This window comes from Oncorhynchus nerka, unplaced genomic scaffold, assembly GCF_034236695.1.
Source record: "Oncorhynchus nerka isolate Pitt River unplaced genomic scaffold, Oner_Uvic_2.0 unplaced_scaffold_914, whole genome shotgun sequence".
Classification (NCBI taxonomy): domain Eukaryota; kingdom Metazoa; phylum Chordata; class Actinopteri; order Salmoniformes; family Salmonidae; genus Oncorhynchus; species Oncorhynchus nerka.
In genome coordinates this window covers 131,046-275,224 of record NW_027040386.1, presented here as the reverse complement: position 1 = coordinate 275,224, position 144,179 = coordinate 131,046, and the positions used below count along the sequence as shown (strand labels likewise).

General features: G+C 48.2%; 1 protein-coding gene across 1 annotated transcript; it reads left to right on the top strand.

The window, feature by feature from the left end:
• Nucleotides 1-24,341: 24,341 nt before the first annotated feature.
• LOC115118050 (bone morphogenetic protein receptor type-2-like) lies at nucleotides 24,342-127,188 on the top strand. The gene is made up of 13 exons (XM_065016663.1): nucleotides 24,342-25,292; nucleotides 49,573-49,758; nucleotides 64,431-64,610; nucleotides 72,858-72,962; nucleotides 73,053-73,144; nucleotides 90,105-90,335; nucleotides 92,040-92,154; nucleotides 96,676-96,836; nucleotides 116,770-116,917; nucleotides 118,651-118,787; nucleotides 123,284-123,459; nucleotides 124,734-125,920; nucleotides 126,312-127,188. Exons 1-13 carry the CDS (start codon nucleotides 25,211-25,213, stop codon nucleotides 126,524-126,526), a joined length of 3,015 nt encoding a protein of 1,004 aa, XP_064872735.1. The 5' UTR covers nucleotides 24,342-25,210; the 3' UTR covers nucleotides 126,527-127,188.
• The last annotated feature ends 16,991 nt before the right edge of the window (nucleotides 127,189-144,179 follow it).

Here is a 144,179-nt window from a genome sequence, read left to right as displayed (position 1 = left end):
CCTCAGGTCAGGGTCAGGGGTCAGGGTTAGCTGTATGAAGCCTACCTCAGGTCAGGGGTCAGGGTTAGCTGTATGAAGCCTACCTCAGGTCAGGGGTCAGGGTTAGCTGTATGAAGCCTACCTCAGGTCAGGGGTCAGGGTTAGCTGTATGAAGCCTACCTCAGGTCAGGGGTCAGGGTTAGCTGTATGAAGCCTACCTCCTACCTCAGGTCAGGGTCAGGGTTAGCTGTATGAAGCCTACCTCAGGTCAGGGGTCAGGGTTAGCTGTATGACACCTACCTCAGGTCAGGGGTCAGGGTTAGCTGTATGACGCCTACCTCAGGTCAGGGGTAAGGGTTAGCTGTATGAAGCCTACCTCAGGTCAGGGGTCAGGGTTAGCTGTATGCCTACCTCAGGTCAGGGGTCAGGGTTAGCTGTATGACGCCTACCTCAGGTCAGGGGTCAGGGTTAGCTGTATGAAGCCTACCTCAGGTCAGGGGTCAGGGTTAGCTGTATGAAGCCTACCTCAGGTCAGGGGTCAGGGTTAGCTGTATGAAGCCTACCTCAGGTCAGGGGTCAGGGTTAGCTGTATGACGCCTACCTCAGGTCAGGGGTCAGGGTTAGCTGTATGACGCCTACCTCAGGTCAGGTCAGGGGTCAGGGTTAGCTGTATGAAGCCTACCTCAGGTCAGGGGTCAGGGTTAGCTGTATGAAGCCTACCTCAGGTCAGGGGTCAGGGTTAGCTGTATGAAGCCTACCTCAGGTCAGGGGTCAGGGTTAGCTGTATGAAGCCTACCTCAGGTCAGGGTCAGGGTTAGCTGTATGAAGCCTACCTCAGGTCAGGGGTCAGGGTTAGCTGTATGAAGCCTACCTCAGGTCAGGGGTCAGGGTTAGCTGTATGAAGCCTACCTCAGGTCAGGGGTCAGGGTTAGCTGTATGACGCCTACCTCAGTCAGGTCAGGGGTCAGGGTTAGCTGTATGACGCCTACCTCAGGTCAGGGGTCAGGGTTAGCTGTATGAAGCCTACCTCAGGTCAGGGGTCAGGGTTAGGGTCAGGGGTCAGGGTTAGCTGTATGACGCCTACCTCAGGTCAGGGGTCAGGGTTAGCTGTATGAAGCCTACCTCAGGTCAGGGGTCAGGGTTAGCTGTACCTGGTCAAGGGTTAGCTGTATGAAGCCTACCTCAGGTCAGGGGTCAGGGTTAGCTGTATGAAGCCTACCTCAGGTCAGGGGTCAGGGTTAGCTGTATGACGCCTACCTCAGGTCAAGGGTCAGGGGTCAGGGGTCAGTTAGCTGTATGACGCCTACCTCAGGTCAGGGGTCAGGGTTAGCTGTATGAAGCCTACCTCAGGTCAGGGGTCAGGGTTAGCTGTATGACGCCTACCTCAGGTCAGGGTCAGGGTTAGCTGTATGAAGCCTACCTCAGGTCAGGGGTCAGGGTTAGCTGTATGAAGCCTACCTCAGGTCAGGGGGTCAGGGGTCAGGGTTAGCTGTATGACGCCTACCTCAGGTCAGGGGTCAGGGTTAGCTGTATGAAGCCTACCTCAGGTCAGGGGTCAGGGTTAGCTGTATGAAGCCTACCTCAGGTCAGGGGTCAGGGTTAGCTGTATGAAGCCTACCTCAGGTCAGGGGTCAGGGTTAGCCTACCTCAGGTCAGGGGTCAGGGTTAGCTGTATGAAGCCTACCTCAGGTCAGGGGTCAGGGTTAGCTGTATGAAGCCTACCTCAGGTCAGGGGTCAGGGTTAGCTGTATGAAGCCTACCTCAGGTCAGGGGTCAGGGTTAGCTGTATGACGCCTACCTCAGGTCAGGGGTCAGGGTTAGCTGTATGAAGCCTACCTCAGGTCAGGGGTCAGGGTTAGCTGTATGAAGCCTACCTCAGGTCAGGGGTCAGGGTTAGCTGTATGACGCCTACCTCAGGTCAGGGGTCAGGGTTAGCTGTATGACGCCTACCTCAGGTCAGGGGTCAGGGTTAGCTGTATGAAGCCTACCTCAGGTCAGGGGTCAGGGTTAGCTGTATGAAGCCTACCTCAGGTCAGGGGTCAGGGTTAGCTGTATGACGCCTACCTCAGGTCAGGGGTCAGGGTTAGCTGTATGAAGCCTACCTCAGGTCAGGGGTCAGGGTTAGCTGTATGAAGCCTACCTCAGGTCAGGGGTCAGGGTTAGCTGTATGAAGCCTACCTCAGGTCAGGTCAGGGTTAGCTGTATGGGTCAAGGCAGGGGTCATGGTTAGCTGTATGAAGCCTACCTCAGGTCAGGGGTCAGGGTTAGCTGTATGACGCCTACCTCAGATCAGGGGTCAGGGTTAGCTGTATGACGCCTACCTCAGGTCAGGGGTCAGGGGTCAGGGTTAGCTGTATGACGCCTACCTCAGGTCAGGGGTCAGGGTTAGCTGTATGAAGCCTACCTCAGGTCAGGGGTCAGGGTTAGCTGTATGACGCCTACCTCAGGTCAGGGGTCAGGGGTCAGGGTTAGCTGTATGACGCCTACCTCAGGTCAGGGGTCAGGGTTAGCTGTATGAAGCCTACCTCAGGTCAGGGGTCAGGGTTAGCTGTATGAAGCCTACCTCAGGTCAGGGGTCAGGGTTAGCTGTATGAAGCCTACCTCAGGTCAGGGGTCAGGGTTAGCTGTATGAAGCCTACCTCAAGTCAGGGGTCAGGGTTAGCTGTATGAAGCCTACCTCAGGTCAGGGGTCAGGGTTAGCTGTATGAAGCCTACCTCAGGTCAGGGGTCAGGGTTAGCTGTATGAAGCCTACCTCAGGTCAGGGGTCAGGGTTAGCTGTATGAAGCCTACCTCAGGTCAGGGGTCAGGGTTAGCTGTATGAAGCGTACCTCAGGTCAGGGGTCAGGGTTAGTTGTATGAAGCCTACCTCAGGTCAGGGGTCAGGGTTAGCTGTATGACGCCTACCTCAGGTCAGGGGTCAGGGTTAGCTGTATGACGCCTACCTCAGGTCAGGGGTCAGGGTTAGCTGTATGAAGCCTACCTCAGGTCAGGGGTCAGGGTTAGCTGTATGAAGCCTACCTCAGGTCAGGGGTCAGGGTTAGCTGTATGACGCCTACCTGAGGTCAGGAGTCAGGGTTAGCTGTATGAAGCCGACCTCAGGTCAGGGGTCAGGGTTAGCTGTATGAAGCATACCTCAGGTCAGGGGTCAGGGTTAGCTGTATGAAGCCTACCTCAGGTCAGGGGTCAGGGTTAGCTGTATGACGCCTACCTCAGGTCAAGGGTCAGGGGTCAGAGTTAGCTGTATGACGCCTACCTCAGGTCAGGGGTCAGGGTTAGCTGTATGAAGCCTACCTCAGGTCAGGGGTCAGGGTTAGCTGTATGAAGCCTACCTCAGGGTTAGCTGTATGACGCCTACCTCAGGTCAGGGGTCAGGGTTAGCTGTATGAAGCCTACCTCAGGTCAGGGGTCAGGGTTAGCTGTATGAAGCCTACCTCAGGTCAGGGGTCAGGGTTAGCTGTATGAAGCCTACCTCAGGTCAGGGGTCAGGGGTCAGGGTTAGCTGTATGACGCCTACCTCAGGTCAGGGGTCAGGGTTAGCTGTATGAAGCCTACCTCAGGTCAGGGGTCAGGGTTAGCTATATGACGCCTACCTCAGGTCAGGCGTCAGGGTTAGCTGTATGACGCCTACCTCAGGTCAGGGGTCAGGGTTAGCTGTATGAAGCCTACCTCAGGTCAGGGGTCAGGGTTAGCTGTATGACGCCTACCTCAGGTCAGGGGTCAGGGTTAGGGTTACCTCAGGTCTGTATGACGCCTACCTCAGGTCAGGGGTCAGGGTTAGCTGTATGAAGCCTACCTCAGGTCAGGGGTCAGGGTTAGCTGTATGAAGCCTACCTCAGGTCAGGGTCAGGGTCAGGCCTACCTCAGGTCAGGGGTCAGGGTTAGCTGTATGACACCTACCTCAGGTCAGGGGTCAGGGTTAGCTGTATGACGCCTACCTCAGGTCAGGGGTCAGGGTTAGCTGTATGAAGCCTACCTCAGGTCAGGGGTCAGAGTTAGCTGTATGAAGCCTACCTCAGGTCAGGGGTCAGGGTTAGCAGGCCTACCTCAGGTCAGGGGTCAGGGTTAGCTGTATGAAGCCTACCTCAGGTCAGGGGTCAGGGTTAGCTGTATGAAGCCTACCTCAGGTCAGGGGTCAGGGTTAGGTCTGGTATGACGCCTACCTCAGGTCAGGGGTCAGGGTTAGCTGTATGAAGCCTACCTCAGGTCAGGGGTCAGGGTTAGCTGTATGAAGCCTACCTCAGGTCAGGGGTCAGGGTTAGCTGTATGAAGCCTACCTCAGGTCAGGGGTCAGGGTTAGCTGTATGAAGCCTACCTCAGGTCAGGGGTCAGGGGTCAGGGGGGTTAGCTGTATGACGCCTACCTCAGGTCAGGGGTCAGGGTTAGCTGTATGAAGCCTACCTCAGGTCAGGGGTCAGGGTTAGCTGTATGAAGCCTACCTCAGGTCAGGGGTCAGGGTTAGCTGTATGAAGCCTACCTCAAGGCAGGGGTCATGGTTAGCTGCTACAGGTCAGGGGTCAGGGTTAGCTGTATGAAGCCTACCTCAGGTCAGGGGTCAGGGTTAGCTGTATGACGCCTACCTCAGGTCAGGGGTCAGGGTTAGCTGTATGAAGCCTACCTCAGGTCAGGGGTCAGGGTTAGCTACCCTCAGGTCAGGGGTCAGGGTTAGCTGTATGAAGCCTACCTCAGGTCAGGGGTCAGGGTTAGCTGTATGACGCCTACCTCAGGTCAGGGGTCAGGGTTAGCTGTGTATGAAGCCTACCTCAGGTCAGGGGTCAGGTTAGCTGTAGACGCCTACCTCAGGTCAGGGGTCAGGGTTAGCTGTATGAAGCCTACCTCAGGTCAGGGGTCAGGGTTAGCTGTATGAAGCCTACCTCAGGTCAGGGGTCAGGGTTAGCTGTATGAAGCCTACCTCAGGTCAGGGGTCAGGGTTAGCTGTCACCTCAGGTCAGGGGTCAGGGTTAGCTGTATGAAGCCTACCTCAGGTCAGGGGTCAGGGTTAGCTGTATGAAGCCTACCTCAGGTCAGGGGTCAGGGTTAGCTGTATGAAGCCTACCTCAGGTCAGGGGTCAGGGTTAGCTGTATGACGCCTACCTCAGGTCAGGGGTCAGGGGTCAGAGTTAGCTGTATGACGCCTACCTCAGGTCAGGGGTCAGGGTTAGCTGTATGAAGCCTACCTCAGGTCAGGGGTCAGGGTTAGCTGTATGACGCCTACCTCAGGTCAGGGGTCAGGGTTAGCTGTATGAAGCCTACCTCAGGTCAGGGGTCAGGGTTAGCTGTATGAAGCCTACCTCAGGTCAGGGGTCAGGGTTAGCTGTATGAAGCCTACCTCAGGTCAGGGGTCAGGGTTAGCTGTATGACGCCTACCTCAGGTCAGGGGTCAGGGTTAGCTGTATGAAGCCTATGAAGCCTACCTCAGGTCAGGGGTCAGGGTTAGCTGTATGAAGCCTACCTCAGGTCAGGGTTAGCTGTATGACGCCTACCTCAGGTCAGGGGTCAGGGTTAGCTGTATGAAGCCTACCTCAGGTCAGGGTTAGCTGTATGAAGACTACCTCAAGGCAGGGGTCATGGTTAGCTGTATGAAGCCTACCTCAGGTCAGGGGTCAGGGTTAGCTGTATGAAGCCTACCTCAGGTCAGGGGTCAGGGTTAGCTGTATGACGCCTACCTCAGGTCAGGGGTCAGGGGTCAGGGTTAGCTGTATGACGCCTACCTCAGGTCAGGGGTCAGGGTTAGCTGTATGAAGCCTACCTCAGGTCAGGGGTCAGGGTTAGCTGTATGACGCCTACCTCAGGTCAGGGGTCAGGGTTAGCTGTATGACGCCTACCTCAGGTCAGGGGTCAGGGTTAGCTGTATGAAGCCTACCTCAGGTCAGGGGTCAGGGTTAGCTGTATGAAGCCTACCTCAGGTCAGGGGTCAGGGTTAGCTGTATGAAGCCTACCTCAGGTCAGGGGTCAGGGTTAGCTGTATGAAGCCTACCTCAGGTCAGGGGTCAGGGTTAGCTGTATGAAGCCTACCTCAGGTCAGGGGTCAGGGTTAGCTGTATGACACCTACCTCAGGTCAGGGGTCAGGGTTAGCTGTATGACGCCTACCTCAGGTCAGGGGTCAGGGTTAGCTGTATGAAGCCTACCTCAGGTCAGGGGTCAGGTCAGGGGTCAGGGGTCAGGGTTAGCTGTATGAAGCCTACCTCAGGTCAGGGGTCAGGGTTAGCTGTATGAAGCCTACCTCAGGTCAGGGGTCAGGGTTAGCTGTATGAGCCTACCTCAGGTCAGGGGTCAGGGTTAGCTGTATGAAGCCTACCTCAGGGGTCAGGGTTAGCTGTCCTACCTCAGGGGTCAGGGTTAGCTGTATGAAGCCTACCTCAGGTCAGGGGTCAGGGTTAGCTGTATGACGCCTACCTCAGGTCAGGGGTCAGGGTTAGCTGTATGAAGCCTACCTCAGGTCAGGGGTCAGGGTTAGCTGTATGAAGCCTACCTCAGGTCAGGGGTCAGGGTTAGCTGTATGACGCCTACCTGAGGTCAGGAGTCAGGGTTAGCTGTATGAAGCCGACCTCAGGTCAGGGTCAGGGTTAGCTGTATGAAGCCTACCTCAGGTCAGGGGTCAGGGTTAGCTGTATGAAGCCTACCTCAGGTCAGGGGTCAGGGTTAGCTGTATGACGCCTACCTCAGGTCAAGGGTCAGGGGTCAGAGTTAGCTGTATGACGCCTACCTCAGGTCAGGGGTCAGGGTTAGCTGTATGAAGCCTACCTCAGGTCAGGGGTCAGGGTTAGCTGTATGACGCCTACCTCAGGTCAGGGGTCAGGGTTAGCTGTATGAAGCCTACCTCAGGTCAGGGGTCAGGGGTCAGGGTTAGCTGTATGACGCCTACCTCAGGTCAGGGGTCAGGGTTAGCTGTATGAAGCCTACCTCAGGTCAGGGGTCAGGGTTAGCTATATGACGCCTACCTCAGGTCAGGCGTCAGGGTTAGCTGTATGACGCCTACCTCAGGTCAGGGGTCAGGGTTAGCTGTATGAAGCCTACCTCAGGTCAGGGGTCAGGGTTAGCTGTATGACGCCTACCTCAGGTCAGGGGTCAGGGGTCAGGGTTAGCTGTATGACGCCTACCTCAGGTCAGGGGTCAGGGTTAGCTGTATGAAGCCTACCTCAGGTCAGGGGTCAGGGTTAGCTGTATGAAGCCTACCTCAGGTCAGGGGTCAGGGTTAGCTGTATGAAGCCTACCTCAGGTCAGGGGTCAGGGTTAGCTGTATGACGCCTACCTCAGGTCAGGGGTCAGGGTTAGCTGTATGACGCCTACCTCAGGTCTGTATGGGGGTCAGGGGTCAGAGTTAGCTGTATGAAGCCTACCTCAGGTCAGGGGTCAGGGTTAGCTGTATGACGCCTACCTCAGGTCAGGGGTCAGGGTTAGCTGTATGAAGCCTACCTCAGGTCAGGGGTCAGAGTTAGCTGTATGACGCCTACCTCAGGTCAGGGGTCAGGGTTAGCTGTATGAAGCCTACCTCAGGTCAGGGGTCAGGGTTAGCTGTATGACGCCTACCTCAGGTCAGGGGTCAGGGTTAGCTGTATGAAGCCTACCTCAGGTCAGGGGTCAGGTTAGCTGTATGACGCCTACCTCAGGTCAGGGTCAGGGTTAGCTGTATGACGCCTACCTCAGGTCAGGGGTCAGGGTTAGCTGTCAGGGGGGTCAGGGTTAGCTGTATGAAGCCTACCTCAGGTCAGGGGTCAGGGTTAGCTGTATGAAGCCTACCTCAGGTCAGGGGTCAGGGTTAGCTGTATGACGCCTACCTCAGGTCAGGGGTCAGGGTTTAGCTGTATGACGCCTACCTGAGGTCAGGGGTCAGGGTTAGCTGTATGAAGCCTACCTCAGGTCAGGGGTCAGGGTTAGCTGTATGACGCCTACCTCAGGTCAGGGGTCAGGGTTAGCTGTATGAAGCCTACCTCAGGTCAGGGTCAGGGTTAGCTGTATGAAGCCTACCTCAGGGCAGGGGTCAGGGTTAGCTGTATGAAGCCTACCTCAGGTCAGGGGTCAGGGTTAGCTGTATGAAGCCTACCTCAGGTCAGGGGGGTCAGGGTTAGCTGTATGAAGCCTACCTCAGGTCAGGGGTCAGGGTTAGCTGTATGAAGCCTACCTCAGGTCAGGGGTCAGGGTTAGCTGTATGAAGCGTACCTCAGGTCAGGGGTCAGGGTTAGTTGTATGAAGCCTACCTCAGGTCAGGGGTCAGGGTTAGCTGTATCAGGGTCACGCTGGTCAGGGTCAGGGTTAGCTGTATGACGCCTACCTCAGGTCAGGGTCAGGGTTAGCTGTATGAAGCCTACCTCAGGTCAGGGGTCAGGGTTAGCTGTATGAAGCCTACCTCAGGTCAGGGGTCAGGGTTAGCTGTATGACGCCTACCTGAGGTCAGGGGTCAGGGTTAGCTGTATGAAGCCGACCTCAGGTCAGGGGTCAGGGTTAGCTGTATGAAGCATACCTCAGGTCAGGGGTCAGGGTTAGCTGTATGAAGCCTACCTCAGGTCAGGGGTCAGGGTTAGCTGTATGACGCCTACCTCAGGTCAGGGTCTGTAGGGGTCAGGGTTAGCTGTATGACGCCTACCTCAGGTCAGGGTCAGGGTTAGCTGTATGAAGCCTACCTCAGGTCAGGGGTCAGGGTTAGCTGTATGACGCCTACCTCAGGTCAGGGGTCAGGGTTAGCTGTATGAAGCCTACCTCAGGTCAGGGGTCAGGGTTAGCTGTATGAAGCCTACCTCAGGTCAGGGGTCAGGGTTAGCTGTATGAAGCCTACCTCAGGTCAGGGGTCAGGGTTAGCTGTATGACGCCTACCTCAGGTCAGGGGTCAGGGTTAGCTGTATGAAGCCTACCTCAGGTCAGGGGTCAGGGTTAGCTGTATGACGCCTACCTCAGGTCAGGGGTCAGGGTTAGCTGTATGACGCCTACCTCAGGTCAGGGGTCAGGGTTAGCTGTATGAAGCCTACCTCAGGTCAGGGGTCAGGGTTAGCTGTATGACGCCTACCTCAGGTCAGGGGTCAGGGGTCAGGGTTAGCTGTATGACGCCTACCTCAGGTCAGGGGTCAGGGTTAGCTGTATGAAGCCTACCTCAGGTCAGGGGTCAGGGTTAGCTGTATGAAGCCTACCTCAGGTCAGGGGTCAGGGTTAGCTGTATGAAGCCTACCTCAGGTCAGGGGTCAGGGTTAGCTGTATGAAGCCTACCTCAGGTCAGGGGTCAGGGTTAGCTGTATGAAGCCTACCTCAGGTCAGGGGTCAGGGTTAGCTGTATGAAGCCTACCTCAGGTCAGGGGTCAGGGTTAGCTGTATGAAGCCTACCTCAGGTCAGGGGTCAGGGTTAGCTGTATGACGCCTACCTCAGGTCAGGGGTCAGGGTTAGCTGTATGAAGCCTACCTCAGGTCAGGGGTCAGGGTTAGCTGTATGACGCCTACCTCAGGTCAGGGGTCAGGGTTAGCTGTATGAAGCCTACCTCAGGTCAGGGGTCAGGGTTAGCTGTATGACGCCTACCTCAGGTCAGGGGTCAGGGTTAGCTGTATGAAGCCTACCTCAGGTCAGGGGTCAGGGTTAGCTGTATGACGCCTACCTCAGGTCAGGGGTCAGGGTTAGCTGTATGAAGCCTACCTCAGGTCAGGGGTCAGGGTTAGCTGTATGAAGCCTACCTCAGGTCAGGGGTCAGGGTTAGCTGTATGAAGCCTACCTCAGGTCAGGGGTCAGGGTTAGCTGTATGAAGCCTACCTCAGGTCAGGGGTCAGGGTTAGCTGTATGACGCCTACCTCAGGTCAGGGGTCAGGGTTAGCTGTATGAAGCCTACCTCAGGTCAGGGGTCAGGGTTAGCTGTATGAAGCCTACCTCAGGTCAGGGGTCAGGGTTAGCTGTATGAAGCCTACCTCAGGTCAGGGGTCAGGGTTAGCTGTATGACACCTACCTCAGGTCAGGGGTCAGGGTTAGCTGTATGACGCCTACCTCAGGTCAGGGGTCAGGGTTAGCTGTATGACGCCTACCTCAGGTCAGGGGTCAGGGTTAGCTGTATGAAGCCTACCTCAGGTCAGGGGTCAGAGTTAGCTGTATGAAGCCTACCTCAGGTCAGGGGTCAGGGTTAGCTGTATGACGCCTACCTCAGGTCAGGGGTCAGGGTTAGCTGTATGAAGCCTACCTCAGGTCAGGGGTCAGAGTTAGCTGTATGACGCCTACCTCAGGTCAGGGGTCAGGGTTAGCTGTATTAGCTGATGACGCCTACCTCAGGTCAGGGGTCAGGGTTAGCTGTATGAAGCCTACCTCAGGTCAGGGGTCAGGGTTAGCTGTATGAAGCCTACCTCAGGTCAGGGGTCAGGGTTAGCTGTATGACGCCTACCTCAGGTCAGGGGTCAGGGCTGTATGACGCCTCAGGTCAGGGTCAGGGTTAGCTGTATGACGCCTACCTCAGGTCAGGGGTCAGGGTTAGCTGTATGAAGCCTACCTCAGGTCAGGGGTCAGGGTTAGCTGTATGAAGCCTACCTCAGGTCAGGGGTCAGGGTTAGCTGTATGACGCCTACCTCAGGTCAGGGGTCAGGGTTAGCTGTATGACGCCTACCTCAGGTCAGGGGTCAGGGTTAGCTGTATGAAGCCTACCTCAGGTCAGGGGTCAGAGTTAGCTGTATGACGCCTACCTCAGGTCAGGGGTCAGGGTTAGCTGTATGAAGCCTACCTCAGGTCAGGGTTAGCTGTATGAAGACTACCTCAAGGCAGGGGTCATGGTTAGCTGTATGAAGCCTACCTCAGGTCAGGGGTCAGGGTTAGCTGTATGACGCCTACCTCAGATCAGGGGTCAGGGTTAGCTGTATGACGCCTACCTCAGGGGTCAGGGGTCAGGGTTAGCTGTATGACGCCTACCTCAGGTCAGGGGTCAGGGTTAGCTGTATGAAGCCTACCTCAGGTCAGGGGTCAGGGTTAGCTGTATGACGCCTACCTCAGGTCAGGGGTCAGGGGTCAGGGTTAGCTGTATGACGCCTACCTCAGGTCAGGGGTCAGGGTTAGCTGTATGAAGCCTACCTCAGGTCAGGGGTCAGGGTTAGCTGTATGAAGCCTACCTCAGGTCAGGGGTCAGGGTTAGCTGTAGGGTCAGAAGCCTACCTCAGGTCAGGGGTCAGGGTTAGCTGTATGAAGCCTACCTCAGGTCAGGGGTCAGGGTTAGCTGTATGAAGCCTACCTCAGGTCAGGGGTCAGGGTTAGCTGTATGAAGCCTACCTCAGGTCAGGGGTCAGGGTTAGCTGTATGAAGCCTACCTCAGGTCAGGGGTCAGGGTTAGCTGTATGAAGCCTACCTCAGGTCAGGGGTCAGGTTAGCTGTATGAAGCGTACCTCAGGTCAGGGGTCAGGGTTAGTTGTATGAAGCCTACCTCAGGTCAGGGGTCAGGGTTAGCTGTATGACGCCTACCTCAGGTCAGGGGTCAGGGTTAGCTGTATGACGCCTACCTCAGGTCAGGGGTCAGGGTTAGCTGTATGAAGCCTACCTCAGGTCAGGGGTCAGGGTCAGGGTTAGCTGTATGAAGCCTACCTCAGGTCAGGGGTCAGGGTTAGCTGTATGACGCCTACCTGAGGTCAGGGGTCAGGGTTAGCTGTATGAAGCCGACCTCAGGTCAGGGGTCAGGGTTAGCTGTATGAAGCATACCTCAGGTCAGGGGTCAGGGTTAGCTGTATGAAGCCTACCTCAGGTCAGGGGTCAGGGGGTCAGGTTAGCTGTATGACGCCTACCTCAGGTCAGGGTCAGGGGTCAGAGTTAGCTGTATGACGCCTACCTCAGGTCAGGGGTCAGGGTTAGCTGTATGAAGCCTACCTCAGGTCAGGGGTCAGGGTTAGCTGTATGACGCCTACCTCAGGTCAGGGGTCAGGGTTAGCTGTATGAAGCCTACCTCAGGTCAGGGGTCAGGGTTAGCTGTATGAAGCCTACCTCAGGTCAGGGGTCAGGGTTAGCTGTATGAAGCCTACCTCAGGTCAGGGGTCAGGGGTCAGGGTTAGCTGTATGACGCCTACCTCAGGTCAGGGGTCAGGGTTAGCTGTATGAAGCCTACCTCAGGTCAGGGGTCAGTGTTAGCTATATGACGCCTACCTCAGGTCAGGGGTCAGGGTTAGCTGTATGACGCCTACCTCAGGTCAGGGGTCAGGGTTAGCTGTATGAAGCCTACCTCAGGTCAGGGGTCAGAGTTAGCTGTATGACGCCTACCTCAGGTCAGGGGTCAGGGTTAGCTGTGTGACGCCTACCTCAGGTCAGGGGTCAGGGTTAGCTGTATGAAGCCTACCTCAGGTCAGGGGTCAGGGTTAGCTGTATGAAGCCTACCTCAGGTCAGGGGTCAGGGTTAGCTGTATGACGCCTACCTCAGGTCAGGGGTCAGGGTTAGCTGTATGAAGCCGACCTCAGGTCAGGGGTCAGGGTTAGCTGTATGAAGCATACCTCAGGTCAGGGGTCAGGGTTAGCTGTATGAAGCCTACCTCAGGTCAGGGGTCAGGGTTAGCTGTATGACGCCTACCTCAGGTCAGGGGTCAGGGGTCAGGGTTAGCTGTATGACGCCTACCTCAGGTCAGGGGTCAGGGTTAGCTGTATGAAGCCTACCTCAGGTCAGGGGTCAGGGTTAGCTGTATGACGCCTACCTCAGGTCAGGGGTCAGGGTTAGCTGTATGACGCCTACCTCAGGTCAGGGGTCAGGGTTAGCTGTATGAAGCCTACCTCAGGTCAGGGGTCAGGGTTAGCTGTATGAAGCCTACCTCAGGTCAGGGGTCAGGGTTAGCTGTATGAAGCCTACCTCAGGTCAGGGGTCAGGGGTCAGGGTTAGCTGTATGACGCCTACCTCAGGTCAGGGGTCAGGGTTAGCTGTATGAAGCCTACCTCAGGTCAGGGGTCAGGGTTAGCTGTATGACGCCTACCTCAGGTCAGGCGTCAGGGTTAGCTGTATGACGCCTACCTCAGGTCAGGGGTCAGGGTTAGCTGTATGAAGCCTACCTCAGGTCAGGGGTCAGGGTTAGCTGTATGACGCCTACCTCAGGTCAGGGGTCAGGGGTCAGGGTTAGCTGTATGACGCCTACCTCAGGTCAGGGGTCAGGGTTAGCTGTATGAAGCCTACCTCAGGTCAGGGGTCAGGGTTAGCTGTATGAAGCCTACCTCAGGTCAGGGGTCAGGGTTAGCTGTATGAAGCCTACCTCAGGTCAGGGGTCAGGGTTAGCTGTATGAAGCCTACCTCAGGTCAGGGGTCAGGGTTAGCTGTATGACGCCTACCTCAGGTCAGGGGTCAGGGTTAGCTGTATGACGCCTACCTCAGGTCAGGGTTAGCTGTATGAAGCCTACCTCAGGTCAGGGGTCAGAGTTAGCTGTATGAAGCCTACCTCAGGTCAGGGGTCAGGGTTAGCTGTATGACGCCTACCTCAGGTCAGGGGTCAGGGTTAGCTGTATGAAGCCTACCTCAGGTCAGGGGTCAGGGTTAGCTGTATGACGCCTACCTCAGGTCAGGGGTCAGGGTTAGCTGTATGAAGCCTACCTCAGGTCAGGGGTCAGGGTTAGCTGTATGACGCCTACCTCAGGTCAGGGGTCAGGGTTAGCTGTATGAAGCCTACCTCAGGTCAGGGGTCAGGGTTAGCTGTATGACGCCTACCTCAGGTCAGGGGTCAGGGTTAGCTGTATGACGCCTACCTCAGGTCAGGGGTCAGGGTTAGCTGTATGAAGCCTACCTCAGGTCAGGGGTCAGGGTTAGCTGTATGAAGCCTACCTCAGGTCAGGGGTCAGGGTTAGCTGTATGACGCCTACCTCAGGTCAGGTCAGGGGTCAGGGTTAGCTGTATGAAGCCTACCTCAGGTCAGGGGTCAGGGTTAGCTGTATGAAGCCTACCTCAGGTCAGGGGTCAGGGTTAGCTGTATGAAGCCTACCTCAGGTCAGGGGTCAGGGTTAGCTGTATGAAGCCTACCTCAGGTCAGGGGTCAGGGTTAGCTGTATGACGCCTACCTCAGGTCAGGGTCAGGGTTAGCTGTATGCCTACCTCAGGTCAGGGGTCAGGGTTAGCTGTATGACGCCTACCTCAGGTCAGGGGTCAGGGTTAGCTGTATGAAGCCTACCTCAGGTCAGGGGTCAGGGTTAGCTGTATGAAGCCTACCTCAGGTCAGGGGTCAGGGTTAGCTGTATGAAGCCTACCTCAGGTCAGGGGTCAGGGTTAGCTGTATGACGCCTACCTCAGGTCAGGGGTCAGGGGTCAGGGTTAGCTGTATGAAGCCTACCTCAGGTCAGGGGTCAGGGTTAACTGTATGAAGCCTACCTCAGGTCAGGGGTCAGGGTTAGCTGTATGAAGCCTACCTCAGGTCAGGGGTCAGGGTTATCTGTATGAAGCCTACCTCAGGTCAGGGGTCAGAGTTAGCTGTATGACGCCTACCTCAGGTCAGGAGTCAGGGTTAGCTGTATGAAGCCTACCTCAGGTCAGGGTTAGCTGTATGACGCCTACCTCAGGTCAGGGGTCAGGGTTAGCTGTATGACGCCTACCTCAGGTCAGGGGTCAGGGGTCAGGGTTAGCTGTATGACGCCTACCTCAGGTCAGGGGTCAGGGGTCAGGGTTAGCTGTATGACGCCTACCTCAGGTCAGGGGTCAGGGTTAGCTGTATGACGCCTACCTCAGGTCAGGGGTCAGGGTTAGCTGTATGACGCCTACCTCAGGTCAGGGGTCAGGGTTAGCTGTATGAAGCCTACCTCAGGTCAGGGGTCAGGGTTAGCTGTATGAAGCCTACCTCAGGTCAGGGGTCAGGGTTAGCTGTATGAAGCCTACCTCAGGTCAGGGCTGTCAGGGTCAGGGGTCAGGGGTCAGGGTTAGCTGTATGAAGCCTACCTCAGGTAGGTCTGTGGTTCTTGCTGTGATGCGTGGCATGTTGTCCAGCCAGGCCTTGCGTAGCTCGGGCGTGGAGGCGTAGGACTTGGTCAGACTGCTGCAGGTCAACTAACATCTCCGGGTCGTCCTCATGCTCCTTCATGACATCAGAACCATACGGATCTGCTTTTTCAGGTCTGTCACAACACCCGGGAACACAGTGTGCTGCAGACAGGGAGAGACGGATAGGGTTTAATCTTGTCCATAAACCGGGAACACCGTGTGCTGGAGAGCGAGGGAGCGAGAGAGCAGAGAGCTGCCCAGAGCTGACAAACACTGGTGCTGCAGTAGTTTATGTGTCGGGGGGCTGGGGTCAGTTTGTTATATCTGGAGTACTTCTAGTCAGCTCCTAACCCCTCCTGTCTCAGCCTCCAGTATTTATGCTGCAGTAGTTTATGTGTCGGGGGGCTGGGGTCAGTTTGTTATATCTGGAGTACTTCTCCTGTCCTATTCGGTGTCCTGTGTGAATCTAAGTGTGCGTTCTCTAATTCTCTCTTTCTCTCTTTCTTTCTCTCTCTCGGAGGACCTGAGCCCTAGGACCATGTCCCAGGACTACCTGACATGATGACTCCTTGCTGTCCCCAGTCCACCTGACTGTGCTGCTGCTCCAGTTTCAACTGGCCTGGGCCCTAGGACCATGTCCCAGGACTACCTGACATGATGACTCCTTGCTGTCCCCAGTCCACCTGGCCATGCTGCTGCTCCAGTTTCAACTGGCCTGGGCCCTAGGACCATGTCCCAGGACTACCTGACATGATGACTCCTTGCTGTCCCCAGTCCACCTGACTGTGCTGCTGCTCCAGTTTCAACTGTTCTGCCTTATTATTATTCAACCATGCTGGTCATCTATGAACATTTGAACATCTTGGCCATGTTCTGTTATAATCTCCACCCGGCACAGCCAGAAGAGGACTGGCCACCCCTCATAGCCTGGTTCCTCTCTTGGTTTCTTCCTAGGTTTTGGCCTTTCTAGGGAGTTTTTCCTAGCCACCGTGCTTCTACACCTGCATTGCTTGCTGTTTGGGGTTTTAGACTGGGTTTCTGTACAGCACTTTGAGATATCAGCTGATGTAAGAAGGGCTATATAAATACATTTGATTTGATTTGATTTGATTTGAGAGGGAAGAGTACATGACAGATCAGAGGTCAGCTGGGTCAGGAGGAACAGACAGGTTAGTACATGACAGATCAGAGGTCAGCTGGGTCAGGAGGAACAGACAGGTTAGTACGTGACAGATCAGAGGTCAGCTGGGTCAGGAGGAGAAACAGACAGGTTAGTACATGACAGATCAGAGGTCAGCTGGGTCAGGAGGAACAGACAGGTTAGTACATGACAGATCAGAGGTCAGGAGGAGAATCAGACAGTTTAGTACATGACAGATCAGAGGTCAGCTGGGTCAGGAGGAGAAACAGACAGGTTAGTACATGACAGATCAGAGGTCAGCTGGGTCAGGAGGAGGAACAGACAGGTTAGTACATGACAGATCAGAGGTCAGCTGGGTCAGGAGGAGGAACAGACAGGTTAGTACATGACAGATCAGAGGTCAGCTGGGTCAGGAGGAGAAACAGACAGGTTAGGGGTCAGGAGGAGAAACAGACAGGTTAGTACATGACAGATCAGAGGTCAGCTGGGTCAGGAGGAGGAACAGACAGGTTAGTACATGACAGATCAGAGGTCAGCTGGGTCAGGAGGAGAAACAGACAGGTTAGTACATGACAGATCAGAGGTCAGCTGGGTCAGGAGGAACAGACAGGTTAGTACATGACAGATCAGAGGTCAGCTGGGTCAGGAGGAGAAACAGACAGGTTAGTACATGACAGATCAAAGGTCAGCTGGGTCAGGAGGAACAGACAGGTTAGTACATGACAGATCAGAGGTCAGCTGGGTCAGGAGGAGAAACAGACAGGTTAGTACATGACAGATCAGAGGTCAGCTGGGTCAGGAGGAGGAACAGACAGGTTAGTACATGACAGCTCAGAGGTCAGCTGGGTCAGGAGGAACAGACAGGTTAGTACATGACAGATCAGAGGTCAGCTGGGTCAGGAGAAACAGACAGGTTAGTACATGACAGATCAGAGGTCAGCTGGGTCAGGAGGAGAAACAGACAGGTTAGTACATGACAGATCAGAGGTCAGGAGGAGAAACAGACAGGTTAGTACATGACAGATCAGAGGTCAGCTGGGTCAGGAGGAGAAACAGACAGGTTAGTACATGACAGATCAGAGGTCAGCTGGGTCAGGAGGAACAGACAGGTTAGTACATGACAGATCAGAGGTCAGCTGGGTCAGGAGGAGAAACAGACAGGTTAGTACATGACAGATCAGAGGTCAGCTGGGTCAGGAGGAGGAACAGACAGGTTAGTACATGACAGATCAGAGGTCAGCTGGGTCAGGAGGAACAGACAGGTTAGTACATGACAGATCAGAGGTCAGCTGGGTCAGGAGGAGAAACAGACAGGTTAGTACATGACAGATCAAAGGTCAGCTGGGTCAGGAGGAACAGACAGGTTAGTATGTGACAGATCAGAGGTCAGCTGGGTCAGGAGGAGAAACAGACAGGTTAGTACATGACAGATCAGAGGTCAGCTGGGTCAGGAGGAGAAACAGACAGGTTAGTACATGACAGATCAGAGGTCAGCTGGGTCAGGAGGAGGAACAGACAGGTTAGTACATGACAGATCAGAGGTCAGCTGGGTCAGGAGGAGAAACAGACAGGTTAGTACATGACAGATCAGAGGTCAGCTGGGTCAGGAGGAACAGACAGGTTAGTACATGACAGATCAGAGGTCAGCTGGGTCAGGAGGAACAGACAGGTTAGTACATGACAGATCAGAGGTCAGCTGGGTCAGGAGGAGAAACAGACAGGTTAGTACATGACAGATCAGAGGTCAGCTGGGTCAGGAGGAAAACAGACAGGTTAGTACATGACAGATCAGAGGTCAGCTGGGTCAGGAGGAGAAACAGACAGGTTAGTACATGACAGATCAGAGGTCAGCTGGGTCAGGAGGAGAAACAGACAGGTTAGTACATGACAGATCAGAGGTCAGCTGGGTCAGGAGGAGGAACAGACAGGTTAGTACATGACAGATCAGAGGTCAGCTGGGTCAGGAGGAGGAACAGACAGGTTAGTACATGACAGATCAGAGGTCAGCTGGGTCAGGAGGAAAACAGACAGGTTAGTACATGACAGATCAGAGGTCAGCTGGGTCAGGAGGAGAAACAGACAGGTTAGTACATGACAGATCAGAGGTCAGCTGGGTCAGGAGGAGAAACAGACAGGTTAGTACATGACAGATCAGAGGTCAGCTGGGTCAGGAGGAGAAACAGACAGGTTAGTACATGACAGATCAGAGGTCAGCTGGGTCAGGAGGAGAAACAGACAGGTTAGTACATGACAGATCAGAGGTCAGCTGGGTCAGGAGGAGGAACAGACAGGTTAGTACATGACAGATCAGAGGTCAGCTGGGTCAGGAGGAGAAACAGACAGGTTAGTACATGACAGATCAGAGGTCAGCTGGGTCAGGAGGAACAGACAGGTTAGTACATGACAGATCAGAGGTCAGCTGGGTCAGGAGGAGAAACAGACAGGTTAGTACATGACAGATCAAAGGTCAGCTGGGTCAGGAGGAACAGACAGGTTAGTACATGACAGATCAGAGGTCAGCTGGGTCAGGAGGAGAAACAGACAGGTTAGTACATGACAGATCAGAGGTCAGCTGGGTCAGGAGGAGGAACAGACAGGTTAGTACATGACAGATCAGAGGCTGGGTCAGGAGGAGAAACAGACAGGTTAGTACATGACAGATCAGAGGTCAGCTGGGTCAGGAGGAGAAACAGACAGGTTAGTACATGACAGATCAGAGGTCAGGAGGAGAAACAGACAGGTTAGTACATGACAGATCAGAGGTCAGCTGGGTCAGGAGGAGAAACAGACAGGTTAGTACATGACAGATCAGAGGTCAGCTGGGTCAGGAGGAGGAACAGACAGGTTAGTACATGACAGATCAGAGGTCAGCTGGGTCAGGAGGAGAAACAGACAGGTTAGTACATGACAGATCAGAGGTCAGCTGGGTCAGGAGGAGGAACAGACAGGTTAGTACATGACAGATCAGAGGTCAGCTGGGTCAGGAGGAGGAACAGACAGGTTAGTACATGACAGATCAGAGGTCAGCTGGGTCAGGAGGAGAAACAGACAGGTTAGTACATGACAGATCAGAGGTCAGCTGGGTCAGGAGGAACAGACAGGTTAGTACATGACAGATCAGAGGTCAGCTGGGTCAGGAGGAGAAACAGACAGGTTAGTACATGACAGATCAGATGTCAGCTGGGTCAGGAGGAGGAACAGACAGGTTAGTACATGACAGATCAGAGGTCAGCTGGGTCAGGAGGAGAAACAGACAGGTTAGTACATGACAGATCAGAGGTCAGCTGGGTCAGGAGGAACAGACAGGTTAGTACATGACAGATCAGAGGTCAGCTGGGTCAGGAGGAGAAACAGACAGGTTAGTACATGACAGATCAAAGGTCAGCTGGGTCAGGAGGAACAGACAGGTTAGTACATGACAGATCAGAGGTCAGCTGGGTCAGGAGGAGAAACAGACAGGTTAGTACATGACAGATCAGAGGTCAGCTGGGTCAGGAGGAGAAACAGACAGGTTAGTACATGACAGATCAGAGGTCAGCTGGGTCAGGAGGAGAAACAGACAGGTTAGTACATGACAGATCAGAGGTCAGCTGGGTCAGGAGGAAAACAGACAGGTTAGTACATGACAGATCAGAGGTCAGCTGGGTCAGGAGGAGAAACAGACAGGTTAGTACATGACAGATCAGAGGTCAGCTGGGTCAGGAGGAGGAACAGACAGGTTAGTACATGACAGATCAGAGGTCAGCTGGGTCAGGAGGAACAGACAGGTTAGTACATGACAGATCAGAGGTCAGCTGGGTCAGGAGGAGAAACAGACAGGTTAGTACATGACAGATCAAAGGTCAGCTGGGTCAGGAGGAACAGACAGGTTAGTATGTGACAGATCAGAGGTCAGCTGGGTCAGGAGGAGAAACAGACAGGTTAGTACATGACAGATCAGAGGTCAGCTGGGTCAGGAGGAGAAACAGACAGGTTAGTACATGACAGATCAGAGGTCAGCTGGGTCAGGAGGAGGAACAGACAGGTTAGTACGTGGCAGATCAGAGGTCAGCTGGGTCTTGGGAGACAGGAGCAGGTCTGAGATCAGATCAAGAGAGGGGTAACTCTGAGCTAAAACAACACATTCTCTGAGTACGCTGCAGAACAGACACACTACCCTGAGTACGCTGCAGAACAGACACACTACCCTGAGTACGCTGCAGAACAGACACACTACCCTGAGTACGCTGCAGAACAGACACACTACCCTGAGTACGCTGCAGAACAGACACACTACCCTGAGTACGCTGCAGAACAGACACACTACCCTGAGTACGCTGCAGAACAGACACACTACCTTGAGTACGCTGCAGAACACAGACACACTACCCTGAGTACACTGCAGAACACAAACACACTACCCTGAGTACGCTGCAGAACAGACACACTACCCTGAGTACGCTGCAGAACAGACACACTACCCTGAGTACGCTGCAGAACAGACACACTACCTTGAGTACGCTGCAGAACACAGACACACTACCCTGAGTACACTGCAGAACACAGACACACTACCCTGAGTACGCTGCAGAACACAGACACACTACCTTGAGTACGCTGCAGAACACAGACACACTACCCTGAGTACACTGCAGAACACAGACACACTACCCTGAGTACGCTGCAGAACAGACACACTACCCTGAGTACGCTGCAGAACAGACACACTACCCTGAGTACGCTGCAGAACAGACACACTACCCTGAGTACGATGCAGAACAGACACACTACCCTGAGTACGCTGCAGAACAGACACACTACCCTGAGTACGCTGCAGAACAGACATCACTTCTCTGAGGTGTGTGAGGGGCCTCATCTCATTTCAGTCTCTTGGAGGACCCACTCTCCCCAGGAAGACCCTCCCCAGCGACTATACTTTAATGTATAAGGTAATACAAACCTACCACAGTACTTACAGTAAGTTGCAGTCTTTCTCCAATGTATATATAATTACATAGTCTCTCGTTTTTTTTTTTTGGGGGGGGGGGGGGGGTTCATTAGGAGAGTTGTAGATTAAAAGCCATGAAAAAGGCACCTCAAGTACAAAGACATACTTTGCTTTACAGAGCATTTGAAAGTATTCAGACCCCTTGACTTTTTTCCACATTTTGTTTTACGTGAAGCATTTTTTTTATCAATAAAAAAAAAACATGTTTTACAGACAGAGGAAGTCAAATAGCTGGCAGAGGTGTCCACAACCAGCCCATTGAACGACTGTGGCGGGACTTTGGTCTACAACTACTAGACTGCTTTCCAGCACTCGATTCATTTGTTGGTTTAAATTTTTTTTTTTTTTTAACCTTTATTTAACTAGGCAAGTCAGTTAAGAACATATTCTTATTTTCAATGACGGCCTGGGAACAGTGGGTTAACTGCCTGTTCAGGGGCAGAACGACAGATTTGTACCTTGTCAGCTCGGGGGTTTGAACTCGCAACCTTCCAGTTACTAGTCCAACGCTCTAACCACTAGGCTACCCTGCCGCCCCAGGTTGTAGACAATGAGACCCACATGGTGTGTCTCCACCACATCATGATCCCTCACATCAATGAGACCCACATGGCGATTCTCCTCCACCTCACGATCCCTCACATCCCAGAAAATGATGTCATGGCTTTAGAAGCTTCTGATAGGCTAATTGACATCACTTGAGTCAATTGGAGGTGTACATGTGGATGTATTTCAAGGCCTACCTTCAAACTCAGTGCCTCTTTGCTTGACATCATGGGAAAATCAAAAGAAATCAGCCAAGACCTCAGAAAACAAATTGTAGACCTCCATGAGTCTGGTTCATCCTTGGGAGCAATTTCCAAACGCCTGAAGGTACCACGTTCACCTGTACAAACAATAGTACGCAAGTATAAACACCATAGGACCACGCAGCCGTCATACCGCTCAGGAAGGAGACGTGTTCTGTCTCCTAGAGATTAACGTACTTTGGTGTGAAAAGTGCAAATCAATCCCAGAACAACAGCAAAGGACCTTGTGAAGATGCTGGAGGAAACAGGTACAAAAGTGTCTATATCCACAGTAAAAATGAGTCCTATATCGACATAACCTGAAAGGCCACTCAGCAAGGAAGAAAACAGCCAGACTACGGTTTGCAACTGCACATGGGGACAAAGATGGTACTTTTTGGAGAAAAGTTCTCTGGTCTGACGAAATAAAAATGGAGCTGTTTGGCCATAATGACCATCGTTATGTTTGGAGGAAAAAGGGGGAGGCTTGCAAGCTGAAGAACACCATCCCGACCGTGAAGCACAGGGGTGGCAGCATCGTGTTGTGGGGGTGCTTTTCTGCAGGAGGGACTGGTGCACTTCACAAAATAGATGGCATCATGAGGCAGGAAAAATATGTGGATATATTGAAGTAACATCTCAAAACATCAGTCAGGAAGTTAAAGCTTGGTCACAAATGGGTCTTCCAAATGGACAATGACCCCAAGCATTCTTCCAAAGTTGTGGCAAAATGGCTTTAGGACATCAAAGTCAAAGTATTGGAGTGGCCATCACAAAGCCCTGACTTCAATCCTATAGAAAACAGAACTGAAAAAGCGTGTGCGAGCAAGGAGGCCTACAAACCTGACTCAGTTACACCAGCTCTGTCAGGAGGGATGGGCCAAAATTCACCCAACTTATTGTGGGAAGCTTGTGGAAGGCTACCCGAAACGTTTGACCCAAGTTAAACAATTTAAAGGCAACGCTACCAAATACTAATTGAGTGTATGTAAACTTCTGACCCACTGGGAATGTGATGAAAGAAATAAAAGCTGAAATAAATCAATCAATTCTCTCTACTATTATTCTGACATTTCACATTCTTAAAATAAAGTGGTGATCCTAACTGACCTAAAACAGGAAATTTTTACTAGGATTAAATGTCAGGAATTGTGAAAAACTGAGTTTAAATGTATTTGGCTAAGGTGTATGTAACCTTCCAACTTCAACTGTATACATATTAAACATCAGGAGGAAACATCTGCAAAGTCAAACATAAGGATGCCACCTTCATTTGAATACCATGCCACCTTCATTTGAATACCATGCCACCTTAATTTGAATACCATGTCACCTTCATTTGAATACCATGTCACCTTCATTTGAATACCATGTCACCTTAATTTGAATACCATGTCACCTTCATTTGAATACCATGTCACCTTCATTTGAATACCATGTCACCTTCATTTGAATACCATGTCACCTTCATTTGAATACCATGCCACCTTAATTTGAATACCATGCCACCTTCATTTGAATACCATGTCACCTTCATTTGAATACCATGTCACCTTCATTTGAATACCATATCATCTTCATTTGAATACCATGTCACCTTCATTTGAATACCATGTCACCTTCATTTGAATACCATGTCACCTTCATTTGAATACCATGCCACCTTCATTTGAATACCATGTCACCTTCATTTGAATACCATGCCACCTTCATTTGAATACCATGCCACCTTCATTTGAATACCATGCCACCTTCATTTGAATACCATATCACCTTCATTTGAATACCATGCCACCTTCATTTGAATACCATGCCACCTTCATTTGAATACCATGCCACCTTCATTTGAATACCATGCCATCTTCATTTGCATACCATATCATCTTAATTTGAATACCATGCCACCTTAATTTGAATAACATTCAATCATTGCCTTTTTACTGTGTCACATATCAACGTTGCAGGCTACAGGTTTAAAGTTCATGTTTAACATGAAAATAATAGATTAGAGACCTAGGGATATTATTTCATTTGAGTATACCGTAGTGCTCCTGTTTTCTAAATAGATTGCGCCCATCCACTGTCTGTTGCCGTGGATCTCCGTGAAGCCAGTCCTCAAAGTACCCGTGTCCCGTGTATTATTACCGGGCGAAACCGTCCGGCACGCCCCCCTTTCACTTTGCCTACCCAGAGAACCTAAAAATGATAATCTGTCGAGTAAATGACCAGTTGTTCCATTGAATTAATGAGAACGGCCCATCCATCTATAACGTTACAACTATTCAACTCCTTTCTTAAACACTGGACCGTGATGGGAAATCAAAAGAAAACGCAGAAACAAGCCACTAGGAAAACGCGACTCATATGCCAATATTTTTTGGGGGGCATGTTGTTACATGAGTTGATGCACTGTGTTGCGGGTCTTTCATCAGACATGTTACCATCTTGTGGACACTTTATATATTTCAGTAGAAGTGTTTTCTGGACCTTGCTATCTGTAGAGCTATGTCCACAGGGTGGCGATAAAGTTCCACTACAGGTTCCAGCAGGAATGTATTGTTGTAGTTAGTCCTGTCTGCAGATAGGGAGCTTTCAGTTCTTCATCCACCCAAACAAATCCAACAACCTGATACTGGAGACACAACCAGGCGTTCCCCGGCCACACTGTCTGGTGGCCTGTCTGCAGATAGGGAGCCTCCATTTCTTCATCCAACAACCTCATACTGGGGACACAACCAGGCGTTCCCCCGCCACACTGTCTGGTGTCCTGTCTGTAGATAGGTGGCTTCCGTTTCTTCATCCAACAACCTGATACTGGAGACACAACCAGGCGTTCCCCCGCCGCCCTGTCTGCCGCACTGCCCGGTCAAGGCCAAATGCAACCGTGCCTGGGAGCAGCAGAAGAGACATCTATCCACCCCGACGGGACTAACCTATTTACTAACCCTGAATAGACCAAATAACCCTGAATGGATACGTTATTAAGACAAGGATCTATGCAATAGGCATAGTCAACATGGAATTTGTTTTGTTTTTGACGGACCTTTGTGAAACAACAAGCTAACGTCAGTTCGCTACCAAGGCGGCCTAACATTAGCAAAGGAGCTAGCTACAGTTAGGGGGGAGAAACACGGCAAAGTTGGACTTCTGTGGGCAAAAAAAAAAAAAAAGGCCGACGGGTTTATTCCCTAACAAGTTTATTTTAACATAGTTAACTACCTGTTAGTAACGCTAGCAGTGTATTGTTAATGTTTGTTAGGTAACTTAGCGTAGCTAACGTTGTGTCAAGTAGCTGTCTGTTAGCATGACAACCTGACCCCGTCTTCAATGTGTCGCTCCATACTGGACACTTCGGTTACGGTTATTGAACTGTACGTGAAAGAGACAGAAGTGTATAAAGACATACGTTAAGTTTCGGAAGAGCGGGAAGTTTCAAGTTAAATCAAATGTACAACAGAGTGAAGTCAATGTCGTTGCTGAAGCAAATCACGATGCTATTGTTCGTGACGGTCCTCCCTCCGGTCCCCGGTGAGTTAACAACACTATGAGATAATAACCTATTGGACCTGTTCTGTCTGTTCTGGATAGTTTAGTTAACTAGTACAACAGTCCTATCAGGCGAAGCTCGTCTATAGCTCGGATACAGTCAGTACACGGTGGTCCATATCAGGTATACTGGTCTAGCCAGCTACAGGTTGTTGACACCACATCATGTGATTGAACCAGATACTTTTGGTTTTCATTACTGGGAGTTACAGGACGGGTTGTGTTTTGATTCGGACAAATCGAGAATGAAGATAGTATCGCCAAGTTAAGGTTGGTGGAAAAGTATATATTCTAAAAATGTCCAGTTTCAGGTGGTGCATTTATTGGTTATAGAAACACACTAGTAGTCTACACTGTAGAGCTACAGGACCCCCCTGTGTTCTCCTCATGGGTTGGTTATAGAAACACACTAGGAGTCTACACTGTAGAGCTACAGGACCCCCTGTGTTCTCCTCATGGGTTGGTTATAGAAACATACTAGTAGTCTACACTGTAGAGCTACAGGGCCCCCTGTGTTCTCCTCATGGGTTGGTTATAGAAACATACTAGTAGTCTACACTGTAGAGCTACAGGACCCCCCTGTGTTCTCCTCATGGGTTGGTTATAGAAACACACTAGTAGTCTACACTGTAGAGCTACAGGACCCCCTGTGTTCTCCTCATGGGTTGGTTATAGAAACATACTAGTAGTCTACACTGTAGAGCTACAGGGCCCCCTGTGTTCTCCTCATGGGTTGGTTATAGAAACATACTAGTAGTCTACACTGTAGAGCTACAGGGCCCCCTGTGTTCTCCTCATGGGTTGGTTATAGAAACATACTAGTAGTCTACACTGTAGAGCTACAGGACCCCCTGTGTTCTCCTCATGGGTTGGTTATAGAAACATACTAGTAGTCTACACTGTAGAGCTACAGGACCCCCCTGTGTTCTCCTCATGGGTTGGTTATAGAAACACACTAGTAGTCTACACTGTAGAGCTACAGGACCCCCTGTGTTCTCCTCATGGGTTGGTTATAGAAACATACTAGGAGTCTACACTGTAGAGCTACAGGGCCCCCTGTGTTCTCCTCATGGGTTGGTTATAGAAACATACTAGTAGTCTACACTGTAGAGCTACAGGACCCCCTGTGTTCTCCTCATGGGTTGGTTATAGAAACACACTAGTAGTCTACACTGTAGAGCTACAGGGCCCCCTGTGTTCTCCTCATGGGTTGGTTATAGAAACATACTAGTAGTCTACACTGTAGAGCTACAGGACCCCCTGTGTTCTCCTCATGGGTTGGTTATAGAAACACACTAGGAGTCTACACTGTAGAGCTACAGGACCCCCTCCTCATGGGTTGGTTATAGAAACACACTAGTAGTCTACACTGTAGAGCTACAGGCCCCCTGTGTTCTCCTCATGGGTTGGTTATAGAAACATACTAGTAGTCTACACTGTAGAGCTACAGGACCCCCTGTGTTCTCCTCATGGGTTGGTTATAGAAACATACTAGGAGTCTACACTGTAGAGCTACAGGAACAAGTTGTACCTCCCTGCTCTAGACTTTGGGTTGATGCCTAGCTTCTGGAACACCTTGACAGATAAGAGAGGAAAGCTTCTGGAAAACCTTGAGAGATAAGAGAGAGAGAGAGAGCAGATGGGAGAGAGAGAGCAGATGGGAGAGAGAGAGAGCAGATGGGAGAGAGAGAGAGAGAGAGAGAGAGAGAGCAGATGGGGGAGAGAGAGAGAGAGAGAGCAGATGGGGGAGAGAGAGAGAGAGAGAGCAGATGGGGAGAGAGAGAGAGAGAGCAGATGGGAGAGAGAGAGAGAGAGAGCAGATGGGGAGAGAGAGAGAGAGCAGATGGGAGAGAGAGAGAGGGAGGGATGGGAGAGAGAGCAGATGGGAGAGAGAGCAGATGGGAGAGAGAGAGAGAGAGAGAGCAGATGGGAGAGAGAGCAGATGGGAGAGAGAGAGAGAGCAGATGGGAGAGAGAGAGATGGGAGAGATGGGAGAGAGAGCAGATGGGAGAGAGAGAGAGAGCAGATGGGGAGAGAGAGAGAGAGAGCAGATGGGGAGAGAGAGGGGAGAGAGAGCAGATGGGAGAGAGAGAGAGAGCAGATGGGAAAGGAGAGAGAGCAGATGGGGAGAGAGAGAGAGCAGATGGGAGAGAGAGAGAGAGAGCAGATGGGGGAGAGAGAGAGCAGATGGGAGAGAGAGAGAGCAGATGGGAAAGAGAGAGAGCAGATGGGAGAGAGAGAGAGAGCAGATGGGGAGAGAGAGAGAGAGCAGATGGGGAGAGAGAGAGAGCAGATGGGGGAGAGAGAGAGAGGGAGGATGGGGGAGAGAGAGAGAGCAGATGGGAGAGAGAGAGAGAGAGGATGGGGGAGAGAGAGAGCAGATGGGAGAGAGAGAGAGAGAGATGGGGGGATGGGAAAGAGAGAGAGAGGATGGGAAAGAGAGAGAGAGAGCAGATGGGAGAGAGAGAGAGAGAGGATGGGAAAGAGAGAGAGAGAGGATGGGAAAGAGAGAGAGAGAGGATGGGGAGGGAGAGAGAGAGGATGGGAAAGAGAGAGAGAGAGGATGGGAAAGAGAGAGAGAGAGGATGGGAAAGAGAGAGAGAGAGGATGGGAAAGAGAGAGAGAGCGGATGGGAAAGAGAGAGAGAGGATGGGAAAGAGAGAGAGAGGATGGGAAAGAGAGAGAGAGGGATGAGAGAGAGAGAGAGGATGGGAAAGAGAGAGAGAGAGGATGGGAAAGAGAGAGAGAGGATGGGAAAGAGAGAGAGAGAGGATGGGAAAGAGAGAGAGAGGATGGGAAAGAGAGAGAGAGAGGATGGGAAAGAGAGAGAGAGAGGATGGGGAGGGAGAGAGAGAGGATGGGAAAGAGAGAGAGAGAGGATGGGAGAGAGAGGATGGGAAAGAGAGAGAGAGCGGATGGGAAAGAGAGAGAGAGCGGATGGGAAAGAGAGAGAGAGAGGATGGGAAAGAGAGAGAGAGAGGATGGGAAAGAGAGAGAGAGGATGGGAAAGAGAGAGAGAGAGGATGGGAAAGAGAGAGAGAGGATGGGAAAGAGAGAGAGAGAGGATGGGAAAGAGAGAGAGAGAGGATGGGAAAGAGGGAGAAAGAGGGAGAGAGAGGATGGGATAGAGGGAGAGAGAGGATGGGATAGAGAGAGAGAGAGGATGGGGAAGTGAGAGAGAGAGAGGATGGGGAAGTGAGAGAGCGGATGGGGGAGTGAGAGAGAGAGGATGGGAAAGAGAGGGAGAGAGAGGATGGGAAAGAGAGAGAGAGCGGATGGGAAAGAGAGAGAGAGCGGATGGGAAAGAGAGAGAGAGCGGATGGGGGAGTGAGAGAGAGAGAGGATGGGAAAGAGCGGGAGAGAGAGGATGGGAAAGAGAGAGAGAGCGGATGGGAAAGAGAGAGAGAGAGGATGGGGGAGAGAGAAAGAGCGGATGGGAAAGCATCGAGAGAGGAAAGGAGAAATATAAAACTAGTTTAAGAATCCTCCCATTTCCTGTCCTGTAATTTAGCTGCTCTTTGATGGAACACTCTCAGAATATCTAGCTGTCTGTCTCCTCCCATTTCCTGTCCTGTAATTTAGCCTGCTCTTTGATGGAACACTCTCAGAATGTCTAGCTGTCTGTCTCCTCCCATTTCCTGTCCTGTAATTTAGCCTGCTCTTGATGGAACACTCTCAGAATGTCTAGCTGTCTGTCTCCTCCTATTTCCTGTCCTGTAATTTAGCCTGCTCTTTGATGGAACACTCTCAGAATGTCTAGCTGTCTGTCTCATCCCATTTCCTGTCCTGTAATTTAGCCTGCTCTTTGATGGAACACTCTCAGAATGTCTAGCTGTCTGTCTCCTCCCATTTCCTGTCCTGTAATTTAGCCTGCTCTTTGATGGAACACTCTCAGAATGTCTAGCTGTCTGTCTCCTCCCATTTCCTGTCCTGTAATTTAGCCTGCTCTTTGATGGAACACTCTCAGAATGTCTAGCTGTCTGTCTCCTCCCATTTCCTGTCCTGTAATTTAGCCTGCTCTTTGATGGAACACTCTCAGAATGTCTAGCTGTCTGTCTCCTCCCATTTCCTGTCCTGTAATTTAGCCTGCTCTTTGATGGAACACTCTCAGAATGTCTAGCTGTCTGTCTCCTCCCATTTCCTGTCCTGTAATTTAGCCTGCTCTTGATGGAACACTCTCAGAATGTCTAGCTGTCTGTCTCCTCCCATTTCCTGTCCTGTAATTTAGCCTGCTCTTTGATGGAACACTCTCAGAATGTCTAGCTGTCTGTCTCCTCCCATTTCCTGTCCTGTAATTTAGCCTGCTCTTGATGGAACACTCTCAGAATGTCTAGCTGTCTGTCTCCTCCCATTTCCTGTCCTGTAATTTAGCCTGCTCTTTGATGGAACACTCTCAGAATGTCTAGCTGTCTGTCTCCTCCCATTTCCTGTCCTGTAATTTAGCCTGCTCTTGATGGAACACTCTCAGAATGTCTAGCTGTCTGTCTCCTCCCATTTCCTGTCCTGTAATTTAGCTGCTCTTTGATGAAGCCTGGGAGGATGGCAGCAGAGGGGGTGTGTGTGTGTGTGTGTGTGTGTGTGTATGTGTGTGTGTGTGCATGTGGGTATGTGTGTGTGTGCATTGCACTGATTTGCCTATAACTATGTATACCGAACAGTACATTACCTTAAAGGGCCTGTCCTCCAGGGCCACCCATTATCTTGTTCTGCAGGTTTTACACTACAATACCCTGACTGTCTACACTACCCTGTCTGTCTACACTACAATACCCTGTCTGTCTACACTACCGTACCCTGTCTGTCTACACTACAATACCCTGTCTGTCTACACTACCCTGTCTGTCTACACTACAATACCCTGTCTGTCTACACTACCGTACCCTGTCTGTCTACACTACACTACCCTGTCTGTCTACACTACCGTACCCTGTCTGTCTACACTACCGTACCCTGTCTGTCTACACTACAATACCCTGTCTGTCTACACTACCGTACCCTGTCTGTCTACACTACAATACCCTGTCTGTCTACACTACCCTGTCTGTCTACACTACAATACCCTGTCTGTCTACACTACCGTACCCTGTCTGTCTACACTACACTACCCTGTCTGTCTACACTACCGTACCCTGTCTGTCTTCTACACTACCGTACCCTGTCTGTCTACACTACCGTACCCTGTCTGTCTACACTACCGTACCCTGTCTGTCTACACTACAATACCCTGTCTGTCTACACTACCCTGTCTGTCTACACTACAATACCCTGTCTGTCTACACTACCGTACCCTGTCTGTCTACACTACACTACCCTGTCTGTCTACACTACCGTACCCTGTCTGTCTACACTACCGTACCCTGTCTGTCTACACTACCGTACCCTGTCTGTCTACACTACCGTACCCTGTCTGTCTACACTACCGTACCCTGTCTGTCTACACTACCGTACCCTGTCTGTCTACACTACCGTACCCTGTCTGTCTACACTACCGTACCCTGTCTGTCTACACTACCGTACCCTGTCTGTCTACACTACCGTACCCTGTCTGTCTACACTACCGTACCCTGTCTGTCTACACTACCCTGTCTGTCTATACTACCGTACCCTGTCTGTCTACACTACCCTGTCTGTCTACAATACCCTGTCTGTCTATCTACACTACCCTGACTGTCTACACCACCGTACCCTGTCTGTCTACACTACCGTACCCTGTCTGTCTACACTACAGTACCCTGTCTGTCTACACTACCGTACCCTGTCTGTCTACACTACCGTACCCTGTCTGTCTACACTACCCTGTCTGTCTACACTACCCTGTCTGTCTACACTACCGTACCCTGTCTGTCTACACTACCGTACCCTGTCTGTCTAAACTACCGTACCCTGTCTGTCTACACTACAGTACCCTGTCTGTCTACACCACCGTACCCTGTCTGTCTACACTACCGTACCCTGTCTGTCTACACTACCGTACCCTGTCTGTCTACACTACCGTACCCTGTCTGTCTACACTACCGTACCCTGTCTGTCTAAACTACCGTACCCTGTCTGTCTAAACTACAGTACCCTGTCTGTCTACAATACCCTGTCTGTCTATCTACACTACCCTGTCTGTCTACAATACCCTGTCTGTCTATCTACACTACCCTGTCTGTCTACACTACCGTACCCTGTCTGTCTACACTACCGTACCCTGTCTGTCTACACTACCCTGTCTGTCTACACTACCGTACCCTGTCTGTCTACACTACCGTACCCTGTCTGTCTACACTACCGTACCCTGTCTGTCTACACTACCGTACCCTGTCTGTCTACACTACCCTGTCTGTCTACACTACCGTACCCTGTCTGTCTACACTACCCTGTCTGTCTACACTACCGTACCCTGTCTGTCTACACTACCCTGTCTGTCTCCACTGTCCTACCCTGTCCCCCTAGTCTGTTATAATAGGTATTCTGTCTCCACTGTCCCCCTAGTCTGTTATAATAGGTATTCTGTCTCCACTGTCCTACCCTGTCCCCCTAGTCTGTTATAATAGGTATTCTGTCTCCACTGTCCTACCCTGTCCCCCTAGTCTGTTATAATAGGTATTCTGTCTCCACTGTCCTCCTAGTCTGTTATCATACATATTCTGTCTAGCTTCATGGTCTAGTAGTAAAATTAGCCTGACTGGAAATCAATTGAAATGGTAACCATTTTTTTAGAGGCCTGGAAGACAGCTACTCACTCAGCAGGTTACACGAGGAAGAATTACTCGGAGAGAGAGCGAGAGGGACAGACAGAGTGGGAGAGAAAGAGAGAGATGGAGAAAGCTGAGCTGTGATTGGTAGAGTCAACATTCCAGCAGCTCATCTCACTTCATAACTGTGATTTGCAGTAAGAGAATGTTAATGACTCTCCTTCAGCCAGGCTGAGGAACGAGAGCCATCTGGCCCAACTAGAACCTAATGACTCCTTCAGCCAGGCTGAGGAACTCTCTGGCTTCAGCCAGGCTGAGGAACGAGAGCCCATCTGGCCCTCCTTCAGCCAGGCTGAGAACCCCATAATAACTCTCCTTCAGCCAGGCTGAGGAACGAGAGCCCATCTGGCCCAACTAGAACCTAATAACTCTCCTTCAGCCAGGCTGAGGAACGAGAGCCCATCTGGCCCAACTAGAACCTAATAACTCTCCTTCAGCCAGGCTGAGGAACGAGAGCCTCCTTCAGCCAGGCTGAGGAACGAGAGCCCATCTGGCCCAACTAGAACCTAATACTCTCCTTCAGCCAGGCTGAGGAACGAGGCCCAACTAGAACCTAATAACTCCTTCAGAACTAATGACTCTCCTTCAGCCAGGCTGAGGAACGAGAGCCCATCTGGCCCAATAATAACTCCTTCAGCCAGGCTGAGGAACTGCCCATCTGGCCCAACTAGAACCTACTGCCAGGCTGAGATAGACCTGGCCCAACTAGAACCTAATACTGATTCAGCCAGGCTGAGGACCTGCCATCTGGCCCATAGAACCTAATAGACTCTCCTTCAGCCAGGCTGAGAGATAGATAGACCCTTCAGCCATACTGATAGATAGACCTCTGGCCTAACTGATAGATAGACTCTCCTTCAGCCAGGCTGATAGATAGACCCAATTGGTGCTGCCTATACTGATAGATAGACCTGCCTATACTGATAGATGAGACCTGCCTATACTGATAGATACTGATAGATAGACCTGCCTATACTGATAGATAGACCTGCCTATACTGATAGATAGACCTGCCTATACTGATAGATAGACCTGCCTATACTGATAGATAGACCTGCCTATACTGATAGATAGACCTGCCTATACTGATAGATAGACCTGCCTATACTGATAGATAGACCTGCCTATACTGATAGATAGACCTGCCTACTGATAGATAGACCTGCCTATACTGATAGATAGACCTGCCTATACTGATAGATAGACCTGCCTATACTGATAGATATACCTGCCTATACTGATAGATAGACCTGCCTATACTGATAGATAGACCTGCCTATACTGATAGATAGACCTGCCTATACTGATAGATATACCTGCCTATACTGATAGATAGATAGACCTGCCTATACTGATAGATAGACCTGCCCATACTGATAGATAGACCTGCCCATACTGATAGATAGACCTGCCTATACTGATAGATAGACCTGCCTATACTGATAGATATACCTGCCTATACTGATAGATAGTGTTCAGTTCTGACAGTCTGCCTGGTAGCCGACCTGCCTATACTGATATTTCTTGGCTTGCAATGTCTCCCAACTTCAGTAAAGCAGGTCATGTCATCAATGAATAGGCTTGGATTTAGAGATGAGTGAGATGCAACACTTGAAGAACACACAGTGTCTGTTCATACCATGGTAGTCAGGGCACCAAAAGAGCAGACAAGTGGAGCATCTTAGTTGTTGCACGAATTGACCCACCATGCTATTTACTTTCTGCATCTAATTATCTTTGTTTTGTTTTTTTGGTTGGGGATTTTTCTTTAAAGTTAAGGATCCCAATTTTCCATAGAAAAATGTAACTCTGAGGCTCAGTCTGGTTTAGGTCCACACTGGCTCTAATCAGGAGGATTATCATGTCTGCAGGCCAGCCTTAACCCAGACAGACCCGAGAGAGCAGAGGGCCAGATGCAGAGGGACAGATTAGACACCCCCAGCCCTGCTTCAATAAAATCCATCACCTCCCCCTCTTTCCGACCATTATGCCCCTCTCCCCGACCATTATGCCCCTCTCCCCGACCATTATGCCCCTCTCCCTGACCATTATGCCCCTCTCCTGACCATTATGCCCCTCTCCCCGACCATTATGCCCCTCTCCCCCACCATTATGCCCTCCCTGACCATTATGCCCCTCTCCCCCACCATTATGCCCCTCTCCCTCTCCCCCACCATTATGCCCCTCTCCCTGACCATTATGCCCCTCTCCCCTCTCCCCTCCCCACCATTATGCCCCTCTCCCTGACCATTATGCCCTCTCCTGACCATTATGCCCCTCCCCCACCATTATGCCCCTCTCCTGACCATTATGCCCCTCTCCCTCTCCCCACCATTATGCCCCTCTCCCTGACCATTATGCCCCTCTCTCCCTACCATTATGCCCCTCTCCCTGACCATTATGCCCCCTCTCCCTGACCATTATGCCCCTCTCCCCTCTCCCCCACCATTATGCCCCTCTCCCCTCTCCCCCACCATTATGCCCCTCTCCCCCACCATTATGCCCCTCTCCCCTCTCCCCCACCATTATGCCCCTCTCCCCCACCATTATGCCCCTCTCCCCTCTCCCCCACCATTATGCCCCTCTCCCCCACCATTATGCCCCTCTCCCTCTCCCCCACCATTATGCCCCTCTCCCCCCACCATTATGCCCCTCCCTCCATTATGCCCCACCATTATGCCCCTCTCCCCCACCATTATGCCCCTCTCCCCCACCATTATGCCCCTCTCCCTCCCCCACCATTATGCCCCTCTCCCCCACCATTATGCCCCTCTCTCCCCTCTCCCCCACCATTATGCCCCTCTCCCTGACCATTATGCCCCTCTCCCTGACCATTATGCCCCTCTCCTGACCATTATGCCCCTCCCCCACCATTATGCCCCTCTTCCCTGACCATTATGCCCCTCTCCCCCCACCATTATGCCCCTCTCCCCCCCCACCATTATGCCCCTCTCCCCACCATTATGCCCCTCTCCCCGACCATTATGCCCCTCTCCCTGACCATTATGCCCCTCTCCCCACCATTATGCCCCTCTCCCCCCCGACCATTATGCCCCTCTCCCCGACCATTATGCCCCTCTCCCCGACCATTATGCCCCTCTCCCTGACCATTATGCCCCTCTCCCCTCTCCCCTACCATTATGCCCCTCTCCCCTCTCCCCCACCATTATGCCCCTCTCCCCCACCATTATGCCCCTCTCCCCCACCATTATGCCCCTCTCCCCCTGACCATTATGCCCCTCTCCCCCCATTATGCCCCTCTCCCCCACCATTATGCCCCTCTCCCCGACCATTATGCCCCTCTCCCTGACCATTATGCCCCTCTCCCCCCCATGACCATTATGCCCCTCTCCCCTGACCATTATGCCCCTCTCCCCACCATTATGCCCCTCTCCCGACCATTATGCCCCTCTCCCTGACCATTATGCCCCTCTCCCTGACCATTATGCCCCTCTCCCTCTTATGCCCCTCTCCCTGACCATTATGCCCCTCTCCCTGACCATTATGCCCCTCTCCCCACCATTATGCCCCTCTCCCTGACCATTATGCCCCTCTCCCCCACCATTATGCCCCTCTCCCCACCATTATGCCCCTCTCCCCCACCATTATGCCCCCTCTCCCTCCCTGACCATTATGCCCCTCTCCCTGACCATTATGCCCCTCTCACCTCTCCCCGACCATTATGCCCCTCTCCCCGACCATTATGCCCCTCTCCCCGACCATTATGCCCCTCTCCCCTGACCATTATGCCCCTCTCCTGACCATTATGCCCCTCTCCCCCACCATTATGCCCTCGCCCCACCATTATGCCCTCTCCCCTGACCATTATGCCCCTCTCCCTGACCATTATGCCCCTCTCCCTCTCCCCACCATTATGCCCCTCTCCCCCACCATTATGCCCCTCTCCCTGACCATTATGCCCCTCTCCCCTCCGACCATTATGCCCCTCTCCCTGACCATTATGCCCCTCTCCCTGACCATTATGCCCCTCTCTCTCCCCCTACCATTATTCCCCTCTCCCTGACCATTATGCCCCTCTCCCCACCATTATGCCCCTCTCCCCCTGACCATTATGCCCCTCTCCCCACCATTATGCCCTCTCCCCACCATTATGCCCCTCTCCCCCCTGACCATTATGCCCCTCTCCCCGACCATTATGCCCCTCTCCCTGACCATTATGCCCCTCTCCCCCCACCATTATGCCCCTCTCCCTGACCATTATGCCCCTCTCCCCACCATTATGCCCCTCTCCCGACCATTATGCCCCCTCTCCCCGACCATTATGCCCCTCTCCCCCCTCTCCCTGACCATTATGCCCCTCTCCCCCTCTCCCTGACCATTATGCCCCTCTCCCCCACCATTATGCCCTCTCCCTGACCATTATGCCCCTCTCCCCCACCATTATGCCCCTCTCCCCGACCATTATGCCCCTCTCCCCGACCATTATGCCCCTCTCCCTGACCATTATGCCCTCTCCCTGACCATTATGCCCCCCCACCATTATGCCCCTCTCCCCTCTCCCTGACCATTATGCCCCTCTCCCCACCATTATGCCCCTCTCCCTGACCATTATGCCCCTCTCCCCCACCATTATGCCCCTCTCCCTGACCATTATGCCCCTCTCCCCCACCATTATGCCCCTCTCCCCGACCATTATGCCCCTCTCCCCACCATTATGCCCCTCTCCCCCGACCATTATGCCCCTCTCCCTGACCATTATGCCCCTCTCCCTTATGCCCCTCTCCCCTACCATTATGCCCCTCTCCCCCACCATTATGCCCCTCTCCCCACCATTATGCCCCTCTCCCTGACCATTATGCCCCTCTCCCTGACCATTATGCCCCTCTCCCCGACCATTATGCCCCTCTCCCTGACCATTATGCCCCTCTCCCCCGACCATTATGCCCCTCTCCCCACCATTATGCCCCTCTCTCCCCTGACCATTATGCCCCTCCCTCCCCCTCTCCCTGACCATTATGCCCCTCTCCCCTGACCATTATGCCCCTCTCCCCCATTATGCCCCTCTCCCTGACCATTATGCCCCTCTCCCCCTCTCCCCTGACCATTATGCCCCTCTCCCCCCCATGACCATTATGCCCCTCTCCCTGACCATTATGCCCCTCTCCCCCACCATTATGCCCCTCTCCCTGACCATTATGCCCCTCTCCCCGACCATTATGCCCCTCTCCCCTGACCATTATGCCCCTCTCCCCACCATTATGCCCCTCTCCTGACCATTATGCCCCTCCCGACCATCTCCCCACCATTATGCCCCCTCTCTCCCTGACCATTATGCCCCTCTCCCCGACCATTATGCCCCTCTTATGCCCCCTCTCCCCCACCATTATGCCCCTCTCCCTGACCATTATGCCCCTCTCCCCCACCATTATGCCCCTCTCCCTGACCATTATGCCCCTCTCCCCCATTATGCCCCTCTCCCCGACCATTATGCCCCTCTCCCTGACCATTATGCCCCTCTCCCCCACCATTATGCCCCTCTCCCTGACCATTATGCCCCTCTCCCCCCCCCACCATTATGCCCCTCTCCCCCGACCATTATGCCCCTCTCCCTGACCATTATGCCCCTCTCCCCCACCATTATGCCCCCTCTCCCTGACCATTATGCCCCTCTCCCCATTATGCCCCTCTCCCCACCATTATGCCCCTCTCCCTGACCATTATGCCCCTCTCCCTGACCATTATGCCCCTCTCCCCGACCATTATGCCCCTCTCCCCCACCATTATGCCCCTCTCCCCCCACCATTATGCCCCTCTCCCCTGACCATTATGCCCCTCTCCCTGACCATTATGCCCCTCTCCCTGACCATTATGCCCCTCTCCCCACCATTATGACCATTATGCCCCTCTCCCCCTGACCATTATGCCCCTCTCCCCTGACCATTATGCCCCTCTCCCCCCATTATGCCCCTCTCCCTGACCATTATGCCCCTCTCCCCCACCATTATGACCATTATGCCCCTCTCCCCCACCATTATGCCCCTCCCCCACCATTATGCCCCTCTCCCCCCTGACCATTATGCCCCTCTCCCTGACCATTATGCCCCTCCCTCCCTGACCATTATGCCCCTCTCCCTGACCATTATGCCCCTCTCCCCCACCATTATGCCCCTCTCCCCTCTCCCCTACCATTATGACCATTATGCCCCTCTCCCCGACCATTATGCCCCTCTCCCCGACCATTATGCCCCTCTCCCTGACCATTATGCCCCTCTCCCTGACCATTATGCCCCTCCCTCCCTCCCCCACCATTATGCCCCTCTCCCCCACCATTATGCCCCTCTCCCTGACCATTATGCCCCTCTCCCTGACCATTATGCCCCTCTCCCCCGACCATTATGCCCCTCTCCCCACCATTATGCCCCTCTCCCTGACCATTATGCCCCTCCATCCCGACCATTATGCCCCTCTCCCTCCCTGACCATTATGCCCCTCTCCCTGACCATTATGCCCCTCTCCCCTCTCTCTGACCATTATGCCCCTCTCCCCCACCATTATGCCCCTCTCCCTGACCATTATGTCCCTCTCCCTGACCCCCTCCCGACCATTATGCCCCTCTCCCGACCATTATGCCCCTCTCCTGACCATTATGCCCCTCTCCCCCACCATTATGCCCCTCTCCCTGACCATTATGCCCCTCTCCCCCACCATTATGCCCCTCTCCCCCACCATTATGCCCCTCTCCCTGACCATTATGCCCCTCTACCTGACCATTATGCCCCTCTCCCCGACCATTATGCCCCTCTCCCCCGACCATTATGCCCCTCTCCCCACCATTATGCCCCTCTCCCTGACCATTATGCCCCTCCCCGACCATTATGCCCTCTCCCTGACCATTATGCCCCTCTCCCCCACCATTATGCCCCTCTCCCCCACCATTATGCCCCTCTCCCCCACCATTATGCCCCTCTCCCCCACCATTATGCCCCTCTCCCCCCACCATTATGCCCCTCTCCCCACCATTATGCCCCTCCCCCTCTCCCCTGACCATTATGCCCCTCTCCCTGACCATTATGCCCTCTCCCTGACCCCTCTCCCCATTATGACCATTATGCCCCTCTCCCCACCATTATGCCCCTCTCCCCCACCATTATGCCCCTCTCCCCACCATTATGCCCCTCTCCCTGACCATTATGCCCCTCTCCCCCACCATTATGCCCCTCTCCCCTCTCCCTGACCATTATGCCCCTCTCCCTGACCATTATGCCCCTCTCCCATGACCATTATGCCCCTCCCCCACCATTATGCCCCTCTCTCCCCACCATTATGCCCCTCTCCCTGACCATTATGCCCCTCTCCCCCCCCATTATGCCCCTCTCCCTGACCATTATGCCCCTCTCCCCACCATTATGCCCCTCTCCCTGACCATTATGCCCCTCTCCCCCACCATTATGCCCCTCTCCCCTCTCCCTGACCATTATGCCCCTCTCTCCCCCCTCTCCTGACCATTATGCCCCTCTCCCTGACCATTATGCCCCTCTCCCCTGACCATTATGCCCCTCTCCCCGACCATTATGCCCCTCTCCCTGACCATTATGCCCCTCTCCCTGACCATTATGCCCCTCTCCCCACCATTATGCCCCTCTCCCCCACCATTATGCCCCTCTCCCCCATTATGCCCCTCTCCCCTACCATTATGCCCCTCTCCCCCACCATTATGCCCCTCTCCCTGACCGTTATGCCCTCTCCCCACCATTATGCTCCCTCCCCATTATGCCCCTCTCCCCTACCATTATGCCCCTCTCCCTCTCCCCCACCATTATGCCCCTCTCCCCCACCATTATGCCCCCTCTCCCTGACCATTATGCCCCTCTCCCCTCTCCCCGACCATTATGCCCCTCTCCCTGACCATTATGCCCCTCTTATGCCCTCTCCCCGACCATTATGCCCCTCTCCCCACCATTATGCCCCTCTCCCTGACCATTATGCCCCTCTCCCCCACCATTATGCCCCTCTCCCCGACCATTATGCCCCTCTCCCCGACCATTATGCCCCTCTCCCCCGACCATTATGCCCCTCTCCCCCACCATTATGCCCCTCTCCCTGACCATTATGCCCCTCCCCCACCATTATGCCCCCATCTCCCCCACCATTATGCCCCTCTCCCCTACCATTATGCCCCTCTCCCTGACCATTATGCCCCTCTCCCCCACCATTATGCCCCTCTCCCCTCCCTCTCCCCTACCATTATGCCCCTCTCCCCTCTCCCCTGACCATTATGCCCCTCTCCCCCACCATTATGCCCCTCTCCCCCCATGACCATTATGCCCCTCTCCCTGACCATTATGCCCCTCTCCATCCCCCCTGACCATTATGCCCTCTCCCTGACCATTATGCCCCTCTCCCTGACCATTATGCCCCTCTCCCCCCATGACCATTATGCCCCTCTCCCTGACCATTATGCCCCTCTCCCCCACCATTATGCCCCGACCATTATGCCCCTCTCCCCGACCATTATGCCCCTCTCCCCCTGACCATTATGCCCCTCTCCCTGACCATTATGCCCCTCTCCCCCACCATTATGCCCCTCTCCCCCCACCATTATGCCCCTCTCCCCTACCATTATGCCCCTCTCCCTGACCATTATGCCCCTCTCCCCACCATTATGCCCTCTCCCTGACCATTATGCCCCTCTCCCCCACCATTATGCCCCTCTCCCTGACCATTATGCCCTCTCCCCTACCATTATGCCCCTCTCCCTGACCATTATGCCCCTCTCCCCCACCATTATTATCTCCCTGACCATTATGCCCCTCTCCCTACCATTATGCCCCTCTCCCCGACCATTATGCCCCTCTCCCCACCATTATGCCCCTCTCCCTGACCATTATGCCCCTCTCCCTACCATTATGCCCCTCTCCCTGACCATTATGCCCCTCCCCGACCATTATGCCCCTCTCCCCTCCTGACCATTATGCCCCTCTCCCCCTACCATTATGCCCCTCTCCCTGACCATTATGCCCCTCTACCATGACCATTATGCCCCTCTCCCCCACCATTATGCCCCCCCACCATTATGCCCTCTCCCGACCATTATGCCCCTCTCCCTGACCATTATGCCCCTCTCCCCTCCCTGACCATTATGCCCCTCTCCCTGACCATTATGCCCCTCTCCCCCACCATTATGCCCCTCTCCCTGACCATTATGCCCCTCTCCCCCACCATTATGCCCCTCTCCCCGACCATTATGCCCCTCTCCCCCACCATTATGCCCCTCTCCCCCGACCATTATGCCCCTCTCTCCCCACCATTATGCCCTCTCTCCCCCACCATTATGCCCCTCTCCCCACCATTATGCCCCTCTCCCCCACCATTATGCCCCTCTCCCCCCTCTCCCGACCATTATGCCCCTCTCCCTGACCATTATGCCCCTCTCCCCGACCATTATGCCCCTCTCCCACCATTATGCCCCTCTCCCCGACCATTATGCCCCTCTCCCGACCATTATGCCCCTCTCCCTGACCATTATGGCCCTCTCCCCCACCATTATGCCCCTCTCCCCCACCATTATGCCCCTCTCCCTGACCATTATGCCCCTCTCCCTGACCATTATGCCCTCTCCCCGACCATTATGCCCCTCTCCTGACCATTATGCCCCTCTCCCCCGACCATTATGCCCCTCTCCCCGACCATTATGCCCCTCTCCCTGACCTTTATGCCCCTCTCCTGACCATTATGCCCCTCTCCCCACCATTATGTCCCTCTCCCCTCTCCCTGACCATTATGCCCCTCTCCCCTCTCCCCTACCATTATGCCCCTCTCCCTGACCATTATGCCCCTCTCCCCTCTCCCCGACCATTATGCCCCTCTCCCCCACCATTATGCCCTTCTCCCTGACCATTATGCCCCTCTCCCCTCTCCCCTACCATTATGCCCCTCTCCTGACCATTATGCCCCGACCATTATGCCCCTCTCCCCGACCATTATGCCCCTCTCCTGACCATTATGCCCCTCTCCCTGACCATTATGCCCCTCTACCTGACCATTATGCCCCTCTCCCCCACCATTATGCCCCGACCATTATGCCCCTCTCCCCATTACCATTATGCCCCTCTCCCTGACCATTATGCCCCTCTCCCCTCCTCCCCACCATTATGCCCCTCTCCCTGACCATTATGCCCCTCTCCCCCACCATTATGCCCCTCTCCCTGACCATTATGCCCCTCTCCCCTCTCCCCGACCATTATGCCCCTCTCCCCCACCATTATGCCCCTCTCCCCGACCATTATGCCCCTCTCCCCTGACCATTATCCCCCCTCTCCCCGACCATTATGCCCCTCTCCCTGACCATTATGCCCCTCTCCCCGACCATTATGCCCCTCTCCCTGACCATTTTGCCCCTCTCCCCGACCGTTATGCCCCTCCCTGACCATTATGCCCCTCTCCCCCTACCATTATGCCCCTCTCCCTGACCATTATGCCCCTCTCCCCCACCATTATGCCCCTCTCCCTGACCATTATGCCCCTCTCCCTACCATTATGCCCCTCTCCCCGACCATTATGCCCCTCTCCCCGACCATTATGCCCCTCTCCCCCGGCCATTATGCCCCTCTCCCCCACCATTATGCCCCTCTCCCTGACCATTATGCCCCTCTCCCTGACCATTATGCCCCTCTCCCCGACCATTATGCCCCTCTCCCTGACCATTATGCCCCTCTCCTGACCTTTATGCCCCTCTCCCCCACCATTATGTCCCTCTCCCCTCTCCTGACCATTATGCCCCTGACCATTATGCCCTCTCCCTGACCATTATGCCCCTCTCCCCGACCATTATGCCCCTCTACCTGACCATTATGCCCCTCTCCCCCACCATTATGCCCCTCTCCCTGACCATTATGCCCTCTCCCCCACCATTATGCCCCTCTCCCTGACCATTATGCCCCTCTCCCCCACCATTATGCCCCTCTCCCCTCTCCCTGACCATTATGCCCCTCTCCTCCCCTCCCCCACCATTATGCCCCTCTACCTGACCATTATGCCCCTCTCCCCCACCATTATGCCCCTCTCCCCGACCATTATGCCCCTCTCCCTCCCTGACCATTATGCCCCTCTCCCCGACCATTATGCCCTCTCCCCGACCATTATGCCCCTCTCCCCCACCATTATGCCCCTCTCCCTGACCATTATGCCCCTCTCCCTGACCATTATGCCCCTCTCCCCGACCGTTATGCCCCTCTCCCCGACCATTATGCCCCTCTCCCTGACCTTTATGCCCCTCTCCCCCACCATTATGTCCCTCTCCCCTCCCTGACCATTATGCCCCTCTCCCTGACCATTATGCCCCTCTCCCCTCTCCCCCGACCATTATGCCCCTCTACCTGACCATTATGCCCCTCTCCCCCCACCATTATGCCCCTCTCCCCGACCATTATGCCCCTCTCCCCGACCATTATGCCCCTCTCCCTGACCATTATGCCCCTCTCCCCCACCATTATGCCCCTCTACCTGACCATTATGCCCCTCTCCCTGACCATTATGCCCCTCTCCCCGACCATTATGCCCCTCTCCCCTCTCCCCCACCATTATGCCCCTCTCCCCTACCATTATGCCCCTCGCCCCCACCATTATGCCCCTCTTCCCCCACCATTATGCCCTCTCCCCGACCGTTATGCCCCTCGCCCCTCTTAGTCCATAATGTGATGTATTTCCAGTAGGATGTTTCATTAGTCTATAATGTATTTCCAGTAGGATATTTCATTAGTCTATAATGTGATGTATTTCCAGTAGGATATTTCATTAGTCCATAATGTGATGTATTTCATTAGTCTATAATGTGATGTATATCCAGTAGGATATTTCATTAGTCCATAATGTGATGTATTTCCAGTAGGATATTTCATTAGTCTATAATGTATTTCCAGTAGGATATTTCATTAGTCTATAATGTATTTCCAGTAGGATATTTCATTAGTCTATAATGTGATGTATTTCCAGTAGGATATTTCATTAGTCTATAATGTGATGTATTTCCAGTAGGATATTTCATTAGTCCATAATGTGATGTATTTCCAGTAGGATATTTCATTAGTCTATAATGTGATGTATTTCCAGTAGGATATTTCATTAGTCCATAATGTGATGTATTTCAGTAGGATATTTCATTAGTCCATAATGTGATGTATTTCCAGTAGGATATTTCATTAGTCTATAATGTGATGTATTTCCAGTAGGATATTTCATTAGTCTATAATGTGATGTATTTCCAGTAGGATATTTCATTAGTCCATAATGTGATGTATTTCCAGTAGGATATTTCATTAGTCTATAATGTGATGTATTTCCAGTAGGATATTTCATTAGTCTATAATGTGATGTATTTCCAGTAGGATATTTCATTAGTCCATAATGTGATGTATTTCCAGTAGGATATTTCATTAGTCTATAATGTTTTTCCAGTAGGATATTTCATTAGTCCATAATGTGATGTATTTCCAGTAGGATATTCAATTAGTCTATAATGTATTTCCAGTAGGATATTTCATTAGTCTATAATGTGATGTATTTCCAGTAGGATATTTCATTAGTCTATAATGTGATGTATTTCCAGTAGGATATTTCATTAGTCTATAATGTGATGTATTTCCAGTAGGATATTTCATTAGTCCATAATGTGATGTATTTCCAGTAGGATATTTCATTAGTCTATAATGTGATGTATTTCCAGTAGGATATTTCATTAGTCTATAATGTGATGTATTTCCAGTAGGATATTTCATTAGTCCATAATGTGATGTATTTCCAGTAGGTTATTTCATTAGTCTATAATGTTTTTCCAGTAGGATATTTCATTAGTCCATAATGTGATGTATTTCCAGTAGGATATTTCATTAGTCCATAATGTGATGTATTTCCAGTAAGATATTTCATTAGTCTATAATGTATTTCCAGTAGGATATTTCATTAGTCTATAATGTGATGTATTTCCAGTAGGATATTTCATTAGTCCATAATGTGATGTTTTTCCAGTAGGATATTTCATTAGTCCATAATGTGATGTATTTCCAGTAGGATATTTCATTAGTCCATAATGTGATGTATTTCCAGTAGGATATTTAATTAGTCTATAATGTATTTCCAGTAGGATATTTCATTAGTCTATAATGTGATGTATTTCCAGTAGGATATTTCATTAGTCCATAATGTGATGTATTTCCAGTAGGATATTTCATTAGTCTATAATGTAATGTATTTCCAGTAGGATATTTCATTGGTCTATAATGTATTTCCAGTAGGATATTTCATTAGTCTATAATGTGATGTATTTCCAGTAGGATATTTCATTAGTCTATAATGTAATGTATTTCCAGTAGGATATTTCTTTGGTCTATAATGTATTTCCAGTAGGATATTTCATTAGTCTATAATGTGATGTATTTCCAGTAGGATATTTCATTAGTCCATAATGTGATGTATTTCCAGTAGGATATTTCATTAGTCCATAATGTGATGTATTTCCAGTAGGATATTTCATTAGTCCATAATGTGATGTATTTCCAGTAGGATATTTCATTAGTCCATAATGTGATGTATTTCCAGTAGGATATTTCATTGGTCTATAATGTATTTCCAGTAGGATATTTCATTGGTCTATAATGTATATCCAGTAGGATATTTCATTAGTCCATAATGTGATGTATTTCGAGTAGGATGTTTCATTAGTCTATAATGTATTTCCAGTAGGATATTTCATTAGTCCATAATGTAATGTATTTCCAGTAGGATATTTCATTAGTCTATAATGTGATGTGGAGCCTTGTAGAGGAGAGTCTCTGACCGAGCACTGATCCCTTCTGACTGTAGAACACACAACGTCCATCACTGGGCGAGGGAGAAAATAAATCAGGCTGTTGTTGTTTTTCGCTAGTGAGGCCGCGGCGAGGAAGGGGACGGGGGAGCGAGGGGGGGTAGAGATTAGCAAATAACTGGGCCATGGGTAAACACACTGCTGCTCTGGTCCAATGAACATCCTGACCCATAGAGGAATACGCCCCTCACTCTAACCCTGACCCATAGAGGAATACTCCCCTGTCTCTAACCCTGACCCATAGAGGAATACTCCCCTCACTCTAACCCTGACCCATAGAGGAATACGCCCCTCACTCTAACCCTGACTCTAACACGAACCCATAGAGGAATACTCCCCTCACTCTAACCCTGACCCATAGAGGAATACGCCCCTCACTCTAACCCTGACTCTAACACGAACCCATAGAGGAATACTCCCCTCACTCTAACCCTGACCCATAGAGGAATACTCCCCTGACTCTAACACGAACCCATAGAGGAATACTCCCCTGACTCTATCACGAACCCATAGAGGAATACTCCCCTGACTCTAACACGAACCCATAGAGGAATACTCCCCTCACTCTAACCCTGACCCATAGAGGAATACTCCCCTCACTCTAACCCTGACCCATAGAGGAATACTCCCCTCACACTAACCCTGACCCATAGAGGAATACTCCCCTCACTCTAACCCTGACTCTAACCCTGACCCATAGAGGAATACTCCCCTCACTCTAACCCTGACTCATAGAGGAATACTCCCCTCACTCTAACCCTGTCTCTAACCCTGACCCATAGAGGAATACTCCCCTCACTCTAACCCTGACCCATAGAGGAATACTCCCCTCACTCTAACCCTGTCTCTAACCCTGACCCATAGAGGAATACTCCCCTCACTCTAACCCTGACTCTAACCCTGTCTCTAACCCTGACCCATAGAGGAATACTCCCCTCACTCTAACCCTGTCTCATAGAGGAATACTCCCCTCACTCTAACCCTGTCTCTAACCCTGTCTCTAACCCTGTCTCTAACCCTGTCTCTAACCCTGACTCTACTCCTGTCTCTACTCCTGACTCTGACCCTGACTCTGACCCTGACTCTGACCCTGACTCTGACCCTGACTCTGACCCTGACTCTGACCCTGACTCTGACCCTGACTCTACTCCTGTCTCTAACCCTGAAACACAGTAGACCAGGGTTAATGTAGTAGTAGTAGTAGTAGGAGGAGGACCAGGGTTAATGTAGTAGGAGGAGGAGGACCAGGGTTAATGTAGTAGGAGGAGGAGGAGGACCAGGGTTAGAGAAGAGATGGGTTGGTGGTGGGGGGGAGGTCGGGGAGGCTGTAGTGGTCTGATTAGAGATGGGTTGGTGGTGGGGGAGGCTGTAGTGGTCTGATTAGAGATGGGTTGGTGGTAGGGGAGGCTGTAGTGGTCTGATTAGAGATGGGTTAGTGGTCGGGGGAGGCTGTAGTGGTCTGATTAGAGATGGGTTGGTGGTGGGAGGCTGTAGTGGTCTGATTAGAGATGGGTTGGTGGTGGGGGAGGTCGGGGAGGCTGTAGTGGTCTGATTAGAGATGGGTTGGTGGTGGGGGAGGCTGTAGTGGTCTGATTAGAGATGGGTTGGTGGTGGGGGAGGTCGGGGAGGCTGTAGTGGTCTGATTAGAGATGGGTTGGTGGTGGGGGAGGTCGGGGGAGGCTGTAGTGGTCTGATTAGAGATGGGTTGGTGGTGGGGGAGGCTGTAGTGGCCTGATTAGAGATGGGTTGGTGGTGGGGGAGGCTGTAGTGGTCTGATTAGAGATGGGTTGGTGGTGGGGGGAGGCTGTAGTGGTCTGATTAGAGATGGGTTGGTGGTGGGGGAGGCTGTAGTGGTCTGATTAGAGATGGGTTGGTGGTCGGGGAGGCTGTAGTGGTCTGATTAGAGATGGGTTGGTGGTCGGGAGGCTGTAGTGGTCTGATTAGAGATGGGTTGGTGGTGGGGGAGGCTGTAGTGGTCTGATTAGAGATGGGTTGGTGGTCGGGGAGGCTGTAGTGGTCTGATTAGAGATGGGTTGGTGGTCGGGGAGGCTGTAGTGGTCTGATTAGAGATGGGTTGTTGGTAGGGGAGGTCGGGGGAGGCTGTAGTGGTCTGATTAGAGATGGGTTGGTGGTGGGGAGGCTATAGTGGTCTGATTAGAGATGGGTTGGTGGTGGGGGAGGTCGGGGAGGCTGTAGTGGTCTGATTAGAGATGGGTTGGTGGTGGGGGAGGTCGGGGGAGGCTGTAGTGGTCTGATTAGAGATGGGTTGGTGGTGGGGGAGGCTGTAGTGGTCTGATTAGAGATGGGTTGGTGGTGGGGGGAGGCTGTAGTGGTCTGATTAGAGATGGGTTGGTGGTGGGGGAGGCTGTAGTGGTCTGATTAGAGAAGAGATGGGTTGGTGGTGGGGGAGGCTGTAGTGGTCTGATTAGAGATGGGTTGGTGGTCGGGGAGGCTGTAGTGGTCTGATTAGAGATGGGTTGGTGGTCGGGGAGGCTGTAGTGGTCTGATTAGAGATGGGTTGGTGGTGGGGGGAGGCTGTAGTGGTCTGATTAGAGATGGGTTGGTGGTCGGGGGAGGCTGTAGTGGTCTGATTAGAGATGGGTTGGTGGTGGGGAGGTCGGGGAGGCTGTAGTGGTCTGATTAGAGATGGGTTGGTGGTGGGGGAGGCTGTAGTGGTCTGATTAGAGATGGGTTGGTGGTAGGGGAGGTTGTAGTGGTCTGATTAGAGATGGGTTGGTGGTCGGGGGAGGCTGTAGTGGTCTGATTAGAGATGGGTTGGTGGTGGGGAGGCTGTAGTGGTCTGATTAGAGATGGGTTGGTGGTGGGGGAGGCTGTAGTGGTCTGATTAGAGATGGGTTGGTGGTAGGGGCGGCTGTAGTGGTCTGATTAGAGATGGGTTGGTGGTAGGGGGAGGCTGTAGTGGTCTGATTAGAGATGGGTTGGTGGTGGGGAGGTCGGGGGAGGCTGTAGTGGTCTGATTAGAGATGGGTTGGTGGTGGGGGAGGCTGTAGTGGTCTGATTAGAGATGGGTTGGTGGTAGGGGAGGTTGTAGTGGTCTGATTAGAGATGGGTTGGTGGTGGGGGAGGTCGGGGGAGGCTGTAGTGGTCTGATTTGAGATGGGTTGGTGGTGGGGGAGGTCGGGGAGGCTGTAGTGGTCTGATTAGAGATGGGTTGGTGGTAGGGGAGGTCGGGAGGCTGTAGTGGTCTGATTAGAGATGGGTTGGTGGTGGGGGAGGTCGGGGAGGCTGTAGTGGTCTGATTAGAGATGGGTTGGTGGTAGGGGGAGGTAGGGGGAGGCTGTAGTGGTCTGATTAGAGATGGGTTGGTGGTAGGGGAGGTCGGGGGGAGGCTGTAGTGGTCTGATTAGAGAAGAGATGGGTTGGTGGTAGGGGAGGTCAGGGGGAGGCTGTAGTGGTCTGATTAGAGATGGGTTGGTGGTAGGGGGGAGGCTGTAGTGGTCTGATTAGAGATGGGTTGGTGGTAGGGGGGAGGTCGGGGGGAGGTTGTAGTGGTCTGATTAGAGAAGAGATGGGTTGGTGGTAGGGGGAGGTCAGGGGGAGGCTGTAGTGGTCTGATTAGAGATGGGTTGGTGGTAGGGGGGAGGCTGTAGTGGTCTGATTAGAGATGGGTTGGTGGTAGGGGGAGGTTGTTCTGGTCTGATTATGAATGAGGAATGACTCCCGCTCCTCCTCCCCCCAGCTGACCAGCAGAAGGAGAGGCAGTGTGCCTTCACTGAACAGCAGCAGCAGTGGGAGATGGAGCGTGTGGCGGTGGGGGAGGGACGGGTTTCCCCCGAGAACACCACCATCCACTGCTCTAAAGGATCTCACTGCTTCGGCCTCTGGGAGAAGAGTCCTCCTGGAGACGTCAGGCTGGTCAAACAAGGTGACAGTCTACAACTAACCCTAACCCAGCACCACACAGTCTACAACTAACCCAGCACCACACAGTCCACAACTAACCCAGCACCACACAGTCTACAACTAACCCAGCACCACACACAGTCTACAACTAACCCTAACCCAGCACCACACACAGTCTACAACTAACCCAGCACCACACAGTCTACAACTAACCCTAACCCAGCACCACACAGTCTACAACTAACCCAGCACCACACACAGTCTACAACTAACCCAGCACCACACAGTCTACAACTAACCCAGCACCACACACAGTCTACAACTAACCCAGCACCACACAGTCTACAACTAACCCTAACCCAGCACCACACACAGTCTACAACTAACCCAGCACCACACACAGTCTACAACTAACCCAGCACCACACAGTCTACAACTAACCCAGCACCACACAGTCTACAACTAACCCAGCACCACACACAGTCTACAACTAACCCAGCACCACACACAGTCTACAACTAACCCAGCACCACACACAGTCTACAACTAACCCAGCACCACACAGTCTACAACTAACCCAGCACCACACAGTCTACAACTAACCCAGCACCACACACAGTCTACAACTAACCCAGCACCACACAGTCTACAACTAACCCAGAACCACACAGTCTACAACTAACCCAGCACCACACAGTCTACAACTAACCCAGCACCATACACAGTCTACAACTAACCCAGCACCACACAGTCTACAACTAACCCAGCACCACACAGTCTACAACTAACCCTAACCCAGCACCACACAGTCTACAACTAACCCAGCACCACACACAGTCTACAACTAACCCAGCACCACACAGTCTACAACTAACCCTAACCCTTTACCACACACAGTCTACAACTAACCCAGCACCACACACAGTCTACAACTAACCCAGCACCACACACAGTCTACAACTAACCCTAACCCAGCACCACACAGTCTACAACTAACCCAGCACCACACAGTCTACAACTAACCCTAACCCTTTACCACACACAGTCTACAACTAACCCAGCACCACACACAGTCTACAACTAACCCAGCACCACACACAGTCTACAACTAACCCTAACCCAGCACCACACAGTCTACAACTAACCCAGCACCACACAGTCTACAACTAACCCTAACCCTTTACCACACACAGTCTACAACTAACCCAGCACCACACAGTCTACAACTAACCCAGCACCACACACAGTCTACAACTAACCCAGCACCACACAGTCTACAACTAACCCAGCACCACACAGTCTACAACTAACCCAGCACCACACACAGTCTACAACTAACCCAGCACCACACAGTCTACAACTAACCCAGCACCACACACAGTCTACAACTAACCCAGCACCACACAGTCTACAACTAACCCAGCACCACACACAGTCTACAACTAACCCAGCACCACACACAGTCTACAACTAACCCAGCACCACACAGTCTACAACTAACCCAGCACCACACAGTCTACAACTAACCCAGCACCACACAGTCTACAACTAACCCAGCACCACACACAGTCTACAACTAACCCAGCACCACACAGTCTACAACTAACCCAGCACCACACAGTCTACAACTAACCCAGCACCACACAGTCTACAACTAACCCAGCACCACACAGTCTACAACTAACCCAGCACCACACAGTCTACAACTAACCCAGCACCACACAGTCTACAACTAACCCAGCACCACACACAGTCTACAACTAACCCTAACCCAGCACCACACAGTCTACAACTAACCCAGCACCACACACAGTCTACAACTAACCCAGCACCACACAGTCTACAACTAACCCAGCACCACACACAGTCTACAACTAACCCAGCACCACACAGTCTACAACTAACCCAGCACCACACAGTCTACAACTAACCCAGCACCACACACAGTCTACAACTAACCCTAACCCAGCACCACACAGTCTACAACTAACCCAGCACCACACACAGTCTACAACTAACCCAGCACCACACACAGTCTACAACTAACCCAGCACCACACACAGTCTACAACTAACCCAGCACCACACACAGTCTACAACTAACCCTAACCCAGCACCACACACAGTCTACAACTAACCCAGCACCACACAGTCTACAACTAACCCAGCACCACACAGTCTACAACTAACCCTAACCCAGCACCACACACAGTCTACAACTAACCCAGCACCACACAGTCTACAACTAACCCAGCACCACACAGTCTACAACTAACCCAGCACCACACAGTCTACAACTAACCCTAACCCAGCACCACACACAGTCTACAACTAACCCAGCACCACACAGTCTACAACTAACCCAGCACCATACACAGTCTACAACTAACCCAGCACCACACAGTCTACAACTAACCCTAACCCAGCACCACACACAGTCTACAACTAACCCTAACCCAGCACCACACAGTCTACAACTAACCCAGCACCACACACAGTCTACAACTAACCCAGCACCACACACAGTCTACAACTAACCCAGCACCACACACAGTCTACAACTAACCCAGCACCACACAGTCTACAACTAACCCAGCACCACACAGTCTACAACTAACCCTAACCCAGCACCACACAGTCTACAACTAACCCAGCACCACACACAGTCTACAACAAACCCAGCACCACACAGTCTACAACTAACCCTAACCCAGCACCACACAGTCTACAACTAACCCAGCACCACACACAGTCTACAACTAACCCTAACCCAGCACCACACAGTCTACAACTAACCCAGCACCACACACAGTCTACAACTAACCCAGCACCACACACAGTCTACAACTAACCCAGCACCACACACAGTCTACAACTAACCCAGCACCACACACAGTCTACAACTAACCCAGTACCACACAGTCTACAACTAACCCAGCACCACACACAGTCTACAACTAACCCAGCACCACACAGTCTACAACTAACCCAGCACCACACACAGTCTACAACTAACCCAGCACCACACAGTCTACAACTAACCCAGCACCACACAGTCTACAACTAACCCAGCACCACACAGTCTACAACTAACCCTAACCCAGCACCATACACAGTCTACAACAAACCCAGCACCACACAGTCTACAACTAACCCAGCACCACACAGTCTACAACTAACCCAGCACCACACACAGTCTACAACTAACCCAGCACCACACACAGTCTACAACAAACCCAGCACCACACAGTCTACAACAAACCCAGCACCACACACAGTCTACAACTAACCCAGCACCACACAGTCTACAACAAACCCAGCACCACACACAGTCTACAACTAACCCAGCACCACACAGTCCACAACAAACCCAGCACCACACAGTCTACAACTAACCCAGCACCACACACAGTCTACAACTAACCCTAACCCAGCACCACACAGTCTACAACTAACCCAGCACCACACACAGTCTACAACTAACCCTAACCCAGCACCACACACAGTCTACAACTAACCCAGCACCACACAGTCTACAACTAACCCAGCACCACACACAGTCTACAACTAACCCAGCACCACACAGTCTACAACTAACCCAGCACCACACAGTCTACAACTAACCCAGCACCACACAGTCTACAACTAACCCAGCACCACACACAGTCTACAACTAACCCAGCACCACACACAGTCTACAACTAACCCAGCACCACACAGTCTACAACTAACCCAGCACCACACAGTCTACAACTAACCCAGCACCACACACAGTCTACAACTAACCCAGCACCACACACAGTCTACAACTAACCCTAACCCAGCACCACACACAGTCTACAACTAACCCTAACCCAGCACCACACAGTCTACAACTAACCCTAACCCAGCACCACACACAGTCTACAACTAACCCAGCACCACACAGTCTACAACTAACCCTAACCCAGCACCACAGTCTACAACTAACCCAGCACCACACAGTCTACAACTAACCCAGCACCACACAGTCTACAACTAACCCTAACCCAGCACCACACACAGTCTACAACTAACCCAGCACCACACAGTCTACAACTAACCCTAACCCAGCACCACACAGTCTACAACTAACCCAGCACCACACACAGTCTACAACTAACCCAGCACCACACACAGTCTACAACTAACCCAGCACCACACAGTCTACAACTAACCCAGCACCACACACAGTCTACAACTAACCCAGCACCACACACAGTCTACAACTAACCCTAACCCAGCACCACACAGTCTACAACTAACCCTAACCCAGCACCACACACAGTCTACAACTAACCCAGCACCACACACAGTCTACAACTAACCCAGCACCACACAGTCTACAACTAACCCTAACCCAGCACCACACACAGTCTACAACTAACCCAGCACCACACACAGTCTACAACTAACCCAGCACCACACACAGTCTACAACTAACCCAGCACCACACACAGTCTACAACTAACCCAGCACCACACAGTCTACAACTAACCCAGCACCACACAGTCTACAACTAACCCAGCACCACACACAGTCTACAACTAACCCAGCACCACACAGTCTACAACTAACCCAGCACCACACACAGTCTACAACTAACCCTAACCCAGCACCACACAGTCTACAACTAACCCAGCACCACACACAGTCTACAACTAACCCTAACCCAGCACCACACACAGTCTACAACTAACCCAGCACCACACAGTCTACAACTAACCCAGCACCACACACAGTCTACAACTAACCCAGCACCACACAGTCTACAACTAACCCAGCACCACACAGTCTACAACTAACCCAGCACCACACAGTCTACAACTAACCCAGCACCACACACAGTCTACAACTAACCCAGCACCACACACAGTCTACAACTAACCCAGCACCACACAGTCTACAACTAACCCAGCACCACACAGTCTACAACTAACCCAGCACCACACACAGTCTACAACTAACCCAGCACCACACACAGTCTACAACTAACCCTAACCCAGCACCACACACAGTCTACAACTAACCCTAACCCAGCACCACACAGTCTACAACTAACCCTAACCCAGCACCACACACAGTCTACAACTAACCCAGCACCACACAGTCTACAACTAACCCTAACCCAGCACCACACACAGTCTACAACTAACCCAGCACCACACACAGTCTACAACTAACCCAGCACCACACAGTCTACAACTAACCCTAACCCAGCACCACACACAGTCTACAACTAACCCAGCACCACACAGTCTACAACTAACCCTAACCCAGCACCACACAGTCTACAACTAACCCAGCACCACACACAGTCTACAACTAACCCAGCACCACACAGTCTACAACTAACCCAGCACCACACAGTCTACAACTAACCCAGCACCACACACAGTCTACAACTAACCCAGCACCACACACAGTCTACAACTAACCCTAACCCAGCACCACACAGTCTACAACTAACCCTAACCCAGCACCACACACAGTCTACAACTAACCCAGCACCACACACAGTCTACAACTAACCCAGCACCACACAGTCTACAACTAACCCTAACCCAGCACCACACACAGTCTACAACTAACCCAGCACCACACACAGTCTACAACTAACCCAGCACCACACACAGTCTACAACTAACCCAGCACCACACACAGTCTACAACTAACCCAGCACCACACAGTCTACAACTAACCCAGCACCACACAGTCTACAACTAACCCAGCACCACACAGTCTACAACTAACCCAGCACCACACAGTCTACAACTAACCCAGCACCACACACAGTCTACAACTAACCCAGCACCACACACAGTCTACAACTAACCCAGCACCACACAGTCTACAACTAACCCAGCACCACACAGTCTACAACTAACCCAGCACCACACAGTCTACAACTAACCCTAACAGCACCACACAGTCTACAACTAACCCAGCACCACACACAGTCTACAACTAACCCTAACCCAGCACCACACACAGTCTACAACTAACCCAGCACCACACAGTCTACAACTAACCCAGCACCACACAGTCTACAACTAACCCAGCACCACACAGTCTACAACTAACCCAGCACCACACAGTCTACAACTAACCCAGCACCACACAGTCTACAACACCAACCCAGCACCACACAGTCTACAACTAACCCAGCACCACACAGTCTACAACTAACCCAGCACCACACAGTCTACAACTAACCCAGCACCACACAGTCTACAACTAACCCAGCACCACACAGTCTACAACTAACCCAGCACCACACACAGTCTACAACTAACCCAGCACCACACAGTCTACTACTAACCCTAACCTAGCACCACACAGTCTACAACTAACCCTAACCCAGCACCACAGTCTACAACTAACCCAGCACCACACACAGTCTACAACTAACCCAGCACCACACAGTCTACAACTAACCCTAACCCAGCACCACACACAGTCTACAACTAACCAGCACCACACACAGTCTACAACTAACCCAGCACCACCACACAGTCTACAACTAACCCAGCACCACACAGTCTACAACTAACCCAGCACCACACAGTCTACAACTAACCCAGCACCACACACAGTCTACAACTAACCCAGCACCACACACAGTCTACAACTAACCCAGCACCACACACAGTCTACAACTAACCCAGCACCACACACAGTCTACAACTAACCCAGCACCACACACAGTCTACAACTAACCCAGCACCACACACAGTCTACAACTAACCCAGCACCACACACAGTCTACAACTAACCCAGCACCACACACAGTCTACAACTAACCCAGCACCACACAGTCTACAACTAACCCAGCACCACACAGTCTACAACTAACCCAGCACCACACAGTCTACAACTAACCCAGCACCACACAGTCTACAACTAACCCAGCACCACACACAGTCTACAACTAACCCAGCACCACACAGTCTACAACTAACCCAGCACCACACAGTCTACAACTAACACAGTCTACAGCACCACACACAGTCTACAACTAACCCAGCACCACACAGTCTACAACTAACCCAGCACCACACAGTCTACAACTAACCCAGCACCACACAGTCTACAACTAACCCAGCACCACACACAGTCTACAACTAACCCCCAGCACCACACACAGTCTACAACTAACCCAGCACCACACAGTCTACAACTAACCCAGCACCACACAGTCTACACAACCCTAACCCAGCACCACACAGTCTACAACTAACCCAGCACCACACACAGTCTACAACTAACTAGCACCCACAGTCTACAACTAACCCAGCACCACACAGTCTACAACTAACCCAGCACCACACAGTCTACAACAGTAACCTAACCCAGCACCACACAGTCTACAACTAACCCAGCACCACACAGTCTACAACTAACCCAGCACCACAGCACCACACACAGCACCACACAGTCTACAACTAACCCAGCACCACACAGTCTACAACTAACCCAGCACCACACAGTCTACAACTAACCCAGCACCACACAGTCTACAACTAACCCAGCACCACACAGTCTACAACTAACCCAGCACCACACACAGTCTACAACTAACCCAGCACCACACAGTCTACAACTAACCCAGCACCACACAGTCTACAACTAACCCAGCACCACACAGTCTACAACTAACCCTAACCCAGCACCACACAGTCTACAACTAACCCAGCACCACACAGTCTACAACTAACCCTAACCCAGCACCACACAGTCTACAACTAACCCAGCACCACACAGTCTACAACTAACCCAGCACCACACAGTCTACAACTAACCCAGCACCACACAGTCTACAACTAACCCTAACCCAGCACCACACAGTCTACAACTAACCCAGCACCACACACAGTCTACAACTAACCCTAACCCAGCACCACACAGTCTACAACTAACCCAGCACCACACAGTCTACAACTAACCCTAACCCAGCACCACACAGTCTACAACTAACCCTAACCCAGCACCACACAGTCTACAACTAACCCAGCACCACACAGTCTACAACTAACCCTAACCCAGCACCACACACAGTCTACAACTAACCCAGCACCACACACAGTCTACAACTAACCCAGCACCACACAGTCTACAACTAACCCTAACCCAGCACCACACAGTCTACAACTAACCCAGCACCACACAGTCTACAACTAACCCAGCACCACACACAGTCTACAACCAACAGTCCAGCACCACACAGTCTACAACTAACCCTAACCCAGCACCACACAGTCTACACCTAACACAGCACCACACAGTCTACAACTAACCCAGCACCACACAGTCTACAACTAACCCTAACCCAGCACCACAGTCTACAACTAACCCAGCACCACACAGTCTACAACTAACCCAGCACCACACAGTCTACAACTAACCCAGCACCACACAGTCTACAACTAACCCAGCACCACACAGTCTACAACTAACCCTAACCCAGCACCACAGTCTACAACTAACCCAGCACCACACAGTCTACAACTAACCCAGCACCACACAGTCTACAACTAACCAGCACCACACACAGTCTACAACTAACCCAGCACCACACAGTCTACAACTAACCCAGCACCACACAGTCTACAACTAACCCAGTCTACAACTAACCCAGCACCACACAGTCTACAACTAACCCAGCACCACACACAGTCTACAACTAACCCAGCACCACACAGTCTACAACTAACCCAGCACCACACACAGTCTACAACTAACCCAGCACCACACAGTCTACAACTAACCCAGCACCACACAGTCTACAACTAACCCAGCACCACACAGTCTACAACTAACAGCACCACACACAACTAACAACTAACCCAGCACCACACAGTCTACAACTAACCCAGCACCACACAGTCTACAACTAACCCAGCACCACACAGTCTACAACTAACCCAGCACCACACACAGTCTACAACTAACCCAGCACCACACAGTCTACAACTAACCCAGCACCACACAGTCTACAACTAACCCAGCACCACACAGTCTACAACTAACCCAGCACCACACAGTCTACAACTAACCCTAACCCAGCACCACACACAGTCTACAACTAACCCAGCACCACACAGTCTACAACTAACCCAGCACCACACAGTCTACAACTAACCCAGCACCACACACAGTCTACAACTAACCCAGCACCACACACAGTCTACAACTAACCCTAACCCAGCACCACACAGTCTACAACTAACCCTAACCCAGCACCACACACAGTCTACAACTAACCCAGCACCACACAGTCTACAACTAACCCACACAGTCTACAACTAACCCAGCACCACACACAGTCTACAACTAACCCAGCACCACACACAGTCTACAACTAACCCAGCACCACACACAGTCTACAACTAACCCAGCACCACACAGTCTACAACTAACCCAGCACCACACAGTCTACAACTAACCCAGCACCACACAGTCTACAACTAACCCAGCACCACACAGTCTACAACTAACCCAGCACCACACAGTCTACAACTAACCCAGCACCACACAGTCTACAACTAACCCAGCACCACACAGTCTACAACTAACCCAGCACCACACAGTCTACAACTAACCCAGCACCACACAGTCTACAACTAACCCAGCACCACACAGTCTACAACTAACCCAGCACCACACAGTCTACAACTAACCCTAACCCAGCACCACACAGTCTACAACTAACCCTAACCCAGCACCACACAGTCTACAACTAACCCAGCACCACACAGTCTACAACTAACCCTCTAACCCCAGCACCACACAGTCTACAACTAACCCAGCACCACACAGTCTACAACTAACCCAGCACCACACACACAGTCTACAACTAACCCAGCACCACACAGTCTACAACTAACCCAGCACCACACACTAGTCTACAACTCTAACCCAGCACCACACAGTCTACAACTAACCCAGCACCACACAGTCTACAACTAACCCAGCACCACACAGTCTACAACTAACCCAGCACCACACAGTCTACAACTAACCCAGCACCACACAGTCTACAACTACACAGTCTACAGCTAGCAGCACCACACAGTCTACAACTAACCCAGCACCACACACAGTCTAACTAACCCTAACCCAGCACCACACACAGTCTACAACTAAACCCAGCACCACACAGTCTACAACTACCACACAGTCTACACTAACCAGCACCACACAGTCTACAACTAACCCAGCACCACACAGTCTACAACTAACCCTAACCCAGCACCACACACAGTCTACAACTAACCCAGCACCACACACAGTCTACAACTAACCCAGCACCACACAGTCTACAACTAACCCAGCACCACACAGTCTACAACTAACCCAGCCCACACAGTCTACAACTAACCCAGCACCACACAGTCTACAACTAACCCAACCCAGCACCACACACAGTCTACAACTAACCCTAACCAGCACCACACAGTCTACAACTAACCCAGCACCACACACAGTCTACAACTAACCCAGCACCACACACAGTCTACAACTAACCCAGCACCACACACAGTCTACAACCCTAAGCACCACACACAGTCACCAACCCAGCACCACACAGTCTACAACTAACCCTAACCCAGCACCACACAGTCTACAACTAACCCTAACCCAGCACCACACACAGTCTACAACTAACCCAGCACCACACAGTCTACAACTAACCCAGCACCACACAGTCTACAACTAACCCTAACCCAGCACCACACACAGTCTACAACTAACCCAGCACCACACACAGTCTACAACTAACCCAGCACCACACAGTCTACAACTAACCCAGCACCACACACAGTCTACAACTAACCCAGCACCACACACAGTCTACAACTCTACAACCCAGCACCACACAGTCTACAACTAACCCAGCACCACACACAGTCTACAACTAACCCAGCACCACACACAGTCTACAACTAACCCTAACCCAGCACCACACAGTCTACAACTAACCCAGCACCACACACAGTCTACAACTAACCCAGCACCACACACAGTCTACAACTAACCCAGCACCACACAGTCTACAACTAACCCAGCACCACACACAGTCTACAACTAACCCAGCACCACACAGTCTACAACTAACCCAGCACCACACAGTCTACAACTAACCCAGCACCACACACAGTCTACAACTAACCCAGCACCACACAGTCTACAACTAACCCAGCACCACACAGTCTACAACTAACCCAGCACCACACACACAGTCTACAACTAACCCAGCACCACACACAGTCTACAACTAACCCAGCACCACACAGTCTACAACTAACCCAGCACCACACAGTCTACAACTAACCTAACCCAGCACCACACAGTCTACAACTAACCCAGCACCACACACAGTCTACAACTAACCCAGCACCACACACAGTCTACAACTAACCCAGCACCACACACAGTCTACAACTAACCCAGCACCACACAGTCTACAACTAACCCAGCACCACACAGTCTACAACTAACAGCACCACACAGTCTACAACTAACCCAGCACCACACAGTCTACAACTAACCCAGCACCACACAGTCTACAACTAACCCAGCACCACCACACAGTCTACAACTAACCCAGCACCACACACAGTCTACAACTAACCCAGCACCACACAGTCTACAACTAACCCAGCACCACCACACAGTCTACAACTAACCCAGCACCACACAGTCTACAACTAACCCAGCACCACACACAGTCTACAACTAACCCAGCACCACACAGTCTACAACTAACCCAGCACCACACAGTCTACAACTAACCCAGCACCACACACAGTCTACAACTAACCCAGCACCACACAGTCTACAACTAACCCAGCACCACACAGTCTACAACTAACCCAGCACCACACACAGTCTACAACTAACCCAGCACCACACACAGTCTACAACTAACCCAGCACCACACAGTCTACAACTAACCCAGCACCACACACAGTCTACAACTAACCCAGCACCACACACAGTCTACAACTAACTAACCACACAGTCTACAACTAACCCTAGCACCACACAGTCTACAACTAACCCAGCACCACACAGTCTACAACTAACCCAGCACCCACACAGTCTACAACTAACCCAACCCAGCACCACACAGTCTACAACTAACCCAGCACCACACAGTCTACAACTAACCCAGCACCACACAGTCTACAACTAACCCAGCACCACACACAGTCTACAACCCAACCCAGCACCACACACAGTCTACAACTAACCCTAACACAGCACCACACAGTCTACAACTAACCCAGCACCACACACAGTCTACAACTAACCCAGCACCACACAGTCTACAACTAACCCTAACCCAGCACCACACAGTCTACAACTAACCCAGCACCACACAGTCTACAACTAACCCAGCACCACACAGTCTACAACTAACCCAGCACCACACACAGTCTACAACTAACCCAGCACCACACACAGTCTACAACTAACCCAGCACCACACAGTCTACAACTCTAGCACCACACAGTCCAGCACCACACACAGTCTACAACTAACCCAGCACCACACACAGTCTACAACTAACCCAGCACCACACAGTCTACAACTAACCCAGCACCACACACAGTCTACAACTAACCCTAACCCAGCACCACACAGTCTACAACTAACCCAGCACCACACACAGTCTACAACTAACCCTAACCACACAGTCTACAACAGCACCACACACAGTCTACAACTAACCCACCCAGCACCACACACAGTCTACAACTAACCCAGCACCACACAGTCTACAACTAACCCAGCACCACACAGTCTACAACTAACCCTAACCCAGCACCACACAGTCTACAACTAACCCTAACCCAGCACCACACAGTCTACAACTAACCCAACCCACACACAGTCTACAACTAACCCAGCACCACACAGTCTACAACTAACCCTAACCCAGCACCACAGTCTACAACTAACCCAGCACCACACAGTCTACAACTAACCCAGCACCACACAGTCTACAACTAACCCTAACCCAGCACCACACACAGTCTACAACTAACCCAGCACCACACACAGTCTACAACTAACCCAGCACCACACAGTCTACAACTAACCCTAACCCAGCACCACACAGTCTACAACTAACCCTAACCCAGCACCACACAGTCTACAACTAACCCAGCACCACACACAGTCTACAACTAACCCAGCACCACACACAGTCTACAACTAACCCAGCACCACACAGTCTACAACTAACCCAGCACCACACAGTCTACAACTAACCCAGCACCACACACAGTCTACAACTAACCCAGCACCACACAGTCTACAACTAACCCAGCACCACACAGTCTACAACTAACCCAGCACCACACAGTCTACAACTAACCCAGCACCACACAGTCTACAACTAACCCTAACCCAGCACCACACAGTCTACAACTAACCCAGCACCACACAGTCTACAACTAACCCAGCACCACACAGTCTACAACTAACCCAGCACCACACAGTCTACAACTAACCCAGCACCACACAGTCTACAACTAACCCAGCACCACACAGTCTACAACTAACCCAGCACCACACAGTCTACAACTAACCCAGCACCACACAGTCTACAACTAACCCAGCACCACACACAGTCTACAACTAACCCAGCACCACACAGTCTACAACTAACCCAGCACCACACAGTCTACAACTAACCCAGCACCACACAGTCTACAACTAACCCAGCACCACACACAGTCTACAACTAACCCTAACCCAGCACCACACAGTCTACAACTAACCCCTAACACCAGCACCACACAGTCTACAACTAACCCAGCACCACACAGTCTACAACTAACCCAGCACCACACAGTCTACAACTAACCCAGCACCACACACAGTCTACAACTAACCCAGCACCACACAGTCTACAACTAACCCAGCACCACACAGTCTACAACTAACCCTAACCCAGCACCACACAGTCTACAACTAACCCAGCACCACACACAGTCTACAACTAACCCAGCACCACACACAGTCTACAACTAACCCAGCACCACACAGTCTACAACTAACCCTAACCCAGCACCACACAGTCTACAACTAACCCTAACCCAGCACCACACAGTCTACAACTAACCCTAACCCAGCACCACACACAGTCTACAACTAACCCAGCACCACACAGTCTACAACTAACCCAGCACCACACAGTCTACAACTAACCCAGCACCACACAGTCTACAACTAACCCTAACCCAGCACCACACACAGTCTACAACTAACCCAGCACCACACAGTCTACAACTAACCCAGCACCACACAGTCTACAACTAACCCAGCACCACACACAGTCTACAACTAACCCAGCACCACACACAGTCTACAACTAACCCAGCACCACACACACATGATTCCATATGTGTTATTTAATAGTTCTGATGTCGTCACTACTAGTCACTACTAGTCACTACTAGTCACTACTAGTCTATGTAGAAAATAGTAAAAATAAAGAAAACCCCTGTAATGAGTAGGTGTGTCCAGACTGTTGACTGGTTCTGTATATGAATTCTCTCCCCGGGACATCTGCCTGCTGGATCAGCAAGGTCCACTGAAGCACAGAAATACTGCCTCTCTTTCTCCCCATCACTTCATCTCCCCTCCCTCCTGTCACCTCTAGGTTGTTGGACTCACCTTGGCGACCAGCAGGAGTGTCGTGACGACCGTTGCGTGGTAACCAACCTGCCTCCTCAGATCCAGAATGGGACGTATCACTTCTGCTGCTGTAGTACTGACATGTGTAACGTCAACTTCACTGAGGACTTTCCCCTGCCCAGTCCCACTACAGCCCAGCCGCTATGTAAGTTAACCTAACCCTAACCTCTGACCCTAACCGTTCTCCCCTGCCCAGTCCCACTACAGCCCAGCCGCTATGTAAGTTAACCTAACCCTAACCTCTGACCCTACCCGTTCTCCCCTGCCCAGTCCCACTACAGCCCAGCCGCTATGTAAGTTAACCTAACCCTAACCTCTGACCCTAACCGTTCTCCCTGCCCAGTCCCACTACAGCCCAGCCGCTATGTAAGTTAACCTAACCCTAACCTCTGACCCTAACCGTTCTCCCCTGCCCAGTCCCACTACAGCCCAGCCGCTATGTAAGTTAACCTAACCCTAACCTCTGACCCTAACCGTTCTCCCCTGCCCAGTCCCACTACAGCCCAGCCGCTATGTAAGTTAACCTAACCCTAACCTCTGACCCTAACCGTTCTCCCCTGCCCAGTCCCACTACAGCCCAGCCGCTATGTAAGTTAACCTAACCCTAACCTCTGACCCTAACCGTTCTCCCCTGCCCAGTCCCACTACAGCCCAGCCGCTATGTAAGTTAACCTAACCCTAACCTCTGACCCACTAACCGTTCTCCCCTGCCCAGTCCCACTACAGCCCAGCCGCTATGTAAGTTAACCTAACCCTAACCTCTGACCCTAACCGTTCTCCCCTGCCCAGTCCCACTACAGCCCAGCCGCTATGTAAGTTAACCTAACCCTAACCTCTGACCCTAACCGTTCTCCCCTGCCCAGTCCCACTACAGCCCAGCCGCTATGTAAGTTAACCTAACCCTAACCTCTGACCCTAACCGTTCTCCCCTGCCCAGTCCCACTACAGCCCAGCCGCTATGTAAGTTAACCTAACCTCTGACCCCTAACCAACCACACTATAGCCCAGCCAGTATGTAACTGACATGTCCTTTAACCCTGACCCCTAACCCCTAACCCAACCCCACTACAGCCCAGCCAGTATGTAACTGACATGTCCTTTAACCCTGACCCCTAACCCCTAACCAACCCCACTACAGCCCAGCCAGTATGTAACTGACATGTCCTTTAACCCTGACCCCTAACTAACCCCACTACAGCCCAGCCAGTATGTAACTGACATGTCCTTTAACCCTGACCAACCCCACTACAGCCCAGCCAGTATGTAACTGACATATCCTTTAACCTGACCCTAACCCCTGACCCCTAACCAACCCCACTACAGCCCAGCCAGTATGTAACTGACATGTCCTTTAACCCCTGACCCCTGACCCTAACCAACCCCACTACAGCCCAGCCAGTATGTAACTGACATGTCCTTTAACCCTGACTGACCCCTGACCCCTAACCCCACTACAGCCCAGCCAGTATGTAACTGACATGTCCTTTAACCCTGACCCCTGACCCCTAACCAACCCCACTACAGCCCAGCCAGTATGTAACTGACATGTCCTTTAACCCTGACCCCTGACCCCTAACCAACCACTACAGCCCAGCCAGTATGTAACTGACATGTCCTTTAACCTTGACCCCAAACCCTGACCCCTAACCCAACCCCACTGCAGCCCAGCCAGTATGTAACTGACATGTCCTTAAATCCTGACCCCTAACCCCTAACCAACCCCACTACAGCCCAGCCAGTATGTAACTGACATATCCTTTAACCCTGACCCCTAAACCCTGACCCCTAACCCAACCCCACTACAGCCCAGCCAGTATGTAACTGACATATCCTTTAACCCTAACCCCTGACCCCTAACCAACCCCACTACAGCCCAGCCAGTATGTAACTGACATGTCCTTTAACCCTAACCCCTGACCCCTAACCAACCCCACTGCAGCCCAGCAAGTATGTAACTGACATGTCCTTTAACCCTGACCCCTGACCCAACCCCACTACAGCCCAGCCAGTATGTAACTGACATGTCCTTTAACCCTGACCCCTAACCCCTAACCAACCCCACTACAGCCCAGCCAGTATGTAACTGACATGTCCTTTAACCCTGACCCCTGACCCAACCCCACTACAGCCCAGCCAGTATGTAACTGACATGTCCTTTAACCCTGACCCCTAACCCCTAACCAACCCCACTACAGCCCAGCCAGTATGTAACTGACATGTCCTTTAACCCTGACCCCTAACCAACCCCACCCCAGCCAGTATGTAACTGACATATCCTTTAACCCTGACCCCCCAACCCCACTAAGCCCAGCCAGTAAACCATGTCCTTTAACCCTGACCCCTACTACAGCCCAGCCAGTATGTAACTGACATGTCCTTTAACCCTGACCCCTAACCAACCCCACTACAGCCCAGCCAGTATGTAACTGACATATCCTTTAACCCTGACCCCTGACCCCTAACCCCCACTAAGCCCAGCACTACAGCCCAGCCAGTATGTAACTGACATGTCCTTTAACCCTAACCCCTGACCCCTAACCCAACCCCACTACAGCCCAGCCAGTATGTAACTGACATGTCCTTTAACCCTGACCCCTAACCAACCCCACTACAGCCCAGCCAGTATGTAACTGACATATCCTTTAACCCTGACCCCTAACCCCTAACCAACCCCACTACAGCCCAGCCAGTATGTAACTGACATGTCCTTTAACCCTGACCCCTAATCCCTGACCCCTAACCAACCCCACTACAGCCCAGCCAGTATGTAACTGACATGTCCTTTAACCCTGACCCCTAACCCAACCCCACTACAGCCCAGCCAGTATGTAACTGACATGTCCTTTAACCCTGACCCTGACCCCTAACCCCACTACAGCCCAGCCAGTATGTAACTGACATGTCCTTTAACCCTGACCCCTAACCCAACCCCACTACAGCCCAGCCAGTATGTAACTGACATGTCCTTTAACCCTGACCCCTAACCAACCCCACTACAGCCCAGCCAGTATGTAACTGACATGTCCTTTAACCCTGACCCCTAACCCAACCACACTACAGCCCAGCCAGTATGTAACTGACATGTCCTTTAACCTTGACCCCAAACCCTGACCCCTAACCCAACCCCACTGCAGCCCAGCCAGTATGTAACTGACATGTCCTTTAACCCTGACCCCTGACCCCTAACCAACCCCACTACAGCCCAGCCAGTATGTAACTGACATGTCCTTAAATCCTGACCCCTAACCCCTAACCAACCCCACTACAGCCCAGCCAGTATGTAACTGACATATCCTTTAACCCTGACCCCTAAACCCTGACCCCTAACCCAACCCCACTACAGCCCAGCCAGTATGTAACTGACATATCCTTTAACCCTAACCCTGACCCCTAACCAACCCCACTACAGCCCAGCCAGTATGTAACTGACATGTCCTTTAACCCTAACCCCTGACCCCTAACCAACCCCACTGCAGCCCAGCCAGTATGTAACTGACATGTCCTTTAACCCTGACCCCTGACCCAACCCCACTACAGCCCAGCCAGTATGTAACTGACATGTCCTTTAACCCTGACCCCTAACCCCTAACCAACCCCACTACAGCCCAGCCAGTATGTAACTGACATGTCCTTTAACCCTGACCCATAACCCCTGACCCCTAACCAACCCCACTACAGCCCAGCCAGTATGTAACTGACATGTCCTTTAACCCTGACCCCTAATCCCTGACCCCTAACCAACCCCACTACAGCCCAGCCAGTATGTAACTGACATGTCCTTTAACCCTGACCCCTAACCAACCCCACTGCAGCCCAGCCAGTATGTAACTGACATGTCCTTTAACCCTAACCCCTGACCCCTAACCCAACCCCACTACAGCCCAGCCAGTATGTAACTGACATGTCCTTTAACCCTGACCCCTAACCAACCCCTCTACAGCCCAGCCAGTATGTAACTGACATGTCCTTTAACCCTAACCCCTAACTAACCCCACTACAGCCCAGCCAGTATGTAACTGACATGTCCTTTAACCCTGACCCATAACCCCTGACCCCTAACCAACCCCACTACAGCCCAGCCAGTATGTAACTGACATATCCTTTAACCCTGACCCCTAACCCCTGACCAACCCCACTACAGCCCAGCCAGTATGTAACTGACATGTCCTTTAACCCTGACCCATAACCCCTGACCCCTAACCAACCCCACTACAGCCCAGCCAGTATGTAACTGACATGTCCTTTAACCCTAACCCCTGACCCCTAACCAACCCCACTGCAGCCCAGCCAGTATGTAACTGACATGTCCTTTAACCCTGACCCCTGACCCAACCCCACTACAGCCCAGCCAGTATGTAACTGACATGTCCTTTAACCCCTGACCCCAAACCAACCCCACTACAGCCCATCCAGTATGTAACTGACATGTCCTTTAACCCTGACCCCTGACCCAACCCCACTACAGCCCAGCCAGTATGTAACCATGTCCTTTCACCCCTGACCCCAAACCAACCCACTACAGCCCAGCCAGTATGTAACTGACATGTCCTTTAACCCTAACCCTAACTAACCCCACTACAGCCCAGCCAGTATGTAACTGACATGTCCTTTAACCCTGACCCCCCTGACCCCTAACCAACCCCACTACAGCCCAGCCAGTATGTAACTGACATATCCTTTAACCCTGACCCCTAACCCCTGACCAACCCCACTACAGCCCAGCCAGTATGTAACTGACATGTCCTTTAACCCTGACCCATAACCCCTGACCCTAACCAACCCCACTACAGCCCAGCCAGTATGTAACTGACATGTCCTTTAACCCCCCTAACCCCTGACCCCTAACCAACCCCACTGCAGCCCAGCCAGTATGTAACTGACATGTCCTTTAACCCTGACCCTGACCCAACCCCACTACAGCCCAGCCAGTATGTAACTGACATGTCCTTTAACCCCTGACCCCAAAACCAACCCCACTACAGCCCAGCCAGTATGTAACTGACATGTCCTTTAACCCTGACCCCTGACCCAACCCCACTACAGCCCAGCCAGTATGTAACTGACATGTCCTTTCACCCCTGACCCCAAACCAACCCTACTACAGCCCAGCCAGTATGTAACTGACATGTCCTTTAACCCTAATCCCTGACCCCTAACCCAACCCCACTACAGCCCAGCCAGTATGTAACTGACATGTCCTGTAACCCTAACCCCTGACCCTAACCAACCCCACTACAGCCCAGCCAGTATGTAACTGACATGTCCTTTAACCCTGACCCCTAACCCCTGACCCCTAACCAACCCCACTACAGCCCAGCCAGTATGTAACTGACATATCCTTTAACCCTAACCCCTGACCCCTGACCCCTAACCAACCCCACTACAGTCCAGCCAGTATGTAACTGACATATCCTTTAACCCTGACCCCTGACCCCAAACCAACCCCACTACAGCCCAGCCAGTATGTAACTGACATGTCCTTTAACCCTGACCCCAACCCCTGACCCCAACCCAACCCCACTACAGCCCAGCCAGTATGTAACTGACATGTCCTTTAACCCTAACCCCTGACCCTTACCAACCCCACTACAGCCCAGCCAGTATGTAACTGACATGTCCTTTAACCCTGACCCCTAACCCAACCCCACTACAGCCCAGCCAATATGTAACTGACATATCCTTTAACCCTGACCCTAACCCAACCCCACTACAGCCCAGCCAGTATGTAACTTACATATCCTTTAACCCTGACCCTAACCCCTGACCCTAACCCAACCCCACTACAGCCCAGCCAGTATGTAACTGACATGTCCTTTAACCCTGACCCCTGACCCCTAACTAACCCCACTACAGCCCAGCCAGTATGTAACTGACATGTCCTTTAACCCTGACCCCTAACCCAACCCCACTACAGCCCAGCCAGTATGTAACTGACATGTCCTTTAACCCTGACCCCTAACCCAACCCCACTACAGCCCAGCCAGTATGTAACTGACATGTCCTTTAACCCTGACCCCTAACCCCTGACCCCTAACCCAACCCCACTACAGCCCAGCCAGTATGTAACTGACATGTCCTTTAACCCTGACCTCTAACCCCTGACCCCTAACCCAACCCCACTACAGCCCAGCCAGTATGTAACTGACATGTCCTTTAACCCTAACCCCTGACCCCTAACCAACCCCACTACAGCCCAGCCAGTATGTAACTGACATGTCCTTTAACCCTGACCCCTAACCAACCCCACTACAGCCCAGCCAGTATGTAACTGACATGTCCTTTAACCCTGACCCCTAACCCCTAACCAACCCCACTACAGCCCAGCCAGTATGTAACTGACATGTCCTTTAACCCTGACCCCTGACCCAACCCCACTACAGCCCAGCCAGTATGTAACTGACATGTCCTTTCACCCCTGACCCCAAACCAACCCTACTACAGCCCAGCCAGTATGTAACTGACATGTCCTTTAACCTAATCCCTGACCCCCTAACCCAACCCCACTACAGCCCAGCCAGTATGTAACTGACATGTCCTTTAACCCTAACCCCTGACCCCTAACCAACCCCACTACAGCCCAGCCAGTATGTAACTGACATGTCCTTTAACCCTGACCCCTAACCCCTGACCCCTAACCAACCCCACTACAGCCCAGCCAGTATGTAACTGACATATCCTTTAACCCTAACCCCTGACCCCTAACCCAACCCCACTACAGTCCAGCCAGTATGTAACTGACATATCCTTTAACCCTGACCCCTGACCCCAAACCAACCCCACTACAGCCCAGCCAGTATGTAACTGACATGTCCTTTAACCCTGACCCCTAACCCCTGACCCCTAACCCAACCCCACTACAGCCCAGCCAGTATGTAACTGACATGTCCTTTAACCCTAACCCCTGACCCCTTACCAACCCCACTACAGCCCAGCCAGTATGTAACTGACATGTCCTTTAACCCTGACCCTAACCCTGACCCCTAACCCAACCCCACTACAGCCCAGCCAGTATGTAACTTACATATCCTTTAACCCTGACCCCTAACCCCTGACCCCTAACCCAACCCCACTACAGCCCAGCCAGTATGTAACTGACATGTCCTTTAACCCTGACCCCTAACCCCTGACCCCTAACCAACCCCACTACAGCCCAGCCAGTATGTAACTGACATGTCCTTTAACCCTGACCCCTAACCCAACCCCACTACAGCCCAGCCAGTATGTAACTGACATGTCCTTTAACCCTGACCCCTAACCCAACCCCACTACAGCCCAGCCAGTATGTAACTGACATGTCCTTTAACCCTGACCCCTAACCCCTGACCCCTAACCCAACCTCACTACAGCCCAGCCAGTATGTAACTGACATGTCCTTTAACCCTGACCTCTAACCCCTGACCCCTAACCCAACCCCACTACAGCCCAGCCAGTATGTAACTGACATGTCCTTTAACCCTAACCCCTGACCCCTAACCAACCCCACTACAGCCCAGCCAGTATGTAACTGACATGTCCTTTAACCCTGACCCCTAACCAACCCCACTACAGCCCAGCCAGTATGTAACTGACATGTCCTTTAACCCTGACCCCTAACCCCTAACCAACCCCACTACAGCCCAGCCAGTATGTAACTGACATGTCCTTTAACCCTAACCCCTGACCACCAGAATACTACCAGGTTAGAGATGGAGACTAACAGGTTGTCTATGTCCTGCTGTAGACCACCAGAATACTACCAGGTTAGAGATGGAGACTAACAGGTTGTCTATGTCCTGCTGTAGACCACCAGAATACTACCAGGTTAGAGATGGAGACTAACAGGTTGTCTATGTCCTGCTGTAGACCACCAGAATACTACCAGGTTAGAGATGGAGACTATCAGGTTGTCTATGTCCTGCTGTAGACCACCAGAATACTACCAGGTTAGAGATGGAGACTAACAGGTTGTCTATGTCCTGCTGTAGACCACCAGAATACTACCAGGTTAGAGATGGAGACTAACAGGTTGTCTATGTCCTGCTGTAGACCACCAGAATACTACCAGGTTAGAGATGGAGACTAACAGGTTGTCTATGTCAATGCTGTAGACCACCAGAATACTACCAGGTTAGAGATGGAGACTAACAGGTTGTCTATGTCCTGCTGTAGACCACCAGAATACTACCAGGTTAGAGATGGAGACTAACAGGTTGTCTATGTCCTGCTGTAGACCACCAGAATACTACCAGGTTAGAGATGGAGACTAACAGGTTGTCTATGTCCTGCTGTAGACCACCAGAATACTACCAGGTTAGAGATGGAGACTAACAGGTTGTCTATGTCCTGCTGTAGACCACCAGAATACTACCAGGTTAGAGATGGAGACTAACAGGTTGTCTATGTCCTGCTGTAGACAACCAGTTGCAGTGTGAAGAGACCATAGTCATCTCCTTGGCTGTTGTCTCTGTGCTGGCTGTCATCATCTTTGCTGCCTTCTTTGGTTACCGCATGATGCACAGTGAGTAACCATGGTGATGACCAGACAATAATATGATGCTTATCTCTGTTTATCCCCTAAGCCTCTGTCTGACTGTGTATGTATTCTCAGGAGGTGGTAAACGGGGCCTTCATAATCTCAACATGATGGAGGGAGCTGGTTCTGAGAGCTCTCTGGACCTGGACAACCTCAAACAACTGGAGGTCAGATGGCTACAGCTACTACAGTTATTATAGTTATTACAGTTATTACAGTTATTACAGTTACTACAGTTGTTATAGTTATTACAGCTACTACAGTTATTACAGTTATTACAGCTACTACAGTTATTACAGTTACTACAGTTATTACAGTTATTACAGGTATTACAGCTACTACAGTTATTACAGTTACTACAGTTATTACAGCTACTACAGTTATTACAGTTATTACAGCTACTACAGTTATTACAGCTACTACAGTTATTACAGCTACTACAGTTATTACAGTTATTACAGCTACTACAGTTATTATAGTTATTATAGTTATTACAGCTACTACAGTTATTACAGCTACTACAGTTATTACAGCTACTACAGTTATTACAGCTACTACAGTTATTACAGTTATTACAGCTACTACAGTTATTACAACTACTACAGTTACTACAGTTATTACAGTTATTACAGTTACTACAGTTATTACAGCTACTACAGTTATTACAGCTACTACAGTTATTATAGTTATTACAGCTACTACAGTTATTACAACTACTACAGTTACTACAGTTATTACAGTTATTACAGCTACTACAGTTATTACAGTTATTACAGTTATTATAGTTATTACAGTTATTACAGCTACTACAGTTATTACAGTTATTACAGTTACTACAGCTACTACAGTTATTACAGTTATTACAGTTATTATAGTTATTACAGTTATTACAGCTACTACAGTTATTACAGGTATTACAGTTATTACAGCTACTACAGTTATTACAGTTATTACAGCTACTACAGTTACTACAGCTACTACAGTTATTACAGCTACTACAGTTATTACAGCTACTACAGCTACTACAGCTACTACAGTTATTACAGCTACTACAGTTATTACAGCTACTACAGCTACTACAGCTACTACAGTTATTACAGCTACTACAGTTATTACAGTTACTACAGTTACTACAGTTATTACAGCAGCTACAGCTACTACAGTTATTACAGCTACTACAGTTATTACAGCTACTACAGTTATTACAGCTACTACAGCTACTACAGCTACTACAGTTATTACAGCTACTACAGCTACTACAGTTATTACAGCTACTACAGCTACTACAGCTACTACAGTTATTACAGCTACTACAGTTATTACAGTTACTACAGTTACTACAGTTATTACAGCAGCTACAGCTACTACAGTTATTACAGCTACTACAGTTATTACAGCTACTACAGTTATTACAGCTACTACAGCTACTACAGTTACTACAGTTATTACAGTGACTACAGCTACTACAGCTACTACAGTTATTACAGCTACTACAGTTACTACAGCTACTACAGTTATTACAGTGACTACAGCTACTACAGCTACTACAGTTATTACAGCTACTACAGCTACTACAGTTATTACAGTTACTACAGTTATTACAGTTATTACAGTTATTACAGTTATTACAGTTATTACAGTTACTACAGTTATTACAGTTACTACAGTTATTACAGTTATTACAGTTACTACAGTTACTACAGCTACTACAGTTATTACAGGTATTACAGCTACTACAGTTACTACAGTTATTATAGTTATTATAGTTATTACAGGTATTACAGCTACTACAGTTACTACAGCTACTACAGTTATTACAGGTATTACAGCTACTACAGTTATTACAGTTATTACAGTGACTACAGCTACTACAGCTACTACAGTTATTACAGCTACTACAGTTATTACAGTGACTACAGCTACTACAGCTACTACAGTTATTACAGCTACTACAGTTATTACAGTGACTACAGCTACTACAGCTACTACAGTTACTACAGCTACTACAGTTACTACAGTTACTACAGTTACTACAGCTACTACAGTTATTACAGTTATAGTTACTACAGCTACTACAGTTACTACAGTTACTACAGTTACTACAGTTACTACAGTTACTACAGCTACTACAGCTACTACAGTTATTACAGTTATTACAGTTATAGTTACTACAGCTACTACAGTTACTACAGTTACTACAGCTACTACAGTTATTACAGCTACTACAGTTACTACAGTTACTACAGTTATTACAGCTACTACAGTTACTACAGTTATTACAGCTACTACAGTTACTACAGTTACTACAGCTACTACAGTTACTACAGTTACTACAGCTACTACAGTTATTACAGCTACTACAGTTACTACAGTTATTACAGTTACTACAGTTACTACAGCTACTACAGTTATTACAGTTATAGTTATTACAGCTGCTACAGTAATTACAGTTACTACAGTTACTACAGTTACTACAGTTACTACAGCTACTACAGCTACTACAGTTATTACAGTTATTACAGTTATAGTTATTACAGTTGTTACAGTTATTACAGTTACTACAGTTACTACAGTTACTACAGTTACTACAGTTATTACAGTTATTACAGTTACTACAGTTACTACAGCTACTACAGTTATTACAGTTACTACAGTTACTACAGTTATTACAGTTATTACAGTTACTACAGTTACTACAGCTACTACAGTTATTACAGTTATTACAGTTATTACAGTTATTACAGTTACTACAGTTATTACAGTTATTACAGCTACTACAGCTACTACAGTTATTACAGTTACTACAGTTATTACAGTTATTACAGCTACTACAGCTACTACAGTTATTACAGTTACTACAGTTATTACAGTTATTACAGCTACTACAGCTACTACAGTTACTATAGTTACTACAGCTACTACAGTTACTACAGTTACTACAGCTACTACAGTTATTACAGGTATTACAGCTACTACAGTTATTACAGCTACTACAGCTACTACAGCTACTACAGTTATTACAGTTATTACAGTTATTACAGTTACTACAGCTACTACAGCTACTACAGTTATTACAGTTACTACAGTTACTACAGCTACTACAGTTATTACAGTTACTACAGTTATTACAGTTATTACAGTTATTACAGTTACTACAGCTACTACAGTTATTACAGTTATTACAGTTATTACAGTTATTACAGTTATTACAGCTACTACAGTTATTACAGTTATTACAGTTACTACAGCTACTACAGTTATTACAGTTACTACAGTTATTACAGTTATTACAGTTACTACAGCTACTACAGTTATTACAGCTACTACAGTTATTACAGTTACTACAGTTATTACAGTTATTACAGCTACTACAGTTACTACAGTTACTACAGTTACTACAGCTACTACAGTTATTACAGTTACTACAGCTACTACAGTTACTACAGTTATTACAGCTACTACAGTTACTACAGTTATTACAGGTATTACAGCTACTACAGTTATTACAGCTACTACAGTTATTACAGTTATTACAGGTATTACAGCTACTACAGTTATTACAGTTATTACAGCTACTACAGTTACTACAGCTACTACAGTTACTACAGTTATTACAGTTATTACAGTTATTACAGGTATTACAGCTACTACAGTTACTACAGCTACTACAGTTACTACAGTTATTACAGCTACTACAGTTATTACAGTTACTACAGTTATTACAGTTACTACAGTTATTACAGCTACTACAGCTACTACAGTTATTACAGTTACTACAGTTATTACAGCTACTACAGTTACTACAGCTGCTAAAGTTATTACAGTTACTACAGTTATTATAGATACTACAGCTACTACAGCTACTACAGTTACTACAGTTACTACAGTTATTATAGATATTACAGCTACTACAGTTATTACAGTTATTACAGCAGCTACAGTTACTACAGTTACTACAGTTATTACAGCTACTACAGTTACTACAGCTGCTAAAGTTATTACAGTTACTACAGTTATTATAGATATTACAGCTACTACAGTTATTACAGCAGCTACAGCTACTACAGTTATTACAGTTACTACAGTTATTACAGTTATTACAGTTACTACAGTTATTACAGTTATTACAGTTACTACAGTTATTACAGTTATTACAGTTATTACAGCTACTACAGTTACTACAGCTACTACAGTTACTACAGTTATTACAGTTATTACAGTTACTACAGTTATTACAGTTATTACAGTTACTACAGTTATTACAGTTATTACAGTTATTACAGCTACTACAGTTACTACAGCTACTACAGTTACTACAGTTATTACAGTTACTACAGTTATTACAGTTATTACAGTTATTACAGTTACTACAGCTACTACAGTTATTACAGTTATTACAGCTACTACAGTTATTACAGCTACTACAGCTACTACAGCTGCTACAGTTATTACAGTTACTACAGTTACTACAGTTACTACAGCTACTACAGTTATTACAGTTACTACAGTTATTACAGTTATTACAGTTACTACAGTTATTACAGCTACTACAGCTACTACAGTTATTACAGTTACTACAGTTACTACAGTTACTACAGCTACTACAGTTACTACAGTTATTACTATTCTACCTACTACACATCTACACCTACTACAACTATTCTACCTACTACACATCTACACCTACTACAACTATTCTACCTACTACACATCTACACCTACTACAACTATTCTACCTACTACACATCTACACCTACTTCAACTATTCTACCTACTACACATCTACACCTACTACACATCTACACCTACTACACATCTACACCTACTACAACTATTCTACCTACTACACATCTACACCTACTACAGCTATTCTACCTTATACACATCTACAGCTACTACACATCTACACCTACTACAACTATTCTACCTACTACACATCTACACCTACTACACATCTACACCTACTACAACTATTCTACCTACTATACATCTACACCTACTACAGCTACACCTACTACAACTATTCTACCTTATACACATCTACAACTACTACACATCTACAACTACTACAACTATTCTACCTACTACACATCTACACCTACTACAACTATTCTACCGACTACACATCTACACCTACTACACATCTACACCTACTACAACTATTCTACCTACTACAACTATTCTACCTACTACACATCTACACCCACTACAACTATTCTACCGACTACACATCTACACCTACTACAACTATTCTACCTTATACACATCTACAGCTACTACACATCTACACCTACTACAACTATTCTACCTTATACACATCTACAGCTACTACACATCTACACCTACTACAACTATTCTACCTACTACAACTATTCTACCTTGTACACATCTACACCTACTACACAGCTACACCTACTACACATCTACACCTACTACAACTATTCTACCTACTACACATCTACACCTACTACAACTATTCTACCTACTACACATCTACACCTACTTCAACTATTCTACCTACTACAACTATTCTACCTTGTACACATCTACAACTACTACACATCTACACCTACTACACATCTACACCTACTACAACTATTCTACCGACTACACATCTACACCTACTACACATCTACACCTACTACAACTATTCTACCTACTACAACTATTCTACCTACTACACATCTACAACTACTACAACTATTCTACCGACTACACATCTACACCTACTACACATCTACACCTACTACAACTATTCTACCTACTACACATCTACACCTACTACAACTATTCTACCTACTACAACTATTCTACCTTATACACATCTACACCTACTACAGCTATTCTACCTTATACACATCTACACCTACTACACATCTACAACTACTACAACTATTCTACCTACTACACATCTACACCTACTACAACTATTCTACCTGCTACAACTATTCTACCTACTACACATCTACAGCTACTACAACTATTCTACCTTAAACACATCTACACCTACTACAACTATTCTACCTACTATACATCTACACCTACTACAGCTATTCTACCTAGTACACATCTACACCTACTACAACTATTCTACCTACTACAACTATTCTACCTTATACACATCTACACCTACTACAACTATTCTACCTACTACACATCTACACCTACTACAGCTATTCTACCTTATACACATCTACACCTACTACAGCTATTCTACCTTATACACATCTACACCTACTACAACTATTCTACCTTATACACATCTACAACTACTACAACTATTCTACCTACTACACATCTACAACTACTACAACTATTCTACCTTATACACATCTACACCTACTACACATCTACACCTACTACACATCTACACCTACTACACATCTACACCTACTACAACTATTCTACCTACTACACATCTACACCTACTACAACTATTCTACCTACTACACATCTACAACTACTACAACTATTCTACCTACTACACATCTACAACTACTACAACTATTCTACCTTATACACATCTACACCTACTACAACTATTCTACCTACTACACATCTACACCTACTACAACTATTCTACCTACTACACATCTACACCTACTACAACTATTCTACCTTATACACATCTACAGCTACTACACATCTACACCTACTACAACTATTCTACCTACTACACATCTACACCTACTACAACTATTCTACCTACTACAACTATTCTACCTACTACACATCTACAACTATTCTACCTTATACACATCTACAGCTACTACAACTAGTCTACCTTATACACATCTACAGCTACTACACATCTACACCTACTACAACTATTCTACCTACTACAACTATTCTACCTTGTACACATCTACACCTACTACACATCTACAGCTACTACACATCTACACCTACTACAACTATTCTACCTACTACAACTATTCTACCTTGTACACATCTACAACTACTACACATCTACACCTACTACACATCTACACCTACTACACATCTACACCTACTACAACTATTCTACCTACTACACATCTACACCTACTACACATCTACACCTACTACACATCTACACCTACTACAACTATTCTACCTACTACACATCTACAACTACTACAACTATTCTACCTACTACACATCTACACCTACTACAACTATTCTACCTACTACACATCTACAACTACTACACATCTACACCTACTACAACTATCCTACCTACTACAACTATTCTACCTACTACACATCTACACCTACTACACATCTACACCTACTACAACTATTCTACCTACTACACATCTACAACTACTACAACTATTCTACCTACTACACATCTACACCTACTACAACTATTCTACCTACTACACATCTACACCTACTACACATCTACAACTATTCTACCTTGTACACATCTACACCTACTACACATCTACACCTACTACAACTATTCTACCTACTACACATCTACAACTACTACAACTATTCTACCTACTACAACTATTCTACCTACTACACATCTACACCTACTACAACTATTCTACCTACTACACATCTACAACTACTACAACTATTCTACCTACTACAACTATTCTACCTACTACACATCTACACCTACTACAACTATTCTACCTACTACACATCTACACCTACTACACATCTACAACTATTCTACCTACTACAACTATTCTACCTACTACAACTATTCTACCTACTACACATCTACACCTACTACAACTATTCTACCTACTACACATCTACAACTACTACACATCTACAACTACTACACATCTACAACTACTACACATCTACACCTACTACAACTATTCTACCTACTACACATCTACACCTACTACAACTATTTTACCTACTACACATCTACAACTACTACACATCTACACCTACTACACATCTACACCTACTACAACTATTCTACCTACTACACATCTACACCTACTACACATCTACACCTACTTCAACTATTCTACCTACTACACATCTACACCTACTACAACTATTCTACCTACTACACATCTACACCTAGTACAGCTATTCTACCTAGTACATCTACACCTACTACACATCTACACCTACTACAACTATTCTACCTTATACACATCTACACCTACTACACATCTACACCTACTACAACTATTCTACTTCATACACATATACAGCTACTACACATCTACTACAGCTATTCTACCTACTACACATCTACACCTACTACAACTATTCTACCTTATACACATCTACAACTACTACAGCTATTCTACCTACTACACATCTACAACTACTACACATCTACACCTACTACAACTATTCTACCTACTACACATCTACACCTACTACACATCTACACCTACTACACATCTACACCTACTACACATCTACACCTACTACACATCTACACCTACTACAACTATTCTACCTTATACACATCTACACCTACTACACATCTGCACCTACTACAACTAGTCTACCTTATACACATCTACACCTACTACACATCTACACCTACTACAACTATTCTACCTACTACACATCTACACCTACTACAACTATTCTACCTTATACACATCTACAACTACTACAGCTATTCTACAACTACTACACATCTACACCTACTACACCTACTACACATCTACACCTACTACAACTATTCTACCTACTACACATCTACACCTACTACAACTATTCTACCTACTACACATCTACAACTACTACAACTATTCTACCTACTACAACTATTCTACCTACTACACATCTACACCTACTACAACTATTCTACCTACTACACATCTACACCTACTACACATCTACAACTATTCTACCTTGTACACATCTACAACTACTACACATCTACAACTACTACACATCTACACCTACTACAACTATTCTACCTACTACACATCTACACCTACTACAACTATTTGCCTACTACACATCTACAACTACTACACATCTACACCTACTACACATCTACACCTACTACAACTATTCTACCTACTACACATCTACACCTACTACAACTATTCTACCTACTACACATCTACACCTACTACAACTATTCTACCTACTACACATCTACACCTAGTACAGCTATTCTACCTAGTACACATCTACACCTACTACACATCTACACCTACTACAACTATTCTACCTTATACACATCTACACCTACTACAACTATTCTACCTACTACACATCTACACCTACTACACATCTACACCTACTACAACTATTCTACTTCATACACATCTACAGCTACTACACATCTACTACAGCTATTCTACCTACTACACATCTACACCTACTACAACTATTCTACCTTATACACATCTACAACTACTACAGCTATTCTACCTTATACACATCTACACCTACTACAACTATTCTACCTTATACACATCTACACCTACTACACATCTACACCTACTACAACTATTCTACCTTATACACATCTACACCTACTACACATCTACAACTACTACAACTATTCTACCTACTACACATCTACAACTACTACACATCTACACCTACTATAACTATTCTACCTACTACACATCTACACCTACTACACATCTACACCTACTACACATCTACACCTACTACACATCTACACCTACTACAACTATTCTACCTTATACACATCTACACCTACTACACATCTGCACCTACTACAACTATTCTACCTTATACACATCTACACCTACTACACATCTACACCTACTACAACTATTCTACCTTATACACATCTACACCTACTACACATCTACACCTACTACAGCTATTCTACAACTACTACACATCTACACCTACTACAACTATTCTACCTTATACACATCTACAACTACTACACATCTACACCTACTACAGCTATTCTACCTACTACACATCTACACCTACTACACATCTACACCTACTACAACTATTCTACCTTATACACATCTACACCTACTACAACTATTCTACCTACTACACATCTACACCTACTACAACTATTCTACCTACTACACATCTACACCTACTACAGCTATTCTACCTTATACACATCTACACCTACTACACATCTATACACATCTACACCTACTACACATCTACACCTACTACAACTATTCTACCTTATACACATCTACACCTACTACACATCTACACCTACTACAACTATTCTACCTATACACATCTACACCTACTACACATCTACACCTACTACAGCTATTCTACAACTACTACACATCTACAACTACTACAACTATTCTACCTACTATACATCTACACCTACTACAGCTATTCTGCACCTACTATACATCTACACCTACTACAGCTATTCTACAACTACTACACATCTACACCTACTACAACTATTCTACCTTATACACATCTACAACTACTACACATCTACACCTACTACAGCTATTCTACCTACTACACATCTACACCTACTACACATCTACACCTACTACAACTTTTCTACCTACTACACATCTACACCTACTACAGCTATTCTACCTACTACATATCTACAACTACTACAACTATTCTACCTACTACACATCTACACCTACTACACATCTACACCTGCTACAGCTATTCTACCTACTACACATCTACACCTACTACAGCTGCTATTCTACCTTATACACATCTGCACCTACTACAACTATTCTACCTTATACACATCTACACCTACTACACATCTACACCTACTACAACTATTCTACCTACTACACATCTACACCTACTACAACTATTCTACCTACTACACATCTACACCTACTACAGCTATTATACCTTATACACCTACTACAACTATTCTACCTACTACACATCTACACCTACTACAACTATTCTACCTACTACACATCTGCACCTACTACAACTATTCTGCCTTATACACATCTACAACTACTACACATCTACACATACTACAACTTCTCTACCTACTACACATCTACACCTACTACAACTATTCTACCTACTACACATCTACACCTACTACAACTATTCTACCTACTACAACTATTCTACCTACTACACATCTACACCTACTACACATCTGCACCTACTACAGCTATTCTACCTACTACACATCTAAACCTACTACACATCTACACCTACTACAACTTCTCTACCTACTACACATCTACACCTACTACAACTATTCTACCTACTACACATCTACACCTACTACAACTATTCTACCTACTACACATCTACACCTACTACAACTATTCTACCTACTACACATCTACACCTACTACAACTATTCTACCTACTACACATCTACACCTACTACAGCTATTCTACCTACTACACATCTACAACTACTACACTGTCTCTGCCTACTACAACTATTCTACTACTACACATCTACACCTACTACAACCTACTACACATCTACACCTACTACACATCTACACCTACTACAACTATTCTACCTTATACACATCTACACCTACTACACATCTGCACCTACTACAACTAGTCTACCTTATACACATCTCACCTACTACACATCTACACCTACTACAACTATTCTACCTACTACACATCTACACCTACTACAACTATTCTACCTTATACACATCTACAACTACTACAGCTATTCTACAACTACTACACATCTACACCTACTACACCTACTACACATCTGCACCTACTACAACTATTCTACCTACTACACATCTACACCTACTACAACTATTCTACCTACTACACATCTACACCTACTACACATCTACAACTATTCTACCTTGTACACATCTACAACTACTACACATCTACAACTACTACACATCTACACCTACTACACATCTGCACCTGCTACAACTATTCTGCCTTATACACATCTACAACTACTACACATCTGTTCACCTACTACACATCTGCACCTACTACAACTATTCTACCTACTACACATCTACACCTACTACAACTATTCTACCTACTACACATCTGCACCTACTACAACTATTCTGCCTGCTACACATCTGCACCTGTACAGCTATTCTACCTAGTACACATCTACACCTACTACAACTATTCTGCCTGCTACACATCTGCACCTACTACAACTGTTCTGCCTACTACACATCTACACCTACTACACATCTCTGCCTACTACAACTGCACCTTCTACTTCTGCACATCTACAGCTACTACACATCTACTACAGCTGTTCTACCTACTACACATCTACACCTACTACAACTATTCTACCTTATACACATCTACAACTACTACAGCTATTCTACCTTATACACATCTACACCTACTACAACTATTCTACCTTATACACATCTACACCTACTACAACTATTCTACCTTATACACATCTACACCTACTACACATCTACAACTTCTACAACTATTCTACCTACTACACATCTACACCTACTACAACTATTCTACCTTATACACATCTACACCTACTACACATCTGCACCTACTACAACTATTCTACCTTATACACATCTACACCTACTACACATCTTCACCTACTACAACTATTCTACCTTATACACATCTACACCTACTACACATCTACACCTACTACAGCTATTCTACAACTACTACACATCTACACCTACTCTACCTTATACACATCTACAACTACTACACATCTACACCTACTACAGCTATTCTACCTACTACACATCTACACCTACTACACATCTACACCTACTACAACTATTCTACCTTATACACATCTACACCTACTACAACTATTCTACCTACTACACATCTACACCTACTACAACTATTCTACCTACTACACATCTACACCTACTACAGCTATTCTACCTTATACACATCTACACCTACTACAACTATTCTACCTTATACACATCTACACCTACTACACATCTACACCTACTACAACTATTCTACCTACTACACATCTACACCTACTACAACTATTCTACCTACTATACATCTACACCTACTACAGCTATTCTACAACTACTACACATCTACACCTACTACAACTATTCTACCTTATGCACATCTACAACTACTACACATCTACACCTACTACAGCTATTCTACCTACTACACATCTACACCTACTACACATCTACACCTACTACAACTATTCTACCTTATACACATCTACACCTACTACAGCTATTCTACCTACTACATATCTACAACTACTACAACTATTCTACCTACTACAACTATTCTACCTACTACACATCGACACCTACTACACATCTACACCTACTACAGCTATTCTACCTACTACACATCTACACCTACTACAGCTATTCTACCTTATACATCTACACCTACTACAACTATTCTACCTTATACACATCTACACCTACTACACATCTACACCTACTACAACTATTCTACCTACTGCACATCTACACCTACTACAACTATTCTACCTACTACACATCTACACCTACTACAGCTATTCTACCTATACACATCTACACCTACTACAACTATTCTACCTACTACACATCTACACCTACTACAACTATTCTACCTACTACACATCTACAACTACTACACATCTACACCTACTACAACTATTCTACCTTATCACATCTACAACTACTGCACATCTACACCTACTACAACTATTCTACCTACTATGCACATCTACACCTACTACAACTATTCTACCTACTACAACTATTCTACCTACTACACATCTACACCTACTACACATCTACACCTACTACAGCTATTCTACCTACTACACATCTAAACCTACTACACATCTACACCTACTACAACTATTCTACCTTATACACATCTACAGCTACTACACATCTACACCTACTACAACTATTCTACCTACTACACATCTACACCTACTACAACTATTCTACCTACTACAACTATTCTACCTACTACACATCTACACCTACTACAACTATTCTACCTACTACACATCTACACCTACTACAACTATTCTACCTTATACACATCTACAACTACTACACATCTACACCTACTACAACTATTCTACCTTATACACATCTACAGCTACTACACATCTACACCTACTACAACTATTCTACCTACTACACATCTACACCTACTACAACTATTCTACCTACTACAACTATTCTACCGATTACACATCTACACCTACTACAACTATTCTACCTACTACACATCTACACCTACTACAACTATTCTACCTACTACACATCTACACCTACTACAACTATTCTACCTACTACACATCTACACCTACTACAACTATTCTACCTACTACACATCTACACCTACTACAACTATTCTACCTACTACACATCTACACCTACTACAACTATTCTACCTTATACACATCTACAACTACTACACATCTACACCTACTACACATCTACACCTACTACAACTATTCTACCTACTACACATCTACACCTACTACAACTATTCTACCTACTACACATCTACACCTACTACAACTATTCTACCTACTACACATCTACACCTAGTACAGCTATTCTACCTAGTACACATCTACACCTACTACAACTATTCTACCTTATACACATCTACACCTACTACAACTATTCTACCTACTACACATCTACACCTACTACACATCTACACCTACTACAACTATTCTACTTCATACACATCTACAGCTACTACACATCTACTACAGCTATTCTACCTACTACACATCTACACCTACTACAACTATTCTACCTTATACACATCTACAACTACTACAGCTATTCTACCTTATACACATCTACACCTACTACAACTATTCTACCTTATACACATCTACACCTACTACACATCTACACCTACTACAACTATTCTACCTTATACACATCTACACCTACTACACATCTACAACTTCTACAACTATTCTACCTACTACACATCTACAACTACTACACATCTACACCTACTATAACTATTCTACCTACTACACATCTACACCTACTACACATCTACACCTACTACACATCTACACCTACTACACATCTACACCTACTACAACTATTCTACCTTATACACATCTACACCTACTACACATCTGCACCTACTACAACTATTCTACCTTATACACATCTACACCTACTACACATCTTCACCTACTACAACTATTCTACCTTATACACATCTACACCTACTACAGCTATTCTACAACTACTACACATCTACACCTACTACAACTATTCTACCTTATACACATCTACACCTACTACAGCTATTCTACCTACTACACATCTACACCTACTACACATCTACACCTACTACAACTATTCTACCTTATACACATCTACACCTACTACAACTATTCTACCTACTACACATCTACACCTACTACAACTATTCTACCTACTACACATCTACACCTACTACAGCTATTCTACCTTATACACATCTACACCTACTACAACTATTCTACCTTATACACATCTACACCTACTACACATCTACACCTACTACAACTATTCTACCTACTACACATCTACACCTACTACAACTATTCTACCTACTATACATCTACACCTACTACAACTATTCTACCTACTATACATCTACACCTACTACAACTATTCTACCTTATACACATCTACAACTACTACACATCTACACCTACTACAACTATTCTACCTTATACACATCTACAACTACTACACATCTACACCTACTACAGCTATTCTACCTACTACACATCTACACCTACTACACATCTACACCTACTACAACTATTCTACCTTATACACATCTACACCTACTACAGCTATTCTACCTACTACATATCTACAACTACTACAACTATTCTACCTACTACACATCTACACCTACTACAACTATTCTACCTACTACATATCTACAACTACTACAACTATTCTACCTACTACACATCTACACCTACTACAGCTATTCTACCTACTACATATCTACAACTACTACAACTATTCTACCTTATACACATCTACACCTACTACAACTATTCTACCTTATACACATCTACACCTACTACACATCTACACCTACTTCAACTATTCTACCTACTACACATCTACACCTACTACACATCTACACCTACTACAACTATTCTACCTACTACACATCTACAACTACTACACCTATTCTACCTTATACACATCTACAGCTACTACACATCTACACCTACTACAACTATTCTACCTTATACACATCTACACCTACTACAACTACACCTCTACACATCTACACCTACTACAACTATTCTACCTACTACACATCTACACCTACTACAGCTATTATACCTTATACACATCTACACCTACTACAACTATTCTACCTACTACACATCTACACCTACTACAACTATTCTACCTACTACACATCTACAACTACTACACATCTACACCTACTACAACTATTCTACCTTATACACATCTACAACTACTACACATCTACACCTACTACAACTTCTCTACCTACTACACATCTACACCTACTACAACTATTCTACCTACTACAACTATTCTACCTACTACACATCTACACCTACTACACATCTACACCTACTACAGCTATTCTACCTACTACACATCTAAACCTACTACACATCTACACCTACTACAACTATTCTACCTTATACACATCTACAGCTACTACACATCTACACCTACTACAACTATTCTACCTACTACACATCTACACCTACTACAACTATTCTACCTTATACACATCTACAACTACTACACATCTACACCTACTACAACTATTCTACCTTATACACATCTACAGCTACTACACATCTACACCTACTACAACTATTCTACCTACTACACATCTACACCTACTACAACTATTCTACCTACTACAACTATTCTACCGACTACACATCTACACCTACTACAACTATTCTACCTACTACACATCTACACCTACTACAACTATTCTACCTACTACACATCTACACCTACTACAACTATTCTACCTACTACACATCTACACCTACTACAACTATTCTACCTACTACACATCTACACCTACTACAACTATTCTACCTACTACACATCTACACCTACCACAGCTGCTACAGCTGCACATAGAGAGAATTGGTTTGAGGACCAAAATGTAATTGAGATCCAGTCGTGTTTTCTCAACCTTTCTTCTCCCTCTTTTTCTCTCTGTCAGCTGATAGGTCGAGGCCGGTACGGCTCGGTGTTCTGTGGTTCGTTGGACGAGCGACAGGTGGCTGTGAAGGTGTTCAGCTCAGCCAATCGGCAGAACTTCCTGAACGAGTGTTCCATTTATTGTCTCCCCCTGCTGGAGCATGACAACATCGCACACTTCATCGCTGCCGACGAACGGCTGGGGGCCGAGGGCCGAGTGGAGTACCTTCTGGTCATGGAGTACTACCCCCACGTAAGTACCTTCTACTGGGTTCTACTGGTTCTAGACGGCTGGGGGCCGAGGGCCGAGTGGAGTACCTTCTGGTCATGGAGTACTACCCCCACATAAGTACCTTCTACTGGGTTCTACTGGTCCCAGACGGCTGGGGGCCGAGTGCCGAGTGGAGTACCTTCTGGTCATGGAGTACTACCCCCACGTAAGTACCTTCTACTGGGTTCTACTGGTCCCAGACGGCCGAGGGCCGAGTGGGGTACCTTCTGGTCATGGAGTACTACCCCCACGTAAGTACCTTCTACTGGGTTCTACTGGTCCCAGGCGGCTGGGGGCCGAGGGCCGAGTGGAGTACCTTCTGGTCATGGAGTACTACCCCCACGTAAGTACCTTCTACTGGGTTCTACTGGTTCCAGACAGCTGGGGGCCGAGTGGAGTACTTTCTACTGGATTTGATTGGTTCCAGACGGCTGGGGGCCGAGTGGAGTACCTTCTACTGGGTTCTACTGGATCCAGACGGCTGGGGGCCGAGTAGAGTACCTTCTACTGGGTTCTACTGGTTACAGACGGCTTAGGCAGCTGATTCCCTTTTATTTAAAGTGACAAACCACCTCAGCACTCTCTCTCTCTCTGTGTCCTGGTGTATTATGATGTATTAATACAGTATATAGATATATATATATCCCTCTGTCTCCCTCCAGCTCTCTCTCTCTCTGGTTCTCTCTCTCTCTGGTTCTCTCTCTATCTCTGGTTCTCTCTCTATCTCTGGTTCTCTCTCTATCTCTGGTTCTCTCTCTATCTCTGGTTCTCTCTCTCTCTGGTTCTCTCTCTCTCTGGTTCTCTCTCTCTCTGGTTCTCTCTCTCTCTGGTTCTCTCTCTCTGGTTCTCTCTCTCTGGTTCTCTCTCTCTCTGGTTCTCTCTCTCTCTCTGGTGTATTATGATGTATTAATACAGTATATATCCTTCCCTCCTCTCTCTCTCTCTGGTCCTCTCTCTCTCTCTCTCTCTCTGGTTCTCTCTCTCTCTCTGGTTCTCTCTCTCTGGTTATCTCTCTCTATCTCTCTCTCTCTCTCTCTCTCTCTCTGTGTCCTGGTGTATTATGATGTATTAATACAGTATATATCCTTCCCTCCTCTCTCTCTCTGGTCCTCTCTCTCTCTGGTTCTCTCTCTCTCTCTCTCTCTCTGTGTCCTGGTGTATTATGATGTATTAATACAGTATATATCCTTCCCTCTTCTCTCTCTCTCTCTCTCTCTCTCTCTGGTCCTCTCTCTCTCTCTCTCTCTCTCTCTGGTTCTCTCTCTCTCTCTGGTTCTCTCTCTCTCTCTCTCTCTCTGTGTCCTGGTGTATTATGATGTATTAATACAGTATATATCCTTCCCTCCTCTCTCTCTCTCTGGTCCTCTCTCTCTCTTCTCTCTCTCTGGTTCTCTCTCTCTCTCTCTCTCTGTGTCCTGGTGTATTATGATGTATTAATACAGTATATATCCTTCCCTCCTCTCTCTCTCTCTGGTCCTCTCTCTCTCTCTCTCTCTCTCTCTGGTTCTCTCTCTCTCTCTGTGTCCTGGTGTATTATGATGTATTAATACAGTATATATCCTTCCCTCCTCTCTCTCTCTCTCTGGTTCTCTCTCTCTCTCTCTCTCTCTCTCTCTGTGTCCTGGTGTATTATGATGTATTAATACAGTATATATCCTTCCCTCTCTCTCTCTCTCTCTCTGTCAGGGCTCTTTGTATCGCTATCTGGGCCTGCAGACAGGAGACTGGATGAGTAGCTGTCGTCTGGCCCATTCCATCACCAGAGGCCTGGCCTACCTGCATACTGAGCTGCTTAAAGGAGGTGAGACATACACCTGACCTCCACACCCTGTCCACCTGACCTCCACACACTGTCCACCTCACCTCCACACCCTGTCCACCTGACCTCCGCGCCCTGTCCACCTGACCTCCGCGCCCTGTCCACCTGACCTCCGCGCCCTGTCCACCTGACCTCCGCGCCCTGTCCACCTGACCTCCGCGCCCTGTCCACCTGACCTCCGCGCCCTGTCCACCTGACCTCCGCGCCCTGTCCACCTGACCTCCGCGCCCTGTCCACCTGACCTCTGCGCCTTGTCCACCTGACCTCCGCGCCCTGTCCACCTGACCTCTGCGCCTTGTCCACCTGACCTCTACGCCCTGTCCACCTGACCTCCACGCCCTGTCCACCTGACCTCCACGCCCTGTCCACCTGACCTCCACGCCCTGTCCACCTGACCTCTACGCCCTGTCCACCTGACCTCTACGCCCTGTCCACCTGACCTCTGTGGTTCAATGTAGAGTAGTAATGTAGCCATCCTCTGGCTGTGGTTCAATGTAGAGTAGTAATGTAGCCATCCTCTGGCTGTGGTTCAATGTGGAGTAGTATTGTAGCCATCCTCTGTGGTTCAATGTGGATTAGTATTGTAGCCATCCTCTGTGGTTCAATGTGGAGTAGTATTGTAGCTATCCTCTGTGGTTCAATGTGGAGTAGTAATGTAGCCATCCTCTGGCTGTGGTTCAATGTAGAGTAGTAATGTAGCCATCCTCTGGCTGTGGTTCAATGTAGAGTAGTAATGTAGCCATCCTCTGGCTGGGTTTCAATGTGGAGTAGTAATGTAGCCATCCTCTGTGGTTCAATGTAGAGTAGTAATGTAGCCATCCTCTGTGGTTCAATGTAGAGTAGTAATGTAGCCATCCTCTGGCTGTGGTTCAATGTGGAGTAGTAATGTAGCCATCCTCTGTGGTTCAATATAGAGTAGTAATGTAGCCATCCTATGGCTGTGGTTCAATGTGGAGTAGTAATGTAGCCATCCTCTGTGGTTCAATGTAGAGTAGTAATGTAGCCATCCTCTGGCTGTGGTTCAATGTGGAGTAGTAATGTAGCCATCCTCTGGCTGTGGTTCAATGTGGAGTAGTATTGTAGCCATCCTCTGGCTGGGTTTCAATGTGGAGTAGTAATGTAGCCATCCTCTGTGGTTCAATGTAGAGTAGTAATGTAGCCATCCTCTGGCTGTGGTTCAATGTAGAGTAGTAATGTAGCCATCCTCTGGCTGTGCTTCAATGTGGAGTAGTATTGTAGCCATCCTCTGTGGTTCAATGTGGAGTAGTATTGTAGCCATCCTCTGTGGTTCAATGTGGAGTAGTAATGTAGCCATCCTCTGGCTGTGGTTCAATGTAGAGTAGTAATGTAGCCATCCTCTGGCTGTGGTTCAATGTAGAGTAGTAATGTAGCCATCCTCTGGCTGGGTTTCAATGTGGAGTAGTAATGTAGCCATCCTCTGTGGTTCAATGTAGAGTAGTAATGTAGCCATCCTCTGTGGTTCAATGTAGAGTAGTAATGTAGCCATCCTCTGTGGTTCAATATAGAGTAGTAATGTAGCCATCCTATGGCTGTGGTTCAATGTGGAGTAGTAATGTAGCCATCCTCTGTGGTTCAATGTAGAGTAGTAATGTAGCCATCCTCTGGCTGTGGTTCAATGTGGAGTAGTAATGTAGCCATCCTCTGGCTGTGGTTCAATGTAGAGTAGTAATGTAGCCATCCTCTGGCTGGGTTTCAATGTAGAGTAGTAATGTAGCCATCCTCTGTGGTTCAATATAGAGTAGTAATGTAGCCATCCTCTGTGGTTCAATGTGGAGTAGTAATGTAGCCATCCTCTGGCTGTGGTTCAATGTAGAGTAGTAATGTAGCCATCCTCTGTGGTTCAATGTGGAGTAGTAATGTAGCCATCCTCTGGCTGTGGTTCAATGTAGAGTAGTAATGTAGCCATCCTCTGTGGTTCAATGTGGAGTAGTATTGTAGCCATCCTCTGTGGTTCAATGTGGAGTAGTAATGTAGCCATCCTCTGGCTGTGGTTCAATGTAGAGTAGTAATGTAGCCATCCTCTGGCTGTGGTTCAATGTAGAGTAGTAATGTAGCCATCCTCTGGCTGGGTTTCAATGTGGAGTAGTAATGTAGCCATCCTCTGTGGTTCAATGTAGAGTAGTAATGTAGCCATCCTCTGTGGTTCAATGTAGAGTAGTAATGTAGCCATCCTCTGTGGTTCAATATAGAGTAGTAATGTAGCCATCCTATGGCTGTGGTTCAATGTGGAGTAGTAATGTAGCCATCCTCTGTGGTTCAATGTAGAGTAGTAATGTAGCCATCCTCTGGCTGTGGTTCAATGTGGAGTAGTAATGTAGCCATCCTCTGGCTGTGGTTCAATGTAGAGTAGTAATGTAGCCATCCTCTGGCTGGGTTTCAATGTAGAGTAGTAATGTAGCCATCCTCTGTGGTTCAATATAGAGTAGTAATGTAGCCATCCTCTGTGGTTCAATGTGGAGTAGTAATGTAGCCATCCTCTGGCTGTGGTTCAATGTAGAGTAGTAATGTAGCCATCCTCTGTGGTTCAATGTGGAGTAGTAATGTAGCCATCCTCTGGCTGTGGTTCAATGTAGAGTAGTAATGTAGCCATCCTCTGTGGTTCAATGTAGAGTAGTAATGTAGCCATCCTCTGGCTGTGGTTCAATGTGGAGTAGTAATATAGCCATCCTCTGGCTGTGGTTCAATGTGGAGTAGTAATGTAGCCATCCTCTGGCTGTGGTTCAATGTAGAGTAGTAATGTAGCCATCCTCTGGCTGGGTTTCAATGTGGAGTAGTAATGTAGCCATCCTCTGGGGTTCAATGTAGAGTAGTAATGTAGCCATCCGCTGGCTGTGGTTCAATGTGGAGTAGTAATGTAGCCATCCTCTGGCTGTGGTTCAATGTAGAGTAGTAATGTAGCCATCCTCTGTGGTTCAATGTGGAGTAGTAATGTAGCCATCCTCTGTGGTTCAATGTAGAGTAGTAATGTAGCCATCCTCTGTGGTTTAATGTGGAGTAGTAATGTAGCCATCCTCTGGCTGGGTTTCAATGTGGAGTAGTAATGTAGCCATCCTCTGGGGTTCAATGTAGAGTAGTAATGTAGCCATCCGCTGGCTGTGGTTCAATGTGGAGTAGTAATGTAGCCATCCTCTGGCTGTGGTTCAATGTAGAGTAGTAATGTAGCCATCCTCTGTGGTTCAATGTGGAGTAGTAATGTAGCCATCCTCTGTGGTTCAATGTAGAGTAGTAATGTAGCCATCCTCTGGCTGTGGTTCAATGTGGAGTAGTAATGTAGCCATCCTCTGGCTGTGGTTCAATGTGGAGTAGTTATGTAGCCATCCTCTGGCTGGGTTTCAATGTGGAGTAGTAATGTAGCCATCCTCTGGCTGGGTTTCAATGTGGAGTAGTAATGTAGCCATCCTCTGGCTGTGGTTCAATGTGGAGTAGTTATGTAGCCATCCTCTGGCTGGGTTTCAATGTGGAGTAGTTATGTAGCCTTCCTCTGGCTGTGGTTCAATGTAGAGTAGTAATGTAGCCATCCTCTGTGGTTCAATGTGGAGTAGTAATGTAGCCATCCTCTGGCTGTGGTTCAATGTAGAGTAGTAATGTAGCCATCCTCTGTGGTTCAATGTAGAGTAGTAATGTAGCCATCCTCTGTCTGTGGTTCAATCACCAGACTGCTGCTCTATTCTACAATACTATCACCAGAGTACTGCTCTGTTCTACAGGGCTCTCACTGCCCTCTAGTGGATACTGTGATACTGCACCAAGTCAATAGATCTCTGCCTGTGCCCTGGTAGTAAGGATCAGTTCTCCTCATCTATTATGAACCACCCCGGTCCTAGTTCTAAATATTATCTTCTTACTCCTTTCTCCCTCCTCCTCCTCTCTTCTCCCTCCTCCTCCTCTCTTCTCCCTCCTCCTCCTCTCTTCTCCCTCATCCTCCTCTCTTCTCCCTCCTCCTCCTCCTCTTCTCCCTCCTCCTCCACCTCTTCTCCCTCATCCTCCTCTCTTCTCCCTCCTCTCTTCTCCCTCCTCCTCCTCTCTTCTCCCTCCTCCTCCTCTTCTCCCTCATCCTCCTCTCTTCTCCCTCCTCCTCCTCTCTTCTCCCTCCTCCTCCTCTCTTCTCCCTCATCCTCCTCTCTTCTCCCTCATCCTCCTCTCTTCTCCCTCCTCCTCCTCTCTTCTCCCTCCTCCTCCTCTCTTCTCCCTCCTCCTCTTCTCCCTCCTCCTCCTCCTCTCTTCTCCCTCCTCCTCTCTTCTCCCTCCTCCTCCTCTCTTCTCTCTTCTCCTCCTCTCTTCTCCCTCCTCCTCTCTTCTCCCTCCTCCTCCTCTCTTCTCCCTCCTCCCCCTCCTCTCCCTCCTCTCCTCTTCCCCCCTCTCCTTCTCTTCTCCCTCCTCTCTTCCTCCCCCCTCTATTCCTCATCATCCTCTCTTCTCTCCTCTTTCCCCCTCCTTCTCTCTCCATACCTCCTCTTCTCCCCCCTCCTTGTCCTCCTCCAGACTTCTACAAGCCAGCTGTGTCTCACAGAGATCTGAACAGTCGGAACATTCTGGTGAAGAACGACGGAACGTGTGTCATCATCGACTTTGGCCTCTCCATGAAGTTGACGGGGAACCGGCCGGTACGACAGGGAGAGGAGGAGAACGCTGCCATCAGTGAGGTGAGACCATAGAACCCATGTCATCAGTGAGGTGAGACCATAGAACCCTTTGAACCCATGTCATCAGTGAGGTGAGACCATAGAACCCTTTGGAACCCATGTCATCAGTGAGGAGAGACCATAGAACCCTTTGAAACCCATGTCATCAGTGAGGTGAGACCATAGAACCCTTTGAAACCAATTTAATCAGTGAGGTGAGACCATAGAACCCTTTGAAACCCATGTCATCAGTAAGGTGAGACCATAGAACCCTTTGAAACCCATGTCATCAGTGAGGGGAGACCATAGAACCCTTTGGAACCCATGTCATCAGTGAGGGGAGACCATAGAACCCTTTGAAACCCATGTCATCAGTAAGGTGAGACCATAGAACCATTTGGAACCCATGTCATCAGTGAGGGGAGACCATAGAACCCTTTGAAACCCATGTCATCAGTGAGGTGAGACCATAGAACCCTTTGAAACCCATGTCATCAGTGAGGTGAGACCATAGAACCCTTTGAAACCCATGTCATCAGTGAGGAGAGACCATAGAACCCTTTGAAACCAATTTAATCAGTGAGGGGAGACCATAGAACCCTTTGAAACCCATGTCATCAGTGAGGTGAGACCATAGAACCCATGTCATCAGTGAGGAGAGACCATAGAACCCTTTGAAACCAATTTAATCAGTGAGGTGAGACCATAGAACCCTTTGAACCCATGTCATCAGTGAGGAGAGACCATAGAACCCTTTGAAACCCATGTCATCAGTGAGGTGAGACCATAGAACCCATGTCATCAGTGAGGTGAGACCATAGAACCCTTTGGAACCCATGTCATCAGTGAGGAGAGACCATAGAACCCTTTGAAACCAATTTAATCAGTGAGGTGAGACCATAGAACCCTTTGAAACCCATGTCATCAGTGAGGTGAGACCATAGAACCCTTTGAAACCAATTTCATCAGTGAGGTGAGACCATAGAACCCTTTGAAACCAATTTAATCAGTGAGGTGAGACCATAGAACCCTTTGAAACCCATGTCATCAGTAAGGTGAGACCATAGAACCCTTTGAAACCCATGTCATCAGTGAGGGAAGACCATAGAACCCTTTGAAACCCATGTCATCAGTGAGGTGAGACCATAGAACCCTTTGAAACCCATGTCATCAGTGAGGTGAGACCATAGAACCCTTTGAAACCCATGTCATCAGTGAGGAGAGACCATAGAACCCTTTGAAACCAATTTAATCAGTGAGGGGAGACCATAGAACCCTTTGAAACCCATGTCATCAGTGAGGTGAGACCATAGAACCCTTTGAAACCAATTTAATCAGTGAGGTGAGACCATAGAACCCTTTGAAACCCATGTCATCAGTGAGGTGAGACCATAGAACCCTTTGAAACCAATTTAATCAGTGAGGTGAGACCATAGAACCCTTTGAAACCCATGTCATCAGTGAGGTGAGACCATAGAACCCTTTGAAACCCATGTCATCAGTGAGGTGAGACCATAGAACCCTTTGAAACCAATTTAATCAGTGAGGTGAGACCATAGAACCCTTTGAAACCCATGTCATCAGTGAGGTGAGACCATAGAAAACCAATTTAATCAGTGAGGTGAGACCATAGAACCCTTTGAAACCCATGTCATCAGTGAGGTGAGACCATAGAACCCTTTGAAACCCATGTCATCAGTGAGGTGAGACCATAGAACCCTTTGAAACCAATGTAATCAGTGAGGTGAGACCATAGAACCCTTTGAAACCCATGTCATCAGTGAGGTGAGACCATAGAACCCTTTGAAACCCATGTCATCAGTGAGGTGAGACCATAGAACCCTTTGAAACCAATTTAATCAGTGAGGTGAGACCATAGAACCCTTTGAAACCCATGTCATCGGTAAGGTGAGACCATAGAACCATTTGGAACCCATGTCATCAGTGAGGGGAGACCATAGAACCCTTTGAAACCCATGTCATCGGTGAGGTGAGACCATAGAACCCTTTGAAACCCATGTCATCAGAGAGGTGAGACCATAGAACCATTTGAAACCCATGTCATCAGTGAGGAGAGACCATAGAACCCTTTGAAACCAATTTAATCAGTGAGGGGAGACCATAGAACCCTTTGAAACCCATGTCATCAGTGAGGTGAGACCATAGAACCCATGTCATCAGTGAGGAGAGACCATAGAACCCTTTGAAACCAATTTAATCAGTGAGGTGAGACCATAGAACCCTTTGAAACCAATGTAATCAGTGAGGGGAGAACATAGAACCCTTTGAAACCCATGTCATCAGTGAGGTGAGACCATAGAACCCTTTGAAACCAATTTAATCAGTGAGGTGAGACCATAGAACCCTTTGAAACCCATGTCATCAGTGAGGTGAGACCATAGAACCCATGTCATCAGTGAGGAGAGACCATAGAACCCTTTGAAACCAATTTAATCAGTGAGGTGAGACCATAGAACCCTTTGAACCCATGTCATCAGTGAGGGAGACCATAGAACCCTTTGAAACCCATGTCATCAGTGAGGGAGACCATAGAACCCTTTGAAACCAATTTAATCAGTGAGGTGAGACCATAGAACCCATGTCATCAGTGAGGTGAGACCATAGAACCCTTTGGAACCCATGTCATCAGTGAGGAGAGACCATAGAACCCTTTGAAACCCATGTCATCAGTGAGGAGACCATAGAACCCTTTGAAACCAATTTAATCAGTGAGGTGAGACCATAGAACCCTTTGAAACCCATGTCATCAGTGAGGTGAGACCATAGAACCCTTTGAAACCAATTTCATCAGTGAGGTGAGACCATAGAACCCTTTGAAACCCATGTCATCAGTGAGGGGAGACCATAGAACCCTTTGAAACCAATTTAATCAGTGAGGTGAGACCATAGAACCCTTTGAAACCCATGTCATCAGTAAGGTGAGACCATAGAACCCTTTGAAACCCATGTCATCAGTGAGGGAGACCATAGAACCCTTTGGAAACCCATGTCATCAGTGAGGTGAGACCATAGAACCCTTTGAAACCCATGTCATCAGTGAGGTGAGACCATAGAACCATTTGGAACCCATGTCATCAGTGAGGAGAGACCATAGAGTGAGGTGAGACCATAGAACCCTTTGAAACCCATGTCATCAGTGAGGGGAGACCATAGAACCCTTTGAAACCCATGTCATCAGTGAGGTGAGACCATAGAACCCTTTGAAACCCATGTCATCAGTGAGGTGAGACCATAGAACCCTTTGATGTCATCAGTGAGGAGAGACCATAGAACCCTTTGAAACCAATGTAATCAGTGAGGTGAGACCATAGAACCCTTTGAACCCATGTCATCAGTGAGGAGAGACCATAGAACCCTTTGAAACCCATGTCATCAGTGAGGGGACCAACCATAGAATGTCCCTTTGAAACCAATTTAATCAGTGAGGTGAGACCATAGAACCCTTTGAAACCAATTTAATCAGTGAGGGGAGACCATAGAACCCTTTGAAACCCATGTCATCAGTAAGGTGAGACCATAGAACCCTTTGAAACCAATTTAATCAGTGAGGTGAGACCATAGAACCCTTTGAAACCCATGTCATCAGTGAGGTGAGACCATAACCCATGTCATCAGTGAGGAGAGACCATAGAACCCTTTGAAACCAATTTAATCAGTGAGGTGAGACCATAGAACCCTTTGAACCCATGTCATCAGTGAGGGGAGACCATAGAACCCTTTGAAACCCATGTCATCAGTGAGGGGAGACCATAGAACCCTTTGAAACCAATCAATCAGTGAGGTGAGACCATAGAACCCATGTCATCAGTGAGGTTGAACCCTTTGGAACCCATGTCATCAGTGAGGAGAGACCATAGAACCCTTTGAAACCCATGTCATCAGTGAGGGGAGACCATAGAACCCTTTGAAACCAATTTAATCAGTGAGGTGAGACCATAGAACCCTTTGAAACCCATGTCATCAGTGAGGTGAGACCATAGAACCCTTTGAAACCAATTTAATCAGTGAGGTGAGACCATAGAACCCTTTGAAACCCATGTCATCAGTGAGGCGAGACCATAGAACCCTTTGAAACCAATTTAATCAGTGAGGTGAGACCATAGAACCCTTTGAAACCCATGTCATCAGTAAGGTGAGACCATAGAACCCTTTGAAACCCATTTCATCAGTGAGGGAGACCATAGAACCCTTTGGAACCCATGTCATCAGTGAGGGCAGACCATAGAACCCTTTGAAACCCATGTCATCAGTAAGGTGAGACCATAGAACCATTTGGAACCCATGTCATCAGTGAGGGAGACCATAGAACCCTTTGAAACCCATGTCATCAGTGAGGTGAGACCATAGAACCCTTTGAAACCCATGTCATCAGTGAGGAGAGACCATAGAACCCTTTGAAACCAATGTAATCAGTGAGGGGAGACCATAGAACCCGTTGAAACCCATGTCATCAGTGAGGTGAGACCATAGAACCCTTTGAAACCAATTTAATCAGTGAGGGAGACCATAGAACCCTTTGAAACCCATGTCATCAGTGAGGTGAGACCATAGAACCCTTTGAAACCAATTTAATCAGTGAGGTGAGACCATAGAACCCTTTGAAACCCATGTCATCAGTGAGGTGAGACCATAGAACCCTTTGAAACCAATTTAATCAGTGAGGTGAGACCATAGAACCCTTTGAAACCCATGTCATCAGTGAGGTGAGACCATAGAACCCATGTCATCAGTGAGGAGAGACCATAGAACCCTTTGAAACCAATTTAATCAGTGAGGTGAGACCATAGAACCCTTTGAACCCATGTCATCAGTGAGGGAGACCATAGAACCCTTTGAAACCCATGTCATCAGTGAGGGAGACCATAGAACCCTTTGAAACCAATTTAATCAGTGAGGTGAGACCATAGAACCCATGTCATCAGTGAGGTGAGACCATAGAACCCTTTGGAACCCATGTCATCAGTGAGGAGAGACCATAGAACCCTTTGAAACCCATGTCATCAGTGAGGGGAGACCATAGAACCCTTTGAAACCAATTTAATCAGTGAGGTGAGACCATAGAACCCTTTGAAACCCATGTCATCAGTGAGATGAGACCATAGAACCCTTTGAAACCAATTTAATCAGTGAGGTGAGACCATAGAACCCTTTGAAACCCATGTCATCAGTGAGGTGAGACCATAGAACCCTTTGAAACCAATTTAATCAGTGAGGTGAGACCATAGAACCCTTTGAAACCCATGTCATCAGTAAGGTGAGACCATAGAACCCTTTGAAACCCATTTCATCAGTGAGGGGAGACCATAGAACCCTTTGGAACCCATGTCATCAGTGAGGGCAGACCATAGAACCCTTAGAAACCCATGTCATCAGTAAGGTGAGACCATAGAACCATTTGGAACCCATGTCATCAGTGAGGGGAGACCATAGAACCCTTTGAAACCCATGTCATCAGTGAGGTGAGACCATAGAACCCTTTGAAACCCATGTCATCAGTGAGGTGAGACCATAGAACCCTTTGAAACCCATGTCATCAGTGAGGAGAGACCATAGAACCCTTTGAAACCAATGTAATCAGTGAGGGGAGACCATAGAACCCGTTGAAACCCATGTCATCAGTGAGGTGAGACCATAGAACCCTTTGAAACCAATTTAATCAGTGAGGTGAGACCATAGAACCCTTTGAAACCCATGCCATCAGTGAGGTGAGACCATAGAACCCTTTGAAACCAATTTAATCAGTGAGGTGAGACCATAGAACCCTTTGAACCCATGTCATCAGTGAGGAGAGACCATAGAACCCTTTGAAACCCATGTCATCAGTGAGGTGAGACCATAGAACCCTTTGAAACCAATTTAATCAGTGAGGTGAGACCATAGAACCCTTTGAAACCAATTTAATCAGTGAGGGGAGACCATAGAACCCTTTGAAACCCATGTCATCAGTGAGGTGAGACCATAGAACCCTTTGAAACCAATTTAATCAGTGAGGTGAGACCATAGAACCCTTTGAAACCCATGTCATCAGTGAGGTGAGACCATAGAACCCTTTGAAACCAATTTAATCAGTGAGGTGAGACCATAGAACCCTTTGAAACCCATGTCATCAGTGAGGTGAGACCATAGAACCCTTTGAAACCAATTTAATCAGTGAGGTGAGACCATAGAACCCTTTGAAACCCATGTCATCAGTGAGGGAGACCATAGAACCCTTTGAAACCAATTTAATCAGTGAGGTGAGACCATAGAACCCATGTCATCAGTGAGGTGAGACCATAGAACCCTTTGGAACCCATGTCATCAGTGAGGAGAGACCATAGAACCCTTTGAAACCCATGTCATCAGTGAGGGAGAGACCATAGAACCCTTTGAAACCAATTTAATCAGTGAGGTGAGACCATAGAACCCTTTGAAACCCATGTCATCAGTGAGGTGAGACCATAGAACCCTTTGAAACCAATTTAATCAGTGAGGTGAGACCATAGAACCCTTTGAAACCCATGTCATCAGTGAGGCGAGACCATAGAACCCTTTGAAACCAATTTAATCAGTGAGGTGAGACCATAGAACCCTTTGAAACCCATGTCATCAGTAAGGTGAGACCATAGAACCCTTTGAAACCCATTTCATCAGTGAGGGGAGACCATAGAACCCTTTGGAACCCATGTCATCAGTGAGGGCAGACCATAGAACCCTTAGAAACCCATGTCATCAGTAAGGTGAGACCATAGAACCATTTGGAACCCATGTCATCAGTGAGGGGAGACCATAGAACCCTTTGAAACCCATGTCATCAGTGAGGTGAGACCATAGAACCCTTTGAAACCCATGTCATCAGTGAGGAGAGACCATAGAACCCTTTGAAACCAATGTAATCAGTGAGGGGAGACCATAGAACCCGTTGAAACCCATGTCATCAGTGAGGAGAGACCATAGAACCCTTTGAAACCAATGTAATCAGTGAGGGGAGACCATAGAACCCGTTGAAACCCATGTCATCAGTGAGGTGAGACCATAGAACCCTTTGAAACCAATTTAATCAGTGAGGGGAGACCATAGAACCCTTTGAAACCCATGTCATCAGTGAGGTGAGACCATAGAACCCTTTGAAACCAATTTAATCAGTGAGGTGAGACCATAGAACCCTTTGAAACCCATGTCATCAGTGAGGTGAGACCATAGAACCCTTTGAAACCAATTTAATCAGTGAGGTGAGACCATAGAACCCTTTGAAACCCATGTCATCAGTGAGGTGAGACCATAGAACCCATGTCATCAGTGAGGACCATAGAACCCTTTGAAACCAATTTAATCAGTGAGGTGAGACCATAGAACCCATGTCATCAGTGAGGTGAGACCATAGAACCCTTTGAAACCCATGTCATCAGTGAGGAGAGACCATAGAACCCTTTGAAACCAATTTAATCAGTGAGGTGAGACCATAGAACCCTTTGAAACCCATGTCATCAGTAAAGGTGAGACCATAGAACCCTTTGAAACCCATTTCATCAGTGAGGGGAGACCATAGAACCCTTTGGAACCCATGTCATCAGTGAGGGCAGACCATAGAACCCTTTGAAACCCATGTCATCAGTGAGGTGAGACCATAGAACCATTTGAACCCATGTCATCAGTGAGGGAGACCATAGAACCCTTTGAAACCCATGTCATCAGTGAGGTGAGACCATAGAACCCTTTGAAACCAATTTAATCAGTGAGGTGAGACCATAGAACCCTTTGAAACCCATGTCATCAGTAGGTGAGACCATAGAACCCTTTGAAACCAATTTAATCAGTGAGGTGAGACCATAGAACCCTTTGAAACCCATGTCATCAGTGAGGTGAGACCATAGAACCCATGTCATCAGTGAGGAGAGACCATAGAACCCTTTGAAACCAATTTAATCAGTGAGGTGAGACCATAGAACCCTTTGAACCCATGTCATCAGTGAGGGAGACCATAGAACCCTTTGAAACCAATTTAATCAGTGAGGTGAGACCATAGAACCCATGTCATCAGTGAGGTGAGACCATAGAACCCTTTGGAACCCATGTCATCAGTGAGGAGAGACCATAGAACCCTTTGAAACCCATGTCATCAGTGAGGGAGACCATAGAACCCTTTGAAACCAATTTAATCAGTGAGGTGAGACCATAGAACCCTTTGAAACCCATGTCATCAGTGAGGTGAGACCATAGAACCCTTTGAAACCAATTTAATCAGTGAGGTGAGACCATAGAACCCTTTGAAACCCATGTCATCAGTGAGGCGAGACCATAGAACCCTTTGAAACCAATTTAATCAGTGAGGTGAGACCATAGAACCCTTTGAAACCCATGTCATCAGTAAGGTGAGACCATAGAACCCTTTGAAACCCATTTCATCAGTGAGGGGAGACCATAGAACCCTTTGGAACCCATGTCATCAGTGAGGGGCGACCATAGAACCCTTAGAAACCCATGTCATCAGTAAGGTGAGACCATAGAACCATTTGGAACCCATGTCATCAGTGAGGGAGACCATAGAACCCTTTGAAACCCATGTCATCAGTGAGGTGAGACCATAGAACCCTTTGAAACCCATGTCATCAGTGAGGAGAGACCATAGAACCCTTTGAAACCAATGTAATCAGTGAGGTGAGACCATAGAACCCTTGAAACCCATGTCATCAGTGAGGAGAGACCATAGAACCCTTTGAAACCAATTTAATCAGTGAGGGGAGACCATAGAACCCGTTGAAACCCATGTCATCAGTGAGGTGACCATAGAACCCTTTGAAACCAATTTAATCAGTGAGGGAGACCATAGAACCCTTTGAAACCCATGTCATCAGTGAGGTGAGACCATAGAACCCTTTGAAACCAATTTAATCAGTGAGGTGAGACCATAGAACCCTTTGAAACCCATGTCATCAGTAAGGTGAGACCATAGAACCCTTTGAAACCAATTTAATCAGTGAGGTGAGACCATAGAACCCTTTGAAACCCATGTCATCAGTGAGGTGAGACCATAGAACCCATGTCATCAGTGAGGAGAGACCATAGAACCCTTTGAAACCAATTTAATCAGTGAGGTGAGACCATAGAACCCTTTGAACCCATGTCATCAGTGAGGGGAGACCATAGAACCCTTTGAAACCCATGTCATCAGTGAGGGGAGACCATAGAACCCTTTGAAACCAATTTAATCAGTGAGGTGAGACCATAGAACCCATGTCATCAGTGAGGTGAGACCATAGAACCCTTTGGAACCCATGTCATCAGTGAGGAGAGACCATAGAACCCTTTGAAACCCATGTCATCAGTGAGGGAGACCATAGAACCCTTTGAAACCAATTTAATCAGTGAGGTGAGACCATAGAACCCTTTGAAACCCATGTCATCAGTGAGGTGAGACCATAGAACCCTTTGAAACCAATTTAATCAGTGAGGTGAGACCATAGAACCCTTTGAAACCCATGTCATCAGTGAGGCGAGACCATAGAACCCTTTGAAACCAATTTAATCAGTGAGGTGAGACCATAGAACCCTTTGAAACCCATGTCATCAGTGAGGTGAGACCATAGAACCCTTTGAAACCCATTTCATCAGTGAGGGAGACCATAGAACCCTTTGGAACCCATGTCATCAGTGAGGGCAGACCATAGAACCCTTAGAAACCCATGTCATCAGTAAGGTGAGACCATAGAACCATTTGGAACCCATGTCATCAGTGAGGGAGACCATAGAACCCTTTGAAACCCATGTCATCAGTGAGGTGAGACCATAGAACCCTTTGAAACCCATGTCATCAGTGAGGTGAGACCATAGAACCCTTTGAAACCCATGTCATCAGTGAGGAGAGACCATAGAACCCTTTGAAACCAATGTAATCAGTGAGGGAGACCATAGAACCCGTTGAAACCCATGTCATCAGTGAGGTGAGACCATAGAACCCTTTGAAACCAATTTAATCAGTGAGGTGAGACCATAGAACCCTTTGAAACCCATGCCATCAGTGAGGTGAGACCATAGCACCCATGTCATCAGACCATAGAACCCTTTGAAACCAATTTAATCAGTGAGGTGAGACCATAGAACCCTTTGAACCCATGTCATCAGTGAGGAGAGACCATAGAACCCTTTGAAACCCATGTCATCAGTGAGGTGAGACCATAGAACCCATTGGAAAACCCATGTCATCAGTGAGGTGAGACCATAGAACCCTTTGAAACCCATGTCATCAGTGAGGTGAGACCATAGAACAGTGTGAGGTGAGACCATAGAACCCTTTGAAACCAATTTAATCAGTGAGGTGAACCATAGAACCCTTTGAACCCATGTCATCAGTGAGGGAGACCATAGAACCCATGTCAGTGAGGAGAGACCATAGAACCCTTTGAAACCCATGTCATCAGTGAGGTGAGACCATAGAACCCATGTCATCAGTGAGGAGAGACCAGAACCCTTTGAAACCCATGTCATCAGTGAGGTGAGACCATAGAACCCTTTGAAACCCATGTCATCAGTGAGGTGAGACCATAGAACCCATGTCATCAGTGAGGTGAGACCATAGAACCCTTTGGAACCCATGTCATCAGTGAGGAGAGACCATAGAACCCTTTGAAACCCATGTCATCAGTGAGGAGAGACCATAGAACCCTTTGAAACCCATGTCATCAGTGAGGGAGACCATAGAACCCATGTCATCAAGGGAGACCATAGAACCCTTTGGAAACCAATTTAATCAGTGAGGTGAGACCATAGAACCCTTTGAAACCCATGTCATCAGTGAGGTGAGACCATAGAACCCTTTGAAACCAATTTAATCAGTGAGGTGAGACCATAGAACCCTTTGAAACCCATGTCATCAGTGAGGAGAGACCATAGAACCCTTTGAAACCCATGTCATCAGTGAGGTGAGACCATAGAACCCATGTCATCAGTGAGGAGAGACCATAGAACCCTTTGAAACCAATTTAATCAGTGAGGTGAGACCATAGAACCCTTTGAAACCCATGTCATCAGTGAGGTGAGACCATAGAACCCTTTGAAACCCATGTCATCAGTGAGGTGAGACCATAGAACCCTTTGAAACCCATGTCATCAGTGAGGAGAGACCATAGAACCCTTTGAAACCAATTTAATCAGTGAGGGGAGACCATAGAACCCTTTGAAACCCATGTCATCAGTGAGGTGAGACCATAGAACCCTTTGAAACCAATTTAATCAGTGAGGTGAGACCATAGAACCCTTTGAAACCCATGTCATCAGTGAGGTGAGACCATAGAACCCTTTGAAACCAATTTAATCAGTGAGGTGAGACCATAGAACCCTTTGAAACCCATGTCATCAGTGAGGGAGACCATAGAACCCTTTGAAACCAATTTAATCAGTGAGGTGAGACCATAGAACCCTTTGAAACCCATGTCATCAGTGAGGTGAGACCATAGAACCCTTTGAAACCCATGTCATCAGTGAGGGAGACCATAGAACCCTTTGAAACCCATGTCATCAGTGAGGAGAGACCATAGAACCCTTTGAAACCAATTTAATCAGTGAGGTGAGACCATAGAACCCTTTGAAACCCATGTCATCAGTGAGGTGAGACCATAGAACCCTTTGAAACCAATTTAATCAGTGAGGTGAGACCATAGAACCCTTTGAAACCCATGTCATCAGTGAGGTGAGACCATAGAACCCTTTGAAACCAATGTAATCAGTGAGGTGAGACCATAGAACCCTTTGAAACCCATGTCAACCCCCATGTCATCAGTGAGGAGAGACCATAGAACCCTTTGAAACCCATGTCATCAGTGAGGTGAGACCATAGAACCCTTTGAAACCCATGTCATCAGTGAGGTGAGACCATAGAACCCTTTGGAACCCATGTCATCAGTGAGGAGAGACCATAGAACCCTTTGAAACCCATGTCATCAGTGAGGGTGAGACCATAGAACCCTTTGAAACCAATGTCATCAGTGAGGTGAGACCATAGAACCCTTTGAAACCAATGTCATCAGTGAGGTGAGACCATAGAACCCTTTGAAACCCATGTCATCAGTGAGGTGAGACCAGAACCCTTTGAAACCCATGTCATCAGTGAGGTGAGACCATAGAACCCTTTGAAACCCATGTCATCAGTGAGGTGAGACCATAGAACCCTTTGAAACCCATGTCATCAGTGAGGAGAGACCATAGAACCCTTTGAAACCAATTTAATCAGTGAGGGGAGACCATAGAACCCCCATGTTCAGTGAAGACCATAGAACCCTTTGAAACCAATTTAATCAGTGAGGTGAGACCATAGAACCCTTTGAAACCCATGTCATCAGTGAGGAGAGACCATAGAACCCTTTGAAACCCATGTCATCAGTGAGGTGAGACCATAGAACCCTTTGAAACCCATGTCATCAGTGAGGAGAGACCATAGAACCCAACCCATGTCATCAGTGACCATAGAACCCTTTGAAACCCAGACCATAGAACCCCCATTTGAAACCATATTTAATCATCAGTGAGGGAGACCATAGAACCCTTTGAAACCCATGTCATCAGTAAGGTGAGACCATAGAACCATTTGGAACCCATGTCATCAGTGAGGGAGACCATAGAACCCTTTGAAACCCATGTCATCAGTGAGGTGAGACCATAGAACCCTTTGAAACCAATTTAATCAGTGAGGTGAGACCATAGAACCCTTTGAAACCCATGTCATCAGTGAGGTGAGACCATAGAACCCTTTGAAACCAATTTAATCAGTGAGGTGAGACCATAGAACCCTTTGAAACCCATGTCATCAGTGAGGTGAGACCATAGAACCCATGTCATCAGTGAGGAGAGACCATAGAACCCTTTGAAACCAATTTAATCAGTGAGGTGAGACCATAGAACCCTTTGAAACCCATGTCATCAGTGAGGAGAGACCATAGAACCCTTTGAAACCAATTTAATCAGTGAGGTGAGACCATAGAACCCATGTCATCAGTGAGGTGAGACCATAGAACCCTTTGGAACCCATGTCATCAGTGAGGAGAGACCATAGAACCCTTTGAAACCCATGTCATCAGTGAGGGAGACCATAGAACCCTTTGAAACCAATTTAATCAGTGAGGTGAGACCATAGAACCCTTTGAAACCCATGTCATCAGTGAGGTGAGACCATAGAACCCTTTGAAACCAATTTAATCAGTGAGGTGAGACCATAGAACCCTTTGAAACCCATGTCATCAGTGAGGCGAGACCATAGAACCCTTTGAAACCAATTTAATCAGTGAGGTGAGACCATAGAACCCTTTGAAACCCATGTCATCAGTAAGGTGAGACCATAGAACCCTTTGAAACCCATTTCATCAGTGAGGGAGACCATAGAACCCTTTGGAACCCATGTCATCAGTGAGGGCAGACCATAGAACCCTTATGTCATCAGTAAGGTGAGACCATAGAACCATTTGGAACCCATGTCATCAGTGAGGGGAGACCATAGAACCCTTTGAAACCCATGTCATCAGTGAGGTGAGACCATAGAACCCTTTGAAACCCATGTCATCAGTGAGGAGAGACCATAGAACCCTTTGAAACCAATGTAATCAGTGAGGGAGACCATAGAACCCTTTGAAACCCATGTCATCAGTGAGGAGAGACCATAGAACCCTTTGAAACCAATGTAATCAGTGAGGGGAGACCATAGAACCCGTTGAAACCCATGTCATCAGTGAGGTGAGACCATAGAACCCTTTGAAACCAATTTAATCAGTGAGGGGAGACCATAGAACCCTTTGAAACCCATGTCATCAGTGAGGTGAGACCATAGAACCCTTTGAAACCAATTTAATCAGTGAGGTGAGACCATAGAACCCTTTGAAACCCATGTCATCAGTAAGGTGAGACCATAGAACCCTTTGAAACCAATTTAATCAGTGAGGTGAGACCATAGAACCCTTTGAAACCCATGTCATCAGTGAGGTGAGACCATAGAACCCATGTCATCAGTGAGGAGAGACCATAGAACCCTTTGAAACCAATTTAATCAGTGAGGTGAGACCATAGAACCCTTTGAACCCATGTCATCAGTGAGGGGAGACCATAGAACCCTTTGAAACCCATGTCATCAGTGAGGGGAGACCATAGAACCCTTTGAAACCAATTTAATCAGTGAGGTGAGACCATAGAACCCATGTCATCAGTGAGGTGAGACCATAGAACCCTTTGGAACCCATGTCATCAGTGAGGAGAGACCATAGAACCCTTTGAAACCCATGTCATCAGTGAGGGAGACCATAGAACCCTTTGAAACCAATTTAATCAGTGAGGTGAGACCATAGAACCCTTTGAAACCCATGTCATCAGTGAGGTGAGACCATAGAACCCTTTGAAACCAATTTAATCAGTGAGGTGAGACCATAGAACCCTTTGAAACCCATGTCATCAGTGAGGCGAGACCATAGAACCCTTTGAAACCAATTTAATCAGTGAGGTGAGACCATAGAACCCTTTGAAACCCATGTCATCAGTAAGGTGAGACCATAGAACCCTTTGAAACCCATTTCATCAGTGAGGGGAGACCATAGAACCCTTTGGAACCCATGTCATCAGTGAGGGCAGACCATAGAACCCTTAGAAACCCATGTCATCAGTAAGGTGAGACCATAGAACCATTTGGAACCCATGTCATCAGTGAGGGGAGACCATAGAACCCTTTGAAACCCATGTCATCAGTGAGGTGAGACCATAGAACCCTTTGAAACCCATGTCATCAGTGAGGTGAGACCATAGAACCCTTTGAAACCCATGTCATCAGTGAGGAGAGACCATAGAACCCTTTGAAACCAATGTAATCAGTGAGGGGAGACCATAGAACCCGTTGAAACCCATGTCATCAGTGAGGTGAGACCATAGAACCCTTTGAAACCAATTTAATCAGTGAGGTGAGACCATAGAACCCTTTGAAACCCATGCCATCAGTGAGGTGAGACCATAGCACCCATGTCATCAGTGAGGAGAGACCATAGAACCCTTTGAAACCAATTTAATCAGTGAGGTGAGACCATAGAACCCTTTGAACCCATGTCATCAGTGAGGAGAGACCATAGAACCCTTTGAAACCCATGTCATCGGTGAGGTGAGACCATAGAACCCATGTCATCAGTGAGGAGAGACCATAGAACCATTTGAAACCCATGTCATCAGTGAGGTGAGACCATAGAACCCTTTGAAACCCATGTCATCAGTGAGGTGAGACCATAGAACCCATGTCATCAGTGAGGAGAGACCATAGAACCCTTTGAAACCAATTTAATCAGTGAGGTGAGACCATAGAACCCTTTGAACCCATGTCATCAGTGAGGGGAGACCATAGAACCCATGTCATCAGTGAGGAGAGACCATAGAACCCTTTGAAACCCATGTCATCAGTGAGGTGAGACCATAGAACCCATGTCATCAGTGAGGAGAGACCATAGAACCCTTTGAAACCCATGTCATCAGTGAGGTGAGACCATAGAACCCTTTGAAACCCATGTCATCAGTGAGGTGAGACCATAGAACCCATGTCATCAGTGAGGTGAGACCATAGAACCCTTTGGAACCCATGTCATCAGTGTTGAGAGACCATAGAACCCTTTGAAACCCATGTCATCAGTGAGGAGAGACCATAGAACCCTTTGAAACCCATGTCATCAGTGAGGGGAGACCATAGAACCCATGTCATCAGTGAGGGGAGACCATAGAACCCTTTCAAACCAATTTAATCAGTGAGGTGAGACCATAGAACCCTTTGAAACCCATGTCATCAGTGAGGTGAGACCATAGAACCCTTTGAAACCAATTTAATCAGTGAGGTGAGACCATAGAACCCTTTGAAACCCATGTCATCAGTGAGGAGAGACCATAGAACCCTTTGAAACCCATGTCATCAGTGAGGGGAGACCATAGAACCCATGTCATCAGTGAGGGGAGACCATAGAACCCTTTCAAACCAATTTAATCAGTGAGGTGAGACCATAGAACCCTTTGAAACACATGTCATCAGTGAGGTGAGACCATAGAACCCTTTGAAACCCATGTCATCAGTGAGGTGAGACCATAGAACCCTTTGAAACCCATGTCATCAGTGAGGAGAGACCATAGAACCCTTTGAAACCAATTTAATCAGTGAGGGAGACCATATAACCCTTTGAAACCCATGTCATCAGTGAGGTGAGACCATAGAACCCTTTGAAACCAATTTAATCAGTGAGGTGAGACCATAGAACCCTTTGAAACCCATGTCATCAGTGAGGTGAGACCATAGAACCCTTTGAAACCAATTTAATCAGTGAGGTGAGACCATAGAACCCTTTGAAACCCATGTCATCAGTGAGGGGAGACCATAGAACCCTTTCAAACCAATTTAATCAGTGAGGTGAGACCATAGAACCCTTTGAAACCCATGTCATCAGTGAGGTGAGACCATAGAACCCTTTGAAACCCATGTCATCAGTGAGGTGAGACCATAGAACCCTTTGAAACCCATGTCATCAGTGAGGAGAGACCAGAACCCTTTGAAACCAATTTAATCAGTGAAGACCATAGAACCCTTTGAAACCCATGTCATCAGTGAGGTGAGACCATAGAACCCTTTCAAACCAATTTAATCAGTGAGGTGAGACCATAGAACCCTTTGAAACCCATGTCATCAGTGAGGTGAGACCATAGAACCCATGTCATCAATGAGGAGAGACCATATAACCCTTTGAAACCCATGTCATCATTGAGGTGAGACCATAGAACCCTTTGAAACCCATGTCATCAGTGAGGAGAGACCATAGAACCCATGTCATCAGTGAGGAGAGACCATAGAACCCTTTGAAACCCATGTCGTCAGTGAGGTGAGACCATAGAACCCTTTGAAACCCATGTCATCAGTGAGGTGAGACCATAGAACCCTTTGGAACCCATGTCATCAGTGAGGAGAGACCATAGAACCCTTTGAAACCCATGTCATCAGTGAGGGGAGACCATAGAACCCATGTCATCAGTGAGGGAGACCATAGAACCCTTTGAAACCAATTTAATCAGTGAGGGAGACCATAGAACCCTTTGAAACCCATGTCATCAGTGAGGTGAGACCATAGAACCCTTTGAAACCCATGTCATCAGTGAGGTGAGACCATAGAACCCTTTGAAACCCATGTCATCAGTGAGGTGAGACCATAGAACCCTTTGAAACCCATGTCATCAGTGAGGAGAGACCATAGAACCCTTTGAAACCAATTTAATCAGTGAGGGGAGACCATAGAACCCTTTGAAACCCATGTCATCAGTGAGGTGAGACCATAGAACCCTTTGAAACCAATTTAATCAGTGAGGTGAGACCATAGAACCCTTTGAACCCATGTCATCAGTGAGGAGAGACCATAGAACCCTTTGAAACCCATGTCATCAGTGAGGTGAGACCATAGAACCCTTTGAAACCCATGTCATCAGTGAGGAGAGACCATAGAACCCATGTCATCAGTGAGGAGAGACCATAGAACCCTTTGAAACCCATGTCATCAGTGAGGTGATACCATAGAACCCTTTGAAACCCATGTCATCAGTGAGGAGAGACCATAGAACCCATGTCATCAGTGAGGTGAGACCATAGAACCCTTTGAAACCCATGTCATCAGTGAGGAGAGACCATAGAACCCATGTCATCAGTGAGGTGAGACCATAGAACCCTTTGAAACCCATGTCATCAGTGAGGTGAGACCATATAACCCATGTCATCAGTGAGGAGACACCATAGAACCCTTTGAAACCAATTTAATCAGTGAGGTGAGACCATAGAACCCTTTGAACCCATGTCATCAGTGAGGGGAGACCATAGAACCCATGTCATCAGTGAGGAGAGACCATAGAACCCTTTGAAACCCATGTCATCAGTGAGGTGAGACCATAGAACCCTTTGAAACCCATGTCATCAGTGAGGTGAGACCATAGAACCCATGTCATCAGTGAGGTGAGACCATAGAACCCTTTGGAACCCATGTCATCAGTGAGGAGAGACCATAGAACCATTTGACACCCATGTCATCAGTGAGGAGAGACCATAGAACCCTTTGAAACCCATGTCATCAGTGAGGGGAGACCATAGAACCCATGTCATCAGTGAGGGGAGACCATAGAACCCTTTGAAACCAATTTAATCAGTGAGGTGAGACCATAGAACCCTTTGAAACCCATGTCATCAGATAGGTGAGACCATAGAACCCTTTGAAACCAATTTAATCATTGAGGTGAGACCATAGAACCCTTTGAAACCCATGTCATCAGTGAGGTGAGACCATAGAACCCTTTGAAACCAATTTAATCAGTGAGGTGAGACCATAGAACCCTTTGAAACCCATGTCATCAGTGAGGGAAGACCATAGAACCCTTTGGAACCCATGTCATCAGTGAGGGGAGACCATAGAACCCTTTGAAACCCATGTCATCAGTGAGGGGAGACCATAGAACCCTTTGGAACCCATGTCATCAGTGAGGGGAGACCATAGAACCCTTTGAAACCCATGTCATCAGTAAGGTGAGACCATAGAACCATTTGGAACCCATGTCATCAGTGAGGGAGACCATAGAACCCTTTGAAACCCATGTCATCAGTGAGGTGAGACCATAGAACCCTTTGAAACCCATGTCATCAGTGAGGAGAGACCATAGAACCCTTTGAAACCAATTTAATCATTGAGGTGAGACCATAGAACCCTTTGAAACCCATGTCATCAGTGAGGTGAGACCATAGAACCCATGTCATCAGTGAGGAGAGACCATAGAACCCTTTGAAACCAATTTAATCAGTGAGGTGAGACCATAGAACCCTTTGAACCCATGTCATCAGTGAGGTGAGACCATAGAACCCTTTGAAACCCATGTCATCAGTGAGGGGAGACCATAGAACCCATGTCATCAGTGAGGGGAGACCATAGAACCCTTTGAAACCCATGTCATCAGTGAGGTGAGACCATAGAACCCATGTCATCAGTGAGGAGAGACCATAGAACCCTTTGAAACCAATTTAATCAGTGAGGTGAGACCATAGAACCCTTTGAACCCATGTCATCAGTGAGGTGAGACCATAGAACCCTTTGAAACCCATGTCATCAGTGAGGGGAGACCATAGAACCCATGTCATCAGTGAGGGGAGACCATAGAACCCTTTGAAACCCATGTCATCAGTGAGGTGAGACCATAGAACCCTTTGAAACCAATTCAATCAGTGAGGTGAGACCATAGAACCCTTTGAAACCCATGTCATCAGTAAGGTGAGACCATAGAACCCTTTGAAACCCATGTCATCAGTGAGGAGAGACCATAGAACCCTTTGAAACCCATGTCATCAGTGAGGTGAGACCATAGAACCCTTTGAAACCCATGTCATCAGTGAGGTGAGACCATAGAACCCTTTGAAACCCATGTCATCAGTGAGGTGAGACCATAGAACCCATGTCATCAGTGAGGAGAGACCATAGAACCCTTTGAAACCCATGTCATCAGTGAGGGGAGACCATAGAACCCTTTGAACCCATGTCATCAGTGAGGGGAGACCATAGAACCCATGTCATCAGTGAGGTGAGACCATAGAACCCTTTGAAACAGGTGAGACCATAGAACCCTTTGAAACCCATGTCATCAGTGAGGAGAGACCATAGAACCCTTTGAAACCAATTTAATCAGTGAGGTGAGACCATAGAACCCTTTGAAACCAATTTAATCAGTGAGGGGAGACCATAGAACCCTTTGAAACCAATTTAATCAGTGAGGTGAGACCATAGAACCCTTTGAAACCAATTTAATCAGTGAGGTGAGACCATAGAACCCTTTGGAACCCACGTCTGTTTCTCCCTGGTGGGATCTAACTTCTACATGGCTTGGGACATTCTGGATTGGGTGGTTAGGGTTTACGTATTTAAACCCTGGTTCTGTCTCTCTTCAGGTGGGTACAGTCCGCTACATGGCCCCAGAGGTTCTGGAGGGGGCTGTGAACCTGAGGGACTGCGAGTCGGCTCTGAAGCAGGTGGACATGTACGCCCTGGGCCTCGTCTACTGGGAGACCTTCATGAGGTGTACTGACCTCTTCCCAGGTAATAACCCTGACCTCTAACCCTGGGCCTGGTCTACTGGGAGACCTTCATGAGGTGTACTGACCTCTAACCCTGGGCCTGGTCTACTGGGAGACCTTCATGAGGTGTACTGACCTCTAACCCTGGGCCTGGTCTACTGGGAGACCTTCATGAGGTGTACTGACCTCTAACCCTGGGCCTGGTCTACTGGGAGACCTTCATGAGGTGTACTGACCTCTAACCCTGGGCCTGGTCTACTGGGAGACCTTCATGAGGTGTACTGACCTCTAACCCTGGGCCTGGTCTACTGGGAGACCTTCATGAGGTGTACTGACCTCTAACCCTGGGCCTGGTCTACTGGGAGACCTTCATGAGGTGTACTGACCTCTAACCCTGGGCCCCGTCTACTGGGAGACCTTCATGAGGTGTACTGACCTCTAACCCTGGGCCCCGTCTACTGGGAGACCTTCATGAGGTGTACTGACCTCTAACCCTGGGCCTGGTCTACTGGGAGACCTTCATGAGGTGTACTTAACTAAGCAAGTCAGTTAAGAACAAATTCTTATTTACAATGACGGCCTAACCCGGGCGACGCTGGGCCAATTGTGGACCGCACTATGGGAGTCCAAGTCACGGCCGGATGTGATACAGCCTGGAATCTAACCAGGGTCTGTAGTTACTCCTCTAGCACTGAGATGCAGTGCCTTAGACCGCTGAACCAGGGTCTGTAGTGACGCCTCTAGCACTGAGATGCAGTGCCTTAGACCACTGAACCAGGGTCTGTAGTGACGCCTCTAGCACTGAGATGCAGTGCCTTAGACCACTGAACCAGGGTCTGTAGTGACGCCTCTAGCACTGAGATGCAGTGCCTTAGACCACTGAACCAGGGTCTGTAGTGACGCCTCTAGCACTGAGATGCAGTGCCTTAGACCACTGAACCAGGGTCTGTAGTGACGCCTCTAGCACTGAGATGCAGTGCCTTAGACCACTGAACCAGGGTCTGTAGTGACGCCTCTAGCACTGAGATGCAGTGCCTTAGACCACTGAACCAGGGTCTGTAGTGACGCCTCTAGCACTGAGATGCAGTGCCTTAGACGGCTGAACCAGGGTCTCTATTGACTCCTCTGGCACTGAGATGCAGTGCCTTAGACCACTGAACCAGGGTCTGTAGTGACGCCTCTAGCACTGAGATGCAGTGCCTTAGACCACTGAACCAGGGTCTGTAGTGACGCCTCTAGCACTGAGATGCAGTGCCTTAGACCACTGAACCAGGGTCTGTAGTGACTCCTCTAGCACTGAGATGCAGTGCCTTAGACAGCTGAACCAGTGTCTGTAGTGACGCCTCTAGCACTGAGATGCAGTGCCTTAGACCACTGAACCAGGGTCTGTAGTGACGCCTCTAGCACTGAGATGCAGTGCCTTAGACCACTGAACCAGGGTCTGTAGTGACGCCTCTAGCACTGAGATGCAGTGCCTTAGACAGCTGCACCAGGGTCTGTAGTGACGCCTCTAGCACTGAGATGCAGTGCCTTAGACCACTGAACCAGGGTCTGTAGTGACGCCTCTAGCACTGAGATGCAGTGCATTAGACCACTGAACCAGGGTCTGTAGTGACTCCTCTAGCACTGAGATGCAGTGCCTTAGACCGCTGCACCACTCGGGAGCCCAGAGAAACTTACTCCTGACCACAATTAGTTGTCAAATCACAGTATTGAATTTCCACCTTAATGTTCTGGTTCCTCCTTTCTCTCCAGGAGAATCAGTCCCAGACCTCCAGGTGGCGTTCCAGGCCGAGGCGGGGAACCACCCTTCCTTTGAGGACATGCAGGTCCTGGTGTCCAGAGAGAAACAGAGACCCAAGTTCCCAGAGGCCTGGAAGGAAAACAGCCTGGTGAGACCTGTGGTGTGGTGTTGTGTGTGGTGTGGTGTTGTGTGTTGTATGGTGTGGTGTTGTGTGTTGTATGGTGTGGTATGTTATGGTGTGTTATGGTCTGGTGTGGTATGTTATGGTGTGGTATGTTATGGTGTGGTATGTTATGGTGTGGTATGTTATGGTGTGGTATGTTGTGGTGTGGTATGTTATGGTGTGGTATGTTGTGGTATGTTGTGGTGTGGTATGTTATGGTGTGGTATGTTATGGTGTGGTATGTTGTGGTGTGGTATGTTGTGGTGTGGTGTGTTATGGTGTGTTATGGTGTGGTGTGGTATGGTGTGGTATGTTATGGTGTGGTATGTTATGGTGTGGTATGGTATGGTGTGGTATGTTATGGTATGGTGTGGTATGGTATGTTATGGTGTGGTGTGGTATGTTATGGTATGGTGTGGTATGTTATGGTGTGGTATGTTGTGGTGTGGTATGTTATGGTGTGGTATGTTGTGGTGTGGTATGTTATGGTGTGGTATGTTATGGTGTGGTATGTTATGGTGTGGTATGTTATGGTGTGGTATGTTGTGGTGTGGTATGTTATGGTGTGGTATGTTATGGTGTGGTATGGTGTGGTATGTTATGGTGTGGTATGTTATGGTGTGGTATGTTGTGGTGTGGTATGTTATGGTGTGGTATGTTATAGTGTGGTATGGTGTGGTATGTTATGGTGTGGTATGGTGTGGTATGTTATGGTGTGGTATGTTATGGTGTGGTATGGTGTGGTATGTTATGGTGTGGTATGTTATGGTGTGGTATGGTGTGGTATGTTATGGTGTGGTATGGTATGGTGTGGTATGTTATGGTGTGGTATGTTATAGTGTGGTATGGTGTGGTATGTTATGGTGTGGTATGGTATGGTGTGGTATCTTATGGTATGGTATGGTGTGGTGTGGTGTGTTATGGTGTGGTGTTGTATGGTGTGGTGTGGTATGTTATGGTGTGGTATGTTATGGTGTGGTGTGGTATGTTATGGTGTAGTATGTTATGGTGTGGTATGGTGTGGTATGTTATGGTGTGGTATGTTATGGTGTGGTATGTTATGGTGTGGTATGGTTTGGTATGTTATGGTGTGGTATGTTATGGTGTGGTGTGTTGTGGTATGTTATGGTGTGTTGTGGTATGTTATGGTGTGGTATGTTATGTTATGGTGTGGTATGTTATGGTGTGGTATGTTATGGTGTGGTATGTTGTGGTGTGTTGTGGTGTGGTATGTTATGGTGTGGTATGTTATGGTGTGGTGTGGTATGTTATGGTGTGGTATGGTATGTTATGGTGTGGTATGTTATGGTGTGGTGTGTTATGGTGTGGTGTGGTATTTTATGGTGTGGTATGTTGTGGTATGTTATGGTGTGGTATGGTATGTTATGGTGTGGTATGGTATTTTATGGTGTGGTATGTTGTGGTGTGGTATGTTGTGGTATTTTATGGTGTGGTATGTTATGGTGTGGTATGTTGTGGTGTGGTATGTTATGGTGTGGTATGGTGTGGTATGGTGTGGTATGTTATGGTGTGGTATGTTATGGTGTGGTGTGTTATGGTGTGGTGTGGTATTTTATGGTGTGGTATGGTATGTTATGGTGTGGTATGTTATGGTGTGGTGTGGTATTTTATGGTGTGGTATGTTATGGTGTGGTATGTTATGGTGTGGTGTGGTGTGGTGTGGTGTGTTGTATGGTGTGTTATGGTGTGGTATGTTATGGTGTGGTATGGTGTGGTATGTTATGGTGTGGTATGGTGTGGTATGTTATGGTGTGGTGTGTTATGGTGTGGTATGTTATGGTGTGGTATGTTGTGGTGTGGTATGGTGTGGTGTGGTATGTTGTGGTGTGGTATGGTGTGGTATGTTATGGTGTGGTATGTTATGGTGTGGTATAGTATAGTGTGGTGTGTATGGTGTGGTGTGGTATGGTATGTTATGGTGTGGTATGGTGTTGTGTGGTAAAGTGTGGTATGGTGTGGTGTGGTATGGTGTGGTATGTTGTGGTGTGGTATGTTATGTTATGGTGGTGTGGTGTGGTATGTTATGGTGTGGTATGGTATGGTATGTTGTGGTATGTTATGGTGTGGTATGTTATGGTATGGTGTGGTATGGTGTGGTGTGGTATGGTGTGGTATGTTATGGTATGGTGTGGTATGGTGTGGTATGGTGTGTTATGGTGTGGTATGTTATCGTATGGTGTGGTATGGTGTGGTATGTTGTGGTGTGGTATGGTGTGGTATGGTGTGTTATGGTGTGGTATGGTGTGGTGTGGTATGTTATGGTGTAGTGTGGTGTGGTATGGTATGTTATGGTATAGTGTGGTGTGGTATGTTATGGTGTGGTGAGGTATGGTATGGTGTGGTGTGGTATGTGTTATCCTCTGTACCCTTCCCCCAGGCGGTGCGGTCCCTGAAGGAGACCATGGAGGTGAGGTGTGGTGTGGTATGGTGTGGTGTGTTGTGGTATGTTATGGTATGGTATGTATGGTATGGTAGGGTATGGTGTGGTATGGTGTGGTATGGTGTGGTGTGGTATGGTGTAGTGTGGTATGGTATGGTGTAGTGTGGTATGGTGTAGTGTGGTGTGGTGTGGTATGGTGTAGTGTGGTATGGTATGGTGTAGTGTGGTATGGTATGTTATGGTGTAGTGTGGTATGGTATGGTGTAGTGTGGTGTGGTATGGTGTGGTATGGTGTAGTATGGTATGGTGTGGTATGTTATGGTGTGGTATGTTATGGTGTGGTATGGTGTGGTATGGTATGTTATGGTGTAGTGTGGTATGGTATGTTATGGTGTGGTATGTTATGGTGTGTTATGGTATGGTGTGTTATGGTGTGGTATGTTGTGGTGTGGTATGGTGTGGTATGGTGTGGTATGTTATGGTATGTTGTGGTGTGGTGTGGTATGGTGTGGTATGTTATGGTGTGTTATGGTGTAGTGTGGTGTGTTATGGTGTGGTATGGTATGTTATGGTGTGGTATGTTATGGTGTGGTATGGTGTGTTATGGTGTGGTGTGGTATGTTATGGTGTGGTATGGTGTGGTATGTTATGGTGTGGTATGTTATGGTGTGGTATGGTGTGGTGTGGTGTGGTGTGGTATGGTATGTTATGGTGTGGTATGGTGTGTTATGGTGTGGTGTGGTAAAGTGTGGTGTGGTATGGTGTTGTATGGTGTGTTATGGTGTGGTATGGTATGTTATGGTGTAGTGTGGTATGGTATGTTATGGTGTGGTATGGTATGTTATGGTGTAGTGTGGTGTGGTATGTTATGGTGTGGTATGGTATGTTATGGTATGTTATGGTGTGGTATGTTATGGTGTGGTATGGTGAGGTATGGTGTGGTATGGTGTGGTGTGGTTATCCTCTGTACCCTTCCCCCAGGCGGTGCGGTCCCTGAAGGAGACGTGGTATGGTGTGGTATGGTGTGGTGTGGTATGGTATGGTGTAGTGTGGTATGGTGTAGTGTGGTATGGTGTAGTGTGGTATGGTATGTTATGGTATGGTGTAGTGTGGTATGGTATGGTGTAGTGTGGTATGGTGTGGTGTAGTGTGGTATGTTATGGTGTGGTATGGTATGGTGTGGTATGGTATGGTGTGTGGTGTGGTGTGGTGTGGTATGGTGTGGTATGTTATGGTATGTTATGGTGTGGTATGGTGTGGTGTGGTATGTTATGGTGTAGTGTGGTATGGTATGTTATGGTGTAGTGTGGTGTGGTATGTTGTGGTATGGTATGTTATGGTATGGTATGTTATGGTGTGGTATGTTATGGTGTGGTATGGTGAGGTATGGTGTGGTATGGTATGGTGTGGTATGGTGTGGTGTGGTTATCCTCTGTACCCTTCCCCCAGGCGGTGCGGTCCCTGAAGGAGAGCATGGAGGTGTGGTGTGTATGTTATGGTGTGGTGTGGTATGGTGTGGTGTGGTATGGTGTGGTATGTTATGGTGTGGTATGTTATGGTGTGGTATGTTATGGTGTGGTATGTTATGGTGTGGTGTGGTATGTTATGGTGTGGTATGTTATGGTGTGGTATGTTATGGTGTGGTATGTTATGGTGTGGTATGTTGGTGTGGTGTGGTGTGGTGTGTTATGGTGTGGTATGGTGTGGTGTTATGGTGTGGTATGTTATGGTGTGGTATGTTATGGTGTGGTATGTTATGGTGTGGTATGTTATGGTGTGGTATGTTATGGTGTGTGTGGTATGGTGTGGTATGTTATGGTGTGGTATGTTATGGTGTGGTATGTTATGGTGTGGTATGGTGTGGTATGTTATGGTGTGGTATGTTATGGTGTGGTATGTTATGGTGTGGTATGGTGTGGTATGGTATGGTATGGTGTAGTGTGGTGTGGTATGTTATGGTGTGGTATGGTATGGTGTGGTATGGTGTGGTATGTTATGGTGTGGTATGTTATGGTGTGGTATGGTGTGTTATGGTATGGTGTAGTGTGGTGTGGTATGTTATGGTTATCCCTTCCCCCAGGCGGTGCGGTCCCTGAAGGAGACCATGGAGGACTGTTGGGACCAGGATGCTGAGGCCAGGCTGACCGCTCAGTGTGCAGAGGAGCGCATGGCTGAACTACTGCTGATCTGGGACCAGTCCAAGTCTGTCAGCCCCACGGTTAACCCTATGACCACCACACTGCTGTTCAATGATAGGTACAGACACTATACACACCCTCTATAGGTACACACACACACACACACACACACACGGTTAACCCTACTGGTAGCAGCTGTACCACACTGTTCAATGATAGGTACAGACACTATACACACCCTCTATAGGTACAGACACTATACACACCCTCTATAGGTACAGACACTATACACACCCTCTATAGGTACAGACACTATACACACCCTCTATAGGTACAGACTCTATACACACCCTCTATAGGTACAGACACTATACACACCCTCTATAGGTACAGACTCTATACACACCCTCTATAGGTACAGACTCTATACACACCCTCTATAGGTACAGACACTATACACACCCTCTATAGGTACAGACTCTATACACACCCTCTATAGGTACAGACCCTATACACACCCTCTATAGGTACAGACACTATACACACCCTCTATAGGTACAGACACTATACACACCCTCTATAGGTACAGACACTATACACACCCTCTATAGGTACAGACCATACACACCCTCTATAGGTACAGACACTATACACACCCTCTATAGGTACAGACAGACACTATACACACCCTCTATAGGTACAGACACTATACACACCCTCTATAGGTACAGACACTATACACACCCTCTATAGGTACAGACACTCTATAGGTACAGACACTATACACACCCTCTATAGGTACAGACACTATACACACCCTCTATAGGTACAGACACCCTATACACATACCCTCTATAGGTACAGACACTATACACACCCTCTATAGGTACAGACACTATACACACCCTCTATAGGTACAGACACTATACACACCCTCTATAGGTACAGACACTATACACACCCTCTATAGGTACAGACACTATACACACCCTCTATAGGTACAGACACTATACACACCCTCTATAGGTACAGACACTATACACACCCTCTATAGGTACAGACACTATACACACCCTCTATAGGTACAGACACTATACACACCTCTATAGGTACAGACACTATACACACCCTCTATAGGTACAGACACTATACACACCCTCTATAGGTACAGACACTATACACACCCTCCACTGTACCACACTGTTCAATGATAGGTACAGACACTATACACACCCTCCTCTCAACCCAGCTGTAACACACACACACACACACCCTTACACTCATACCTACTCATACCAACTGCACTGCACAACGACACACACACACACACCTTGTAGTCCTCCTTGGTGATAAGTACCTGTTGTGTTGTTAACGTGTCTGTGGCCCCAACAGAAACCGCATGGGTCCACAGTCCGGCCCTGACCCTGCCTCGTCCTACATCGAGGAGCAGGACGGCAAGAGCACACACAGCGACACCCCCTCCGCTTTGATTGGCCGGACGAGAGATGGAGGTGTGGCTGGAGAGAGGAACAGGAACTCTATAAACTACGAGCGGCAGCAGGCGGCTCACGCCCGTCTCCCCGGCAACCCCTCCGCTGGAACCTCCATGACCTTCATCTCAGAGTCCAGCCAGGGTCATGACCCCAACCCTAACCTCCACCTGACCCTGACCCAGGAGGATCTGGAGACCACCAAGCTGGACCCCAGGGAGGTGGATAAGAACCTGAAGGAGAGTTCTGATGAGAACCTGATGGAACACAGCCAGAAACAGTTCTGTTCTCCGGACCTGCTGAGCCCCGCCTCCTCCTCCCTGCTCTTCCCCTTCATCAAGATGGCTGCCGAGGCGTCTCCCCCTGCCGCGTTCCCTCTCCCCAAGCAGCAAAACCTCCCCAAACGACCCTCAAGCCTGCTGCTCCGCACCAAGCCGCCTAAGAAAGACTCATCCTCTCTGAGGTTTAAATTCGGTCGCCGTGGCAAGTCCAACCTACGACAGGTAGAGGGCGGAGCTAAGACCAACGGCGTGTCCAACGTCACCGCCGTCTCCGAGCCCCTCCGGGTCAGCGCCACCAACAACCTGCTGGTCCTACGGGACCTCTCTGTCAACGGGCACGCGGCCGGGTCCTTGCCAGCAGGGGGCGCCAGCAGCGCGGTGGGGCTCACTCTAACTCAGAGCACGAACCCCCAGAGCTCTGAGGACGGCCAGCTGGGGCTGATCACTGCCAGCCCAGACGAACACCAACCCCTGCTGAGCAGAGAGACAGGACAACCAGATGTCCACTCCTCTAACGCACGGCCCAACAACAACAACAACAACAGCAACGGACTGGTACTGGGGGAGGGAGAGGGGGAGAGTGACGGGGGAGGAGAGGAAGAGGAGGAGGGAGCAGGAGGAAGTACCAGTGTAGAGACCCCCTGCTCCCTGGGGGAGAGTTCTGTGTCTGGTTCCTTGTCTGGACCTGACCCCAACCCCGTCCCCATGAGAGGTGAAGCCCTACTCAGGCAACCTAAAGGAGGCCGGCGGCCGGAGAGACCCAACTCCCTGGACCTGTCCTTCACCACCAGAGACCTGGTCTCACTGGGTGAGCAGAGCACCCTCACAGCCTGACCCTACCCCTCACAGCCTGACCCTACCCCTCACAGCCTGACCCTACCCCTCACAGCCTGACCCTACCCCTCACAGCCTGACCCTACCCCTCACAGCCTGACCCTGACCCTCACAGCCTGACCCTACCCCTCACAGCCTGACCCTACCCCTCACAGCCTGACCATACCCCTCACAGCCTGACCCTACCCCTCACAGCCTGACCCTACCCCTCACAGCCTGACCCTACCCCTCACAGCCTGACCCTGACCCTCACAGCCTGACCCTACCCCTCACAGCCTGACCCTACCCCTCACAGCCTGACCATACCCCTCACAGCCTGACCCTACCCCTGACCCCCTGACCTTAACCCTGTGTTTGTGTTCCAGGGGAGGCCTTGGTCCAGAACCAGGGAACAGGGGAGAAGATTAAGAAGCGCGTGAAGACACCGTACTCCCTGAAGCGCTGGCGACCCGCCACCTGGGTCATCACCACAGATACCAGGGGGTCAGAGGTGAACAACAACAGGGGAGAAGGTCAGGCCCGGCCCAAGTCCAGCTCCGCTGTCTATCTGACCTCTGAACCCAGCGACACCCGCCTCTGAACTCTGACCTTCAGAGGGACAACACAGACAGTAGTGTTGTTGTAACAGCAGTTGGTTGTGTCCCCGCCTCTGAACTCTGACCTTCAGAGGGACAACACAGACAGTAGTGTTGTTGTAACAGCAGTTGGTTGTGTCCCCGCCTCTGAACTCTGACCCTCAGAGGGACAACACAGACAGTAGTGTTGTTGTAACAGCAGTTGGTTGTGTCCCCGCCTCTCTCGCTTTGTCTCTTTTTGATGACATCGCTTTAAGTTGAATCCGGCTATGCAGCAATCTCTTCCTTGTGGTTTCATTTGTCTGTGTGTATAATGGGCGTCTTCTCCAGTTGAAATCTCAGCCTGTGACCATGAGGGAGGAGCCTTTAAACAGCCTGCTCTGGAGCCTTTTAAACAGTCATAGTATTTGCTCTGTCTTTCAGCACCATAAGGACTCCAGACATGACTGACTCTATGGTCTTAAAGACTCAATTATCCACTTTTCACTTGTTTTTTTTATGCTCTGTTCATGTTTTGATTTTGTATCGTGATTTAAATTGTGCGAAATAGGATACAGCTTTTAGGTGCTTTCATTAGGTTTTTAACACTTCTGTTGTTTTCTTGTTTAACATGTTTTAATATCATCTCTGTGTTGCACTTATAAATGGACACCAACTCAATATTTTATTCAGACTGTAAACCCTCTCCTTAAATCAAACAACTGAAGTACTACCCACAGTTGTAATGTCAGTGGGCTTTCTCTGTTTACTGGGACTCTGGGGGACTACAATCACCTGACAGGACTGGGACTACAATCACCTGACAGGACTGGGACTACAATCACCTGACAGGACTGGGACTACAATCACCTGACAGGACTGGGACTACAATCACCTGACAGGACTGGGACTACAATCACCTGACAGGACTGGGACTACAATCACCTGACAGGACTGGGGGGGACTACAATCACCTGACAGGACTGGGACTACAATCACCTGACAGGACTGGGAGGGACTACAATCACCTGACAGGACTGGGAGGGACTACAATCACCTGACAGGACTGGGAGGGACTACAATCACCAGACAGGACTGGGACTACAATCACCTGACAGGACTGGGGGGGACTACAATCACCTGACAGGACTGGGGGGGACTACAATCACCTGACAGGACTGGGACTACAATCACCTGACAGGACTGGGACTACAATCACCTGACAGGACTGGGGGGGGACTACAATCACCTGACAGGACTGGGGGGGGACTACAATCACCTGACAGGACTGGGAGGGACTACAATCACCTGACAGGACTGGGAGGGACTACAATCACCTGACAGGACTGGGACTACAATCACCTGACAGGACTGGGAGGGACTACAATCACCTGACAGGACTGGGAGGGACTACAATCACCTGACAGGACTGGGACTACAATCACCTGACAGGACTGGGACTACAATCACCTGACAGGACTGGGGGGGGACTACAATCACCTGACAGGACTGGGGGGGACTACAATCACCTGACAGGACTGGGACTACAATCACCTGACAGGACTGGGGGGGACTACAATCACCTGACAGGACTGGGGGGGGACTACAATCACCTGACAGGACTGGGGGGGACTACAATCACCTGACAGGACTGGGACTACAATCACCTGACAGGACTGGGGGGGACTACAATCACCAGACAGGACTGGGACTACAATCACCTGACAGGACTGGGACTACAATCACCTGACAGGACTGGGAGGGACTACAATCACCTGACAGGACTGGGACTACAATCACCTGACAGGACTGGGGGGGACTACAATCACCTGACAGGACTGGGACTACAATCACCTGACAGGACTGGGAGGGACTACAATCACCTGACAGGACTGGGACTACAATCACCTGACAGGACTGGGGGGGACTACAATCACCTGACAGGACTGGGACTACAATCACCTGACAGGACTGGGACTACAATCACCTGACAGGACTGGGGGGGGACTACAATCACCTGACAGGACTGGGGGGGGACTACAATCACCTGACAGGACTGGGACTACAATCACCTGACAGGACTGGGAGGGACTACAATCACCTGACAGGACTGGGAGGGACTACAATCACCAGACAGGACTGGGACTACAATCACCTGACAGGACTGGGACTACAATCACCTGACAGGACTGGGGGGGACTACAATCACCTGACAGGACTGGGGGACTACAATCACCTGACAGGACTGGGACTACAATCACCTGACAGGACTGGGGGGGGACTACAATCACCTGACAGGACTGGGGGGGACTACAATCACCTGACAGGACTGGGACTACAATCACCTGACAGGACTGGGGGGGACTACAATCACCTGACAGGACTGGGACTACAATCACCTGACAGGACTGGGGGGGGACTACAATCACCTGACAGGACTGGGGGGGACTACAATCACCAGACAGGACTGGGACTACAATCACCTGACAGGACTGGGACTACAATCACCTGACAGGACTGGGACTACAATCACCTGACAGGACTGGGACTACAATCACCAGACAGGACTGGGACTACAATCACCAGACAGGACTGGGACTACAATCACCTGACAGGACTGGGACTACAATCACCTGACAGGACTGGGGGGGGACTACAATCACCTGACAGGACTGGGGGGGGACTACAATCACCTGACAGGACTGGGACTACAATCACCTGACAGGACTGGGAGGGACTACAATCACCTGACAGGACTGGGACTACAATCACCAGACAGGACTGGGACTACAATCACCTGACAGGACTGGGACTACAATCACCAGACAGGACTGGGGGGGGACTACAATCACCAGACAGGACTGGGACTACAATCACCTGACAGGACTGGGGGGGACTACAATCACCAGACAGGACTGGGGGGGACTACAATCACCTGACAGGACTGGGGGGGACTACAATCACCAGACAGGACTGGGGAGGACTACAATCACCAGACAGGACTGGGACTACAATCACCTGACAGGACTGGGACTACAATCACCTGACAGGACTCGGACTACAATCACCAGACAGGGGGGGACTACAATCACCAGACAGGACTGGGGGGGACTACAATCACCAGACAGGACTGGGGGGGACTACAATCACCAGACAGGACTGGGGGGGACTACAATCACCTGACAGGACTGGGACTACAATCACCAGACAGGGGGGGACTACAATCACCTGACAGGACTGGGGGGGACTACAATCACCTGACAGGACTGGGGGGGACTACAATCACCAGACAGGACTGGGACTACAATCACCAGACAGGACTGGGGGGGACTACAATCACCAGACAGGACTGGGGGGGACTACAATCACCTGACAGGACTGGGGGGGACTACAATCACCAGACAGGACTGGGACTACAATCACCAGACAGGACTGGGGGGGACTACAATCACCTGACAGGACTGGGACTACAATCACCTGACAGGACTGGGGGGGACTACAATCACCAGAGAACACTGGGATTCTGGGACTACAATCAAGAGAAGCAGGATGCATCTGTTCAGAAATGGACGAACAGCAACAACCTCTCTTTCAACAGAGAAACTCTGATTCCCACAATTCTGTCTGCTGGGAATCCAACTCTTTTTAAAGCAAACCTTCTGAATCATGCTTGAACTGTTTTCCCTGTCTTGTGAATCTGTACCGTGTGGACTATGGATGTGTTGGCGTGTGTTGGCAACGTGTGTGGGGCTGGGCTGCGTGTTGTAGCTACATGCCAGCAGACGCAGGGTGCAGTGGATCTAGGCTGTGCAGGACCTGAAGTCTGTGTCAGGGACTGGCTGTTTTAGTGCTGCTTCAGAGAGGATCAAATTAGCTTTCTGTTTTGGTATCTTGCATTTGTATGAGAAATATATGTTTGTGTATTGGAACAACAACTGAACTCTGACCTGCCATGTTAATATGATGAACACTACAGGTTTGACAAAACAAAAACATTTTAATAAATATATAAAACACAGTGGTATAGTTATTATGAACTTCCCCTGTTAGATGATGATTAGGTATCTCCTCTCCCTTCCCCTGTTAGATGATGATTAGGTATCTCCTCTCCCTTCCCCTGTTAGATGATGATTAGGTATCTCCTCTCCCTTCCCCTGTTAGATGATGATTAGGTATCTCCTCTCCCTTCCCTTCCCCTGTTAGATGATGATTAGGTATCTCCTCTCCCTTCCCTTCCCTGTTAGATGATGATTAGGTATCTCCTCTCCCTTCCCCTGTTAGATGATGATTAGGTATCTCCTCTCCCTTCCCTTCCCCTGTTAGATGATGATTAGGTATCTCCTCTCCTCTCCCTTCCCCTGTTAGATGATGATTAGGTATCTCCTCTTCCCTTCCCCTGTTAGATGATGATTAGGTATCTCCTCTCCCTTCCCTTCCCCTGTTAGATGATGATTAGGTATCTCCTCTCCCTTCCCTGTTAGATGATGATTAGGTATCTCCTCTCCCTTCCCTTCCCCTGTTAGATGATGATTAGGTATCTCCTCTCCCTTCCCTTCCCCTGTTAGATGATGATTAGGTATCTCCTCTCCCTTCCCCTGTTAGATGATGATTAGGTATCTCCTCTCCCTTCCCCTGTTAGATGATGATTAGGTATCTCCTCTCCTTCCCTTCCCCTGTTAGATGATGATTAGGTATCTCCTCTCCTTCCCCTTCCCCTGTTAGATGATGATTAGGTATCTCCTCTCCCTTCCCCTGTTAGAGATGATGATTAGGTATCTCCTCTCCTTCCCTTCCCCTGTTAGATGATGATTAGGTATCTCCTCTCCCTTCCCTGTTAGATGATGATTAGGTATCTCCTCTCCCTTCCCCTGTTAGATGATGATTAGGTATCTCCTCTCCCTTCCCCCCTTTAGATGATGATTAGGTATCTCCTCTCCCTTCCCCTGTTAGATGATGATTAGGTATCTCCTCTCCTTCCCTTCCCTGTTAGATGATGATTAGGTATCTCCTCTCCCTTCCCCTGTTAGATGATGATTAGGTATCTCCTCTCCTCTCCCTTCCCCTGTTAGATGATGATTAGGTATCTCCTCTCCCTTCCCTTCCCCTGTTAGATGATGATTAGGTATCCCTTCCCTTCCCCCCTTTAGATGATGATTAGGTATCTCCTCTCCCTTCCCTGTTAGATGATGATTAGGTATCTCCTCTCCCTTCCCCTGTTAGATGATGATTAGGTATCTCCTCTCCCTTCCCTGTTAGATGATGATTAGGTATCTCCTCTCCCTTCCCTTCCCTGTTAGATGATGATTAGGTATCTCCTCTCCCTTCCCCTGTTAGATGATGATTAGGTATCTCCTCTCCCTTCCCCTGTTAGATGATGATTAGGTATCTCCTCTCCCTTCCCCTGTTAGATGATGATTAGGTATCTCCTCTCCCTTCCCTTCCCCTGTTAGATGATGATTAGGTATCTCCTCTCCCTTCCCTTCCCCTGTTAGATGATGATTAGGTATCTCCTCTCCCTTCCCTTCCCCTGTTAGATGATGATTAGGTATCTCCTCTCCCTTCCCCTGTTAGATGATGATTAGGTATCTCCTCTCCTCTCCCTTCCCCTGTTAGATGATGATTAGGTATCTCCTCTCCTCTCCCTTCCCTGTTAGATGATGATTAGGTATCTCCTCTCCCTTCCCTTCCCCTGTTAGATGATGATTAGGTATCTCCTCCCCTCCCTTCCCCCCTGTTAGATGATGATTAGGTATCTCCTCTCCTTCCCTTCCCTGTTAGATGATGATTAGGTATCTCCTCTCCCTTCCCTTCCCCTGTTAGATGATGATTAGGTATCTCCTCTCCCTTCCCCCCCTGTTAGATGATGATTAGATGATGATTAGGTATCTCCTCTCCCTTCCCCTGTTAGATGATGATTAGGTATCTCCTCTCCCTTCCCTTCCCCTGTTAGATGATGATTAGGTATCTCCTCTCCCTTCCCCTGTTAGATGATGATTAGGTATCCCCTCCTCTCCCTTCCCTGTTAGATGATGATTAGGTATCTCCTCTCCCTTCCCTGTTAGATGATGATTAGGTATCTCCTCTCCTCCCTTCCCCTGTTAGATGATGATTAGGTATCTCCTCTCCTTCCCCTGTTAGATGATGATTAGGTATCTCCTCTCCCTTCCCCCTGTTAGATGATGATTAGGTATCTCCTCTCCCTTCCCTTCCCTGTTAGATGATGATTAGGTATTCCTCTCCTCTCCCTTCCCCTGTTAGATGATGATTAGGTATCTCCTCTCCCTTCCCTTCCCCTGTTAGATGATGATTAGGTATCTCCTCTCCCCTTCCCCTGTTAGATGATGATTAGGTATCTCCTCTCCCTTCCCCTGTTAGATGATGATTAGGTATCTCCTCTCCCTTCCCCCTGTTAGATGATGATTAGGTATCTCCTCTCCTTCCCTGTTAGATGATGATTAGGTATCCTTCCCCTGTTAGATGATGATTAGGTATCTCCTCTCCTTCCCTTCCCCTGTTAGATGATGATTAGGTATCTCCTCTCCTTCCCTGTTAGATGATGATTAGATGATGATTAGGTATCTCCTCTCCCTTCCCCTGTTAGATGATGATTAGGTATCTCCTCCTCCCTTCCCCTGTTAGATGATGATTAGGTATCTCCTCTCCCTTCCCCCCTGTTAGATGATGATTAGGTATCTCCTCTCCCTTCCCTTCCCCTGTTAGATGATGATTAGGTATCTCCTCTCCCTTCCCCTGTTAGATGATGATTAGGTATCTCCTCTCCCTTCCCCTGTTAGATGATGATTAGGTATCTCCTCTCCCTTCCCCTGTTAGATGATGATTAGGTATCTCCTCTCCCTGTTAGATGATGATTAGGTATCTCCTCTCCCTTCCCTGTTAGATGATGATTAGGTATCTCCTCTCCCTTCCCTTCCCCTGTTAGATGATGATTAGGTATCTCCTCTCCTTCCCTTCCCCTTCCCCTGTTAGATGATGATTAGGTATCTCCTCTCCTTCCCTTCCCTGTTAGATGATGATTAGGTATCTCCTCTCCCTTCCCCTGTTAGATGATGATTAGGTATCTCCTCTCCCCCTCCCCTTAGATGATGATTAGGTATCTCCTCTCCCTTCCCTGTTAGATGATGATTAGGTATCTCCTCTCCCTTCCCTGTTAGATGATGATTAGGTATCTGTTAGATGATGATTAGGTATCTCCTCTCCCTTCCCCTGTTAGATGATGATTAGGTATCTCCTCTCCTTCCTTCCCTGTTAGATGATGATTAGGTATCTCCTCTCCCTTCCCTTCCCCTGTTAGATGATGATTAGGTATCTCCTCTCCCTTCCCCTGTTAGATGATGATTAGGTATCTCCTCTCCCTTTCCCCTGTTAGATGATGATTAGATTAGATGATATTAGGTATCTCCTCTCCTTCCCTTCCCCTGTTAGATGATGATTAGGTATCTCCTCTCCTTCCCTTCCCCTGTTAGATGATGATTAGGTATCTCCTCCTTCCCTTCCCCTGTTAGATGATGATTAGATGTATTAGGTATCTCCTCTCCTTCCCTTCCCCTGTTAGATGATGATTAGGTATCTCCTCTCCTTCCCTTCCCTGTTAGATGATGATTAGGTATCTCCTCTCCTTCCCTTCCCCTGTTAGATGATGATTAGGTATCTCCTCTCCTTCCCCTGTTAGATGATGATTAGGTATCTCCTCTCCCTTCCCCTGTTAGATGATGATTAGGTATCTCCTTCCCTTCCCCTGTTAGATGATGATTAGGTATCTCCTCTCCTCCCTTCCCCTGTTAGATGATGATTAGGTATCTCCTCTCCCTTCCCTTCCCCTGTTAGATGATGATTAGGTATCTCCTCTCCCTTCCCTTCCCTGTTAGATGATGATTAGGTATCTCCCTCTCCCTTCCCTTCCCTGTTAGATGATGATTAGGTATCTCCTCTCCCTTCCCCTGTTAGATGATGATTAGGTATCTCCTCTCCCTTCCCTGTTAGATGATGATTAGGTATCTCCTCTCCCTTCCCCTGTTAGATGATGATTAGGTATCTCCTCTCCCTTCCTTCCCCTGTTAGATGATGATTAGGTATCTCCTCTCCTTCCCTTCCCTGTTAGATGATGATTAGGTATCTCCTCTCCCTTCCCTTCCCTGTTAGATGATTAGGTATGTTAGATGATGATTAGGTATCTCCTCTCCCTTCCCTGTTAGATGATGATTAGGTATCCCTCCTCTTCCCTTCCCCTGTTAGATGATGATTAGGTATCTCCTCTCCCTTCCCCCCTGTTAGATGATGATTAGGTATCTCCTCTCCTTCCCTTCCTGTTAGATGATGATTAGGTATCTCCTCTCCCTTCCCCCCCTGTTAGATGATGATTAGGTATCTCCTCTCCTTCCCTTCCCTGTTAGATGATGATTAGGTATCTCCTCTCCCTTCCCCTGTTAGATGATGATTAGGTATCCTTCCCCTGTTAGATGATGATTAGGTATCTCCTCTCCCCCTTCCCCTGTTAGATGATGATTAGGTATCTCCTCTCCCTTCCCCTGTTAGATGATGATTAGGTATCTCCTCTCCCTTCCCTTCCCCTGTTAGATGATGATTAGGTATCTCCTCCTCCCTTCCCCTGTTAGATGATGATTAGGTATCTCCTCTCCCTTCCCTTCCCCTGTTAGATGATGATTAGGTATCTCCTCTCCTTCCTTCCCCTGTTAGATGATGATTAGGTATCTCCTCTCCTTCCCTTCCCCTGTTAGATGATGATTAGGTATCTCCTCTCCTTCCCTTCCCTGTTAGATGATGATTAGGTATCTCCTCTCCCTTCCCTGTTAGATGATGATTAGGTATCTCCTCTCCCTTCCCTTCCCCTGTTAGATGATGATTAGGTATCTCCTCTCCTTCCCTTCCCCTGTTAGATGATGATTAGGTATCTCCTCTCCTTCCCCCCTGTTAGATGATGATTAGGTATCCCTTCCCTGTTAGATGATGATTAGGTATCTCCTCTCCCTTCCCCCCTTTAGATGATGATTAGGTATCCCTGTTAGATGATGATTAGGTATCTCCTCTCCCTTCCCCCCTGTTAGATGATGATTAGGTATCTCCCTCCCTTCCCTGTTAGATGATGATTAGGTATCTCCTCTCCCTTCCCTTCCCCTGTTAGATGATGATTAGGTATCTCCTCTCCCTTCCCTTCCCCCCCTGTTAGATGATGATTAGGTATCTCCTCTCCCTTCCCTTCCCCTGTTAGATGATGATTAGGTATCTCTCTCTTCCCTTCCCTCTCCCTTCCCTGTTAGATGATGATTAGGTATCTCCTCTCCCTTCCCTTCCCTGTTAGATGATGATTAGGTATCTCCTCTCCCCTTCCCTGTTAGATGATGATTAGGTATCTCCTCCTTCCCTTCCCTGTTAGATGATGATTAGGTATCTCCTCTCCTGTTAGATGATGATTAGGTATCTCCTCTCCCTTCCCTTCCCCTGTTAGATGATGATTAGGTATCTCCTCTCCCTTCCCCTGTTAGATGATGATTAGGTATCTCCTCTCCCCCTTCCCCTGTTAGATGATGATTAGGTATCTCCTCTCCTTCCCCTGTTAGATGATGATTAGGTATCTCCTTCCCCTGTTAGATGATGATTAGGTAGGATGATGATTAGGTATCTCCTCTCCCTTCCCCTGTTAGATGATGATTAGGTATCTCCTTTCCCCCCTGTTAGATGATGATTAGATGTATTAGGTATCTCCTCTCCCTTCCCTTCCCTGTTAGATGATGATTAGGTATCTCCTCTCCCTTCCCTTCCCTTCCCTTCCCCCCCTGTTAGATGATGATTAGGTATCTCCTCTCCTTCCCTTCCCCTGTTAGATGATGATTAGGTATCTCCTCCTCTCCCTTCCCCTGTTAGATGATGATTAGGTATCTCCTCTCCCTTCCCTTCCCCTGTTAGATGATGATTAGGTATCTCCTCTCCCTCCCTTCCCCTGTTAGATGATGATTAGGTATCTCCCTTCCTCCCTTCCCCCCTGTTAGATGATGATTAGGTATCTCCTCTCCTTCCCTTCCCCTGTTAGATGATGATTAGGTATCTCCTCTCCCCCTTCCCCTGTTAGATGATGATGATTGAGGTATCTCCTCTCCCTTCCCTTCCCCTGTTAGATGATGATTAGGTATCTCCTCTCCCTTCCCTTCCCCTGTTAGATGATGATTAGGTATCTCCTCTCCCTTCCCTTTAGATGATGATTAGGTATCCCTCTCCTTCCCCTGTTAGATGATGATTAGGTATCTCCTCTCCCCCCCTTTAGATGATGATTAGGTATCCCTTCCCTGTTAGATGATGATTAGGTATCTCCTCTCCCTCCCTTCCCCTGTTAGATGATGATTAGGTATCTCCTCTCCCTTCCCTCCCTGTTAGATGATGATTAGGTATCTCCTCTCCCTTCCCCCCTGTTAGATGATGATTAGGTATCTCCTCTCCTTCCCTTCCCCTGTTAGATGATGATTAGGTATCTCCTCCCTTCCCTTCCCTGTTAGATGATGATTAGGTATCCCTTCCCTTCCCTGTTAGATGATGATTAGGTATCTCCTCTCCCTTCCCTTCCCCTGTTAGATGATGATTAGGTATCTCCTCTCCCTTCCCTTCCCCTGTTAGATGATGATTAGGTATCTCCTCTCCTTCCTCCTCTCCTTCCCCTGTTAGATGATGATTAGGTATCTCCTCCTCTCTCCCTTCCCTTCCCCTGTTAGATGATGATTAGGTATCTCCTCTCCTTCCCTTCCCTGTTAGATGATGATTAGGTATCTCCTCTCCCTTCCTCTCTCCCTTCCCCTGTTAGATGATGATTAGGTATCTCCTCTCCTCTCCCTTCCCTTCCCCCCCTGTTAGATGATGATTAGGTATCTCCTCCCTCCCTTCCCCTGTTAGATGATGATTAGGTATCTCCTCTCCCCTTCCCTGTTAGATGATGATTAGGTATCTCCTCTCCTTCCCTTCCCTGTTAGATGATGATTAGGTATCTCCTCCCCTTCCCCTGTTAGATGATGATTAGGTATCTCCTCTCCCTTCCCCCCTGTTAGATGATGATTAGGTATCTCCTCTCCTTCCCTTCCCCTGTTAGATGATGATTAGGTATCTCCTCTCCCTTCCTTCCCCTGTTAGATGATGATTAGGTATCTCCTCTCCTTCCCTTCCCCTGTTAGATGATGATTAGGTATCTCCTCTCCCCCCCTGTTAGATGATGATTAGGTATCTCCTCCCCTTCCCCTGTTAGATGATGATTAGGTATCTCCTCTCCCTTCCCTTCCCCTGTTAGATGATGATTAGGTATCTCCTCTCCCTTCCCCTCCCTCTCCCTTCCCCTGTTAGATGATGATTAGGTATCTCCTCTCCCTTCCCTTCCCTGTTAGATGATGATTGATTAGGTATCTCCTCTCCCTTCCTTCCCTGTTAGATGATGATTAGGTATCTCCTCTCCTTCCCCTGTTAGATGATGATTAGGTATCTCCTCTCCCTTCCCTTCCTGTTAGATGATGATTAGGTATCTCCTCTCCTTCCCTTCCCCTGTTAGATGATGATTAGGTATCTCCTCTCCCTTCCCTGTTAGATGATGATTAGGTATCCCTGTTAGATGATGATTAGGTATCTCCTCTCCCTTCCCCTCCCTTCCCCCCCTGTTAGATGATGATTAGGTATCTCCTCTCCCTTCCCCTGTTAGATGATGATTAGGTATCTCCTCTCCCTTCCCTTCCCCTGTTAGATGATGATTAGGTATCTCCTCTCCCTTCCCTGTTAGATGATGATTAGGTATCCCCTGTTAGATGATGATTAGGTATCTCCTCTCCCTTCCCTTCCCCCTTCCCCTGTTAGATGATGATTAGGTATCTCCTCTCCCTTCCCTTCCCTGTTAGATGATGATTAGGTATCCCTTCCCTTCCCCTGTTAGATGATGATTAGGTATCTCCTCTCCCTTCCCCTCCCTTCCCCTTCCCCTGTTAGATGATGATTAGGTATCTCCTCTCCCTTCCCCTTTAGATGATGATTAGGTATCCCCTCCCTTCCCCTGTTAGATGATGATTAGGTATCTCCTCTCCTCCCTTCCCCTGTTAGATGATGATTAGGTATCTCCTCTCCCTTCCCTTCCCTGTTAGATGATGATTAGGTATCTCCTCTCCTTCCCTTCCCCTGTTAGATGATGATTAGGTATCTCCTCTCCCTCCTTCCCCTGTTAGATGATGATTAGGTATCTCCTCTCCCCCTTCCCCTGTTAGATGATGATTAGGTATCTCCTCTCCCTTCCCCTGTTAGATGATGATTAGGTATCTCCTCTCTCCCTTCCCCTCCTTCCCTTCCCCTGTTAGATGATGATTAGGTATCTCCTCTCCCTTCCCTTCCCCTGTTAGATGATGATTAGGTATCTCCTCTCCCTTCCCTTCCCCTGTTAGATGATGATTAGGTATCTCCTCTCCCTTCCCTGTTAGATGATGATTAGGTTCTCCTCTCCTTCCCCTGTTAGATGATGATTAGGTATCTCCTCTCCCTTCCCTTCCCCTGTTAGATGATGATTAGGTATCTCCTCTCCTTCCCTTCCCCTGTTAGATGATGATTAGGTATCTCCTCTCCTTCCCTTCCCCTGTTAGATGATGATTAGGTATCTCCTCTCCCTTCCCTTCCCCTGTTAGATGATGATTAGGTATCTCCTCTCCCTTCCCCTGTTAGATGATATTAGATGATGATTAGGTATCTCCTCTCCTTCCCTGTTAGATGATGATTAGGTATCTCTTCCCCTGTTAGATGATGATTAGGTATCTCCTCTCCCTTCCCCTGTTAGATGATGATTAGGTATCTCCTCTCCTTCCCTTCCCCTGTTAGATGATGATTAGGTATCTCCTCTCCCTTCCCTTCCCTGTTAGATGATGATTAGGTATCTCCTCTCCCTTCCCTTCCCCTGTTAGATGATGATTAGGTATCTCCTCTCCTTCCCTTCCCTGTTAGATGATGATTAGGTATCCCTCCCTTCCCCTGTTAGATGATGATTAGGTATCTCCTCTCCCTTCCCTTCCCCCCTGTTAGATGATGATTAGGTATCTCCTCTCCCTTCCCCTGTTAGATGATGATTAGGTATCTCCTCTCCCTTCCCCTGTTAGATGATGATTAGGTATCTCCTCCCTTCCCCTTTAGATGATGATTAGGTATCTCCTCTCCCTTCCCCTGTTAGATGATGATTAGGTATCTCCTCTCCCTTCCCTTCCCCTGTTAGATGATGATTAGGTATCTCCTCTCCTTCCCTTCCCTGTTAGATGATGATTAGGTATCTCCTCTCCCTTCCCTTCCCCTGTTAGATGATGATTAGGTATCTCCTCTCCCTTCCCTTCCCCTGTTAGATGATGATTAGGTATCTCCTCTCCCTTCCCTTCCCTGTTAGATGATGATTAGGTATCTCCTCTCCCCCCTGTTAGATGATGATTAGGTATCCCTTTCCCCTGTTAGATGATGATTAGGTATCTCCTCTCCCCCTTCTCCTTCCCTGTTAGATGATGATTAGGTATCTCCTCTCCCTTCCCCTGTTAGATGATGATTAGGTATCTCCTCTCCCTTCCTTCCCTTCCCCCCCTGTTAGATGATGATTAGGTATCTCCTCTCCTTCCCTTCCCTGTTAGATGATGATTAGGTATCTCCTCTCCTTCCCTTCCCTGTTAGATGATGATTAGGTATCTCCTCTCCCTTCCCTTCCCTGTTAGATGATGATTAGGTATCTCCTCTCCCCCTTCCCTGTTAGATGATGATTAGGTATCTCCTCTCCCTTCCCCTGTTAGATGATGATTAGGTATCTCCTCTCCCTTCCCTTCCCTGTCCCTTCCCTTCCCCTGTTAGATGATGATTAGGTATCTCCTCTCCCTCCCTTCCTCCCTTCCCCCTTCCCCTGTTAGATGATGATTAGGTATCTCCTCTCCCTTCCCCTGTTAGATGATGATTAGGTATCTCCTCTCCCTTCCCCTGTTAGATGATGATTAGGTATCTCCTCTCCCTTCCCCTGTTAGATGATGATTAGGTATCTCCCTTCCCCTGTTAGATGATGATTAGGTATCTCCTCTCCTTCCCTTCCCCTGTTAGATGATGATTAGGTATCTCCTCTCCCTTCCCTTCCCTGTTAGATGATGATTAGGTATCTCCTCTCCTTCCCTTCCCTGTTAGATGATGATTAGGTATCTCCTCTCCCTTCCCTTCCCTGTGATTAGATGATGATTAGGTATCTCCTCCCCCCCTGTTAGATGATGATTAGGTATCTCCTCTCCCTTCCCTTCCCCTGTTAGATGATGATTAGGTATCTCCTCTCCCTTCCCCTGTTAGATGATGATTAGGTATCTCCTCTCCCTTCCCTTCCCCTGTTAGATGATGATTAGGTATCTCCTCTCCCTTCCCTTCCCCTGTTAGATGATGATTAGGTATCTCCTCTCCCTTCCCTTCCCCTGTTAGATGATGATTAGGTATCTCCTCTCCTCTCCCTTCCCCTGTTAGATGATGATTAGGTATCTCCTCTCCCTTCCCTTCCCCTGTTAGATGATGATTAGGTATCTCCTCTCCTTCCCTTTAGATGATGATTAGGTATCCCCTCCCTTCCCTTCCCTGTTAGATGATGATTAGGTATCTCCTCTCCCTTCCCTTCCCCTGTTAGATGATGATTAGGTATCTCCTCTCCTTCCCTTCCCTGTTAGATGATGATTAGGTATCTCCTCTCCCTTCCCCCCCTGTTAGATGATGATTAGGTATCTCCTCTCCTTCCCCCCTGTTAGATGATGATTAGGTATCTCCTCTCCCTTCCCTTCCCCTGTTAGATGATGATTAGGTATCTCCTCTCCCTTCCCCTGTTAGATGATGATTAGGTATCTCTCTCCCTTTGTTAGATGATGATTAGGTATCTCCCTTTCCCCTGTTAGATGATGATTAGGTATCTCCTCTCCCTTCCCTGTTAGATGATGATTAGGTATCTCCTCTCCTTCCCTTCCCTGTTAGATGATGATTAGGTATCTCCTCTCCTTCCCTTCCCTGTTAGATGATGATTAGGTATCTCCTCTCCCTCCCTTCCCCTGTTAGATGATGATTAGGTATCTCCTCTCCCTTCCCCTGTTAGATGATGATTAGGTATCTCCTCTTCCCCTGTTAGATGATGATTAGGTATCTCCTCTCCCTTCCCTGTTAGATGATGATTAGGTATCTCCTCTCCTTCCCCTGTTAGATGATGATTAGGTATCTCCCTCCCTTCCCCTGTTAGATGATGATTAGGTATCTCCTCTCCCTTCCCTGTTAGATGATGATTAGGTATCTCCCTCCTTTCCCTGTTAGATGATGATTAGGTATCTCCTCTCCCTTCCCTTCTTCCCTGTTAGATGATGATTAGGTATCTCCTCTCCCTTCCCCCTGTTAGATGATGATTAGGTATCTCCTCTCCCTTCCCTTCCCCTGTTAGATGATGATTAGGTATCTCCTCCTCCCTTCCCCTGTTAGATGATGATTAGGTATCTCCTCTCCCTTCCCCTGTTAGATGATGATTAGGTATCTCCCTCCCTTCCTTCCCTGTTAGATGATGATTAGGTATCTCCTCTCCCTTCCCTTCCCTGTTAGATGATGATTAGGTATCTCCTCTCCCTTCCCTTCCCTGTTAGATGATGATTAGGTATCTCCTCTCCTTCCCTTCCCCTGTTAGATGATGATTAGGTATCTCCTCTCCTTCCCTTCCCCTGTTAGATGATGATTAGGTATCTCCTCTCCCTTCCCCTGTTAGATGATGATTAGGTATCCCTCTTCCCCTGTTAGATGATGATTAGGTATCTCCTCTCCCTTCCCCTGTTAGATGATGATTAGGTATCTCCTCTCCTTCCCCTGTTAGATGATGATTAGGTATCCCTTCCTGTTGTTAGATGATGATTAGGTATCTCCTCTCCCTTCCCCCCCTGTTAGATGATGATTAGGTATCTCCTCTCCCTTCCCTGTTAGATGATGATTAGGTATCTCCTCTCCCTTCCCTTCCCCTGTTAGATGATGATTAGGTATCTCCTCTCCTTCCCTTCCCCTGTTAGATGATGATTAGGTATCTCCTCTCCCTTCCCTTCCCCCTGTTAGATGATGATTAGGTATCTCCTCTCCCTTCCTTCCCCTGTTAGATGATGATTAGATTCCTCTCCCTTCCCCTGTTAGATGATGATTAGGTATCTCCTCTCCCTTCCCTGTTAGATGATGATTAGGTATCTCCTCTCCCTTCCCTTCCCTGTTAGATGATGATTAGGTATCTCCTCTCCTTCCCCTGTTAGATGATGATTAGGTATCTCCTCTCCCTTCCCTTCCCCTGTTAGATGATGATTAGGTATCTCCTCTCCTTCCCCTGTTAGATGATGATTAGGTATCTCCTCCTTCCCCTGTTAGATGATGATTAGGTATCTCCTCTCCTTCCCTTCCCTGTTAGATGATGATTAGGTATCTCCTCTCCTTCCCCTGTTAGATGATGATTAGGTATCTCCTCTCCCTTCCCTTCCCCTGTTAGATGATGATTAGGTATCTCCTCTCCCTTCCTTCCTGTTAGATGATGATTAGGTATCTCCTCTCCTTCCCCTGTTAGATGATGATTAGGTATCTCCTCTCCTTCCCTTCCCCTGTTAGATGATGATTAGGTATCTCTCTCCCTTCCCCTGTTAGATGATGATTAGGTATCTCCTCTCCCCCTTCCCCTGTTAGATGATGATTAGGTATCTCCTCTCCTTCCCCTGTTAGATGATGATTAGGTATCTCCCTTCCCTTCCCCTGTTAGATGATGATTAGGTATCTCCTCTCCCTTCCCCTGTTAGATGATGATTAGGTATCCCTTCCCCTGTTAGATGATGATTAGGTATCTCCTCTCCCTTCCCTTCTCCCTCCCTTCCCCTGTTAGATGATGATTAGGTATCTCCTCTCCCTTCCCCCTGTTAGATGATGATTAGGTATCTCCTCTCCCTTCCCCTGTTAGATGATGATTAGGTATCTCCTCTCCCTTCCCTTCCCCTGTTAGATGATGATTAGGTATCTCCTCTCCCTTCCCTGTTAGATGATGATTAGGTATCTCCTCTCCCTTCCCCCCTGTTAGATGATGATTAGGTATCTCCTCTCCCTTCCCCCCTTCCCTTCCCTTCCCTGTTAGATGATGATTAGGTATCTCCTCTCCTTCCTTCCCTGTTAGATGATGATTAGGTATCTCCCTTCCCCTGTTAGATGATGATTAGGTATCCTCTCCCTTCCCCTGTTAGATGATGATTAGGTATCTCCTCTCCCTTCCCTGTTAGATGATGATTAGGTATCTCCTCCCCTTCCCCTTTAGATGATGATTAGGTATCTCCTCCTCCCTTCCCTTCCCCTGTTAGATGATGATTAGGTATCTCCTCTCCTCTTCCCTTCCCCTGTTAGATGATGATTAGGTATCTCCTCTCCTTCCCCTGTTAGATGATGATTAGGTATCTCCTCTCCTTCCTTCCCTGTTAGATGATGATTAGGTATCTCCTCTCCCTTCCCCCTGTTAGATGATGATTAGGTATCTCCTCTCCTTCCCTTCCCCTGTTAGATGATGATTAGGTATCTCCTCTCCCTTCCCCTGTTAGATGATGATTAGGTATCTCCTCTTCCCTTCCCCTGTTAGATGATGATTAGGTATCTCCTCTCCCCCTT

What these genes read in the sequence shown, in the direction of transcription:
- LOC115118050 (XM_065016663.1), top strand. Translation starts at nt 25,211, where the DNA reads ATGTACAACAGAGTGAAGTCAATGTCGTTGCTGAAGCAAATCACGATG. An exon ending in ACAACCTCAAACAACTGGAG is followed by an intron (nt 73,145 to 90,104) that starts GTCAGATGGCTA and finishes TCTCTCTGTCAG; the next exon opens with CTGATAGGTCGAGGCCGGTA. An exon ending in ACACTGCTGTTCAATGATAG is followed by an intron (nt 123,460 to 124,733) that starts GTACAGACACTA and finishes TGGCCCCAACAG; the next exon opens with AAACCGCATGGGTCCACAGT.